The sequence below is a fragment of the Triticum aestivum genome, chromosome 5B (genome assembly GCF_018294505.1).
Source record: "Triticum aestivum cultivar Chinese Spring chromosome 5B, IWGSC CS RefSeq v2.1, whole genome shotgun sequence".
Taxonomy (NCBI): Eukaryota; Viridiplantae; Streptophyta; class Magnoliopsida; order Poales; family Poaceae; genus Triticum; species Triticum aestivum.
The window spans coordinates 380,653,680-380,797,858 of NC_057807.1; the positions used below are offsets into that span (position 1 = coordinate 380,653,680).

General features: G+C 45.6%; 1 protein-coding gene and 1 pseudogene across 1 annotated transcript; both read left to right on the plus strand.

Annotated features, from left to right (window-relative positions):
- Positions 1–11,164: 11,164 nt before the first annotated feature.
- On the plus strand, positions 11,165–52,795 carry LOC123114791 (elongation factor 1-alpha-like; annotated as a pseudogene).
- A 19,267-nt stretch (positions 52,796–72,062) lies between these two features.
- On the plus strand, positions 72,063–74,553 carry LOC123116173 (serine/threonine-protein kinase RIPK). The gene is made up of 4 exons (XM_044537173.1): positions 72,063–72,547; positions 72,638–72,773; positions 73,073–73,209; positions 73,700–74,553. The coding sequence occupies exons 1-4, from the start codon at positions 72,173–72,175 to the stop codon at positions 74,387–74,389; spliced, it is 1,338 nt and encodes a 445-aa protein (XP_044393108.1). The 5' UTR covers positions 72,063–72,172; the 3' UTR covers positions 74,390–74,553.
- The last annotated feature ends 69,626 nt before the right edge of the window (positions 74,554–144,179 follow it).

Here is a 144,179-nt window from a genome sequence, read left to right on the forward strand (position 1 = left end):
AAACACACACAAAATACGTAGATTTCAAATATGCTATCATCATTAAATCTAACTTGGTGCTAAATACATCCATTTGAGGGACAAGTTTGGGACAAGCTTTTTCGGACAGAGGGAGTATATGACAAAAATAATGCTCTTATGCACATGTTGTCATTAAATACTAAAATGTACTTTGCTATTTTCATTCTAATGCAATATTTTTTTGGGCATCACCGAGAAACAACAACAAATGGGTAAACATATACTGGCAACTAGGTAGATATTTGTGTTGTATAATGAATTCTAAACACCTTGAGTACACTTCAAAAATCATCACACCTTTATGTTTTTGCACAACACCACTTATCATGTTGCTTGTTGCGTGGCATCATGAATTTTTTTAAGGGGTTTGTTGATGTCGTTGTGTTTATGAGGCATGCATTTTTTTCTCCCGTTGCAACGCACGGGTATATTTGCTAGTAATAAAAAGAAGAGAAAGTTCTTTTTTAACAGATCCGGCTGGTGTAGCGCGGTGGGTGCTCAAGCAAAACTTTGTCTGCGAGATTAGGTTTCGAATCTGCCCCATTGCTCTTACTTTTTGCGGAATTAAAACACAGAGAAGAACCCCTAGATGGGCCGGCCCATCGTGGGAGCGCTGCAGGCGTCCGTTTGCAAAAACACTACTAACGGGCGCCTCCAGCGCCAAACAGGGTTTCCCGGGAGAGGGTGCGCGCTCCCGTGGGTGCCGGCGCGTACGGCCTTTTCCCCCTATTTTTTGTTGTTTGATTCTTTAAAAATAGTTTGGATTTGAAACAAAAATCCATTTTCATGAAATGTTAATGCATTTGAAATTCACCATTTTGAAGAATATTCTTCAATTCAAAAGATGTTCGTGAAGTTAAAAATTGTTCTCGAAATAAAATTGTTTTGAAATTCCCAAAATTGTTGTGAAGTTTAAAAAATGCTCGCAAATTCATAAATTTTTCACAATTTTAACTATATGAATTCAAACAAATGTCCGTTCAATTTAAGAAAAGTTCGCTTGCTTGGAAAATGCTCATGAAATTTTGAAAACATAGATTAAACTAACAGAAAAAGGCTCACAGGTTTCGTTTTTATATAAATTTGAAAAACATCTCTTTGAGTTTAAAAACATTCTTGAATTGCAATTTTTTTTGTGATTTTCTAAATATGTTTGCAAGGTTTGTTGGATGTTAAAGAAATAAAATGAAAAAATCTAACAAGAAAAATAAAAAGGAGAGGAAAATAAGAAATATGGCAAAATAATAATAAAAGAAAAGATAAAAACCAGAAGAAAAAAGAAAAAATGACGTGAAGAAAAAATAGAATAGGCCTGCCAATAGAGGGGATGGCGCGTACGAGGGTACGCCATAGGTCGCTAACGGACGCACGAAATAGGAAGCCTCGTCCTATCTACGCCTATCTTTTTTTTTTCGTACTAGGTAACTGCCCGTGCCTTGCAACGGGTGTGTACTTATTTTACAGGTTCAACATTAAATTAATCATGTCACGCATATAATTTTTGAATCCTCGTGTATAGCAACCAGAGATTGGCAACCTCCGTTTAACTTGAATTCAGACTTCATCTTCTTCCTCCGGTTATTTGGCGCACACGAGATCTACAGAACCAATTGTTATTCTTCGCATGTTACAATTTAGATTTCATAGCTACATGAAGATGCATCGCTACCGAGTAGGAAAGGCGCAGCTAAACCCCTCATGTTCTAACTATCACCGTTGACATATATGCTCTATACACGCCCCCCCTTCCAATCATCTCACCCACATGTCTCTTGACTCACGCATAACATGAACTAACTCACATCCCATGTGATATTGTCCCTTACTACATACAGACTTCAATGATCTCCCGCGACAGGATTTCCATCACCAACACTTTCTTCTTCTCATCCACGGATCGTGTAACAATAGAACTGTAAATTTAGCCAACTGTTCCATCAGCAAATTACAAGCCATTTTATCTAAATATTACTCCCTCCGTAAATTAATATAAGAGCGTTTAGATTACTGAAGATAAATACAAGTTAAGATGAATTATAGAAAACAAGGCAAGATACCTGTATAGAGTTAAACAAACCTTTATTTGTTAACTCAGAAACTAAAACTATACAACCTCACCTTTGAAAGCCTGCAAGCAAGCAAGAGATAGGAGTGAGCACGTACGGCATCCTGCAATCAAATGAGAGAGAAGTGGGGGAATTAGCATTGACGATCATTGTGGTCCCGTGCACAAGCCATCTCCAGGCCACCAACATCATCGTTCATTGGTCACCGCCGCCTTCTCCCCATACGTCGCTATCCCCCTTTTGTTATCGGGCCGTCGCCCTACTTGTCCTTGAGCCGATGCCACACGCAATCTCTCGTCGGTGGCCCCACACATCTACCACCCACCGCGCTGTGTTGAATTGCCACCGCGACGTGCCTGTACCCGTTGTCACTATTAAATTCAGGCTCCAGCCAACTCATTCAAAAGTCCGAACCGATGGAGAGAGGCGGATAATATATTTCAACACTCCCCCTCACGTCTAGACTTATTTAGTCCTTAGACGTGGGATCGATGTAGGCCGCATAATCTTTTTGTTTTAATACTGTGTTGGTATAGTCTTGAACTCAAGACCTCTTGGCTCTGATACCATATTAAATTCATGTTTCAGCTAACTCATCCAAAAGTCCGAACTGATGGAAAGAGGTGGGTAATATGTTTCAACAACCACAACACTATTTTCTTTTCTTTTGAAAGGCCCAGCAATGCTGGTGATTCATTGGTTAGCAGAAGAGAGCGACAAAGGTTTGATCAAGCGATCGGTGAGTGAGAGAGGGGTATGGTTTACAAGGATGCCTGACAGGGAGCAGAATCCCCCAAGCTAGTTCATTACAGGTGACCATGTTATTTCCCCAAAAGGGTGCTCAATGCATCTGGCTCTGGCGATGCGCCAAGTCGCTCAGGCAGGCTCCGATGATGTGGCTGGCACATAACAGCTTCCCATGGAATGTGCACGTATTTCTCTCGATCCATAATTGCCAGCAGATGAGTGCCACCATCGTCTTGATGCCTTTTCTGTTTGTTGGGGCCGTGGTAGAGACAATCATCTGAACCTTGCCCGTCATCATCCTCCCCTGCGTCCAGATGGCCGGTTGCAGTGACCCGCACCTGACCAGGCCGCCGTTGCGCTCCACATCTGGATCGCCGTCGGGCATTGATGCAGATCATAGAGAGGGCGAGAGAATGAGCGAACGGGAAGAGGGAGAAATGGGGCGCGAGATGAGATGAGGATTTCCTGAGAACTTGTCACCGATGCCCCATGTCTACGGCCGCTGCTACAGCAGCGAGAGATAGAGTAGCGAGAGATGGTTGTGATAGATCGAGCGGGGTACGATTTTGGGCATGATGGGATGGGGCGGCGAGGTAAGCAAATGGAATCGGCGGGGAGGATTTCCCACGAGGGATTTCAGGAAGAGGCGGCAACAATTAGGCGCAGATTTAGGAGATACAAGTGGGCGGAAAAATTTGGTGAACACAAAGGACGTCTAAGGGAATCAGATGAAGGGTCGACGTAAGAGGGAAGGCGGAACATTACTCGCTTTTTAGTTTTTTTAGACAATTTGTGAAGCTTTATTACGTCGTCACCAGTTGAACCGGGACGAATGAGAGGTTCCTGGGATGGCCTAACCACACACGGCGGCCCATCCCTAATTTCAAAGCATGCTTCGTTAAATTGTGAGCCTCCACATTGGAGCTCCTACTTTCATGAACAAAAAAGTAAGAATTAAAACTACTAGAGTAATCTATGATTTCATATACAATCGCACCATATTCTGCTCCGTTCTTCTGCTTGATACTATCAATAACCTCCTTGCAGTCGGAGGCCACATGGATATTCTGAAGTTGGAGATCTTCGGACAGAGCCAAAGCCTCCCTTACGGCCAGCGTTTTTTAGATTTTTTTTTGAGGGAACGGGAGAGCTTTATTGCATATTAATGTTTATAAGGATACAAAACAGGTCCGGAGGCTCTGTGAACCAGACATGTCTACCCCACGCAGGGAGGCTGCATATTTAGCTAGAGCGTGAGCGTCCCTATTTGACTCTCGTCGTTCGTGGTCGAAACTGACCATCTGAAAGCTATCTTTTCGCCTATCTACTTCTTTCAGGATAGCACCATAAGCTGTCATTCTGTTGCCTGAGTTAATGTTCTTGATGACACTTAAGCAGTCTGATATTATAAGCACTCTAGGAACCTGTAGGTCAGCAACCAAAGCCATAGCTTCACATATTGATTGTGCTTCGAGGGCTTCAGGATCAGTAATTCCAGCTTGCACCACAGCCGAAGCACCTTGAAAGATGCCTTAGTCGTTGCGGCATACAGCTGCTGCTGCTCCCACTTGCCGATCTTTAGATAATCCACCATCGGCATGTATCTTGGCTACGCCCGTAGCAGGAGGTGTCCAGCAAATTGAAGGAACAAGGATTCTTCCTCCGGCCTTTTTCAACTGACGATTCCTTATTCGTGCATCTACTACGTCAGCCATAAACCTTGTGACAAATGCATGCGTAGACAGTGGAGCTTGAAATTCCTCCTCATGGATCGCCCTTCTTCTTGCCCACCAAACTGCCCACATAATCACCAGCGTCCGTGCAAAAATTTCCGGCTCCAAATTTCTGCTCAGCTCAAAAAGCCATAGCTTAGCATCCGGTGTTTCGTCTATAACGATGGACGAGTACAACTCCTGATCAGAAATAGCCCAGACTGCTCGGGCCATATTATAGTCTAGGAGAGAATGCCTCCAAGTATCAATTGCCGCGCCGCAGAACACACAAGCCGCTGTAGTTGCCATATGGCGATGATGCCTTACCTCGCCTGTAGGTATAGACGAACGTGCAAGTCTCCAGGCAAACATCTTCAGTTTCGGTGGCAATAGGCCAATAGCACACCCCAGAGCCTCTTCCAACCTGCTTGCTCTTCTTCTCTATTAGAGGTTTGTGGCGCCTTATCTATCCATGCTTCACGCTTCCGCTTCTTTTCCATAATCATTCTATAAGCAGATCGGACTGAAAACTGTCCATGTTTCTCAAAGTGCCAAGCCCAGAAATCTGGCTGCTGCATATGGCTGATCGGAATGCATCGTATAGCTTCAACATCCATGGGAAGGAAGTTTGCACGTAATCTATCAAGGTCCCAGCTGCGAGTGGCCTCCACCATTAACTCCGACACAAACTCAGGTGGGTTTCTTGCTTGCATACACACAGGCTGCAGCAAATGATCACGTGGGATCCAGTTATCTTCCATAATCCGTGTGGACGTTCCGTCTCCAATGCGCTTTATAAGTCCCTGAATAAGGATATCTCTTCCATCACATATGCCTCGCCATACCTGTGAGGGTGATCCCCCTAGTTCAGCCGACAAGAATGAGCTTTGAGGAAAGTACTTTGCCTTCAGGATGCGGGCACTAAGCGAGTTAGGATTCTGGAGCACTCGCCACGCCTGCTTAGCAAGTAAACATAGGTTGAAGATCTCCATATCGCGGAATCCTAGGCCTCCCATGTATTTCGGCATTGACATTTCATCCCAGGAAACCCAAGCAGTTTTCCTTTCTCCCTTCTTGCTTCCCCACCAAAAATTTCTAATTAGCGAAGTAATATGTTGGCACAATCCTCTTGGGAGCCTGAAACATGACATCGAATATGTCGGTACTGATTGCGCAATGGTCTTAATCAGAATTTCTTTGCCTGCAGTAGCAAGGGTTTTCTCAATCCATCCCTGCACGCGCTTCCACACCCTATCTTTCAAATATCCAAAAACACCATTTTTCTGTCTCCCAACATCTGCGGGTAAACCCAAGTATTTCTCATTGAGAGATTCTTTCTCAACTTGGAGTATTTGCTTTATCACCAATCTCCTATCCTCTGGGCACCCTTTTTCAAAATAAATGGAGGACTTAGCCAAATTGACCCTTTGTCCCGATGCATCACAATATCTCCTTACCGAGTTCTGCACCCAATTTGCTCCATCTACCGTGGCCTTCATAAACAGGATACTATCGTCTGCAAAAAGAAGATGATTAACAAGAGGTGCATCCGGTGCCACTTTTATTCCGGCTGAAACTACTCCATCTCGTTTCAGCAAGCATGAGAGCCCCTCTGTAGCTAGTAAGAATAAGTATGGTGATATCGGATCTCCTTGCCTAATCCCCCGTGAGGGTTTAAATTCCTTTGATGCTCCTCCATTAAACAAGATAGAATAGGTTACAGATGTAACACCATTCATCACAAGCTGAACAAAGCGTGGGGCCAAACCAATTTTTCTCATGATGGCATCAAGATACCGCCACTCTACTCGATCATAGGCCTTCATCATATCTAGCTTCAGTGCACAATGGAAATTTAACTTGCTCCTTTTTGTTTTCATGAAATGAAGACATTCATAAGCACAGATAATGTTATCCGTGATAAGACGACCAGGAACAAATGCTGACTGTTCCTCGGAGACAATATCCGGCAAAATTTTCTTCAACCTGTTAGCTAGTACCTTGGACACAATTTTGTATATCACATTGCATAAGCTAATCGGTCGATATTGCGAGAGAGATGTTGGGTTTGATACCTTAGGGATAAGAACAATGAACGTCTTGTTGATCTCTATCGGATTATCATCTCCATTTAACATACGCAGCACTATCTTGGTCACTTCTGGACCACAAATAGGAGAGATTTTGCGTCAAACAAAGCAGCGACGCACAGGGAAGCCCTGACTGGGCCAGCCCATTGTCACGTTAGCATGCGGTACTATCTCTACGTGACTTTGTCACGTGTTCCGCAAGACGAGCTTCCGACTCACTGAATGCCTCGGAGTCGCGCGAGCGTATGGGCCGGCTCAGTGTGTAGGGCGCGAGTGCCCGGTCTTATTTCTATATTTTTAACGTTTTTTGTTTTTCGTTTTTTGATTTCTTATTTTTCATTTTCGTTAACCCATATTCTAAACATATTCAATTCAAAAATATACTTTACATAATGTTTTCAAAAAATGTTAGTCATGCATTTGAAGAATGTTAAGTGTGCATAGAAAACAAATGTTGACCATGTATTAAAAATGATATTTTAATCATGTATATAAAAATGTTAATCCAGCATTTGAAACAACAGTGAACAATTATTTCGAAAATGTAATCAGGCATCTAGAAAATGCTAAATCTGTATAGAACAAATGTTGACCATGTATTACAAAAAGATGAATATATTTATCATGTATATAAAAATGTTAATCAAGCATTTGAAAAAATATTGAACAAGTATTTAAAATTGTTAATGAAGCATTTGGAAAATGTTAAATGTGTACTGAAAAAGTGTTGATCATGTATTAAAAATGCTGAAAATTTTGGTCATTTATATAAAAATGTTAATCAAATATCTGAAAAATGTTGATCAAGTATTTTAAAAATTGTTAATCAAGCGTTTGAAAATGTTAAATGTGCATAGAAAAATCTTGACCATGTATTAACAAATTATGGGAAAAAATGATGATGTCCATTAAAATGTTACTCAAGTGTTTTTTAACAAAAATTGAAAAACTATTTCAAAAATATTAATCAAGTATTTGAAAAATGTTAAAGTGTATAGAAAAAAAAGATGATCATGTATTAAGAAAATGTGAAACTTGTATTTGAAAAATATTAATCAAGGGTTTGAAACCTATATTTTAAAAAAATTAGTCAAGCATTTTAAAGAATATTAAATGTGCATTATAAAAGTGTACTAGGTATACACTAAAAATGTGTATAGAAAAAAGTTGAACCCAAGAGAAATAGAAAACAAACTGATGAAAAACAAGAAAGAAACAAACGAAACCGAAATAAAAACATAGAGAAAAGAAAGACAATGAAAAACAAGTGAAAACCTGGAAAAAGAACTAAAGAAAATTGAGGAAAAATAAAGAAAAGAAACCAGTAGTGTCGTGGAATTGTCACGTCAGATGTCCTAGCAAAAAGGACTTAATCGTGGAGCCATCACAATTAGGAAGCTTGAAGGGGTTATTAGGACAAGAAACACGAGAGGTTTATACTAGTTCGGCCCCTTACGATGAAGGTAAGGCCTACGTCTAGTTGGGTTGGTATTGCTTGATGTTTCGATGACCAGGGAGCGAGATACGCTATGCCCGGTTCTCGATGAGTTGTTTCTCACCCTAAGCCTCCTGCGGGTCGTCCCCTTATATACACGGGTGGACGCCTTGCGGCCTACAGAGTCCCGGCCGGCTCATAAATAGTGTCCGGCTCGGTGACTAGTTAATTCTACCTTACATTACAAGTCATATCTTCATGACGGTTTACCACTATGGGCTTTAAGCCACCTGCGGTCCATAGACCCTTTATTGAACCGCCATCTTCATGTTTGGTCTTGGGCTTCTTTCTGATGAGTCTTCTTTGCGTAACCCGACCCCTCCTGGGAGGCTTACACAAATAGTTATATCCCCAATATTAGGCCCCAGATTAATTTGAACCGGTTCATGTCAATCTTAAAATACCTTAAGAAATAAGCCTTCGGTCTTCTGTCTGTGCAAAAGGGTTTAACCTGCCATGACATCATCTTCTGGATCCATGTTAACCCGCCGTGACGTCATCTCCAATTAAATCCTTATTTTATCCTGCTATATCTTCAACGGATCGTTGCCTTTACTGATTGTCCCGAAACCCGAGGTGTCGGGGTCGTTGGATAATAATATCCAATCTCCTCGTTTCTCGCACCGTCCCGGTCGACCCTTCCTTATAAATAGGCGCGACCTAGGTCTTCTTCATTTTATCCCTCAGTCGTTCATCTTCTTCCTCTCGCTGTCTCTCTGCCGCTCGAGCTCCGCCACCGCCGCTGTCACAGATCTCCTCGTCCTCGCCAACTCAGGCCGCTGCATCAACCTGATTTGACCAGAAAAGCGCGACGAATCTCCGCAGCAACTCCGCATCTGTAAGTTTCCTCCTTCTTGTTCCTCAGATCCGCATTAGGACCTTCGAGTTCCTCGGTGTTCTTCGTTGCTCGTCAGGAACCCCTCATAGATTTCATCACCACCGCCGTTTCTTGATCTTTAAGATGATATAAAAAGGCTACGGTAGCTATTTCGCACCCATTTCGAATGCAAGCAGACCCCTTTCCGTTGCACAGAGGCCTCGTTCAAGCCCTTGAGCCTCATCTGTGCCAGTCCTAGTTCTAGAAATTTTTCTTTTGAGAACACCTGTTTGATCCAAAATAATAGCCGCAATTTGTGAAACCTGTTTGTAAGACCCTTAAATAAAAAACTGCCTCTATCCTCGCGACTCAAGAAAATTTAACTGCCCTTGATACCTGTAGCGGCTTAAATATCATTGCATGGTTACCCATATATCATTAGGCCCCGTCTTAACCCGCTAATTTGAATAGACTTAAAAATATTTTCCTTCCGGGTTAAAATTGAACCGGAGCTTCATATTTTGTCACAGGCTTCTTCTTACGTCATGGCACCTAAGGCAACCAAGGCTCCTGTGACCTGTAATTGGGTCCCATCCACAGTCGTAAATTGTCTGAATTTGTGAAGTCTGGCCATCTGCCCAAGAAGGAGGTCATGTCTTATCGTGCCCTGACCCGTCCGAGGAGAAACCTCAACCCAAAGAAGGGGAGGTGATAGTTTTTACAGATCATATGAGCCGGGGATTTGCTCCTCCCGGTTCAAAATTCTTCAGGGAAGTATTGCATTTCTTTGACCTTAGGCCTCAAGACATCGGGCCCAATTCCGTGTCAAACATTTGCAACTTCCAAGTCTTCTGCGAGGTGTACCTGGGGGAAGAGCCCAATCTGCTTTTATTCAGAGAGCTATTCTACTTAAACCGGCAGAATGAACATGCCAACGGGCCCAGCCTAGAACTTGGTGGCATCTCGATTCAGCGGCGGCGAGACTGCCTTTTTCCTTATGTTGAACTGCCGAGTAATCCAAAAGATTGGAATCAGACATGGTTCTATTGCCAGGACACTTCTCCGGCTGGCGAGAACCCTCTGCCCGGCTTCCGCGCTTTGCGCCTTGAATCCAACCACCCACTGCCGGATAAACTTTCTGCTGTTGAACGTCTGCCACTCGCTCCCACCATTAGAAAAATCAAAGCTCTTTTGGGAAATGGCTTAGACAGCATAGACCTGGTTCGAGTCTGGGTCACTTGGCGAGTGCTTTCGTTAAGCCGCCGCCCCGACTTAATGTGCACTTACTCAGGCGAGAAGGATGACCCACTGCGTCATAGTCCCGACGACTTACCAGATGATGTGGTGGAGGCCACGATCCAAATGTTGTTGAAAGAGGGCACGGTGACTAGTAACACCTTTGGCTTACTTCCCTTCCGCAAGAAGAACCCGACTCCCGCAGTGAGTTATCAACCTCAATGAATACTCTTTAATATAATACACCTTGCTTTTATTCATAACCCCTTATCATTTTTCACAGGACGATGACAACTTCTGGAAGGTCAAGTATAACCATGAGGCGGCCAAACAAGCTAGGGCGGCAAAAAGAGCCGAAAGGAAGACCGCCAAGACTAGAACTTCGAAGAAGAGGAAGCCAAGCGCTTCAGATATGTTTAATCTTGATGACACTGATGATGATGAAGAAGAGGTAGCTTTTAACTCCCTTGACTCTTATGTCCTTATTTTATCGATATTCTACCCTTTCAGAAGGATACGGGGAACAGCCAAGCGGTTGACGAAGAGGTAACTATAATCTCCTCCGACTCAGAGCCTTTGCCCAAGCAAAAGATCCGAAGGGTGACCCGGAAAGTAAGATTTTCACGTCATCTAGCTTATCAAGATCCTCAATTTCTTTTGAAGCAACAGCAGTTTGAAAGCCGGAGGCAGACCCGAAACAGCAAGGATGTAGAGCTCTCCTCCGGCTTACCTGACGTAACCAGGAAGCGTCGGACTGAGGTTATCTCTGATTTACGTTTTGTTTTACCTTTGGCGGGTTTAATTCGCCAACCTCTCAATTCATCTGACTCCAATTATCAGGATACCTCTCCTTCCTCCAGCGAGTCTATGCAATCTAACATGCCGGCTTTCAAAACTGCCCCCGGGTAATGTAATTTTGTTTACTTTATGTTTTACCTTACCCGTGCCTTTGTACTCATCCTTCTGCCTTTGTCCACAACATGCAAGTGAAACCCAGCAAGAGGGTAAAAAGGAGTAAGCCGCCCCAAGATCCGGTCGTGACTGAATCGGAGCTTGGCACGGCTGCTCCTGATAGTTCTACCCATCAGCCGCCGTCTGAACCAGCCTATGACATTCCAGCACCAATCTCTGATCCACCCGCCGAAGACACTCTCAACAGCTCCGATAACCTGGAAGCTCCTAGCCCGGCCAAGACAATTGATCCGGAGGTTGAGATTCTGAAGACTCAGTTTATTGAACCAGGGCGGCCCACTGCCCTTGCCAAGTGCTCTGCTAAGGAGGAACCTCTGGAACACCGAAAGGCCAAGCTAGACGTTGCTGACTATACTCATTTAAGCATTGGAGATATAGTCTTTGGCTATCTTAATCAAGTACATAGCAGCCGTGACCTGGAAATTGACATGGTGAAGCAAATAGAGCAAAAATCTGAGGTATAACTTATGCCCCTTTTCTGAATCATACTTACTGTATCAGCCCCCAAGTCTAGTGCTTATGAATAAGTATGCTATAGACTTAGAAAACTGCTTAGCACTGCTTTGTCCGGTTTTAGAAAAAAGATATTTAACCCGGTTGTAACATGATACTTTGAACTTGCAATACACATTAGCCCCCAAGTGTCAAGCATCTTTGCTTGCAAAGTGCTTGAGACTTAATTTCCATGAGCCGACATTGTAAGTTAAAATTCTTGAGCATACATTAGCCCCCAAGTGTCAAGTATCTTTGCTTGCAAAGTGCTTGTGACTTAATGTTATCTTACCGTGATTCTGATTATAACCCGGTATTAATGCAGGCCACCATAAGTCAATTTGAATCGGAGACTGCTGATCTGAAGAAGCGCCTGGCAGCTCAAGAACTTGAAATTCAAAAGGTCAACTCCAAATTTGAATTCAGTGTCTCTGAACAAGAGAAGCTGAAGAAAATATTTGAGGTAGAGAAGAAAATCTGGGCTGATGAAAAGGCTTCACTGGTAACCCGGGCCGAGACGGCAAAGGCATTGCTTGCAGAAGCAACAGCGGAGCTATCCAGCTTAAAGCGCCAGATATCTCAAATGGTCTCAGCAATCTTTGGTAAGTTACTCATATAAACTTTAAACCTTGCAAACCTCCTTTCAATGATTACTTCAATTGTCAGCTCCGGCTCACCTTATGCTTAATAATGCAGGCCCTAGGAGTACAAACCTCAAGCAGAACATGTTGATCAAGCTGAAGGCGGTTTATACTCTTGTGGAGCAGCTCTACACCGGGTCACAACGTGCTCTGGCTGTTGTAGCTTTATCAGATGATGTTCCTTACCTCCTGCAAGACATGCTGAAACGGCTTGCTTCACTACCTCAATGGGTCCAAGATCTAAGGCGGGCGTCCGCAAGAGCCGGGGCCATAGCCGCGTTGAGCCGGGCGAAAGCATGGATTCCAGAGCTAGACCCGACCGACCTCGCTCTTGGATACCCGAGTCTGAAAGAAGATGGGACCGTATTTGATGAACATGACTTCACTGCTTGTGTCAAAGATATACACCCCGTGGCTACTCTTATCGGGAACGATACTGATCTTACCAAGTATCAGCCGGGCTATGACAACGAGAACCAGAGAATCCCAAGACCTCCCTATGATGAAGTCATCATGATCCCTCCAACTCTTAAGCATACCTTTGCCCCTGAAGTGGACCCAGCCGGTTTAATAGATGATGAAGCCGAGTTTGAAGCCTTGAGCGGCATTGACTGGGCCTCGTCAACTTTCCAGGACAAAGCAGCCGACGGAGAAGCGGAGAAGGATAACCCGGAGTCTTCAAGCCCACCAAAGGAGAGAACCGCCAGGCGTTTATGACTTTGCAAAACAATGCTTCATTATTCAGACTCGGGGAGTCTTGTAATAGGGTAGAAAAAACCTCTCAATTTTGTCATGCCTTTGCGCATGTTTATGGCGTTTAATACTTTCGTAAGCCGCCATCACTATACATTGCCAGCTTATGTTGATCTTTCATTTCCTTGATGTTACATTTGCTTGCCTTATCCTGCATATAAAACAAGCAAAATTCCCTTGGTGGTTTATCGCATCGGGGGTCACATAAGGTATTGATAACCCAGAGTGCAAACCAAAACATCATATAAAGGCCAGGTTATGATTATATTTGTTAAACATAATCATAATAGTATACCTGCGATCCTTTTGGTAACCTTGCCTGCTTATACGACCTACACCATTCGGGTAAATTCAACTCCTGAAAGTTGGGAATATAATGTTCACCAGGCACTTAACAACCTGGGGTGATCAATATTAAGCCGGAAGAGCCAAAAAAAACATCTCATAGTGCTTTCAAGAAGGTCTCAAGATAGTCAAATAACTATGCTTATAAAATATAATGAATAATAAATAAAGGCTTATGATTCGAATACGATCAGTAAACCGTTCCAAAGGGGTTAAGCTAAGATTCAGATACGATCATATAGCCCCCAGTGGCTTTGGCGATGCCGATGAAGTGGGTATCGACAACTATGTTCTCTTTGGTTCGAATACGACCTATGTTTGAACAGGAAGCCCCCAAGTGACCATAAGAGTTGTTTAATGACGCTGATTTGAATACGATCCACGTCAGACCCAAAGGGGTTAAGCTATGATTCAAATATGTTCAAGAAGCCCCCAAGTGGGTTTGGCAGTATGCCGATCAAGTGAGTATTGACAACTATGTTCTCTTTGGTTCGAATATGACCTATGTTTGAACAGGAAGCTGTCAGGCCCAATATGCGACCCTATCCAAAAGGAACTCGAAGGTCCCACCAAGGATAGACCCGCATATTGAAACGCTTTTGCAAGGTGGATATCATTACATCAACATTACATAATAGAAGGGGATACATACAAAAGGCATACAATGCCACACGAATACAACATCACAATACATCAGAGCATCATCCGACTACGGATGAAACACAAACAGAAACTCAAATGACATCCACCCTGCTAGCCCAGGCTGCCGACCTTGAACCTATCCCCTGATCGAAGAAGCAGAAGAAGAACTCCAAACAAGCAAACATCGCGCTCGCGTCAAGATCATCGCATAACCTGTACCTGCAACTGTTGTTGTAGTAATCTGTGAGCCACGAGGACTCAGCAATCCCATTACCATGGGTATCAAGACTAGCAAAGCTTAAAGGGAAAGGAAGGGGTAAAGTGGTGAGGCTGCAGCAGCGACTAAGCATATATGGTGACTAACATACGCAAATAAGAGCGAGAAGAGAACAAGCGGAACGGTCGTCAACTAGTAATGATCAAGAAGTGATCCTGAACTCCTACTTACGTCAAACATAACACAGAAACCGTGTTCACTTCCCGGACTCCGCCGAGAAGAGACCATCACGGCTACACACGCGGTTGATGCGTTTTAATTCGGATCTGGTGTCAAGTTATCTACAACCGGACATTAACAAATTCCATCTGCCTATAACCGCAGGCACGGCTTTCGAAAGATTATACCCTGCAGGGGTGTCCCAACTTAGCCCATGACAAGCTCTCGCGATCAACGAAGGAATAGACCTTCTCCCAGGAAGACCCGATCAGACTCGGAATCCCGGTTTACAAGACATTTCGACAATGGTAAAACAAGACCAGCAAAGCCGCCCGATGCGCCGACAAATCCCGATAGGAGCTGCACATATCTCGTTCTCAGGGCAACACCGGATGAGACATCCTACGAGTAAAACCAGCCCTCGAGTTGCCCCGAGGTGGCCCCGCAGTCTACTCGGTTCGGACCAACACTTAGACAAGCACTGGCCCGGGGGGGGGGCTAAAATAAAGATGACCCTTGGGTTGGCCGACCCAAGGGAAGGGTATAGGTGGTGGTGAGGCAAATGGTAAAACCAAGGTTGGGCCTTGCTGGAGGAGTTTTATTCAAAGCGAACTGTCAAGGGGGTCCCATAAATCACCCGACCGCGTAAGGAACGCAAAATCCGGGAACATAACACCGGTATGACGGAAACTAGGGCGGCAAGAGTGGAACAAAACACCAGGCAAAAGGCCGAGTCTTCCACCCTTTACCAAGTATATAGATGCATTAATAATATAAGAGATATTGTGATATCCCAACCAAAATCCTGTCCACCATGGAGAAATCTTCAACTTCACCTGCAACTAGCAAAGCTATAAGAGGGCTGAGCAAAGCGGTAACATAGCCAAACAATGGTTCGCATAGGAACGGTGTCAAAGGTTAGAGGTTCATGGCAATATGGGAGGCTCGATAAACAGGTAATAGGTAGCGCAGCAAAGCGATAGAACGAAGCAACTAGCATAGCAATGATAGTAGTGGGATCTAGGGTAGCGGTCATCTTGCCTGAAATCCCGCTAGGAAGAAGAACAAGTCCATGAAGAAGACGAACGGATGAAGCCAAACCAAGCGTAGACGAACGAATCCTCACGATCGCAACGAAACAGGAACTATCGAAAAGAAACACACAACATAGTAAACAAACCACACATGAACAAGGCATGATGCACAACAAGCATGATGCATGACAAAGCTACATGAAGCTACTCATGGCAAGAGATGATGCAAATAAGAGCAACACATCAAGGCAAGTTTAAATGAGGCCGGGAACAACATATAACAATTCCGGTAAGTCCTCATATGCATATTTCGAAATTGGTCCAGATCTGAATAAACCTTATGTTCAAGTTGTTAAACAGCAAGTTAAGATGCAACAAGATAATCTACACGAGATTCTAGTCAAGTTACATATAAAGTTCATTTAGTTCGGAGCTACGGTCTAGAAGATATGAGCAAAACAAGTTAAACATGGCATTGATGCAAAATGCATACAAACATCAAGCAAACACCTCAAAACAAGGATGCAACATGATAATATGAAACTAGATGCAATTCTAAGCAAGTTTCATATAGAGCACACTCAAAACGGAGCAACGGTTCAACACACGCACACAATACAAGTTATAAGGACAAGCTGTCCAAAACAGCAACTAGGCATATTGCAAGCACCAAAACAATATGCTACAGGACCTCAACATGAAAGGCATGGGCATGATGTACAGGTAAAGCATAAAAAAACATGAACACTGAGCTATATCCAGAAATCACTAGAACATGCTCAAACACACATGGTAAGATTGCAAGTTATGACAATTCCAGACTTTGCAGAAAATAACATCACGATGCAATGTTTAGAGCTATCAAACAACATGTTACAGGAACTTATCATGGCAAACAAAGGCATGGCATGATTCTACTAAATGCATAGATCAAAAGTCCCTTACTGACCATGAGCCAAAAAGGATCAGAAAATATGATGGCACCCACGTAAACATGACAAGTTATTATACAGATTCAAACATGGCAGGAACATAATTATGAAGGCACGTAGATGAGCTTGTATCACTCACCACAGAGCAAAGCATGGCATGGCAAGGCACCCAACAGTAAGAAGGCATGTTTGTGAAGCTAAGCATGGCAAGAGAAAGTTCATAGGGTGCATGGAACACTAGCAAAACACATGGAAACAACTGCACTTAATGTTAACAGGCTCACAACAACATTATGAAGCAACTTTAGAGCAAGATATGAACAAGCTACAGCAAGCTATAAATGCAACCAGGGGCATGGATGGATAGAGGATGACATGTAGATCAAAACATGTTTATAGAACATCTCCAGATTATGCATAGAATGATTAGTAGTAACATGTTTATATAGCATCACGAAATAACAGATTCAGCCTAGCAAAACAACAACATCATGTAACCTACTTAACAAGCTCGATTCACTCACCACAAATCATTTCATGACAATATAAGCATAGCATCATCAAGAAGACATGTTTGTGTAACAAACCAAGGCAAGAACAAGTCCATAGCATGCAAGGATCAACTACAACAAGCTTGACCAAATTGAATAACATGTAAACAATCTGCCAGGAAATATTTTGAAGCAAAAGTAGAGCACGAAAAAGGCATGCTAGACTACTCCATAATTGCAAAAAAGGGCTTGAATGGATAGACAATAACCATATGTTCAAAACATCCTAACTGAAGTATCTCAAAATATGCATGGATCTCTCTGTAGCATCATGTTTACATGGCATCAAAATAACAGCAGAACAGGAACTAAAATCAGCAATATCACGATGCCTAGTTTGCATGCTTCTGCTAGTCACCACATTGATCAAGAAAATACATGGTAAGCACCTCTGTAAAGACGACATGGCATAGATCAAAACACATGAAGACATCAACCTCATAGGATGCACATATCAATCATGGCAAAAATGACAAAAGAGCTCGTTCCGTTAACAGACAGCAGAAAACATCATGAAGCATTCTTACAATGATGATTCAGGCATCTAGATGACCTCAAATGAATATGATGCAATATAATGAAATGATGTACTCTTCGTGACGAACAATTTGGTATATTACACGCATGAAACGGAGCTACGCATGTAGAGATATAGCATGACAAACATGGCATGAAAATGTGAAAAATCTGGGACTTAGCAGTTTTTTACCACTTCGAGGGGAAAAGTCAACGCGGCGAGGTGGCGGCGGATCTCGCCGGAGACGAGCAGTGCGGCGGCCGGAGGAGCACCGGCGAGGGGCTCTGGCGACGGGGCGACGGGGAGGCGGCCGGAGGAGGCCGGATCCGGCGGCGGTGATGAGGAGACGGCGCGGGGCGCGGAGGAGGGCGCAGAGGCGGCGGCTATTTCGTCCGGTGGCGGCGGACATGTCCGACGAGCGCGGGGACGATTTTTTAGGGTTTCATCTGCGAATTTGGAAGGGGGAGGGCCTTTATATAGGTAGAGGGAGATAGGAGAGTCCAAATGAGGAGCGGTTTTCGACCACGCGATCGTGATCGAACGACCGAGAGCATGGAGGGGAGTTAGATGGGTTTTGGGCCACTTTGGATGGGTGTTGGGCTACAAAAAGAAAGGGGCTTTTACGGTTACCCGGTTAACCGTTGGAGTATCAAACGATCTCCAAATGGCACGAAACTTGACAGGAGGTCTACCGGTGGTATACCAAGGCCGCTTGGCAAGACTCGGTCTATTCCGAGAAAGTTTAATACCCACTCACAACAGGAAACGAAAAGGGGAACGCCGGAGGGAATAGGAGCACCGGATTGCGAAACGGACAACGGGGAAAATGCTCGGATGCATGAGACGAACACGTATGCAAAATGAAATGCACATGATGACATGAAGAAATGCAACACGCAAGCAAAAGACATGGCAACAACGGCGAATAACTGGCAGACACCTGGCGCATTGGATCCGGGGCGTTACAACACTCCTCCACTAACAAGAGATCTCGTCCCGAGATCTTAGGACCGAGACGGAAGGGAAAAAGGGATGAGGTGAAGCAAGAACTGAAGAGAAGAAGCAAAGAATCGAGATCACTCGAGAATAAGAGAGGAACGACGAGAATGACGAGAATCAAATGCTCAGTGAATCAGATAGACGATGAAACAACTCCGGTTAGAGCAAGATAAGAAACGAATAAGACTGAAAGAATTTAGGCAGCACTCCGGCTAAAAATGGAAGGATTAGAACATGAACTTCACAAGATGGAATGACACTTGACGAGAAGAACAAAACAATACCTCCGAAAGAATTGAAAGAATTGAATGAAAAGAACTTAGAAGGAAGGATTGAATGGAGTTGTTGAGAAAAATCAACAACGAAAAGAATATGCTTGTCGTGGACTTATGGATAGCATCTCAAAATTATGAGGTGATAACCGACCACAAACGGAAATGATTGGATAACTGAGAACAACGAAGAAATGCAAAACTCCATTTCAGAAGAAAATGAAGAATTAATTGCACTTTGAAAGGCAAGAAGGAAAGATACTTGAACTCCACCGACAAAATCTTGATGAACTCTTGAAGAAAAGATTAAATCATGAAGAACCACCATGAAGAACTCCGGTGACAAAAGATGAAGAGATAGAATTGAAGGATGAAAGAATAAGATGAGCCTTGCAATGATTTAGATGGATGTTCCGACGAAATGTCCTAGGAAATTGAACTCCGGAAAAGAAAAGATGGGAAACACTTGGAACTAGAATTTATTCCTCACGAACAAACTCCGAAGGAAGGGATTACTCACTTGGATGAAATAAGGATAAGATTTATTGTATGCTTCTCCTTCATCAAATTAAATTGATGACCAGCAATGGATTTGGCATACTACTTATTCTTCTTGAAAAGGATTTAGAAGTGATATATCACAAACTTTAGAAGGTCTTCATGAACCACCGGTAGGATTGGAAAGAACGAATGAATTAAAATGACAATCAAAGAAAAGAATCTTGGACAAACCACCGTAAGAATTCGAAAATGACTAATGAAACAGACTGAAACACTGAGAAGAATTAGAAGGAACAAATAAGCTAGAGGGGATTCAGATGCAAAAAGACAAAGAGAACATGAGCTGATTAAAGAACACTTGAACGAAGCACCGGGATAAATAGAGAACGATAACTGGAATGATGGCCTCCGGTAAAAGAATTGGGAAAACAACTTCTGACATACTCCGGATGGATAAGAAAAGGATATATGACAAATGGAATAATTCGAGAGGATAACATGAGGCTAGAACCGCGAAACTTCAATATGACGGGCAAGATTGAGAGGAAAACTCTTCTTCGGTCTTCAAATGACGACTAGAAACAGCACCAAAATTACTGAGATACTCCGGGAGAATGAAAAGCAGAGAGGTTGAGCCAACAATGAAATGATTTGAAATCGATCTTGGAAAAGGCATGTGACTGATGAAATCCATTCTTACGTCACAACTTTGAAAAGAATTGAGAATAACTCCGGGGAAATTAGAAGAGTCAGGTAAGATCCTGGGAAAAGACTGTTGGAAATATGCCCTAGAGGCAATAATAAAAGTATTATTATTATATTTCCTTGTTCATGATAATTGTCTTTTATTCATGCTATAACTGTATTATCCGGAAATCGTAATACACGTGTGAATACATAGACCACAATATGTCCCTAGTGAGCCTCTAGTTGACTAGCTCGTTGTGATCAACAGATAGTCATGGTTTCCTGGCTATGGACATTGGATGTCGTTGATAACGGGATCACATCATTAGGAGAATGATGTGATGGACAAGACCCAATCCTAAGACTAGCACAAAAGATCGTGTAGTTCATTTGCTAGAGCTTTGCCAATGTCAAGTATCTCTTCCTTCGACCATGAGAGCGTGTAACTCCTGGATACCGTAGGAGTGCTTTGGGTGTATCAAATGTCACAACGTAACTGAGTGACTATAAAGGTGCACTACAGGTATCTCCGAAAGTATCTATTGTTTTATGCGGATCGAGACTGGGATTTGTCACTCCGTGTAAACGGAGAGGTATCTCTGGGCCCACTCGGTAGGACATCATCATATGCGCAATGTGACCAAGGAGTTGATCACGGGATGATGTGTTACGGAATGAGTAAAGTGACTTGCCGGTAACGAGATTGAACAAGGTATTGGATACCGACGATCGAATCTCGGGCAAGTAACATACCGATAGACAAAGGGAATTGAATACGGGTTTGATTAAGTCCTTGACATCGTGGTTCATCCGATGAGATCATCGTGGAACATGTGGGAGCCATCATGGGTATCCAGATCCCGCTGTTGGTTATTGACCGGAGAACATCTCGGTCATGTCTACATGTCTCCCGAACCCGTAGGGTCTACACACTTAAGGTTCGATGACGCTAGGGTTATAAAGGAAGTTTGTATGTGGTTACCGAATGTTGTTCGGAGTCCCGGATGAGATCCCGGACGTCACGAGGAGTTTCGGAATGGTCCGGAGGTAAAGATTTATATATGGGAAGTCCTATTTTGGCCACCGGAAAATGTTCGGGATTTTTCGGTATTGTACCGGGAAGGTTCTAGAAGGTTCCGGAGTGGGGCCCACCTGCATGGGGGGACCCACATGGACGTGGGTAGTGGGGGCAAGGCCCCACACCCCTGGTCAAGGCGCACCAAGATCCCCCCTTAGAAGGAATAAGATCATATCCCGAAGGGATAAGATCAAGATCCCTAAAAAGGGGGGATAACAATCGGCGGGGAAGGAAATAATGAGATTTCTTTCCTCCCACCTTGGCCAACGCCCCAATGGACTTGGAGGGCAAGAAACCAGCCCCTCCACCCCTATATATAGTGGGGAGGCGCATGGGAGCTATACACGAAGTTCTGGCGCAGCCCTCCCCCTCTCCCAAGTACTCCTCTTCTCTCGTGGTGCTTGGCGAAGCCCTGCAGGATTGCCACGCTCCTCCACCACCACCACGTCGTTGTGCTGCTACTGGATGGAGTCTTCCTCAACCTCTCCCTCTCTCCTTGCTGGATCAAGGCGTGGGATACGTCACCGGGCTGTACGTGTGTTGAACGCGGAGGTGCCGTGCGTTCGGCACTTGATCATCGGTGATTTGAATCACGACGAGTACGACTTCATCAACCCCGTTCACTTGAACGCTTCCGCTTAGCGATCTACAAGGGTATGTAGATGCACTCTCTTTCTACTCGTTGCTGGTCTCTCCATAGATAGATCTTGGTGAGACGTAGGAAAATTTTGAATTTCTGCTACGTTCCCCAACAGTGGCATCATGAGCTAGGTCTATTGCGTAGATTCTTTGCACGAGTAGGACACAAAGTAGTTGTGGGCGTTGATGTTGTTCAATATGCTTACCGTTACTAGTCCAATCTTGTTTCGACGGTATTATGGGATGAAGCGGCCCGGACCGACCTTACACGTACTCTTACGTGAGACAGGTTCCACCGATTGACATGCACTTGGTGCATAAGGTGGCTAGCGGGTGCCAGTCTCTCCCACTTTAGTCGGAACGGATTCGATGAAAAGGGTCCTTATGAAGGGTAAATAGCAATTGGCATATCACGTTGTGGTCTTGCGTAGGTAAGAAACGTTCTTGCTAGAAACCCATAGCAGCCACGTAAAACATGCAACAACAATTAGAGGACGTCTAACTTGTTTTTGCAGGGTATGCTATGTGATGTGATATGGCCAAGAAGAATGTGATGAATGATATGTGATGTATGAGATTGATCATGTTCTTGTAATAGGATTCACGACTTGCATGTCGATGAGTATGACAACCGGCAGGAGCCATAGGAGTTGTCTCTATTTATTGTATGACCTGCGTGTCATTGAAGAACGCCATGTAAACTACTTTACTTTATTGCTAAACGCGTTAGTCATAGAAGTAGAAGTAGTCGTTGGCGTGACAACTTCATGAAGACACGATGATGGAGATCATGATGATGGAGATCATGGTGTCGTGCTGGTGACGATGATGATCATGGAGCCCCGAAGATGAAGATCAAAAGGAGCAAAATGATATTGGCCATATCATGTCACTATTTGATTGCATGTGATGTTTATCATGTTTATGCATCTTGTTTGCTTAGGACGACGGTAGTAAATAAGATGATCCCTTACAAAATTTCAAGAAGTGTTCTCCCCTAACTGTGCACCGTTGCTACAGTTCGTCGCTTCTAAGCACCACGTGATGATCGGGTGTGATGGATTCTTACGTTCACATACAACGGGTGTAAGACAGTTTTACACAGCGAAAACACTTAGGGTTAACTTGACGAGCCTAGCATGTGCAGACATGGCCTCGGAACACGGAGACCGAAAGGTCGAGCATGAGTCGTATGATAGATACGATCAACATGAAGATGTTCACCGATGATGACTAGTCCGTCTCACGTGATGATCGGACACGGCCTAGTTGACTCGGATCATGTGATCACTTAGATGACCAGAGGGATGTCTATCTAAGTGGGAGTTCATAAGATGAACTTAATTATCCTGAACATAGTCAAAAGACCTTTTGCAAATTATGTCGTAAGCTCGCGCTTTAGTTCCACTGTTTAGATATGTTCCTAGAGAAAATATAGTTGAAAGTTGATAGTAGCGATTATGCGATCAGTAGAAAGCTTATGTCCTTAATGCACCGCTCAGTGTGCTGAACCCCAACGTCGTTTGTCGATGTTGCGAACATCGGACATACACGTTTTGATAACTACGTGATAGTTCAATTAAATGGTTTAAGTAGAGGCACCAAAGACGTTTTCGAAATGTCGCGGAACATATGAGATGTTTCGAGGGCTGAAATTGGGATTTCAGGCTCGTGCCCACGTCAAGAGGTATAAGACCTCCGACGATTTTCTTAGCCTGCAAACTAAGGGAGAAAAGCTCAATCGTTGAGCTTGTGCTCAGATTGTCTGAGCACAACAATCACTTGAATCGAGTGGGAGTTGATCCTCCAGATGAGATAGTGATGTTTCCCCAAAGTCATTGCCACCAAGCTGCTAGAGCTTCGTGATGAACTATAACATATCAGGGATAGATATGATGATCCTTGAGGTATTCGCGATGTTTGACACCGCGAAAGTAGAAATCAAGAAGGAGCATCAATTGTTGATGGTTGGTGAAACCACTAGTTTCAAGAAGGGCAAGGGCAAGAAGGGATACTTCATGAAACGGCAAATCAACTGCTGCTCTAGTGAAGAAACCCAAGGTAAAACCCAAACCCGAGACTAAGTGCTTCTGTAATAAGGGGAACAACCACTAGAGCAGAATTACCCTAGATACTTGGTAGATAAGAAGGCTGGCAAGGTCGATAGAAGTATATTGGATATACATTGTGTTAATGTGTACTTTGCTAGTACTCCTAGTAGCACCAGGGTATTAGATACCGGTTCGGTTGCTAAGTGTTAGTAACTCGAAACAAAAGGCTACGGAATAAACGGAGACTAGCTAAAGGTGAGCTGACGATATGTGTTGGAAGTTTTTCCAAGCTTCATATGATCAAGCATCGCACGCTCCCTCTACCAAAGAGATTGGTGTTAAACCTAAATAATTGTTGTTTGGTGTTTGCGTTGAGCATAGACATGATTGGATTACGTCTATCGCAATACGGTTATTCATTTAAGGAGAATAATCGTTACTCTGTTTATTTGAATAATACCTTCAATGGTCTTACACCTAAAATGAATGGTTTATTAAATCTCGATCGTAGTGATACACATGTTCATGCCAAAAGATAGTAATGATAGAACCACCTACTTGTGGCACTGCCACGTAAGTCATATCGGTATAAAACGCATGAAGAAGCTCCATATTGATGGATCTTTGGGCTCACTCGTTTTTGAAAAGTTTGAGACATGCGAACCATGTCTATTGGTGTATATGCATGAAGAAACTCCATGCAAATGGACCGTTTTGACTCACTTGATTTTGAATCACTTGGGACATGCAAATCATACCACATGGGCAAGATGACTGAAAAGCCTCGTTTTCAGTAAGATGTAACAAGATAGCAACTTGTTGGAAGCAACACATTTTGATGCGTGCAGTCCAATGAGTGCTGAGGCATGCAGTGAATATCGTTATGTTCTTACTTCACAGATGATTCGAGTAGATGTTGAGAATATTTACTTGATGAAACACAAGTCTGAATTATTGAATGGTTCAAGTAATTTCAGAGTGAAGTAGAAGATTGTGACAAGAGGATAAAATGTCTATGATATGATCATAGAGATGAGTATCTGAGTTACGAGTTTTGGCACACAATTAAGACATTGTGGAAATTGTTTCACAATTAATACCGCCTGGAACACCATAGTGTGATGGTGTGTCCGAACATCATAGTTGCACCCTATTGGATATGATGCATACCATGATGTCTCTTATCGAACTGCCAGGATAGTTTATGGGTTAGGCATTAAAGACAACCACATTCACTTTAAATAGGGCACCACGTAATTCCGATGAGATGACACCGTATGAATTATGGTTTAGAGAAACCTAAGTTGTCATTTCTTAAAGGTTTGGGGCTGCGACGCTTATGTGAAAAAGTTTCAGGATTAAGCTCGAACCCAAAGCGGATAAAGTACATCTTCATAGGACACCCAAAACAGTTGGGTATACCTCCTAATTCAGATCCGAAGGCAATATGAATTGTTTCTAGAATTGGGTCCTTTCTCGAGGAAAGGTTTCTCTCGAAAGAATTGAGTGGGAGGATGGTGGAGACTTGATGAGGTTACTGAACCATCACTTCAACCAGTGTGTAGCAGGGCACAGGAAGTTGTTCCTGTGGCACCTACACCAATTGAAGTAGAAGCTTATGATAGTGATCATGAAACTTCAGATCAAGTCACTCCCAAACCTCGTAGGGTGACAAGGATACGTACTACTTCAGAGTGGTACAGTAATCCTGTCTTGGAAGTCATGTTGCTAGACAACAATGAACCTACGAGCTATGGAGAAGCGATGGTGGGCCTGGATTCCGATAAATGGCTCAAGGCCATAAAACCCGAGAGAGGATCCATGTATGAAAACAAAGTGTAGACTTTGGAAGAACTACTTGATGGTCATAAGGCTGTTAGGTACATATGGATTTTGAAAGGAAGACAGACAATGATGGTAAGTGTCACCATTGAGAAAGGTCGACTTGTCGTTGAGATGTTTTTCGACAAGTTCAAGGAGTTGACTACGATGAGACTTTCTCACTCGTAGCGATGCTAAGAGTATGTTGGAATTATATTAGCAATTACTGCATTATTTATGAAATCTTGCAGATAGGATGTCAAAACATTGTTTCCTCGACGATTCTTGAGGAAAGGTTGTATGTGATACAACCGGAAGGTTTTGTCTATCCTGAAATATGCTAATAAGTATGCAAAGCTCCAGCAATCCTTCTGAGGACTGGAGTGAGCATCTCGGAGTTGGAATGTATGCTTTGATGATGATCAAAGATTTAGGGTGTATACAAAGTTTATGAGAAACTTGTATTTCCAAAGAAGTGAGTGGGAGCACTATAGAATTTCTGATGAGTATATGTTGTTGACATATTAATGATCAGAAATGACGTAGAATTTCTGGAAAGCATATAGGGTTATTTGGAAAGTGTTTTCAATGGAAAACCTGGATTAAGCTACTTGAACATTGAGCATCAAGATCTATAAGGATAGATCAAAACGCTTAATGGTACTTTCAAATGAGCACATGCCTTGACGTGATCTTGAAGGTGTTCAAGATGGATCAGTCAAAAAAGGAGTTCTTGCCTGAGTTGTAAGGTACGAAGTTAAGGGCATCCATACCTGAGCCCTTGGCGCCTCCCTCCCTCCCGTGACACCTCCTCCTCTCCCGTAGGTGCTTGGCGAAGCCCTGCAGGATTGCCACGCTCCTCCATCACCACCACGCCGTTGTGCTGCTGCTGGATGGAGTCTTCCTCAACCTCTCCCTCTCTCCTTGCTGGATCAAGGCGTGGGAGACATCGTCGAGCTGTACGTGTGTTGAACGCGGAGGTGCCGTCCGTTCGGCACTAGGATCATCGGTGATCTGAATCACGACGAGTACGACTCCATCAACCCCGTTCACTTGAACGCTTCCGCTTAGCGATCTACAAGGGTATGTAGATGCACTCCCCTTTCTACTCGTTGCTGGTCTCTCCATAGATAGATCTTGGTGTTACGTAGGAAAATTTTGAATTTCTGCTACGTTCCCCAAAAGTGGCATCATGAGCTAGGTCTATTGCGTAGATTCTTTGCACGAGTAGAACACAAAGTAGTTGTGGGCGTTGATGTTGTTCAATATGCTTACCGTTACTAGTCCAATCTTGTTTCGACGGTATTGTGGGATGAAGCGGCCCGGACCGACCTTACACGTACTCTTACGTGAGACAGGTTCCACCGATTGACATGCACTTGGTGCATAAGGTGGCTAGCGGGTGCCAGTCTCTCCCACTTTAGTCGGAACGGATTCGATGAAAAGGGTCCTTATGAAGGGTAAATAGCAATTGGCATATCACGTTGTGGTCTTGCGTAGGTAAGAAACGTTCTTGCTAGAAACCCATAGCAGCCACGTAAAACATGCAACAACAATTAGAGGACGTCTAACTTGTTTTTGCAGGGTATGCTATGTGATGTGATATGGCCAAGAAGAATGTGATGAATGATATGTGATGTATGAGATTGATCGTGTTCTTGTAATAGGATTCACGACTTGCATGTCGATGAGTATGACAACCGGCAGGAGCCATAGGAGTTGTCTTTATTTATTGTATGACCTGCGTGTCATTGAAGAACGCCATGTAAACTACTTTACTTTATTGCTAAACGCGTTAGTCATAGAAGTAGAAGTAGTCGTTGGCGTGACAACTTCATGAAGACACGATGATGGAGATCATGATGATGGAGATCATGGTGTCGTGCCGGTGACGATGATGATCATGGAGCCCCGAAGATGAAGATCAAAAGGAGCAAAATGATATTGGCCATATCATGTCACTATTTGATTGCATGTGATGTTTATCATGTTTATGCATCTTGTTTGCTTAGGACGACGGTAGTAAATAAGATGATCCCTTACAAAATTTCAAGAAGTGTTCTCCCCTAACTGTGCACCGTTGCTACAGTTCCTAGAGAAAATATAGTTGAAAGTTGATAGTAGCGATTATGCGATCAGTAGAAAGCTTATGTCCTTAATGCACCGCTCAGTGTGCTGAACCCCAATGTCGTTTGTCGATGTTGCGAACATCGGACATACACGTTTTGATAACTACGTGATAGTTCAATTAAATGGTTTAAGTAGAGGCACCAAAGACGTTTTCGAAACGTCGCGGAACATATGAGATGTTTCGAGGGCTGAAATTGGGATTTCAGGCTCGTGCCCACGTCAAGAGGTATAAGACCTCCGACGATTTTCTTAGCCTGCAAACTAAGGGAGAAAAGCTCAATCGTTGAGCTTGTGCTCAGATTGTCTGAGCACAACAATCACTTGAATCGAGTGGGAGTTGATCCTCCAGATGAGATAGTGATGTTTCCCCAAAGTCATTGCCACCAAGCTGCTAGAGCTTCGTGATTAACTATAACATATCAGGGATAGATATGATGATCCTTGAAATATTCATGATGTTTGACACCGCGAAAGTAGAAATCAAGAAGGAGCATCAATTGTTGATGGTTGGTGAAACCACTAGTTTCAAGAAGGGCAAGGGAACAAAAGGATACTCCATGAAACGGCAATTCAGCTGCTGCTCTAGTGAAGAAACCCAAGGTTGAACCCAAACCCGAGACTAAGTGCTTCTGTAATAAGGGGAACAACCACTGGAGCAGCATTACCCTAGATACTTGGTAGATGAGAAGGCTGGCAAGGTCGATAGAAGTATATTGGATATACATTATGTTAATGTGTACTTTACTAGTACTCCTAGTAGCACCAGGGTATTGGATACCGGTTCGGTTGCTAAGTGTTAGTAACTCGAAATAAAAGCTACGGAATAAATGGAGACTAGCTAAAGGTGAGCTGACGATATATGTTGGAAGTGTTTCCAAGGTTGATATGATCAAGCATCGCACGCTCCCTCTACCACCGAGATTGGTGTTTGCGTTGAGCATAGACATGATTGGATTATGTCTATCGCAATACGGTTATTCATTTAAGGAGAATAATGGTTACTCTATTTTTGAATAATACCTTCAATGGTCTTGCACCTAAAGGAGTGGTTTATTGAATCTCGGTCGTAGTGATACACATTTTCATGCCAAAAGATATAAGATAGTAATGATAGTACCACTTACTTGTGGCACTGCCATGTAAGTCATAATGGTATAAAACGCATGAAGAAGCTCCATGTTGATGGATCTTTGGACTCACTCGTTTTTGAAAAGTTTGAGACATGCGAACCATGTCTATTGGTGTATATGCATGAAGAAACTCCATGCAAATGGATCGTTCGGACTCACTTGATTTTGAATCACTTGAGATATGCAAATCATACCACATGGGCAAGATGACTGAAAAGCCTCATTTTCAGTAAGATGGAACAAGACAGCAACTTGTTGGAAGTAACACATTTTGATGTGTGCAGTCGAATGAGTGCTGAGGCATGCAGTGAATATCATTATGTTCTTACTTCACAGATGATTCGATTAAATGTTGAGTATATTTACTTGATGAAACACAAGTCTGAATTATTGAATGGTTCAAGTAATTTCAGAGTGAAGTAGCAGATCATTGTGACAAGAGGATAAAATGTCTATGATATGATCATAGAGATGAATATCTGAGTTACGAGTTTTGGCACACAATTAAGACATTGTGGAAATTGTTTCGCAATTAATACCGCCTGGAACACCATAATGTGATGGTGTGTCCGAACATCATAGTTGCACCCTATTGGATATGGTGCGTACCATGATGTCTCTTATCGAATTACCACTATCGTTCATGGGTTAGGCATTAGAGACAACCACATTCACTTTAAATAGGGCACCACGTAATTCCGATGAGATGACACCGTATGAATTATGGTTTAGAGAAACCTAAGTTGTCGTTTCTTAAAAGTTTGGGGCTGCGACGCTTATATAAAAAAGTTTCAGGTTGATAAGCTTGAACCCAAAGCGGATAAAATGCATCTTCATAGGAAACCCAAAACAGTTGGGTATACCTCCTAATTCAGATCCGAAAGCAATATGGATTGTTTCTAGAATCGGGTCCTTTCTCGAGGAAAAGTTTCTCTCGAAAGAATTGAGTGGGAGGATGGTGGAGACTTGATGAGGTTATTGAACCGTCTCTTCAACTAGTGTGTGACAGGGCACAGGGAGTTATTCCTGTGGCACCTACACCAATTGAAGTGGAAGCTTATGATATTGATCATGAAACTTCGGATCAAGTCACTCCCAAACCTCGTAGGATGACAAGGATGCGTACTACTTCAGAGTGGTACGTAATCCTATCTTGAAGGTCATGTTGCTAGACAACAATGAACCTACGAGCTATGGAGAAGCGATGGTGGGCCCGGATTCCGATAAATGGCTTGAGGCCATAAAATCCGAGAGAGGATCCATGTATGAAAACAAAGTGTAGACTTTGGCAGAACGGCTCGATGGTCGTAAGGCTAATGAGTACAGATGGATTTCAAAAGGAAGACGGACAATGATGGTAAATGTCACCATTAAGAAAGCTCGACTTGTCGTTAAGATGTTTTCCGACAAGTTCAAGGAGTTGACTACGATGAGATTTTCTCACTCGTAGCGATGCTAAGAGTCTGTTGGAATTATATTAGCGATTACTGCATTATTTATGAAATCTTGCGGATAGGATGTCAAAACATTGTTTCCTCGACGATTTTAATGAGGAAAGGTTGTATGTGATACAACCGGAAGGTTTTGTCAATCCCGAAAGATGCTAATAAGTATGCAAAGCTCCAGCAATCCTTCTAAGGACTGGAGTGAGCATCTCGAAGTTGGAATGTATGCTTTGATGATGATAAAAAAAAATTGGGTTTGTACAAAGTTTATGAGAAACTTGTATTTCCAAAGAAGTGAGTGGGAGCACTATAGAATTTCTGATGAGTATATGTTGTTGACATATTGTTGATCAGAAATGACGTAGAATTTCTGCAAAGCATATAGGGTTATTTTGAAAGTGTTTTTCAATGGAAAGCCTGGATTAAGCTACTTGAACATTGAGCATCAAGATCTATAAGGATAGATCAAAATGCTTAATAATACTTTCAAATGAGCACATACCTTGACATGATCTTGAAGGTGTTCAAGATGGACCAGTCAAAGAAGGAGTTCTTGCCTGAGTTGTAAGGTACGAAGTTAAGACTTAAAGCTCGACCACGGCAGAATAGAGAGAAAGGACGAAGGTCGTCCCCTATGCTTAAGACGTAGGCTCTTCAGTATGCTATGCTGTGTACCGCACCTGAAGTGTGCCTTGCCATGAGTCAGTCAAGGGGTACAAGAGTGATCCAAGAATGGCTCACAGGACAGCGGTCAAAGTTATCCTTAGTAACTAGTGGACTAAGGAATTTTCTCGATTATGGAGGTGGTAAAAGAGTTCGTCGTAAAGGTTACGACGATGCAAGCTTGACACCTATCCGGATAGCTCTGAGTAGAGAGACCGGATACATATAATGGAGCAATAATTTAGAATAGCTCCAAGTAGAACAGTTGTTTGGAATAGCTCCAAATAGAGCGTGGTAGCTGCATCTAGGAGATGACATAGAGATTTGTAAAGCACACACGGATCTGAAAGGTTCAGACCCGTTGACTAAAACCTCTCTCACAAGCAACATGATCAAACATAAAACTCATTGAGTGTTAATCACATAGTGATGTGAACTAGACTACTGACTCTAGTAAACTCTTGGGTATTAGTCACATGGCGATGTGACCTGTGAGTGTTAATCACATGGCGATGTGAACTAGATTATTGACTCTAGTGCAAGTGGGAGACTGTTGGAAATATGCCCTAGAGGCAATAATAAAAGTATTATTATTATATTTCCTTGTTCATGATAATTGTCTTTTATTCATGCTATAACTGTATTATCCGGAAATCGTAATACACGTGTGAATACATAGACCACAATATGTCCCTAGTGAGCCTCTAGTTGACTAGCTCGTTGTGATCAACAGATAGTCATGGTTTCCTGGCTATGGACATTGGATGTCGTTGATAACGGGATCACATCATTAGGAGAATGATGTGATGGACAAGACCCAATCCTAAGACTAGCACAAAAGATCGTGTAGTTCATTTGCTAGAGCTTTGCCAATGTCAAGTATCTCTTCCTTCGACCATGAGAGCGTGTAACTCCTGGATACCGTAGGAGTGCTTTGGGTGTATCAAACGTCACAACGTAACTGGGTGACTATAAAGGTGCACTACAGGTATCTCCGAAAGTATCTATTGTTTTATGCGGATCGAGACTGGGATTTGTCACTCCGTGTAAACGGAGAGGTATCTCTGGGCCCACTCGGTAGGACATCATCATATGCGCAATGTGACCAAGGAGTTGATCACGGGATGATGTGTTACGGAACGAGTAAAGTGACTTGCCGGTAACGAGATTGAACAAGGTATTGGATACCGACGATCGAATCTCGGGCAAGTAACATACCGATAGACAAAGGGAATTGAATACGGGATTGATTAAGTCCTTGACATCGTGGTTCATCCGATGAGATCATCGTGGAACATGTGGGAGCCATCATGGGTATCCAGATCCCGCTGTTGGTTATTGACCGGAGAACGTCTCGGTCATGTCTACATGTCTCCCGAACCCGTAGGGTCTACACACTTAAGGTTCGATGACGCTAGGGTTATAAAGGAAGTTTGTATGTGGTTACCGAATGTTGTTCGGAGTCCCGGATGAGATCCCGGACGTCACGAGGAGTTCCGGAATGGTCCGGAGGTAAAGATTTATATATGGGAAGTCCTATTTTGGCCACCGGAAAATGTTCGGGATTTTTCGGTATTGTACCGGGAAGGTTCTAGAAGGTTCCGGAGTGGGGCCCACCTGCATGGGGGGACCCACATGGACGTGGGTAGTGGGGGCAAGGCCCCACACCCCTGGTCAAGGCGCACCAAGATCCCCCCTTAGAAGGAATAAGATCATATCCCGAAGGGATAAGATCAAGATCCCTAAAAAGGGGGGATAACAATCGGTGGGGAAGGAAATAATGAGATTTCTTTCCTCCCACCTTGGCCAACGCCCCAATGGACTTGGAGGGCAAGAAACCAGCCCCTCCACCCCTATATATAGTGGGGAGGCGCATGGGAGCTATACACGAAGTTCTGGCGCAGCCCTCCCCCTCTCCCAAGTACTCCTCCTCTCCCGTGGTGCTTGGCGAAGCCCTGCAGGATTGCCACGCTCCTCCACCACCACCACGCCGTTGTGCTGCTGCTGGATGGAGTCTTCCTCAACCTCTCCCTCTCTCCTTCCTGGATCAAGGCGTGGGATACGTCACCGGGCTGTACGTGTGTTGAACGCGGAGGTGCCGTGCGTTCGGCACTTGATCATCAGTGATTTGAATCACGACGAGTACGACTTCATCAACCCCGTTCACTTGAACGCTTCCGCTTAGCGATCTACAAGGGTATGTAGATGCACTCTCTTTCTACTCGTTGCTGGTCTCTCCATAGATAGATCTTGGTGAGACGTAGGAAAATTTTGAATTTCTGCTACGTTCCCCAACAAAGACCTGTGGGTTAGGGCCCACTGAAGAGAAAACACCGTTGGAAAGGATTGTTGAACAGATAGATGCGGCACCGGAACAATTGAAATATTTGAATGAGGTGACAACCTCGAATTAATTTGAACATAGACGAATCTCCTGAGATGTCTTGAGCACTCCAGAAGGATAAACTGGCGAGAGGCGCACGAGCAAGGAGAACACTTGATCCAAGGGAAAAGACTATGATCAACCCGAAAAACTTGAATTGAATCCACCGGAGAAGAGATGAAGAATGTCCATCGAGACGAGAATTCACCGGTTGAAATAATTGAGGGAAGACTGAAGAGACTCCACACGAATGGAATTTATTCTCGAAACTGACTCAGGCTCTGGGAAGAAGAGGGTGGGAGGGCAGGAAAACAAAGACAACTTGGAAGGGGAAATCGTTGAATATCTTGAAGAGAAAAAACACCGGTTGAAAGAAAGCAAAGGCTTCGCAGGAGTAGGATGGATACTCGATTATGGACTCCGGTTCCGAGAAGAAGAAGGGAGGGCGGGTGGGAAAAGAAAACAACTGAGGATTGAACTCAATGATGAAGAGGCTCGAGTCAACTTGACGAGAAATGCACCGGATGAGAAGATCTGAGAGCCAACGATCGGAAAACCAACTGCGTGAACCTAAAGAAAATTTTGAAGGGGAAGAGGAGTAATTCAAAACACCTACGTCAAGATTCCTGACCAGAGCGACGAAGAGGCTGAGGAGTAAAAAGAATTCCTACTCTCCGATATAACTAGACTCTGAAAACAGTTTTCTTCTAGACTCGACATCGTCCAAACTACACGATCAATCAAGGGGCTCCTAGGGTCGGTCGAGGCTCTGATACCAACTTGTCACACCCAATATGCGACCCTATCCAAAAGGAACTCGAAGGTCCCACCAAGGATAGACCCGCATATTGAAACGCTTTTGCAAGGTGGACATCATTACATCAACATTACATAATAGAAGGGGATACATACAAAAGGCATACAATGCCACACGAATACAACATCACAATACATCAGAGCATCATCCGACTACAGATGAAACACAAACAGAAACTCAAACGACATCCACCCTGCTAGCCCAGGCTGCCGACCTAGAACCTATCCCCTGATCGAAGAAGCAGAAGAAGAACTCCAAACAAGCAAACATCGCGCTCGCGTCAAGATCATCGCATAACCTGTACCTGCAACTGTTGTTGTAGTAATCTGTGAGCCACAAGGACTCAGCAATCCCATTACCATGGGTATCAAGACTAGCAAAGCTTAAAGGGAAAGGAAGGGGTAAAGTGGTGAGGCTGCAGCAGCGACTAAGCATATATGGTGGCTAACATACGCAAATAAGAGCGAGAAGAGAACAAGCGGAACGGTCGTCAACTAGTAATGATCAAGAAGTGATCCTGAACTCCTACTTATGTCAAACATAACACAGAAACCGTGTTCACTTCCCGGACTCCGCCGAGAAGAGACCATCACGGCTACACACGCGGTTGATGCGTTTTAATTTGGATCTGGTGTCAAGTTATCTACAACCGGACATTAACAAATTCCCATCTGCTTATAACCATAGGCACGACTTTCGAAAGATTATACCCTGCAAGGGTGTCCCAACTTAGCCCATGACAAGCTCTCGCGATCAACGAAGGAATAGACCTTCTCCCAGGAAGACCCGATCAGACTCGGAATCCCGGTTTACAAGACATTTCGATAATGGTAAAACAAGACCAGCAAAGCTGCCCGATGCGCCAACAAATCCCGATAGGAGCTGCACATATCTCGTTCTCAGGGCAACACCGGATGAGACATCCTACGAGTAAAACCAGCCCTCGAGTTGCCCCGAGGTGGCCCCGCAGTCTACTCGGTTCGGACCAACACTTAGACAAGCACTGGCCCGGGGGGGCTAAAATAAAGATGACCCTTGGGTTGGCCGACCCAAGGGAAGGGTATAGGTGGTGGTGAGGCAAATGGTAAAACCAAGGTTGGGCCTTGCTGGAGGAGTTTTATTCAAAGCGAACTGTCAAGGGGGTCCCATAAATCACCCGACCGTGTAAGGAACGCAAAATCCGGAAACATAACACCGGTATGACGGAAACTAGGGCGGCAAGAGTGGAACAAAACACCAGGCAAAAGGCCGAGTCTTCCACCCTTTACCAAGTATATAGATGCATTAATAATATAAGAGATATTGTGATATCCCAACCAAAATCCTGTCCACCATGGAGAAATCTTCAACTTCAGCTGCAACTAGCAAAGCTATAAGAGGGCTGAGCAAAGCGGTAACATAGCCAAACAATGGTTTGCATAGGAATAGTGTCAAAGGTTAGAGGTTCATGGCAATATGGGAGGCTCGATAAACAGGTAATAGGTAGCGCAGCAAAGCGATAGAACGAAGCAACTAGCATAGCAATGATAGTAGTGAGATCCAGGTTAGCGGTCATCTTTCCTGAAATCCCGCTAGGAAGAAGAACAAGTCCATGAAGAAGACGAATGGATGAAGCCGAACCAAGCGTAGACGAACGAATCCTCACGATCGCAACGAAACAGGAACTATCGAAAAGAAACACACAACATAGTAAACACACCACACATGAACAAGGCATGATGCACAACAAGAATGATGCGTGACAAAGCTACATGAAGCTACTCATGGCAAGAGATGATGCAAACAAGAGCAACACATCAAGGCAAGTTTAAATGAGGCCGGGAACAACATATAACAATTCCGGTAAGTCCTCATATGCATATTTTGAAATTGGTCCAGATCTGAATAAACCTTATGTTCAAGTTGTTAAACAGCAAGTTAAGATGCAACAAAATGATCTACACGAGATTCTAGTCAAGTTACATATAAAGTTCATTTAGTTCGGAGCTACGGTCTAGAAGATATGAGCAAAACAAGTTAAACATGGCATTGATGCAAAATGCATACAAACATCAAGCAAACACCTCAAAACAAGGATGCAACATGATAATACGAAAGTAGATGCAATTCTAAGCAAGTTTCATATAGAGCACACTCAAAACGGAGCAACGGTTCAACACACACACACACAATACAAGTTATAAGGACAAGCTGTCCAAAACAGGAACTAGGCATATTGCAAGCACCAAAACAACATGCTACAGGACCTCAATACGAAAACAAAAGGCATGGGCATGATGTACAGGTAAATCATAACAAAACATGAACACTGAGCTATCTCCCGAAATCATTAGAACATGCTCAAACACACATGGTAAGATTGCAAGTTATGACAATTCCAGACTTTGCAGAAAATAACATCACGATGCAATGTTTAGAGCTATCAAACAACATGTTACAGGAACTTATCATGGCAAACAAAGGCATGGCATGATTCTACTAAATGCATAGATCAGAAGTCCCTTACTGACCATGAGCCAAAAAGGATCAGAAAATATGATGGCACCCACGTAAACATGGCAAGTTATTATACAGATTCAAACATGGTAGGAACATAATTATGAAGGCATGTAGATGAGCTTGTACCACTCACCACAGAGCAAAGCATGGCATGACAAGGCACCCAACAGTAAGAAGGAATGTTTGTGAAGCTAAGCATGGAAAGAGAAAGTTCATAGGGTGCATGGAACACTAGCAAAACACATGGAAACAACTGCACTTAATGTTAACAGGCTCACAACAACATTATGAAGCAACTTTAGAGCAAGATATGAACAAGCTACAGCAAGCTATAAATGCAACCAGGGGCATGGATGGATAGAGGATTACATGTAGATCAAAACATGTTTATAGAACATCTCCATATTATGCATAGAATGATTAGTAGCAACATGTTTATATAGCATCACGAAATAACAGATTCAGCCTAGCAAAACAGCAACATCATGTACCCTACTTAACAAGCTCGATTCACTCACCACAAGTCATTGCATGACAAGATAAGCATAGCATCATCAAGAAGACATGTTTGTGTAACAAACCAAGGCAAGAACAAGTCCATAGCATGCAAGGATCAACTACAACAAGCTTGGCCAAATTGAATAACATGTAAACAATCTGCCAGGAAACGTTTTGAAGCAAAAGTAGAGCACGAAAAAGGCATGCTAGACTACTCCATAATTGCAACAAAGGGCATGAATGGATAGACAATAACCATATGTTCAAAACATCCTAACTGAAGTATCTCAAAATATGCATGGATCTCTCTGTAGCATCATGTTTACATGGCATCAAAATAACAGCAGAACAGGGACTAAAATCAGCAATATCACGATGCCTAGTTTGCATGCTTGTGCTAGTCACCATATTGATCAAAAAAATACATGGTACACACCTCTGTAAAGAAGATATGGCATAGATTAAAACACATGAAGACATCAACTTCATAGGATGCACACATCAATCATGGCAAAAATGACAAAAGAGCTCGTTTCGTTAACAGACAGCAGAAAACATCATGAAGCACTCTTACAATGATGATTCAGGCATCTAGATGACCTCAAATGAATATGATGCAATGGAATGAAATGATGTACTCTTCGAGACGAACAATTTGGTATATTACACGCACGAAACGGAGCTACAGATGTAAAGATATAGCATGACGAACATGGCATGAAAATGTGAAAAACCTGGGACTTTGCAGTTTTTACCACTTCGAGGGGAAAAGTCAACGCGGCGAGGTGGCGGCGGATCTCGCCGGAGACGAGCAGCGCGGCGGCCGGAGGAGCACCGGCGAGGGGCTCCGGCGACGGGGCGACGGGGAGGCGGCCGGAGGAGGCCGTATCCGGCGGCGGCGATGAGGAGACGGCGCGGGGCGCGGAGGAGGGCGCGGAGGCGGCGACTATTTCGTCCGGTGGCGGCGGACGTGTCCGGCGAGCGCGGGGACGATTTTTTAGGGTTTCATCTGCGAATTTGGAAGGGGAGGGCCTTTATATAGGTAGAGGGAGCTAGGAGAGTCCAAATGAGGAGCGGTTTTCGGCCACGCGATCGTGATCGAACGACCGAGAGCATGGAGGGGAGTTAGATGGGTTTTGGGCCACTTTGGAAGGGTGTTGGGCTGCAAAGAGAAAGGGGCTTTTACGGTTATCCGGTTAACCGTTGGAGTATCAAACGATCTCCAAATGGCACGAAACTTGACAGGCGGTCTACCGGTGGTATACCAAGGCCGCTTGACAAGACTCGGTCTATTCCGAGAAAGTTTAATACCCACTCACAACAGGAAACGAAAAGGGGAACGCCGGAGGGAATAGGAGCGCCGGATTGCGAAACGGACAACGGGGAAAATGCTCGGATGCATGAGACGAACACGTATGCAAAATGAAATGCACATGATGACATGAAGAAATGCAACACGCAAGTAAAAGACATGGCAACGACTGCGAATAACTGGCAGACACCTGGCGCATCGGATCCGGGGCGTTACAGAAGCCCCCAAGTGATCATGGCTAGATTCAGATATGATCATAAGACGGACCAAAGGGAAAGCCGGATTCAGATATGATCCGCTCCCTGTTGGTTGTTTCCACCATCTGATAAATAAGACATATAGACCTTTGAGGGTAAAAAAGGACAGAGGTCCTGCTTTATTGCTTTATATAATATATACATCATCAAAATATATACATCTTAAGAGTCAGTGGCTCAAGTATAGTAAGGCCGAAGATGGGCGATATTCAATGGCCGGCGGGTCTCCTCCCCCGACTTACGTGAGTCTTTGTGCTCTCGAACATCGATGAGGTAGTATGACCCGTTGTTCAGATTCTTGCTGACCACAAAGGGTCCTTCCCAAGGAGGGGATAGCTTGTGCACATCAGACTGATCCTGGATGAGCCGGAGCACTAAGTCGCCTTCGTGAAAGGTTCTGCTTCTAACCCGGAGGCTGTGATAGCGACGAAGGTATTGCTGGTAAATTGCCGAGCGGGCTATTGCCAAGTCTTGCTCCTCATCCAACAAGTCAAGTGCATCCTGACGAGCTTTTTTGTTGTCAGCCTCAACGTAAGCCGCCACGCGGGGTGAGTCGTGCCGGATGTCACTTGGCAAGACTGCTCTGCTCCATAGACCATGAAAAAAAGGTGTGTAACCCGTGGATCTGTTAGGCGTAGTGTGGATGCTCCATAGTACAGAGTGTAACTCCACCCAACAACCCAGTGTCCGCTGTAAGGGGACCAAGAGCCGTGGTTTAATACCCTTCAAGATCTCCTGATTAGCTCTTTCTACTTGACCATTGGATTGAGGATGAGCAACAGCCAAAACATCAAGCCGGATATGTTCTCGTTGACAGAACTCTTCCATGGCACCCTTGGAGAGATTAGTGCCATTATCAGTTATGATGCTGTGTGGAAAATCAAAACGAAAGATCACCGTTTTGATGAACTGAACCGTTGTGGCTGCATCACACTTACTGACCGGCTCTGCCTCAACCCACTTTGTAAACTTATCCACTGCCACCAGAAGGTGTGTCTTTTTATCCTTAGACCTCTTGAAAGGTCCAACCATGTCAAGCCCCCAGACTGCGAACGGCCAAGTAATTGGAATCATCCTCAACTCTTGAGCCGGCACATGAGCTCGTCGTGAGAATTGTTGACATCCGTCACATTTGCTGACTAGATCCTCTGCATCAGCATGAGCCGTCAGCCAATAGAAACCATGACAAAAAGCCTTGGCCACAAGAGATTTTGAGCCGGCATGATGACCACAATCTCCTTCATGGATCTCACGAAGTATATCTTGACCCTCCGCAGGCGACACACAACGTTGGAATGCCCTCGTGACACTGAGGTGATGTAACTCTCCATTAACAATCGTCATAGATTTGGACCGCCTGATGATTTGTCTCGCCAAGGTCTCATCCTCAGGCAACTCTCCCCGGGTCATATAGACCAAATATGGCAATGTCCAATCCGGGATGACATGAAGCACAACCACCAGCTGTGCCTCTAGGTCTGGCACTGCTAGTTCTTCTTCTGTAGGTACCTTGACAGAAGGATTATGCAAAACGTCAAGAAAGGTGTTAGGCGGCACCGGCTTACACTGAGATCCCAACCGGCTTAACGCATTAGCCGCCTCATTCTTTCTTCGATCGATGTGCTCTACTTGATAACCTCTGAAGTGCCCAGCCACAACATCTACTTCACAATGGTAAGCCGCCATAAGGGGATCCTTGGAGTCCCACTTGCCTGACACCTGTTGAGCCACGAGATCTGAGTCGCCCAAGCACCTTACCCGGCTCAAATTCATCTCTTTGGCCATCCGGAGACCATGGAGCAAGGCCTCGTACTCAGCTGCATTGTTAGTACAGGGAAACATAAGCTGGAGCACATAACAAAATTTGTCACCTAGAGGGGAAGTTAAAACAACTCCAGCCCCTGAGCCTTCTAACTGCCTGGACCCATCAAAGTGAATAGTCCAATATGTGTTATCTGGCTTCTCCTCGGGTGCCTGCAACTCCGTCCAATCATTGATAAAGTCCACCAAGGCTTGAGATTTAATAGCAGTATGTGGCATATACTTCAAACCATAGGGCCCAAGCTCAATAGCCCACTTGGCGATTCGTCCTGTGGCCTCCCTGTTCTGAATGATGTCTCCCAAAGGGGCGGAACTTACCACCTTTATAGGATGACTTTGGAAGTACTACTTCAGCTTACGATTTTCCATGAACACTCCGTAAACAAGTTTATGCCAATGTGGATATCTTTGTTTAGACTCAATGAGCACCTTGCTGATGTAGTAAACCGGCCGTTGAACCGGATGCTCCTTGCCTGCCTCCTTACGCTCCACCACGATGGCGACACTGACGGCTCGTGAGTTAGTAGCCACATATAACAACAATGGCTCTTTATCAATGGGAGCCGCAAGGACCGGTGGCTCAGACAACTGTCTCTTTAAATCTTCAAAGGTCGTATTAGCAGCATCACTCCAGACAAAGGTGTCTGTTTTCTTCATCATCTGATACATCGGTAGGGCCTTCTCACCTAACCGGCTTATGAACCGGCTTAAAGCAGCAACATGACCCGCCAGTCGCTGAACATCATTGATGCACGCCGGTTTAGCCAGAGAGGTAATTGCCTTGATCTTCTCCGGATTAGCTTCAATGCCTCTGTTGGAGACCAAGAAACCCAAGAGCTTGCCTGCAAGTACACCAAATACACACTTTTCCGGGTTAAGTATCATTTTATAAACCTTAAGATTATCAAAGGTCTCTTTCAGGTCAGATATCAAGGTTTCCTTCTCTCTGGACTTCACTACGATATCATCCACATAAGCATGAACATTGCGCCCAATTTGATCGTGGAGACAGTTCTGTGCACATCGCTGATAAGTCACCTGAGCACTCTTGAGCCCAAATGGCACAGATACATAACAGAAGGCTCCAAACGGAGTGATGAAAGTTGTCTTCTCCTGGTCCTTAACGGCCATTTTGATCTGATGATAACCAGAGTAAGCATCCAAAAAGCTCAAACGCTCACAACCCGCCGTAGCATCAATGATTTGATTAATACGGGGGAGAGCAAAGGGATCATCCGGACAAGCCTTATTTAAGTCCGTGTAATCCACACACATCCGCCAGGTGCCGTTCTTCTTGAGCACGAGCACCGGGTTAGCCAACCACTCCGGGTGAAAAACTTCAACAATAAACCCAGCCACTAAGAGCCGGGCGACTTCCTCTCCAATAGCCTTCCGCCTCTCTTCGTTGAATCGTCAAAGAAGCTGCCTGACCGGCTTATACTTCGGATCAATATTGAGGGTGTGCTCAGCAAGTTCTCTCGGTACACCTGGCATGTCAGAAGGTTTCCATGCAAAGATGTCCCGGTTCTCACGGATGAACTCGATGAGCGTGCTTTCCTATTTAGGATCCAAATTGGCACTGATACTGAACTGCTTAGATGAATCACCTGGATTGAAATCCACAAGCTTGGTTTCAGCAACCGACTTAAACTTCATCGCCGGGTCATGCTCGGTGGTTGGCTTCTTTAGAGAGGTCATATCTGCCGGGTCAACGTTGTTTTGATAAAACTTCAGTTCTCTGCTGCACAAACAGACTCAGCATAAGCCGCGTCACCCTCCTCACATTCCAGGGCAACCTTTCGACTTCCATGCACGGTGATGGTGCCCTTGTGTCCCGACATCTTAAGCTGTAGGTAAACATAGCACGACCGTGCCATGAACTTGGCATAAGCCGGCCGTCCAAACAGAGCATGATATGGACTCCTGATTTTGACCACCTAAAAGGTTAATTTCTCAGCTCTGGAATCATAATCATCTCCAAAAGCCACCTCCAGTTCAATCTTACCAACTAGGTAAGCCGACTTACCAGGGACCACTCCATGAAAAACAGTGTTGGACGTCTTCAAATTCTTATCAGTTAACCCCATGCGTCGAAAGGTCTCATCATAGAGGATATTGATGCTGCTACCCCCGTCCATGAGTACCTTAGTGAATTTATATCCACCAACCTGAGGCGCTACCACCAAGGCTAATTGACCCGGATTATCAACCCGGATGGGGTGATCTTCCCTGCTCCACACAATGGGCTGTTCTGACCACCTCAAATAACGGGGAACCGCCGACTCAATAGAATTTACAGGCCTCTTATGAACCTTCTGGTCACATTTGCACAAGCTAGTGGTAAACACGTGATACTGCCCACTATTCAGCTGCTTCGGATGGCTTTGATAACCCGACTGTTGTTGTTGTTGTTCCCCTTGACCAGATTGCTGCTGATTATAACCGCCCTGATGTCCCTGAAAGCCGGAGCTTGAACCGCCACCCGGGCCATGAAAAGCGCCAGCTCCTGAGCCTCCGCCCGACCCATGATTGTCATCAAACATGTTGGAATTCTTAAAAGCCTTCATGATCGCACAATCTTTCCATAAGTGGGTGGCGGGTCGTTCCCGGGTGCCGTGCCTCGGGCACGGCTCATTGAGTAGCTGCTCAAGAGATGGGCCTGACTCGCCAGATCGAGGGGGTGGTTTACCCTTACGTCTCTTATTGTTACCCTGTGCATTGGTGTTGGCTACAAACTCCGGGTTACCCTCGGCCTTACGCTTGTTGCCTCCTTGATTCATCGGGTTATGCTGTTGTCCCTTTCCTTTGCCGTTCTTCTTTCCCTCCCCGGTCTTTTCCTCATCAGACGTGGGATCCTTGGTACTATCAGAGTCGGCGTATTTGACTAAAGCTGCCATCAGCGTACCCATATCGTTGCAATCACGCTTGAGGTGCCCCAGTTTCTGTCTCGGTGGCTCAAAGCGGCAATTCTTCTCCAACATGAGGACTGTAGAGCCGGCATCCATCTTGTCAGACGAATGTATTATTGCCTTGACCTGGTGTACCCAATGGGTCGTGGATTCACCCTCCTCCTGCTTACAATTTGTCAAATCCACAATCGACATAGATTGCTTGCAAGTGTCTTTGAAGTTCTGGATGAAATGGGCCTTTAGCTCTGCCCACGAATTAATGGAATTGGGTGGCAAGCCCTTTAACCGGGACCGGGCCGTTCCATCTAACATCATGGTGAAGTATTTAGCCATTGCTGCGTCGCTGACCTCCAACAGCTCCATGGCCATCTCATAACTTTCGATCCACGCTCCGGGCTGTAAATCGGCCGTGTAATTCGGCACCTTTCGAGGTCCCTTGAAGTCCTTGGGTAGGCATACATTACGCAGAGCCGGCACCAAACAAGGAACACCACCGGTTCTAGTAGCCACTCCCGTCTCAATGGAAGTCATCGGATACTCTGGGAAGTCTTGATGAGCCGTCTGTTGAGCCGCTAGCTGAGCCGCCCGCTCGTTCTCCTGACGTACCCGATCTTGTACCGAGTAATAGCCACCGAGCTAGTTCCGGCGCTGGGCATTGCTTGACAAAACTTCTGACTCCATGTGCCTGTTGTAACTCGGACTCCAGTTTTGGCGAGGCGGTGCTAACCAAGGCGGAGGAGTCGAATGAATCCTGTCCCGGCTATAAGAATAAGTCTCTTGCTGAGCCAGGGCCGTTTGGACAAGTTCCCTGATCCTCCGGGTCTCCACCGCTGTCGCATCATCACCATCCACTGGGAGAGCCGCCAAACATGCCGACGCTGCGATTAAGTTCTCCATGGGGTTGGAAAAGTGACCCGGCGGTATCGGCACATAACGGGGTGGTGCCATGTTCCCATGAAGAGGTGCCGTCTCCCGGGGCTGAGCCGATCCTCCTATTCTGGCTGTCATAAACTGATTTGCATCTGGCGGGTTACTTGGGCCGGCTCCGGGTGTAGCAAAAAGAATCCGAGGGTCATAAGTCGGAGGCAAACGGGATTGAGTTTTCTGGTGCCTCCTTCTCATCACCTCATTAGATGCGTTCAGGTTCATCGTAAGCTGGAAAGCCTCTGACTGGAGCTGCTGCGCCCGTGCATCCAAAGCCGCCCGTTCCATGGCTAACCTGGTGTCCTCAGCTGCTAAGGCCTCCTTGGCCCGAGCTATTTCCTCACGCACCTGTGCCACCTCGGCGTCATGCTCATCTTTATTTGCAGGAATAACCGTGGCGGTTAACAGGGCCGTAAGTTTATCCATGAGATCTATCAGCACTTGAGCCGGCGGGCGCATAGGGCCTCCTGCCCCGATCGCTCCTATTCCGGACGTTATTGCAGCAGCGGCCGTAGAATTTTGGCCGGGTTGAGTCCCAGCCATGAAGACTCCTACCCAGTTTGGCGACTCATAGGGGTCCGGAATACTGGAGCCATCGGAACAGCCCCCGAGCATGCTATCTTGCACTTGATACAGCGAATCTGTTGAACCGGCGGACGAATCACCGTCGGAGAGGACGGCCGTCTCACCACCATCTTCAGATCCTTCAGAAAGTTCTTCTTTGTGGATGCAGCCCACAAAGACAAGCTTCATGCCGGGTTGGACTCGGGCGGGTCTCGCACGCTGAGCCGTCTCGACGAGGTCGGTGCAGTTGTCCGGCTCAGGGCCCGGCTCACCAATCCGGCCGATGAAGACGTGGATTTCGCCGAAGGGGACCCGGTACCCGTACTCAATTGAGCCGGCGTCGGGGCCCCAACCTTCGTCGTCGATGTAGATCTTGCCGCGACGACTCTTGGTCATCCGGCCCACTGTGTATCCCTTGAGCCCTTCGAAGTTGCCCTTCAAGAACTCAAATCCACCATGCGCTGGCCCCATGGTGGGCGCCAACTGTCGTGGAATTGTCACGTCAGATGTCCTAGCAAAAGGACTTAATCGTGGAGCCATCGCAACTAGGAAGATTGAAGGGGTTATTAGGACAAGAGACACGAGAGGTTTATACTAGTTCGACCCTTTACAATGAAGGTAAGGCCTACGTCTAGTTGGGTTGGTATTGCTTGATGTTTCGATGACCAGGGAGCGAGATACGCTATGCCTGGTTCTCGATGAGTTGTTTCTCACCCTAAGCCGCCTGCGGGTCGTCCCCTTATATACACGGGTGGACGCCCTGCGGCCTACAGAGTCCCGACCGGCTCATAAACAGTGTCCGGCTCGATGACTAGTTAATTCTACCTTACGTTACAAGTCATATCTTCATGACGGTTTACCACTATGGGCTTTAAGCCACCTGCGGACCCTTTATTGAACCGCCATCTTCATGCTTGGTCTTGGGCTTCTTTCTGATGAGTCTTCTTTGCGTAACCCGGCCCTCCTGGGGGGCTTACACAAATAGTTATATCCCCAACAAGTAGAAAACTGGTGAATTTTTAAAAAAAAGGAAAAACCAATGGAAAACCAGATCTTTTTCCTCTCAAGTAGGTCATGCCCGTGTTTTTTTGTTCAAACCGAGTGCCAACCCACTGGCAAGCAGCATCGAGAAATAAGGATGACAGTCATCCTCCCGGCTCCTCAGCCGTTTGGATCCTTGGCCGTCGGATCGGGTGGCTTGATGAGATCTGGGCCGTTGGATCTTCCTCAGAAATCACCTCATCCGTCGGATTAGATTGAAACACTATTGAAATGAATAGTATTAGAAATGGGATGCCACCGCGTGTAATTCCCAGAGCCCACCGAGGGCATTTTCGTCACTTCACACGGTTGAAAAAGTCCCCAATAGCGATCCGGGTGAGACCGTGGAGAGCAAGCATCGGGTCGTTCCCCTCCCCCTCCCGCCTGCTCTCCTTTATTTCCGTCCCCTCCCACGAAACCCCAGCCGCCGCGCCCTGCAGCCGCTTGACGCCATCGCGCCATCCTCCTCCTTCCAGCTCCTGGCCGGCGCCCAACCACCGCGCCCTCTCACTCCTCCTGCCGCCAACCTCTCCCTAGGCGGCGGCCAGATCTGCCACGGCCAGGGCAAACCACCGCGCCCTCTCCATCCTCCTGCTGCCGGCCTCTTCCTAGGCGGCGGCCTGTTTTGCCACGACCACGGCCACGGCAGGGGCTTTTGGTTCCGCGCCGCCGTCGAGCTGGACACGACCATCGACCTTGGACCACACCACCACAGCCATGGATGCACCATATCGAGGTCTCCTCCCCCGCCCCCCTATTCTTCTTCTTCTCCTTCTCTATCTCTCTCAATCCCTGACGTGTTTCGATTTAGTAGGCTTGGTTCCCTCCGTGATCATGATGCATGTAGAACAGCAGCTGCTGCTAGCCTTGTTTGTTGCCACCAACAATTATGCTTAGTGCCTCTCTGGTTTTGATTTTTCTTCTAACCTTTAAGTTATTTGCTAGGCATATCATCAAATCTAATTTACCTACAGTCAAGTGCACCCCATCAATCGAATCAATAGAAGAATATATGGTATTAGAATCCTTCAGTGATTTTTCGTGTTGTTTTGATAGCACTAGGCATCAGACTTATGGAGTAGGAGGGTCAACAGATAAGGTAGAGATGAACTCTTGGCTTGAAAATTGAAGGATTTTTATCCTATGAGCATTATGTGAAGGCACTTCATGTGTATTTGCACAAAACTCTGTTCTCCTAACAGAAACCTCTTCTTTTTCTGCATAAGAGGAGATGCTAGACCCCTTTGCACTGGTTAAGGATGAAGTGTCGGAAATCTCGAACAAACTATGTTTGACGGTGGTATCTGAGGTTCATGCTCTAAACTGCACCCCTATCCTGAATTACACCGTGCGCATTGTGTGCTTTGTGGCTTTGTTAACCTTGTATCTCCGACATGGATCATGACTGCAGGTACCTGAATTGACATCAACAGCTGGACACTTCTTCAGAGCTGGAGCTAAAGGGAAAAGAACATGCCCTACTGTAAGTCCATACTTCAGGGTGGTACTGAATATCCTGTTATTACATCAAGGCACGTGTTGTTGTTTGCTTAGACACATAAGCATATACATGATGTATGTACCTGTCCTTATCGCATCAGTGTAAGTTATTGATAATCGGCGTGCCAGGTTCTACTACTGATGGCCTCGGCTATAAGAACAGACACTCCTGAGTCCTGACTCGGTTGTTGTTTCAAGGAGCGAGCTTCGTGCAAGACAGATGCACATTGCTGAGATAACTGAAATAATTCATGTACACATCATAATTATTTCTATTTACTTGAGGTCTCTAATATAACAGGATTATTTATTTCACTGACTTGTTGATATTGCCCTTTGGAAGTTTGAGACCACCAAGTACTCCTGCACTGTCATTGATGCTCCTGGACACCGTGATTTCATCAAGAACATGATCACTGGGACCTCCTAGGCTGATTGCGCGGTGCTTATCATTGAATCCACCACTGGTGGTTTTGAGGCTGGTATCTCCAATGATGTCCAGACCCGTGAGCATGCTCTCCTTGCTTTCACTCTTGGCGTCAGGCAGATGATCTGTTGCTGCAACAAGGTAATATTTCAATGGTAGTTATTGTTGCTTGCTTGTTAATTGATCCATTTAAGTCAGTGTTGGTGTTTATACTTATTGAATGATGAGCTTCTGCTTGTAGATAGAGTTCTCTATTTTTTTTGCGAATAGAGTTCTCTAATTTGCACTACTGCCCAAACAAATTAAACTATGTTACTTGAAATATCTTGTTGCAAATATATTTGGTTCCTGCATTTATACTATTTGATTTTGAAATGACATATGGTGCTGCCAGTATCGCTTCTTACATTTTTTTAAATGTGGAGGTTAATGATGTTGTCTCCTTGATAGATCTGTCTATTGCTCTCTATAGTTGGCTTTGATCTGACCAATTTTCTCTGTATTTGTCTGAATTTGCATGCCTATACTCTGCTCTAAGTACTGCTGTTTGTTTAATATCCAATATGCAATTGTTTTGAATGGTTTGAGGAGCGTATGCTCTAATGAATATTGTGTTTGTTTGGTGCAGATAGATGCTACTACCCCAAAGTACTCCAGGGCTCGCTACTTTGAAATTGTCAATGAAGTTAGCTACTACTTGAAGAAGGTGGGTTACAATCCTAAGAGGTCCACCATGCTTGCTTGGTACAAGGGCCCTACACTTCTTGAGGCCATTGACCAGATCACTGAGCCCAAAAGGCCTTCCGACCTGCCTTCCCTTTCAGGATGTCTACAAGATTCACGGCATTGGAACCGTGCCAGTGGGGCATGTTGAGACTGGAGTCATCAAGCCTGGGATGGTCGTCACCTTTGGCCCTACTGGCTTGACCACCAAGGTGAAGCCTGTGGAGATGCACCACGAGTCGACGCCCGAGGATCTACCAGGCAAAAACGTTGGCTTCATCATGAAGAACGTGGTCGTGATGGAGCTCAGGCATGGGCACGTTGCCTCCAACTCCAAGGATGACCCCGCCAAGGAGGCTACCGGCTTCACCGCCCAGGTCATCGTCCTGAACCACCCTGGCCAGATTGCGAATGGCTACGTGAAAGAACATGTGGTGCCCCCATGTTTGGTTTTGGCAATTGATGACAATCTCTATGGACTAATGGTTGCCTTGAGTTATATTTGAAGGGTTTGTCCATAGGCTTTTCTTGGAGTCCATTTGTTGGTTTCAAGGAGAGTTTGTGATGACCTCGGTGCTATTAAGGAATTATCCAAAGATCGGTCATGTGAGTGTTGAGCTTACTGCAAGCATGTCTTGAAGAAGAAGATTGTGTGACCATTCATGTCTACCTTCAAGACATCATCCAAGTGAAGAGAGTTGGAAAGATTCAACACACAAAGCGCACAAGATGTACCGAGGGATCAAGTGATCCCATGGTAAGGTAAGCATTGTCCATTACGCTTTGTGTGCTAACCCATGGTCTTCGTGAGAGTTCTTTGTGGGGTTAGGTTGCGGTGTGCAAGTTCAAGTGATGCATCACGAAGAGATCAAGTGCTTGAAGCTTGCCGTCCATTGTGGTGACAATGGACTTGTGAAGATGAGCGAAAGAGTGGCTCACCCACAGTGGAGTATGGGGGAGCAATCAACTAGTCTTCATCGAGCCAACGCAATCAAGAAAGGTGGTCCATCTTGAGGAGGAGTAGATCGTCATCATCTAGCTCAAGTGGACTTTATGCAAGGCAGAGGTTTTCCCTTGATAGGCTTTCTATTTTACTGGTCTCATGGTGGTAGTTGGGAGACCAGGTTTTAGGATCGATTGCCGTACTATCAAGGGGGGCTCTCGATGATTTGCTTGATCGTATTGTTCGTAGAGAGATCAAACCATTGCATCCTTGCATCATCTTTATTGGTTCTTGTTTGGTCTTCTCCTTGTGAGATTTGGAGCTTTTGGTCATTTTCATGACAAGCTCGAGTTCATCGAAAACGGAGTTCACATGCATCTTCTATGATGTTTTCGATGTTGGAGGTTATGCCGGTTCTTCTCTGTTTGAGGTTTCTCTCCTCTCTTGTTAGGCATACCTCCCCTGTCTCTGTTTTGATGCTACTCGTTGTCTTGTATCCAACAAACTTGAGTTTGCTCAATTCGGAGCTCATTTGCAGAAGTTATGGCAGTTCTGGTTTTATTGTTTCCCTCTGTTGTCTTCTCTGCAAAATGAAGGACTCCTAGTGTTGCTGATCTGGGGCATGCGACAGTACTGCTCTCCGGAGTGGTAGTACCGCAGGCCCTTGCAGTAGTATCGCAGTCCCCTGCGGTAGTACTGCAGGTGCTCATGGTAGTACCGCTCTGTGGGAGCGGTAGTACCGTGGCCTCAGGCCAGACGCAGCTGCTCGAGCGGTTGTAGGGGCGGATGTAATTTTCTACATCCGCGCCCTACGCGGTAGTACCGCGCCGCAGGCGCGGTAGTACCGTGGGCTCTGGCCAGGCTTAGCAGCATGAGCGGAAGTAGGGGCGGATGTAATTTTTTTTACATCCGCGCCCTACGCGGTAGTACCGCTCTTCTGTGCGGTAGTACCGTGCCGGAGTTTTGCACAGGTCCTCCCTCAGTGGAAGTAGGTACGGAAGTAATTTTTTACTTCCGTGCTTTCTCTGCGCTTAGTGTTGCCTGCCTTACAGTAGTACCGTAGGGGCGCGCGGTAGTACCGCTCCGGCGGATCTACCGCTCGTTGCCCTGTGCAACAGGTCTTCATCTGGCCAGTACTGCACATGTGGTAGTACCGCAACCTGCAGCGGTAGTACCGCAGCCAGCCGCGGTAGTACCGCAGCTCCGTGCGGTACTACCGCGTCGTGCGGGCTGAGTGAGGGGATAACGGTTGGATTTCTCCCCACCTATAAAAGGGGGTCTTCTTCCCCATTGAGACTAATCCTTCGAGCTCATGTTCTTCCCCCATTGTTGACCTTCCCCGAGCTTGCTATCTCTCAATCCCTCCATGGATTCTTGCTAGTTTTGGGGGGAAAAGAGAGAGGAGATCTAGATCCATGTTTCCACCAATCACTTTCTCCTCTAAGTGAAGGGAACCCCTTGGATCTAGATCTCGGAGTTCTTTGTGTTCTTCTTTCGTTCTTCCTCTCATTTTCCTCCCTAGCATTAGTTGCTTTGGTGGGATTTGGGAGAGAAGGATTTGGGCACTCCGTGTGCCCTTGCCATTGCATTTGGTGCATCGGTTTGAGTTCTCCACGCGATACGTGGAAATTACAAGTTGAGAAGCTTATTACTCTTGGGTGCTTGGTGCCCTTGAGCTTGTTCCTCTTGGGTGCTTGGGCGCCCTAGACGGTTGGTGGTGTTCGGAGCTCAATCATTGTGGTGTAAAGCTTCGGGCAAGCGTCGGGGTCCCCAATTAGGTTGTGGAGATCGCCCTGAGCAATTTGACGGGTACCGGTGACCGCCCCCAAGGGTTTCCAAAGTGTACGGGTTCGGTGACCGCCCCCAAGGATTGCCATTTGTACGGGTTCGGTGACCGCCCTCAAGGGTCCCTTAGTGGAATCACGACATCTTGCATTGTGCGAGGGCGTGAGGAGATTACGGTGGCCCTAGTGGCTTCTTGGGGAGCATTGTGCCTCCACACCGCTCCAAATGGAGATTAGCATCCGCAAGGGTGTGAACTTTGGGATACATCATCGTCTCCGCGTGCCTTGGTTATCTCTTACCCGAGCCCTTTACTTATGCACTTTACTTTGTGATAGCCATATTGTTCTTTGTCATATATCTTCCTATCACATAGTTGCTTATCTTGCTTAGCATAAGTTGTTGGTGCACATAGGTGAGCCTAGTTGTTGTAGGTTTTGTGCTTGACAAATTAACCGTTAGGTTTATTCTGCATTTGTTCAAGCCTCTACCATAATTATTTTAAAACGCCTATTCACCCCCCCTCTAGGCGACATCCACGATCTTTCACTATGCCCCAGTGTTGGACTGCCACACGTCCCACTGCCTATACCTCAACTGCTTTTGGTAACTTACTGAAACTGAACAACTACTCTTATTTCCTTTTTACATACCAAATGTTTTGTTATGTTGAAGTCTTACATGTTGGGCCACGGCACTGGGACGGGCACCACACGCGCTCTTGGTCTATGTAGATATTGGTTAATTTTATGTATCTTTGTTAATGGATGGACCCCCCTTGCCTGTTCCGTTCACCAGCTGAATCCCTTGCTCCTGCTGCTAGCTCCCATCCTTATTCCATTGGTTGATTTTATGTATGATAGTGTTGATAAGACAGTAAGTTGTATGCAGATCTACAAAAGTATATAGTACTTTTGATTGTGGTGTAGGTAATATGGCCTTTTTAGTGCATATATCTAGCTCCAATTGGTTAATTTGTCAAGGCTGCTACACGTGATTTTATCTTACATTGGCATCACTTATCTTATGTTGAATAGTAACATACTGCATATAGAGCTTGCTGCTCCCCCCTCTACCCATATATTTATTGATCGACAAAGCTAATCCCTTTGTTTATCATCAAAGTTAGTGCGTTTGTTGAATTGAAAAGAAATAGCTCAAATGGCTACATGTGCATGCATTAAAGCTTTCAGGGCATTATTTTGCAGCAATGCATTTTATTGTATGTAGGATAGGCATCCTTTAACTAAATTCATCTTTGTTTGATGTAGTTCTTTGTGATTTGAAAGCAACCGACGACTCTATCAATCAGTGCACGGAGAAATCTATTTCTAAGTATCCTAAGGTGTCGGTTCACCCTTTTCTATCATCTAAGTAAATGTGAATGTTTGTTTACCTTTCAAGTCTTGATTCACGTTGTGGTTCATGGTCTTTATTTCAGGTGATAAGAATTGTGATTGACTCAGTAGGAGGAGCATGAGCGATGGTGGAAGCAGGACCATGCGGTCTTGGACCAGGTCGTGACACCAGATGTGGAAGATTAAGGCCTTTGACAGGTGCTCTCTCTCTCTCTCTCTCTCTCTCTCTCCACCACTGCTGGATCCAAGTCACTCGACAAATTGTCGATGTGTGGCACTTCCTTGGATTGTTTTATTTCGTTCATTGTGAGATTTTCGGTGCATGATTGATAGGAGCTCTAAGTAATGCATTAGCTCGGCCACTTTGATTGATTTAATGAACACGTGAATGATATATGTAGATGATGCAAACCTATCTGAGCTAAGGGCCTGTCAGACAAAGCTACTGACAACTTCCTCATGGGCAATGATTATTGAAAGCCATGCAAGTGATTAAAAGAAGTTATCCATTCTAACCAGCCAAATTGAAAGGATTATAATAAAGACACTAAACCCCAAGACTAAAAAACAATATAAATGCTTGCTCTGTGCCACAGGTGCTCTACGTTCTTCATGAGCCCATTAATAAATCCCATGTATATCGCCCCTTGACGGCTATGTTTCCAGGAAATGCAAATTGCGGCAAACGAGCACACTCCTCCAGAGAGACAAGGTATATTCTAAAATTTGTGTATGGATTTTGGGTGGTGATTACTCAAGAAGGATAACACATTTATTTGTTGTCTAAACAATTTGATAGCAAACACACTAGGAGGGAATTTGCATACACTGCACCTAAAGATTTATTTGGAAACTGTCATCATGCCCAGGCAGAAGAAAGGATACATCAGTCGACTAAATCATTTTGCAATATATCTATGTCCCACGTGTAGTAGCTATCACCAATTCTATTTCTGATCCACAACTTTCAAATCTATATAAGTAGGGGTCTGACCGAGTCAAAGATATTGGTACATCGAGTTGGCTATCTAAGTTACTATCTTATCTAAGATGTAATTGATGCTTTCTTTTGCCCAATAGTATATATTTCGATGGATTAACTTTTGTGTTAGTCATGTTTCAATGGATTAACTATTTGTGTTTGTCATGTAAAACTATGTGTCCTATGACATGTGACTTGCTATGCACCTGTAATGTCACTGCCACTGGCTGCTTTTGCTACTCTTTAACAATGAACTTTATGTCATGTTGCTCTTGAACAGGCTAAAATACTTATGTTTTATCATGGGCATGTAAATGAAATTATTGTATTACTAAACATGATAAGCTTGCCCCATATGCTTAGCCTGGATTACTACTGGCTTCGCATTATCTGCTTGACCAAAACTTGACCAAAACGTTGACACCGCCCCCCTCGCGCCAAGGCGCGATCCCGATCTAGTTGTCTACTATCCAGCAGACCCTGGGATCAATTCTCAGCGATCACACTTTTTCTTCTGTATTTCTCTTTTTCCGTATGAACTAATGGGCCGGCCTATGATTGTAGATTCTCAGCGAGAGATCCTTCCAACTCCAACTCCTTAATGCGAGATATAGCTCCCACGGTAGTGACTATATCGAGGTTTTGTTACCTGGTACTGTAGGACGGACGATTTGATGGCCCGGTTTACTCTAGCATGGGACACTCACTCGTTATTGTCACGTGGTTTTGCGACTTGGTATTGTAGCATGCTTTAATAGCCTCGTTTAGTTTACCGTAGGCAGATGACAGGTTATTGTAGCGCACATTTCAAAATATTTGTGAAATGTCTTTCCTAAAAAAAGATACCATTTTTGGAATACAAACAATCATTTAAGGCAAAAAGTTAACCTATTTTCACATAAAATGACCAAATTTTAAAATTGGGAACATTTTAAATGTTTTGAAAAGTTTTGAATTGCGAACAATTATTAAATTGCAAACATTTTTTGAATAACATGAACCGTTTTACTTTCGAAAAAATATGACAATATTACTTTCAGAAAAATATGAACAGTTATTGTAAACTTTCTGAAATTGTGATATTGTTTGAAAAATTGTGAGATTCCAAATGAAATTATAAATATATTGAACAATTTTTGAAATTTGTGATTTTCTAAAAGAAACTTTATACCTTTTTAATGTAAGAAAAAGTAAAAGAAGGTAAAAACGAACACAAAAAATAAAACCGGATGTAGGAACCTTCTAGAATGTTCCCAAAAAATAAAAGCCACGAACAAAACCTTCAAAAGATCCCCAAAACACATATCGCTTATCTGCTAAAATAGGTGGCCCATATCTGGTCGCTTGCTTCGTCCCTGTGCGATGGGTGGACTGTGTAACGCATATTGCTTGTGCCCTATTAGGACTACGTGACGCATATGCATATGCAAGATTATGTCATGAATAATAATAGTCATAAATATTAAAACTGCAATTTAATCACTGTTCAACTGTAATTCATTTGCTACACCACATTTATCTGCTTTGTTAGATGCCTCTAGTAAACCTATGGCCCTGGGGATCTATTGTTTTTTTACTGAAAACATCATAAATATATTTTACTTTGTTGTAATCCCTACATGGGCCTTCAAGGCCCATTAGCTCTCCACTACATTGATGTTTTCCATAGCCCATTGACTCCAAATAAATTCTAGGAGCCTCTGAATCAATATTAGAGCCATCTATTATTTATATTAAGTCCCTAGAAACAATTTCCACATATATACCATTTTGTTATATTAACTGGTATTCTCAGAAACACTTCCGTAACCCCGAAACGCTTCCGGTTCATGTCGAAACCATTTCTTTCATTCCCGAAACTATTTTGATAATATTTTCTCATATTTCTCACTTCAATAGAACTCAAAAGATTGTAATTTCCTTAAGCGTGTGACCTTGCAGGTTCGATGAAATATAGACATGAACAAAACTTCCTTTCGTTCAATGATCAACAACGGAACCGTGGACATCCATGTTGACCCCTATATCCACATGAATGATATATGAGTGAACCTTTGGTTATCATATGCTATCCCCTTTGCTACATGATATGTTATAAAATCTGAGGTGAGATATTTCGGTATCCCTTGAGTCATTCTCATGATCATTATACAAGTCTCCACGTTACTAGTTTTATTCTTCTTTCTTGTTGGCATGTCCCGCCTTCCCTGTGACCTAGTTACCTGTGTCTAGATAGACGATGATGGATGCCATCACACTGGGAGGGCCCTAAAAATATCTCTCCATCTCGAATGAGCAAATCCCACTCTTGAGCTACCGAGCCCCTTGTTATATTTTCTGATAAACCTGTAAGTTGTCGTTATGATCACCGTGTTACATATGATGCTAGAGCAACCCCAAAGTATATATCCAGACCACCCACGGAGAGGCTATGAGTGCGTGCTACCAGCGATGCTTGCGTAGTGATCGCTTGCGTGATAAATAGCAGAGAGCTCCTCTTAGGTGACTTCTGTGGTGGAAATCAAGCAATCACGCACCTCACCCAGCGCGCTGCAGCTAACTGGGCATGCCTAGTGCAGAAGCTTGCATTCACCATTTTGTTTTTGTTCCTATTGTTCCATTTTTTTCCTTTCTAACAAAATTCAAAGAATGTTTAAGAATTGAAAAAGGTTTTAATTTTTGAAAATTGTTTAAATAAACTCAAAAACAGTTCATGAATTAAAAACGTTTTCATGAATTCATATAATGTTCGCAAAATTCCATTTTTATTATTTTTCTCAAACATTTTTTCTTAATTTGGATTTTTTTGCAAATACAAAAAAGTATAAATGAAAGCAAAAAATATTTGTGAGTTTTTTTAAAAAGTTCATGAATTTGAGAAAAATGTTTGCGACTTCAAAAAAGTTCATGATCCCAATTTCAAAAAATCTTTGTGTTTTCAAATAAAAGTTTCTCAAATTAAAGAAAAACTGTCCATGAACTTGAAAAATGTACTTCGTTAAAAAAATGTTTGAGAATACAAAATATGATTGTAGTATTGAAAAAGTATTTATGAGTTCTAAAAAATGTTAACGAAATTTAAAAAATCATCATGAACTAAAACAATGTTCCCAACTTCAAAACACCGGGAATTAAAAAATGTTCATGATTCGAGAAATTGTTTGAAAATTTGAAAAAAGGTCATGAGATTAAAAATATATTCACGAATTCAAAGAATATTTGCCAAGTTGAAAAAGTGTTCGTGAATTCAAGAAAGTTTGTGAATTTAAGAAAATGTTACCGATGGGAATAATGTTCGATGAATCAAAAAACGTTCACAAATTCAAAAAAAATGCGAAATTGAAAAAATATTCATAATTTTGAAAAACAAAAAGGAAATGACAAAACTGGGAAAGAATACACAAAAGACAAGAAGATCGGTCTGGGAAGGTTTTAGAACCTTTCGAAACCCGGAAAGGGGGTCTTATGAGTTGGGACGGCCCAATCATAACTAGGCGTACTAATATGGGTATGCCTATCCATCGACCTATGTGCCAAATAGGATCTACCCCTAAAAAAAGTGACAAATAATAGGATCTATTATCAGAGGGTCTCTTTGATTCAAAGGATCTTCATAGGATTTTTGAAGGATTAGAATCCTTAGGAATTTTCCTATGTTGGTCGTTTGATTCGTAGGATTGAATGTTGTACTCCCTCCGTCCGAAAATACTTGTCATCAAAATAAAAAAAAGGACGTATCTAGAACTAAAATACGTCTAGATACATCTCCTTTTATTCATTTTGATGACAAATATTTCCGTACGGAGGTAGTAGGATTTTTTCCTAAGGATTTATTTGTACTATATTCCACAGGAATCCACTCCAACGTCTTGGAAGAAATTCTTTGATTTTTTCATGACATAATCAAACAAACTCAAATCCTATAGGGGTCCACACCATTTTAATCCTACGTTTTTCCTATTCTTGTGTTTTTGCAATCCTACGAATCAAAGAGATCCTCAGATAGGTCTCCTTGTCTCAATTTTTTTTTAAAAATATCGGAGAGGTCTCTTGCGGCTGGCTAGAAGTAGAAAAAGGGCAAAGGCCTCTGGCGTTTCTGTAGTTTGCCAAGCGGAGCGGCTTCATCAGTAGGGGCGAAAAAAACTAGTTAGAGTTTCTCCTCGAAAAGGAGAAGTGAAATGAGTTGGAGCTTTGAATTACCAACCATGTTCATCATTTCTGTTTCTGTTTCTCTTTTTTATATGTGCAGACTGTGGAGCGTTTCATCGTTCTCGCCTCACGCACGCAATGCCGCTTCAGGTTATGCCAAACCATTCCGTGCTACATATCCATGCTAGAGCGACGTCATTGTACTATCTTAATAAGTCATGTAGTCCGTCGCTGAATTTTCATTTTTCAAATTATCTCTCGGACTCTCGGCAACCATCACCCTCTGCTCCTCGTTAAGAAAGAGAAGGTAGCACCAGCATCTCTCACTGACCAGATGGATCAGGATCAACTGATCAATTTGGCCAAGCAATGGACTTAATCTGTTTTCTGACTTCCATATTTCACACGCCTAATTGGTATCTATCTCCTACCAGAAACCTATACTCCAGTCCAAAAATCTCCCAAACAGAACACGAACAAGCAACGACATGCAAGAATCAGCCCACCTTCAGAACACATGAACGCTCCTGTTTAACGTAGGACTATTGGTAGTACCGCAGGCTGAACTCACCATGCATGGTGATTAGGGCTGTCGTCGTTTCTTAATGCACTCAGACTACGCACGTAAATATCTCCGGGAGTCAGAACTAACCATCATGCAGTACGTATACGCTTGCATCACGAGCATGCGGCGAAGCTGATAAAGATTCAGAGACCATCTACATCTATCGCCGGCTGGTCTTCAGTCTTCGATCGAAGCGTAGACAAGCAAGCTCACCCCCGAAGATATTTTCCCGCTCGTCCTCCTACTCTGTACAGTACAGTACGAGCACAGAGATGTCTGTCTATCCGTCTGGTACGGGCGACTGGTCTGAAAAGAGGAGATGCAAGAGCACTGTAGTACGTACTGTACAGACGACGACCTGAGCTGAAAGCCTGAGCCAATGCAAAGCTAGTCAGCGGATCTGGTAGGAAATATCTATCCGCCGCAATGAACGAAGTCTGAATTAGCAGTTGGACACTGTGTATAAGATTGTTTGAAGAAACAGAGAATCGGAAGCCGGCCTAGTCCAGTTCAGAACAGGGGACGGCGGGCGGCAAGAATACTGTCCCTTCAGTTATCCATGTCTTTAGAAAATGGCCTTCTTCCTTTCGAAAAGAAAAGAATATGGCCTTCTTTTTTAGATTCCTTTAGAAAATACGACTAGTTAGTTTTGATATATAGATTGTAATGTGTCTGATTGATTCTACGGGCTTAATGTGTCATCGAGAAACTGTTTTTGTCAACTCCTCTCTCAGGGAAGGGAAAATGCTTTTAGTCAGCTTATCAGCGTACAATGATGCATACATGATACATGATGATGCATTCAGTTGCGGACAAAAAAAATACTACGTATATGGATTTGATTCTTTTTTCTAGGTTCGCTTGATTTGATTCAACTATATCTAACCGTCATATCTCTTGTTCATTTCAGCAGAATATAATGGTATTCCTTACTTTAAAAAAACTAGAATAATGGTATTCCATATACCAAAATGAAATGGGACTAAAGTCTAGATGCAACAGAGATATACTTTCTCCAAAGTCCAGGTCCAGGTGCAACGCACTGTTCCATCCACCTGGCTTAGCAGCAGCTGGATCACATGATTCACACAAAATCCGAAAGTTCTGGGTGCCGCACCTCGACGTCCCCGACGCCGACTCCCTCCTTCGTGTCCGACAAGGACGGGACACCACAAGAACACCGGATCATCAGCACGTACACCCTGCCGGAGGACGGCGGCGTCGCACGGCCGACGCGGAAAAAGTACGGGCCGAGGGACGAGGCCACCCAAAAAAGACGCCGGCTCAACGTGAGACACGTTCTTCGGACGCCAACAGGATACCCCGACCGACGCGTTCACGTCCACGCGCATGTCCGTCGGCCGCTCGCGGTGGTGGCGCGGCAGCTTTTCCCCCGGACCGCCGCAAAATTCCAGTCATCCGACACCCGGCGCGCTCGCCGGCCACGAAATCCGATAGGCCTTCGCCACGTCCGACTGGATTCCTGGGCCACCAACCACCGAGATGGATTCGATCGAGTTGACTTTGGGGTTGTCGCCGAGCCGGAACGCCGCGTGTCGCGCGCCGCCGTCGTGCGTGCGCTCGGTGGTTGCCTGCGCCCTGATGAGGCGCGTGAGAACGTGGCCGCCGGGCACCGCACGGCCGAAGGAACGTGGCCACATTATCTTCTCTTTTCCAAAGGGTCCACTGCCACGGCTCCGCATTATTTGGCGCTCTGATTAGATCCTGGATTGAAAGACGAGGACACGAGCGAGGCGACCTGTCCGGAGCGGTCGCGGTCACCACGTCCGGTAACCATCCGTTAACGAGTTCTTTGCTTGACCGGTGCGTCGCACTGTTGACGAAATGCGACGCGAGGACCGCCACGGCGCGACACCGAGCCGGCGAGTAGCAGCTTCTACCTTGGCCGCAAGCTGAAACCGGCAGGCCTTTCATCGCCGTCCGGACAAGACGACGAACCCATTGCCGTAACGCCACCACCAAAAGATGCGGGAGCACCGGTGCAGCAAACGGGATTCTCAGAAGGATCTAGAATTCACCCCTCGTGGAATCTCGTCCTCAAGTTACCGATAATCTTTACCTAGTTACGGTGCAGATGATCGAGCTTTGACTGCACACTGGAGCGTCTCTTTCGTTATCTGGGCCCTGTGGCCTTTGTTCGTTTTCCTGCCATTTTCTCGGAAGGAGCTTGTGAAATAAGCTGATTAATTAATAATTGCGCGGGCTAGAAGATCTAGCTGATGAACCCCCGCGGCAGGAAGAAGTTATTAGCACGTCAGATCAATCGAGTCATTTTTCTTAAGATAATGCTTTCGTCCCACGAGCAATGTACATTTGCAAACGTGTAACGCTGTGCCTAGGCGTAAGATGTATAGAAAAATGTCTCATTTTATTATTTTATTTCGTGGCACAACTGAATTCAACAGACAAAGACAGCTACTGCATTGCATAGACATTTCTTCACGTTTGCCAAGCTGGTAGGGCACCTCATGTTTGAAAAGGAATTATTTGCCATTAGAAAAAGGAATTATTTGTAGCAATGGACAGGATGTTCTCTAACATCCTTTGAGCTATAAAACTGAAACAAGATTTTGTACATGGTGGTTCAGATATGGCATGGGCCGGCAATCCGGCCGGTATGCAGCTGCATGCAATGTATTTGAGGAGCAAAATGAACATCAATTTTTAGTTTATTGGATAGGCAAGGAAGAATCCCAGAAGCAATCCAGATCAGGTCTGCAAGTTAATTAAACAACAAGATAGATAGATGAGAGTGAGTGGACTAGGATAAGGCAGCAAACTAGCTCCTACGGGACGATGTATACTCCCTAACACGAAACATGAGAACAAGATTTAAAAAAGTCTTCACCTGCATATTTTTTCATTAATAGTTGACCATGAGGCTTTGCAGCCCCTACAAGATAGGTTCAAATGTATCAAAATTCATGGAGTAAAAGAGATGAAAGAAAAACATGCACGCACAACGACGGGAGAAAACAAGGGGTCACTACGAGAACCCTCGAAGACAATTGATTGACGAGAAATCCCATCACGACCCAAGCACAACGACCATAAGGTAAAGCCAATAGGACAATGCGGTGGAAGAGACAACCCAATGGGAAGCACCGCCGGTGTAATCGACCGCATCAGAGAGACCACGCTACCCTGTGACACTACCTGCGTTGCAGGTGAGGTCGAAAGGTTACGCACAGCCGAGACGATGCTAGGATGCATGTCAGCATGTGCGCCACCGACAGAAGTCGAAGGGCATTGCAAGGCAGAGACACCATAGAGCACTCTCACATGGAGCACCCTGACCACACTTGGGAGTTGCCCCCGTCGTTGAAAGTCATTACAGCACCAAGGGCAAACCCAACCAGGCCCACCTGGGTCCGACGTACCCGAAGGGAGTGCTAGCCGAGAGCACAAACATAGTCCACCCACGTCAGACACGCCATAGAACTCAGTCATGGAACTGATACATGAGCCTAGCAACAGATGAGGATAGTGACGGAGCCAGGAGAGTTGAATAAGGGGGGCCAAGTGTAGTTTAGATTTGTCGAGGAGGGCCAGCCCATGAAATTACATCATTTTAGCAGGAATTAATCACCTTATGACATGCATATTAGCCAACATTCAATGATGTCGGGGGGAGGGGGGAAGGGCCCCTGCTGGCACCCTTGTCTCCGCCACAGGACGAGGAGCCACCACCACCACTGCCACGCTGACCCTACATCAGAGAGAAGACTTACCCCATGGCTTCCATCTGCAGAACCATGAAGCTCACCAACATAGACGGAACATAGTCCTGTGTCATTGATACCAAGACAACAATGACTCGATACCCAGCCACAAAGGTACTGCACACGGGGAGCAAGTCACCACCTTGGTAATCATCTACGAAGCCACGACACCAGCACTACTAGGGAAAAGCCTAGCAGCAGCGCGGGTTTTGAGCCTCTCAGTAGCGCGGGGACAGGCGCTACTAATAAGGCGCTACGACTAACGTATAGCAGTAGCGCATGTTGTCCCACGCTACTGCTATACATGAATAGTTGTAGCGCTGTTTAGAAAAGGGCGCTGCTGATATTATCTGCAGCGATGTTTACCGGGAAGCGCTACTGGTAATGCGGCGCTACTGCTAAAATTTTCCCCCTCGCTACTACTACTTTTATTAGTTTTTTCCTGCATATTTGTTTTTGTATTTGTTTTGTATTTGAATAGGCTTTATACAATAATCTTTAGCATATCATACACATACAAATATAATCATAGCATATACATACAATTAGTCTCATCAAATCATGTCATCATCATAATCATCATCCAACACAAAGTGGTCTCTCGTCATCATCTCGAAAATAGCGATACAAGTCCTCGATTACTTGCAAATACACCGTCATCCATCTAAACAATGGTATACGCGAGAAGAGCTATCACTTTGAGTACATGAGTTCGTATCCCTCTCTCACATTAGCGTGAACCTAAACTAACTACTCCCTGTCGCTCGGAATCCGGAAACCGGTAACACCTGGGCCTGACACTCCGGCCACTCGTCGTATATATACTCCTGGCGTAGCACTTCTTCACCATCGATGATCTATGCACCTGCATCGTCACATGAGTCGATGATATGCAACATATATAGTTGGGCAACAGAAAGAGACATACTTGACAAAAATAGAAACAACATATCATAAGCATAAATAACAAAGTTCATCATACCCAAAATGCCCTAACTAGAATGGTCTTCGCTGGTCGAGGAGGAGGACGGTTTAATTACATCACAAATAAAGTTTCACTACGCATAACTCAAAGTTTTGTCATACAGAAAGTATGGACTAAACAATCACATTGTCATATATCGACAATCACTCCAACATGCCGTGCCATCCATCGATGTCAGGGAGATAGTCCCCGAGCTTAGTGAAAGGCTTCATGTCGAGACGCTGAGAGGCTATCCATGTTCGGACGTCTTCCCGCGACATTTGTCCTTCTTCGTAGAACATCCCTGTTTTTTGGACGACCTCCTTCATGATGATTTGGGCAAGTTCGCGCTGGATGTGATAGAACTCAGCTCGAAGTCGATGATCCTCGATATCTCCTACGTTCTTTGCCCATTGCAGAATATGGGCATCGCCGAATCTAGGTGACATGCGAAGGTTCTGATGATCCCGTCTGTACTCCAGCATGTGGTGTAGGACATAGAATCCATCATTAAGAGAATTGTTCGGTTGCTGGATGCAGCAGAGTCGGTCTTATGGCCGAAGGCGACCCTGCCGCCCCTTCTCTTCTTGTCCCTGACCTCTCCACCCCTTGCTTGATAGTAAAACATAGCACTGTCGAGAACATCCATGATGTGGGTGTAATCCTTTTTGTGAATGTTCTTCGACGAGTCCAAGTAAAGAGCGTGGGAGAATTGGGGGTATAGGATGATGAGGACGGCGCGCCCGCCGCTGCACAAAATAAGTACACCTCAAATTACTTAGCCTCCACCATGTAAATGAATGATTGAAATCGAAGAAAGGATAGCAGCGCGGATGACTTACACGGGATGATAAGGCACGAGAATCGCCCCCTTGTCCTTATTGGCGAGCATGAAATTGACGATGTATTCCCTCGCGTATACACGATGCTCTGCGCAGACTCCCAAGAAGCCCTCGTGCATGTAGTACGGGTCAGCAACACAGATATGAGATATCTGGTCAACCCTGATGATGTAGTTCATGTGCAAGGCATAAAGGCGGACAAACGTAAAATCCAGCTTCTTCACGTGAAACGTGTCGAATATGTAATCGAATCGGAGGAAGAACTTATCCGCGGGGAAGCTGTCGACGTACGACATTTGCCGCGGAACGTTAACCACGTAGAGTAGGTATCCTGGATCTGTCGAGGCGATGAGGCCTTTCTCTACCCGCAGCACATCGTCATGAAGTCTCCTTAGATCGCCGAATCTGGCCTGTAGCGCTGTTGCAGGTAGGATTGGTTGACCGGGGATATGCCATTTATCCGCGTCGGGGATATCTATACGGTCCTGAAGCCGAGGCTGCTGAGGCGGCTGGATCATAGAATCAACTTTTTTGCCTTTCCTCGCTCTCTTCCTAGACTTCTTTACTACCGGAAGGTCGTCCATAATATGTTGAGACGACAATTCAGGCACCGACTCATGACGCTCAAACCCTGAGGAGGCGCCAGTATAGACATACTGTTCAGCGCCACCGTCGTCCTCATCCTCATCCATGGTGACGTCATCAGCAACTAATGGAGCCTCCTACTTACCCCGTCCGCTATCACTCAACCCGACACCCGACGCTAATTGGGTAGGTGGGGTGTTGATGTTCATACCTTGCTGAGGCTGCGTGCTCGTGGGTGTGCTCCCGACCATGTCCAGACGAAGCAGACTCTTTGGCCACAACAGGACCCACCCATTGCAACAATCACCAAGCCGCCACGGTGTCTCCTCGCCATCCACCAGTAGTATTGGAGGAGGCAAATTCTCGTGGCCCGGTTCGACACTGGCCACGGAAACCTTGAAGACGTTCGGGGGGATTGGCCGGCTGTGGAACAATGGTTCCTTCGGCTCCATTATTGTTGCCTTCCCCACGTCCACCTTCTGGTCGCCGATGGTGTACAATATGGTGCACGGGGTTTCGTCGGCCTGCAAAGAAAAGTCTGCGACGTGAGACATCCGATAGGCAACGAAAACGGGAGATTATACATTTATATTGAAGGGGGCCGGTGTGACAGATACCGTGAGGGCGTCGAGCTCAACCAAAGACGAAGCACCGTCGAGCACGTCCGATGCGGGAGCCGGTGCGGGAGCCGATGCGGAAGCAGGTGCGGGAGCCGGTGCGGGAGCAGGTGCTCCCAAGAAGTCAGCAAGGGGAAAGTCCTCTGCATTTTTTTCTGGATTTTGCCTTGTCCAAGTGAAAACGCCCGTCACCAAGGAAGTAGACAAATCTGCAACCACCTGTTTTGCGGCAGCTACCGCTGTTGCGACTGTCTGAGATGATTTCTTCTCAACCACAATCTCAACCTTCTTGTCGATGTTTTCTTCAGTTAACCTCCGTCTTTCCTTTCTCTCCTACGTGGTCTCATGGTAGTACTTCTTCCACGTGGCGCCGTCTCCGACACCGTGCACGCATCCATACGACGGTCGAGTATCCACCGGTTGTCGTTTCAATATGTTCAACACCCCATTGAATGGAGTGTCCCACTTGGGTCTCGCCAATGCCTCAGACAGTGAGTCGCTTTCGGCCACAATCCGGTGCTACTCTCTCTGCAAAAGGCACAAGGATCGTTTACAAATATGACTAACATGTGCAGTCAAATTGATTAGAAACTAAAATTACCAGCAGTCTCATGAACTCCGTAATGACCGGTGTTGTCTCGTAAACCTTTCTTCACTGGGTCCCAACGGCGCCGGGCCCTCAGGACGTCACGCTCTTGCAGGACGGTGAAATCCGCCAAGGGGTCTGGGATGCCCAGACTCGCGGCTTCCGCGTCCTCCTTGGCCCATTTGGACCTCTTTCCGCCATAACCACGACTTCCGAGGTGGTGGCTCCCGATGTTCCTCTCTTGAAGCCCCTTCATGTACTTAGACTTGTTTTTGGCAGCTTCGGCCTCGCAAGCCTCCTTGAATATTTGAAAATGGTCTTCCGTGATTGTCGGATTATCCTTTACAATCTTGGAGTAGGGTTCCTTCTTGTCGATGATCCTTGCTTTCACTCGAGTTTTCCAGGCGGCCAACGCGTCGCTAAACTTGGTCATGGCGTGTTTGTTTATCTTCTTCATTGCCGGGTCCTCGTCTGGATCTTCATAATCCTTTTCATTCCGGCCCGGGAACAAGAATATCTGGTGAAACTTCTTTAGGAGGGAGCTCCTCATATTTTCTGTCTTCTATAGTTTCTCATCGTTGATGGTGGCGGTTGTCCGTACGATGCAGCCTATTTGATTGCCGTAGCACGAGCGCGCTTCCTCGGGCGCCTTTGGCTCAAAAATGCCGTCGTCCACCTCCGTGACCACCAGCCTAGTAGTCCTGAGTTTGTTAGGAAGCCGTTGCCTCTTTGCTTTCGGTTCTACACCGGCTTCGCTCCCCGAGGCAGCACCGGTCTCAGTCTCAGCGCCGGTCCCGATGCCAGTCTGAGTCTCAGCGCCGGTCTCAGTTTCAGCACCGGTCTGCGTGTTGGTCTCAGTCCCCGACGCCACCGGTGGGCCCAGCAACAACATCGATTGATCGTCGGTAAGGCTAAAAAATTCGTCTGCCGCCCGGTAGACGTCGACGCAATCACCAGAACCATGTCCTTCATCGTTGCTAGCCATGTTTCCTATGATTAAATCTAGTCAATTAATTCTAGACCTAATAAAATGAATAATGACATAAAAAGGCCTATTGTTTTGCAGGAATGTTGACTCCTTCCTGGTGCGGCAATTCCCGGGCACTCGATATGTCCTAGTTTGTAGCACAAGTCATGTCGAAATTCACGGAAAATTCGGCATGGCCATTGCTAAAAAGTGGATAAATCGAGAATCTGAAATTTGCCGGAACAGAAATGAATCAACATTCCGGCAAAACATAGGCCACTCAGCATCATTCCCTGGAAACAACAAAGCCACTTGGGCACAATCGAACCACTTCAATGAAAAGATATAACATGACCACTTCAATGAAAAGATATAATCAACAATAAAAGTCTAGGAAGGGATCATCTTTAAAATAAAATTTGCCTAAATTCTTTTCCTTCAAAAATAGTGGTCTTTCAAAAATTAAAAACCTTTGCAAAATGACCTCACTAAACACTTCTCTGCCTAGGACAAAACCCAAATTATGTTGATCTAGCTATTCCTCTCTCTCACACAAACACACATTATTATCTCTAACCCTTCTCTGCCTAGGACAGAACCCAATTAAATTGCAAAGGAACTCCATTTCTCTAACCCTTCTGACCTAATGCTCTAAATAAAATTTTCCTCTAACCTAGGCAACATACTTAACCTAGCTTGTTAATCCAACGAACCTAATTAACCTACCTATTTAACCTAGTTAGTTAATCTAGTTTACTTAGATAATTAACCTAATCAAACTAGTTAACCTGACTAGTTCTCTGTCAAAGCCCTAACTAAATTTTTGCACTAACCTAGATAATTAACCTAATTAAACTAGTTAACCTAACTACTTCTCTGTCAGAGCCCTAACTAGTTAACCTAGATAATTAACCTAATTAAACTAGCTAACCTATGCATGAGAGAGAGATAGGAGGGGTGGGGGCTTACAAAGGATGTCTTCGGTGGTGGCGAGGGAGGCAGGGGCGTCTCCGGTGACGGTGAGGGAGGTAGTTGTGGCGAGGAAGGATCCGGTGGCGTCGACGGCGGCTCCGGTGGCGTTGATGAGGTCGCACGGCTCCGTGGCATCGGGGGCGGCTCCGGTGGCATCGACGACGCATGGCTCTGGTGGCGTCAACGTCGGCAAGAGACGGCGGAGAAGTGGGGCGACGGCGAATCGGGGAGACGACGGCGGGGTGGGTCGAGGGATTTGGGGGAGAAGTGGTGGCCGAGGGGAAACGGTTTTTTGGTTAAGTCAAACTTAGCGGTAGCGCGTTTGGTAAAATACGCTATAGCTAAGATAGCTATAGCGGTTTTTACAAAACGCGCTGCTGCTATAGCTATGTAATTTTCTTCCTTTTTTAATTTCCTTTTCTGTTTCTATAGCTGGGGTCTAGGACACGCACTGCAGCTACGTTAGCTATAGCGCCTCTTACAAACACACGCTACTGCTATGCCTTCCTCCGTTTTTCCGCTTTTTCATTTATTTTTCTTTACATTTTATTTTTCCTTTCTCCTTTTTCTATTTCTTTCATTTTCATTTACTTTTCTATTTGTTTTTCATCTTATTTTATTTCCATTAATAGTAGTGCTCTTCGTAGGAAACACGCTACTACTTATGCCATACCGGTAGCGCGCTTCTTCCAAGCCCGCTACTGCTATGCGTAGCCTATCATTCTACCAACGGGAATATTAGTAGTAGCGCTTTTGCCGCTACACGCGCTACTGCCAAGATTGTATCTGTAGTGCGGTTTTTTCTTAATCGTTACTGCTATCTAGCACTAGCGCCCTTTTTTGACCCGCGCTGTTGCTAAATTTCTGCGTATAAGATTTTCCCTAGTAGTGCAGCCAACCCTAGTGGCACCCCGCTACAGGCTGATGGCTGGCCAAAGATGCATGCGACACCTCGCTGCCTGATCTGGAATGACGGACGAGAGCACCAGCCAGAACCGCGCAAACATTTCAACAAATGGCCACAATCAAACAACCAGGAAGCCATGTGAGGGACCAAGCCGCCTCCCGCAATCAAGGCCATGCCGGTCCACGGAAATTACAAATGCCGACCGGCATGGCAAATGAACACATTAATCGGTCGGGGACGTAGATTAAAGTGTTTGTTTGCCAGTGGAATTACAAATTGTGAAATCCTCCTAGATTAGCCTAGACTCACCGAGAAAAATTGTATCCTGTGAATCAAATGTCATATCTTTCTCTATAGGAAATTGATACATGACATCTCACTTATGATTTTTCTATTCACATGATATACCTAGCCTATGAGCAAAGGTAAACCTAAATTATACTTTCTTTTCTACCAGGCTCACAATCGGTCAAGTTCCCTTTTCCTTTTTTGTTGAGTTACGCCTTTCCTCCTTTCCTTGTCCCTTTTCGTTCAGAGCAATGACCCACGAAAAGTTACGTAAGGATTTTACTTACACACTGATGTGGAGGTGTGGGATAGGAAATAGGGGGAGAAAGGGGCCGTAAACGAAAATACTATCATTGGAAACTATGTTTAAATAGGAATTCGACGATATAATTTTTGATGACATGCATTATTATTTTCTTAGTTAAATTTATGGTTAAAATTTGGCACAAAATATTAAGAGGACCAATAAACCAGAACGGTGGTGGCAGTTTATGTAAGGTTCTCGTAGGTGTAGTATTATTGTTTCATTAATTGCTCAACGAAAATATCGAATATAAAAGTTCACACAAACATAAAGCTAGAACTATGTCAAATAGTAAAAGGGAAAGGGGAGAAGTTTTTTTTTGGAAAAGGGGTATAACCCCGGCCTCTGCATCAGAAAGATGCATACGGCCACCTTTATTATAAAGCAAATAAGTTCAACAAAGGTCATGAAGTCTTAAACAAAACGAACCACAAAAAAGGCTCCTGAAGAGCGGAAACGAAAAGCCACAACCGGCAGGCAAAAGATAGATAGGAAAACTAATTGCCTATCCTTACATGACCGCCATCCAAACCGGTTGAATATAGCCCGAGCTACCATCTCCTATCGGGTAGATCCAGTAACCAAACGCTCTCTGACCTCCCTCTGAGTGAGTAGCGACCACATACGGATCAATGCAGTGGCTTGGAATATAACCTGCCAAAAATGAGTATTTGTTGTTCTGTTAAAAACCAAATCATTCCTGCAGTTCCAGACTACCCAAAGTAAAGCACATACTCCTACACGAATGTGTCTCGCTGTTTGGGAATCTATCCCGTCAAGCCAGATCCCAAATAACGTGTTTATAGTATTCGCAGGAGTAATATTAAACGCAATATGAACAGTCCGCCATAGAACCTTCGCCATCGGACAGTCAAGAAAGAGGTATTTGATGGTCTCATCCCGACCATAAAAACTACATCTCGTAGAACCAGTCCAGTTGCGCTTTGTCAAATTGTTCTTAGTTAAAATGACTTATTTGTGTACAAACCACATAAACACTTTAACTCTCAAAGGCACTTTGACATTCCAAACATGTTTCGAACTAGGAATAGAGCTAGAGTTGATGACATCCAAATACATAGATTTAACCGTGAACTCTCCATTCCTGGTTAGCTTCCAGCACAACATGTCCGGCTGTTGAGAAAGCTGCACATCCATCAGTCTTCTCACCAAATGGAGCCATGCTTCCCAACGGGCTCCGGCAAGTGTTCTCCTAAATTGGATATTTAGGGGAGTGGGCTGAAGCACGGTTGCAACGAAAGCATCTCTTCGTTGCACAATGCTATAAAGGGAGGGATATTGAAGTGCGAGGGGTGTTTCCCCTAGCCATGTATCCTCCCAGAATCTCATCGAAGTACCATTTCCGACTAGAAACTCTGTTCTGTTGAAAAGACCGATTTAACTCTCATCAGCCCTTTCCAAAAAGGTGAGTCTGTCGGCCTCACTGTCACCTGTGACAAAGTTTTCGAATGAAGATACTTATTACGCAAAATCTGCGCCAACGTGGCCTCCGACTCTACACATAGCTTATACAACCACTTGCTGAGAAGACATCTGTTTTTAACCTCAAGATTTTTGATACCTAGACCCCCTTGGTCTTTCGGTTGACAAATAATATCCCATTTAGTGAGTCTATACTTCCTTTTCAGGTCATCACTCTGCCAGAAAAAGTGGAATCGATAGAAATCCAGTCTTTTCCAAACTCCAACTGGTACCTCAAAAAACGACAAGAGAAACATAGGCATGCTCGTGAGTACCGAATTAATGAGAATTAGACGCCCCCCATACGACATCAGCTTGCCCTTCCAGCAACTCAGTTTATTTTCGAATAGATCCTCAATACATTTCCATTCTCTATTTGTTAGCTTACGATGGTGAATTGGTATACCCAAATACGTGAAAGGTAAAGCCCCAAGTTCACATCCGAACAATTGCGTGTACGCCTCATATTCCTCTTTGGCTCTTCCAAAGCAGAACAATTCGCTTTTGTGAAAGTTAATCTTAATCCGGTCAATTGTTCGAATAAGCATAACACCAACTTCATGTTTCTCGCTTTTGCCAAATCATGCTCTATGAAGATGACAATATCATCAGCGTATTATAGGATAGACACCCCTCCATCAACAAGATGAGGTACCAGGCTTCCTACTTGACCAGCGTCCTTTCCCCTACCTATTAGAATGATCAACATGTCGACTACAATGTTGAACAGAATAGGTGACATCGGATCTCCTTGTCTCACGCCTTTATGTGTCTGGAAATAGCGACCTATGTCGTCATTCACTTTGATTCAAACACTCCCTTTTTGCGTGAAAGATTCAACCTGGTGCCTCCAAGCCGGGTCGAAACCTTTCATGCGCAAGGCCTGTTGCAGAAATGACCATTTGACTTTATCGTACGCCTTTTTGAAATCCACTTTGAAAACAACCCCGTCTAGCTTTTTCGTATGGATTTCATGGAGCGTTTCATGAAGGACCACAATTTCTTGTAGGATGTTTCTGTTCGGCATGAAAGCAGTTTGGGTCGGCTGCACCACAGAGTGCGCAATCTATGTGAGAGCTAGCAATGTACTCCCTCCGTTCCTAAATATAAGTCTTTTTAGAGATTCCACTATAAACTACATATGGATGCATATCGACATACTTTAGAGTGTAGATTCACTCATTTTGCTCCAAATGTAGTTCATAGTGAAATCTCTAAAAAGACTTATATTTAGGAACTGAGGGAGTACTAGAGTGCTTCTCCTCTTCGGCTGTTGGCAGCAACCACATCAGACACCAGCCGTGGTTTGACAACAAGCCCATCAACCGTCTGGCAGCCAAGGTAGTTGGCGCCAGTATCATCCGCTGCAACACCACCCACACTTATATAAAGGCCCAGCCGCTCAAGCCTCTCCTCAAGTCTTTCTCCGCGAGCTCTCTTGCATCCGCACAACCCCGGAACATTTCTCGGTCTGTTGCTCGATCGGTTCCGGTTGTCTTCACCATTAGTACATCCACCTCGGAGCTCCACCTAGTTCTTGTTTCCTATGGCTGCGCAATCTTGGAACCCTTTCTCTTGCTGCGTCCGCGGGGCAGCCGCGGACGACGACGACTACGAGTCGCGGAGGGGGAATAAGGGCAGCCCGAGGTCACCGCTGAAGAACCTGAGCTCGTCGGGGACGCTGTCACCGGAGGAGCTGTCGCTGACGCTGTCCGGCTCGAACCTGCACGCCTTCACATACGCCGAGCTCCGAGCGGCGACGGCGAGCTTCTCGCGCGCCAACTACCTCGGCTGCGGCGGGTTCGGCCCGGTCTACAAGGGCGCCGTCGACGACAAGCTCCGCCCCGGGCTGGCCGCGCAGGCCGTCGCCGTCAAGTACCTCGACCTGGAGTGCGGCACGCAGGGACACCAAGAGTGGCTGGTGAGTGCGAAGCAGAGTCCCGATCGATGAAATGCTTGCGAGATTTATTCGGCTGCTAATTAACGACGATTATTTCGCATGTTGTTGCAGGCAGAGGTTTTCTTCCTTGGGCAACTGAGGCACAAGAACCTGGTGAAATTGATCGGCTACTGCTACGAGGACGAGCATCGAATGCTGGTCTACGAGTTCATGAACGCCGGGAGCTTGGAGAAGCACCTCTTCAAAAGTGAGTTCGTGAGACCAACAAGTCAAACAAATTTGTTAAATTAATTAGAAGTTTGCACGTACTACATGCGCGATGAGCTGTTCTTGTCCCCTGCCTCTGTTCTCTGTTTCCGTTTTGTTAAGTGAAGGGGACAGAAGAGCTGTTATGTGCCGTGCAAAGGAACACGTCAACTTCTTATTCTTAAATTGGATTACCATGGATAATGTATTATTGCTACAAACTTGTTGGTGCTTACAAGTTATACAACTCTTGGTAAATGTGGAGTACGTAGCTGACCAGAAACATCCTACCGTCTTCAGGTATCAATGGTTCTCTCCCATGGATGACAAGGATGAAGATCGCCGTCGGCGCGGCAAAGGGCCTCGCCTTCCTTCATGGTGCCGACCCGCCGGTGATCTACCGTGACTTCAAAGCCTCCAACGTCTTGCTCGACTCGGTAAGCCACCTGTAATCTTCAGGCTTTTTCAGTTCCAGCACTAAACTGAAATGTCACCATCATCTGGGAACAACACGTCGTAACCTCCCATGACTAGAATTATTACAGGGACCAACAAAAAGTTAAATCTTGGTTCCTTCAAATTCCAGGCTGCCACCAAACATTTTACTTTTATTTTCCAAATGTTTTTTGAGTCCTCATTTTGAAAGTTTCTAGTCATATAGCTGGCACAGACAACACCGACGTGAGTGGAACTCGGAAGGTTCTTGGATGCATTATAAACTTGAGAAATACAGTGTGCCCTACCCCCACATCACCACCTAATTAATTGAAACATAGCTACCTATCACTGTCGAGCTTACACAAATAGATACCCTGCAAAGTGTAGAGACATATAAACAGTAATATTCTTATTTCATCTTATCTTTCTATGATAATGTCAACTGCCATGCGATTTCACCTAACCAAATTTGAACTTCTGTTATTTCAGGACTACAACACTAAATTGTCAGACTTTGGGCTGGCCAAGGATGGGCCTCAAGGTGACGCAACACACGTGACAACACGTGTAATGGGGACACACGGGTATGCAGCACCCGAGTATATCATGACGGGACACTTAACCGCCAAAAGCGACGTCTACAGCTTCGGTGTTGTGCTCTTGGAGCTACTCTCAGGACGACAATCCGTGGACCGTGCACGACGACCAAGGGAACAAAACCTAGTGGACTGGGCTAGACCCTATCTCAAACGGTCGGACAAACTGCACCAGGTGATCGACTCAGCCCTCGAGTGTCAGTACTCGTGCAAGGGTGCTGAAGTGGCTGCGTTGGTGGCATACAAGTGTTTGAGCCAAAACCCCAAGTCCCGACCATCCATGCGTGAGGTCGTCAAGGCATTGGAGCCTGTACTCGACATGGATGACTTTTTTCCAGCGGGACCGTTCGTGCTCACCATCGTTGTTGAGGATGACAAGGTGATGGACATGAAGGTGGAGACTGAGGAGAAGCACCAAAGCCATCACCAGAACCATCAGGATAGGCACCGACATAAGTACCCCGAATCAGCGATCCACGGTGACATTGTGATCCATGGAGACAACAGACAGGTTGCCGGGTTCACCGGTGCATTGCGGCGACAACAGAGGACGTTGAGTTACCACCGGGAAAGAGGGGCTTAAAAGTTAGAAGTATGGTAGGGGAAGTGTGCATGATTGTAGATAGAAAGTATGTATAGGTACATACTATTGAGATGTGATACGTATCACATCGTTTGTTTAGAAATTATGGATGGCGTTTCTTTCTTCTCTTCAAAATAGTGGCAAACATACAAAAGTTTGGTTCAGATTTTGGCCAAGTTTGTTGTTCAAATATGTGTGCAGAACTGCAAATGAATGAGTCTACCTGATGCCACATGCTCATTACTTTCACTTTCAAATAGTTGGTCGAATATTGTAAACCGTTGGCAAGTGAATTGATAATCTGAGAGGAAATTGACACATACAAGCATATACTCCCTCTGTAAACTAATATAAGAGTGTTTAGATCACTAGTTTAGTAATCTAAAAACTCTTATATTAGTTTACAGAGGGAGTACTTATTTCTTAAAAATATTAGAGGCAAAATACTGCAAGGCCACAAGTTGAAATTGATGGCCTCAGTTAATGATGTCAAGCTGGATAGGGCATGTACACGTTGCATCCGTAGAACAGTAATGTGTTCTAGCCGACCTGTGCTTCTGCCCGGCAGCATCTTCGTGCCGTTTTTGCGCCTTTTTGGTTCTAATTTATGTTGTTTGGTCTTTTTTATAATATGAGACCTTTCTTATGAATTTTTATCGTTCGGATGTGTACTTTAATTGTTGCTTTATACATAAAATTGAAGTGAAAGCGTAATTCAAGACTATTATTTATTATCGTTTAGGCCTCGTTAAGAAAGAAAGAAAAACTACTACTAGTATATCTCTTACTAGCCAGATCGATCAGAATTAGCTGACCAATTTGGCCAAGCAATAGACTTAATCAGTTATTGACTTTCAAATTTCACTCGCCTAATTGGTTTCTGTCTCCTACAAGAAACCTATACTCCAGTCCAAAATTCTCCCAAACAAAACACGAATAGACAGCGGCTGGTAGAAACTAGAGTCATTTACATGTCAGAACGGATACTTGGGTACGTATGGTAGGCTAAACTCACACGGTAATCATGAGCACGTATATGCTTGCATCACGGGCATGCTGTGAATCGACGAGGATTCAGAGACCATCCTACATCGCTGGCTGGTCTTGGTGTCTTGGATCAAAACGTAGACAGCAAGCTCACCCTCCAAGATATTTTTCCCACTTGTTTTGCTGCTCTGTACTGCATGTCACATCATTCTTGCGAGTCGTAGAACGAGCGGAGAGATGTGTGTCTACTCGTACGGGCGACTGGTCTGAAAAGAAGAAATGCAGGAGCACTGTACAGACGATGACCTAAAAGCCTGAACCAATGCTAAATATCTCATCGATATTGTTGAAGGCAATACAACTCTTGATGTATTGATCGGATGCACGGTGCACGTATATATAAGTACAAGGACAGTCCTCGGCCTCATCTATACAAGGAAACTAAAGCCGGGGCCGGTAGGAGATTATCCTAACAGATACAATGCACATAATATGTTCAACACCCCCCGCAGTCAATACGTCACCAATGACGCATAGATTGGATCGGAACTCCTCAAATGTAGGCGTCGGTAACCCCTTGGTCATAACATCGGCAAACTGCTGAGCGGTGGGAACGTGAAGAACGCAGATGCGGCCGCCCAAGAGCCACCTGCTCTCGCACGAAGTGAATGTTGAGCTTAATATGCTTCGTGCGACGATGATGAACGGAGTTGGCGGAGAGGTAGACTGCAGAGACATTGTCACAGTAGACAATGGTGACCTTCAGGACGTCAAGGAGCAACTCCTGGAGAAGCTGCCGAAGCCACGAGCACTCGGCGACGGCATTGGCCACATCACGATACTCAGCCTCAGCACTAGAGCGGGATACCGTGGGTTGTCGTTTAGACGACCACGGTATAAGCGAGGGACCCAAGTAGATGTAGTAGCCGGAAGTGGAGCGACGGGTGTCCGAACAACCAGCCCAATCGGCGTCACTGTAGGCAACAAGGTCGGTCGAGGGCGAAGCCGTCAACGTAAGACCCAAAACCGTGGTGCCGCGGATGTACTGAAGAATCCGCTTCACCAGGTTCCAGTGAGTGTCGCGAGGAGCGTGCATGTGAAGACACACCTGCTAGACGGCGTACTGCAGGTCCAGCCGAGTGAGTGTCAAGTACTGAAGGGCGCCGACGATGGAGCGGTAGAACGCCGCATCCGGCGCGGGTGAGCCGCAAGCGCAGAGACCTTGGCCTTCGTGTCAATAGGCGTGGGGACGGGTTTGCAGTTAAGCATACTTGCCCGCTCAAGAAGGTCCTGCACATACTGCTGCTGGTGGAGAAAGAACCCGTCGGCGCGTCGTACCACCTCAATGCCGAGGAAGTAGTGCAACGGGCCGAGGTCCTTAATGGCGAACTCGGCGCAGAGGCGAGCAGTATGCTGACGAATGAGCAGGATGATGTCGTCGACGTAGAGGAGCAGGTAAGCGGTCGCCGGAGCCTGGTGGTAGACAAACAGCAAGGCGTCGGAGGGAGTAGCTCGGAACCCAAGCTGCTGCAGGAAGCCGACAATCCGCTGGTACCAGGCGCGAGGGGCCTGCTTCAACCCGTATAAGGAGCGGGAGAGCAAGCACACGTAGTCAAGACGAGCTGCGTCGACGAAGCCGGTAGGCTGCTAAATGAAGACCTGCTCCGAGAGATGGCCATGCAAGAACGCATTCGACACATCCACCTGACGTACCGGCCAGGCGTGAGAGACCGCGAGCTGAAGGACCACGGGAATCGTGCCCGGTTTGACAACTGGGACGAAGGTGTCGGTGAAGTCGACTCCAGCATGCTGCCGGAACCCATGTACAACCCACCGAGCCTTATAGCGCTCGAGAGACCCATAAGGACGAGTCTTATGGCGGAAAACCCACTTGCCAGTGATGACGTTGGAATGGGCGGGTCACGGGACAAGCTGCCATGTGCGGTTGCGCACGAGCGCGTTGAACTCCTCCTGCATCACAGCGAGCCAATGCGGATCGCGAAGCACGGCTTGAGCTGACGATGGGAGGGGTGATGGTGCGGATGTCGAGGCAGTAAGGAGATACTCGTCCGCGGAATAGCGCGTGCTGGGTCGGTGAATACCGGCGCGAGCACGAGTGACCATGCGGGTGTCCGAGGCGGCCGGCAGGGCCGGCGAGGCCGGTGATGAGGCCGATGATGGGGCCGGCGAGGCCGGTGAGGGGGGATCGACCGAGGGAGAAGTCGAGGAAGAGCCCGTCGAGATCACCGGTGAGGCCGTCGAGGAGCCAGGGTCAGGTGCAGGAGATGCGCTCGCTGACCCGGCTATGGACTCGACGGGAGTCGGGGGCGCCGTGGCCGTCGGCGAGGAGGCGGGAGAGCCTGGGGTGGCGGGTGACCGGGCCGGGTCCGACGCCACGGACCCGGACGGGGGCCCAGGCGCTGTGGGAGCGCCGAAACCAGGGGGAGGCCCACGCGCGGCAGGGGGCCTGAAGCCATGAGTGTGACACCCGGATAATTAAGCTACAGTAACCATCTACTAATGATGCCACGTCACCTCGATTATTGTTGCTAATCTCGCGTTAGTTCGAAACCGATTACAATTCAAAATTCAAAAACAAGCAAACAATAAACTTTTCCGAATTTAAAACTAAAGTGTTCAATAAATAGTAGATAAATCAGAGGCTATGATAAAATTGTAAACAACACTATTGAAATTTGATAAGTGACTTAAACAACCTCAAACAGTGGTTGAAAACAACATTTAATAACCTTTTTATTAATACAAAATAAATATGAAATGATATTTACCCCAAACTAGTTTTTGGTGGTAGGATATCTTGTGCTGTGATTTGTGGGCCAACTCTCATATTTTACAAAACTCATTGGTGCCCAAACAATTAGCCAAAACAGAAAGGAAAAAAACACAAACAGAAAACTAACAAAAAGGGAAAAGCCCCCCCCGGGCCAACTAGCCCACCTGGCCCATCCGGCCAGCCCACCTGGCCCATCCGGCCTCACCCCACTCCCCTTAACCCCCACTGTCCCGAAACCCTAGCGGTCCCTCCCCATTCCCCACTCCCTCGAACCCCATCTCTCCCCTCGATCCCCTCCACCTCGCGGCGCGCACACACACACACATCGCGCCAGGGAGAGGAGCTCCCTGCGCCCGATCCCCGTGCCCCGACCACCGTAGCCCGCCCCCGACGCGCCCCGGTCGCCCTGACGCCGTCGCCAACCACCACCACATCACCGGCGCCACACCGCCATCGCCCGACGCCGCCCGAAGCTACCTCGCCGTCGCCGGATCTCGCTTCCCCGACTCCTCCCCGAGCCATGCTGCCCTTGACCCTACGGATCCGCGGTGTGGCCCCCGGCCTCCTTTCCTCTCTGCTGCTCGCGTCGTCCTGCGGTTGTGCACGCCGCCCGGTGCTCGTGCTCGCGGTGAGCACGCGCGCACCCGCGCGCTAGCCTCGCCTGTGGTCCGCGCCATCGTCCGCCCCGGCGCGCTCCGCGCTAGGCTGCGCCGCGCCTCACGCCCGCGGCCACCTCCGGCGTTTCGGCGCCCGCCTTGCTCCTCCCTTTTGCCCCGCCGTGGCGTTGCCGCTGCCACGCCGGCGCCGCGCAGGCGTTTCCCCCCTCACCGTGGCCTCGACTGGCCGCGTCCAGTCTGGGCACCCGCACCCGCACGCCCCGGCGCCCGTTAACGCGCGCCCGCGTGCCCGTGCCCGTTAAGGCCCATAGGGCCTATGACAGTGGGGCCCCACCCCCAGAACGATTTAAAAAAAGAAGAGATAAAATTAATAATAATGAATATAAATTTAATTAATTAATTAACTAAATCAATTAACTTGATTAATCATGTTTAATTAATGTAATTAATTAACTAACCTAACTAATTTGTTAATTAAACTAATTAAGTTGGTTAATTAGTTAAGAGAGTATGACATGCAGGACCCACACATCAGTTTGACCAGTCAACGCCCTATTGACTGCTGACGTCATGCTGACGTCAGCATACACTATTCTGGATAATGTTAGCGATAGATAATTAAATAAATTGTAAAAATGATTAAATCTTTGATAATCAATATAAAATAAACCGTAGCTCGGATGGAAAAACTTTGTACATGAAAGTTGCTCAGGACTATGAGACGAATCCGGATACGCAACCCGTTCATCCGCCACGCGTCCCTAGCATAGTGAACCTGCAACATTTCACCTCCGGTTCATCTGTTCGAAAACGCGAAACACCGAGGATACTTTCCCCGATGTTTTCCCCTTTCGCCGGTATCACCTACTACCGCGTTAGGGCACACCTAGCACCGCATATTGCCGCGTCTTGCTTTGTGTTACATTTGATTGCTCTGTTATTTATTGTGTTCCCCCTTCGTTACTTCTTTTCGGTAGACTCTGAGACTGGTGCCGATGTCCGTTTGTTCGACTACACCGAAGATGACCCCTCTTTGCCAGAGCAACCAGGCAAGCCCCTCCCTTGATCACCAGATATCGCCTATTCTTCTCTATACTGCTTGCATTAGAGTAGTGTAGCATGTTACTGCTTTCCGTTATTCCTATCCTGATGTATAGCATGTCCTCGCTACATTTGTTGATACCTTACCTGCAATCCTAAATACTTAGTATAGGATGCTAGTTTATCATCATTGGCCCTACATTCTTGTCAGTCAGCCTTGCTATACTATCAGGCCGTGATCACTTGGGAGGTGATCACGGGTATATACTATACATACATACATGCTTTACAAATGGTGACTAAAGTCGGGTCAGCTCGTTGAGTACCTGCAGGTGATTCCGATGTGGGGGCTGGAAGGACAGGTGGCTCCATCCCGGTAGAGGTGGGCCTGGGTTCCCGACGGCCCCCGACTGTTACTTTGAGGCGGAGCGACAGGGCAGGTTGAGACCACCTAGGAGAGAGGTGGGCTTGGCCCTGTTCGGCGTTCGCGGATACTTAACACGCTTAACGAGATCTTGGTATTTGATCTGAGTCTGGTTACTGGCCTATACGCACTAACCAACTACGCGAGAACAGTTATGGGCATTCGACGTCGTGGTATCAGCCGAAGCCTTCGTGACGTCAGCAACTGAGCGGCGCGCGCCGGATTGGAACGTAAGCCTGCTCTTGTATTAAGGGGGCTAGTTCTGCTTCCGACCGTGTACACAACATGTAGGTGTGCTAAGGGCGATGGGCCCAGACCCCTGTGCGCTTAGGTTTAGACCGGCGTGCTGACCTCTCTGTTGTGCCTAGGTAGGGCTGCGACGTGTTGATCTTCCGAGGCCGGGCATGACCCAGGAAAGTGTGTCCGGCCAAATGGGATATAGCGTGTTGGGTTATGTGGTGCACCCCTGCAGGGAAGTTAATCTATTCGAATAGCCGTGATCTTCGGTAACAGGACGACTTGGAGTTGTACCTTGACCTTACGACAACTAGAACCGGATACTTAATAAAACACACCCAGACAAGTTCCACAGACAACCCGAGGATCGCTTTTCCACAGGGCGACGAGGGGAGGATCGCCGGGTAGGATTATGCTACATGATGCTACTTGGAGGATTTCAGTCTACTCTCTTCTACATGCTGCAAGATGGAGGCTGCCAGAAGCATAGTCTTCGACAGGATTAGCTATCCCCCTCTTATTCTAGCATTCTGCAGTTCAGTCCACCGATATTGCCTTTTTACACATATACCCATGCATATGTAGTGTAGCTCCTTGCTTGCGAGTACTTTGGATGAGTACTCACGGTTGCTTTTCTCCCCCCTTTCCCCCCTTTCCTTTCTTCCTGGTTGTCGCAACCAGATGCTGGAGTCCAGGAGCCAGACGCCATCGTTGACGATGACTCCTACTACGCTGGAGGTGCCTACTACTACGTGCAGCCCGCTGATGATGACCAGGAGTAGTTAGGAGGATCCCAGGCAGGAGGCCTGCGCCTCTTTCGATCTGTATCCCAGTTTGTGCTAGCCATCTTATGGCAACTTGTTTAACTTATGTCTGTACTCAGATATTGTTGCTTCCGCTGACTCGTCTATGATCGAGCACTTGTATTCGAGCCCTCGAGGCCCCTGGCTTGTATTATGATGCTTGTATGGCTTATTTTATTTTTAGAGTTGTGTTGTGATATCTTCCCGTGAGTCCTTGATCTTGATCGTACACGTTTGCATGTATGATTAGTGTATGATTGAATCGGGGGCGTCACAAGTTGGTATCAGAGCCGACTGCCTGTAGGAATCCCCCTTTCCACCTCCTTGGCCGAAGTCGAGTCTAGTCATTGCAAAACTTTTACTAACATGGCTGTGTGTCTTACGGGCCCACGTCGCCATTGGGTGGTATTAGGATCTTTTATTCCTCGACCTATACTCTGGGACTCTGAACTCTCTTCTATTTGGGTTAAAAAGAATTTACTAACTCTAACTCTAGGTTCTCGTAACTACTCCCTCCCGGAGAGCCCTTAGCACAAATGATCGCCTGCTGCACCGAAGGATTCTGAAGATACTCTCCAATGTTCACTCGAGACTTTGTGTCCGTTGCTTTTGCAATTCCCTACCACCGAAATATCCCTATGGATAAATACATACATCTGTCGTTCTTACTTTTGTTCCCAGTTGATCTTGTCATTAGAAGATACCCTGAAATTCTCTCTATTGATCCGAGAATACTTTGTGCCTACTGCCTTGCAGTTCCTTTCCACCTGAATACCCCTATGAATAATTTCTTGCCCTTATCGAGTATCCACTCATCCCTAGTTGTTCATGTGTTTCACAATGGTCTTTCAAATACTATTTGATCCTCCAAAATTCCTCAGTAGCTTATTGCTCTGCAATACTTGTCTGCTTGCATTATGGATGATTTTCATATGTCTGGCAATATTCGTTAGTATCCTTAGACACCGTCATTTTGATCCTATTGATTCAACATGAGTGAGAATGCACGCAATCATCAGTTGATCCTTTTAAATTATCTTTTTGGCTCAGACGTCATTTTGAACATGAGCTTATTCTCGATCAATCTATTTGCCGTCAATTGTACCCTTAGATCTATTGAACTTATCCACCCTTGATCAGAGCGTCTGCTTATGATCCTTCGATTTGGAAATCATAATTCCTTTGATATCTAAGCATCGAATCATCCAGATGTTCTATAATCTGATGCCCTTGCATCCTTTCTTCAACTGGTTGGGTGCCGATGCTCACACCAGCTCCGCTATGGACCGTCAGATCCTTTATTGGATTATTATTCGACAGTGTCCTCCTTATTCAATAACCTTGTGAGCCTTTCGTCGGATACATAATGCCTTTGGTAATTGTATCCTCCGCTTTCTAGACCATGCTCTACTTTAAAGCTTGTATTAATACTTCTAAAAGATTGTGGTTTATGTTCCTAAGGTACCCCGATGGGTTGAACCTATGCCTTCCTTAATATGTGTAAACTCGGAAGTTTTGACGAGTCATACTCATCTGGTATTTTACCAGGTAAAACTTTCAGCACTAATGCCTTTATCAAAGCGAGAAGTGAATGGAAGGTTATACATTGAAGAAGTCGGAGTCGACCTTGAACCTTGCGTTCATGCCCATGGACACGATGTATAACTCATCATGGAAGTTGCTCGTAAAAATAATTACCCCCTTATTATAAGTTCATCTTGTATCCGTCGTTCAATCATTTATGATCGTGGTTTCCGACCATGTTCTCCTTTAAATACCATTTCTCGTGAAATTTTAAGCACTTGTCTTCTGCAGAGTAATACCCCAGTCCAACCTCTACTTTGATTTATTGTCGAGTATTACCCCCCTGGTATCTCAAGATTATCACAGAACTACATAACTTCTTATGAGTTCTTCATCAAGTGCTACATTCTCATTGATTCCAAATTTTCACGGGCTCTGAGTTATTAAACACTCAAAGACACCGATAACTGACTCGAGTCCGCATCGCGATTAAGCAACTCTTGGTAACCTTCATTACTTACGAGTTTGAACTCAATCACGTCATTCCTAGCATGTTTGGCTATATCCTTGTCATGCCGATTTTAACTGTGCTACCTGGTCCTTATTCTCGGAGCACCACTTTCGACGATGAGCTAAGCTTGCGTCAATTTTCCTAGTCATATAATTTCACCTTGAACAGCAAGCTTGATTTCGAGTTTGTGTCGTACTCGTGGTTCCAATAACCTTTCGCTTCATCATTCCTGTGACTTGATGTCATCGCCGATTGATTACATCTTCATGAATTCTCTTGACAAATGTGTCATGATCATCATCAACATTTTGATGCTCTTCCAAGATATCTATTGAATTCTTCATGGGAAATACCATCCTTGCCCTCGATGAGTTGTGTTATCATCGGCCACTTTATTGCCTTCCCTCCAACACAAACTTGTTCGTGTTTTGTGTTATACCTTGAGTTCCTTGCTATCCAGCATTTATTCTTCTTTACCTTGGAGTGTTACCATCTTTTATGTCAAGAATGTCGTGAGGATTACTCCACCTCTTAAGAATTCTTGGTATAGTGATACTTCTCACCATCACCATTCTTTCTTGGTCCTCATGTTGATTCCAACCGGGGTACCAACAGGTGAGCGGTGTTGTTTGGATTTTGCACTTCTAGCAACCCTATTGCTTCGAAGTTAATGGTTGGTCGTTCATTCTTAGACTATTAATTATTGAATCACCATTCTGACATTGGTCATGCAACCCAACCTATATTTCGGGCGCACCTTTCAACCAATGTTTAATTGTGTATGTTTTCCTCGAGCTTACTTCCTTATATCATTTGATATGACAAATGTTATCTCCTTATCCACATAATTGTGGAGATCCATCTTTTGGATACGTTGAGGAATTATCGCTGAGTCCATCAGTCACCTCCTCATCCTCTTCTTGGTTTAATGATGAACTATTGTTTCAGGAACCCGCTCCCATAGTTCATTTCCCGAGAATCTTGCAATTGCATTTCGTCGATTTGTGTTGCACCTTTTCTTCTCGGACAACCTGAGTCTGAGGTATCATGACACCAATCGGATCTGAATCTTGGTCAGAGATGATGGTTGGAACATATTTCCAAGAGATATAACAATGGTCTTTATGTGACCCGGTAAGGTGATGTCGTGCTTAGCACACCTGGCCGGAGGACCTATTGTTATAGTTTCCTTTTTGGCAAGGTTAGTCATTCTTCCGTGAGGAAATTGTAAGACTTATTCTACAAGTTGTCCCTGATGGATCCTTTGTGTATCCAAAGTCTGACCTTTACCAATGACCATGTCAATGCTATCTCGAAGCATGTATGTGGTACTCCTATCATCAATAAGAACACTCGAAGCACAATGTTAAATTTTCTTAATCAAATTATCCAAACATCGTTGTATGGTAATGTCATGAAATTTCTCTTCCCTTTCCTAAAGCGTTTTCTACATTATATCCTGTCATGGATATCATGCCCTGCTTGTCCTTGGGGAGGATACCCCCCTGAAATATGTGTTTAAACGCATTTTCCTTTCCATTATTTTGTTTAACCTTTCTTGTAATCTACTTAACTGAGCAGTGATAATTCCCTGCTTAGGTAAGCACCTCGTTGTACCAATCTATCAATAAGACCCTGTTACTATTGTTGATGACATTCTGGTAGCCACCGATGGATGAGAACCTTTCCTATTGGTCCGCCTCATTTCAACGAGCAGGAAAATGGTTCTCTTCGTTCCCCGCCCTTGGTACCGATGTTGTTGCCGACATAACTGACAGGCTATCCTCTGACATGACTTGCTTACATTATTGTGCAAGATGTCATTGCCCTTCCTACTTTTAAACCACACAGTGGGCCCATAACCCACAGGTCCACTGGATCGAAACCTGACTCTTCTTTACAACCCGGATTCTAATGGATCCTTTGCACCTGCCTTCGTATGTGATTCATGAGCTAAATGCTATACCATCATCCATCCTGGAATCAAACACCATGTTATTCTCGTTGTTCAAACCCCCATTCCACCTTCTGCCTAGTCATCGAATGATTGCCTACCCGTTTAAAACTTTGGTACCATCGTCTATTGCACTCAACGAATTCACTGATATACAACTCACGGGGTACCTTGTGTATTTCCCATTGAGTTCACCGCCAGATGCCCAGCTTTGTGGAGATGCGTTCTTCCGGAGTTTTTCCCCTTGGTCGCGTTCGTAGGATGATGGAGATCCCGAAGAAAGGATGACGACTTGATCATGGTGACTTGAAGCAGAGAAATGAAGACATCAATGAAAGGGATCAACCTCTTCGAAAGGGCAGCCAAGACAGAGAAGACTCGTTAGGTTTTTCGCTACCAGCACCCTTCCCCCTTGCTCCCCTCCTAAATCTCGAGACGAGATTTCTTGTAGTGGAGGAGAATTGTGACGCCCGGATAATTAAGCTACAGTAACCATCTGCTAATGATGCCACGTCACCTCGATTATTGTTGTTAATCTCGCGTTAGTTCGAAACCAATTACAATTCAAAATTCAAAAACAAGCAAACAATAAAAGTTTCCGAATATTAAAACTAAAGTGTTCAATAAATAGTAGATAAATCAGAGGCTATGATAAAATTGTAAACAACACTATTGAAATTTGATAAGTGACTTAAACAACCTCACACAGTGGTTGAAAACATCATTTAATAACCTTTTTATTAATACAAAATAAATATGAAATGATATTTACCCCAAACTAGTTTTTGGTGGTAGGATATCTTGTGCTGTGATTTGTGGGCCAACTCTCATATTTTACAAAACTCATTGGTGCCCAAATAATTAGCCAAAACAGAAAGGAAAAAAAAACACAAACAGAAAACTAACAAAAAGGGAAAAGCCCCCCGGGCCAACCAGCCCACCTGGCTCATCCAGCCAGCCCACCTGGCCCATCAGGCCTCACCCCACTCCCCTTAACCCCCACTGTCCCGAAACCCTAGCGGTCCCTCCCCATTCCCCACTCCCTTGAACCCCATCTCTCCCCTTGATCCCCTCCACCTCGCGGCGCGCACACACACACACACATCGCGCCAGGGAGAGGAGCTCCTTGCGCCCGATCCCCGTGCCCCGACCACCGTAGCCCGCCGCCGACGCGCCCCGGTCGCCCTGACGCCATCGCCAACCACCACCACATCACCGGCGCCACACCGCCATCGCCCGACGCCGCCCAAAGCTACCTCGCCGTCGCCGAATCTCGCTTCCCCGACTCCTCCCCGAGCCATGCTGCCCCTGACCCTACGGATCCGCGGTGAGGCCCCCGGCCTCCTTTCCTCTCTGCCGCTCGCGCCGTCCTGCGGTCGTGCACGCGCCGCCCGGTGCTCGTGCTCGCGGTGAGCACGCGCGCACCCGCGCGCTAGCCTCGCCTGTGGTCCGCGCCGTCGTCTGCCCCGGCGCGCTCCCCGCTAGGCTGCGCCGCGCCTCACGCCCGCGACCACCTCCGGCGCTTTGGCGCCCGCCTTGCTCCTCCCTTTTGCCCCGCCGTGGCGTCGCCGCTGCCACGCCGGCGCCGCGTAGGTGTTTCCCCCTTATCGTGGCCTCGACTGGCCGAGTCCAGTCTGGGCACCCGCACCCGCACGCCCCGGCGCCCGTTAACGCACGCCCGCGTGCCCGTGCCCGTTAAGGCCCATAGGGCCTATGACAGTGGGCCCCCACCCCCAGAACGATTTAAAAAAAGAGATAAAATTAATAATAATGAATATAAATTTAATTAATTAATTAACTAAATTAATTAACTTGATTAATCATGTTTAATTAATGTAATTAATGAACTAACCTAACTAATTTGTTAATTAAACTAATTAAGTTGGTTAATTAGTTAAGAGAGTATGACATGCAGGACCCACACGTCAGTTTGACCAGTCAACGCCCTATTGACTGCTGACGTCATGCTGACGTCAACATACACTATTCTGGATAATGTTAGAGATAGATAATAAAATAAATTCTAAAAATGATCAAATCTTTGATAATTAATATAAAATAAACCGTAGCTCGGATGGAAAAACTTTGTACATGAAAGTTGCTCAGGACGATGAGATGAATCCGGATACGCAACCCATTCATCCGCCACACGTCCCTAGCATAGTGAACCTGCAACATTTAACCTACGGTTCATCTGTCCGAAAATGCGAAACACCGGGGATACTTTCCCCGATGTTTTCCCCTTTCGCCGGTATCACCTACTACCGCGTTAGCGCACACCTAGCACCGCATATTGCCGCGTCTTGCTTTGTGTTACATTTGATTGCTCTGTTATTTATTGTGTTCCCCCTTCGTTACTTCTTTCCGGTAGACTCTGAGACCGGTGCCGATGTCCGTTTGTTCGACTACACCAAAGATGACCCCTCCTTGCTAGAGCAACCAGGCAAGCCCCTCCCTTGATCACCAGATATCGCCTATTCTTCTCTATACTGCTTGCATTAGAGTAGTGTAGCATGTTACTGCTTTCCGTTATTCCTATCCTGATGCATAGCCTGTTCTTGCTACATTTGTTGATACCTTACCTGCAATCCTAAATACTTAGTATAGGATGCTAGTTTATCATCATTGGCCCTACATTCTTGTCAGTCAGCCTTGCTATACTATCGGGCCGTGATCACTTGGGAGGTGATCACGGGTATATACTATACATACATACATGCTTTACAGATGGTGACTAAAGTCGGGTCAGCTCGTTGAGTACCCGCAGGTGATTCCGATGTGGGGGCTGGAAGGACAGGTGGCTCCATCCCGGTAGAGGTGGGCCTGGGTTCCAGACGGCCCCCGACTCTTACTTTGAGGCGGAGCGACAGGGCAGGTTGAGACCGCCTAGGAGAGAGGTGGGCCTGGCCCTGTTCGGCCTTCGCGGATACTTAACACGCTTAACGAGATCTTGGTATTTGATCTGAGTCTGGCTACTGGCCTATACGCACTAACCAACTACGCGGGAACAGTTATGGGCACTCGATGTCATGGTATCAGCCGAACCCTTCGTGACGTCAGCAACTGAGCGGCATGCGCCGGATTGGAACGTAAGCCTGCTCTTGTATTAAGGGGGCTAGTTCTGCTTCCGGCCGCGTACGCAATGTGCAGGTGTGCTAAGGGCGATGGGCCCAGACCCCTGTGCGCTTAGGTTTAGACTGGCGTGCTGACCTCTCTGTTGTGCCTAGGTGGGGCTGCGACGTGTTGATCTTCCGAGGCCGGGCATGACCCAGGAAAGTGTGTCCGGCCAAATGGGATCGAGCGTGTTGGGTTATGTGGTGCACCCCTGCAGGGAAGTTAATCTATTCAAATAGCCGTGATCTTCGGTAACAGGACGACTTGGAGTTGTACCTTGACCTTATGACAACTAGAACCGGATACTTAATAAAACACACCCAGACAAGTTCCACAGACAACCCGGTGATCGCTTTTCCACAGGGCAACGAGGGGAGGATCGCCGGGTAGGATTATGCTACACGATGCTACCTGGAGGACTTCAGTCTACTCTCTTCTACATGCTGCAAGACGGAGGCTGCCGGAAGCATAGTCTTCAACAAGATTAGCTATCCCCCTCTTATTCTAGCATTCTGCAGTTCAGTCCACCGATATTGCCTTTTTACACATATACCCATGCATATGTAGTGTAGCTCCTTGCTTGCGAGTATTTTGGATGAGTACTCACGGTTGCTTTTCTCCCCCTTTTCCCCCCTTTTCTTTCTTCCTGGTTGTCGCAACCAGATGCTGGAGTCCAGGTGCCAGACGCCATCATCGACGATGACTCCTACTACGCTGGAGGTGCCTACTACTACGTGCAGCCCGCTGACGATGACCAGGAGTAGTTAGGAGGATCCCAGGCAGGAGGCCCGCGCCTCTTTCTATCTGTATCCCAGTTTGTGCTAGCCATCTTATGGCAACTTGTTTAACTTATGTCTGTACTTAGATATTGTTGCTTCTGCTGACTCGTCTATGATCGAGCACTTGTATTCGAGCCCTCGAGGCCCCTGGCTTGTATTATGATGCTTGTATGACTTATTTTATTTTTATAGTTGTGTTGTGATATCTTCCCGTGAGTCCCTGATCTTGATCATACACGTTTGCGTGTATGATTAGTGTACGATTGAATCGGGGGCGTCACAATGAGGGGGCCCGAGTGCAAGTGAGTGACCTCCTCGAGGGGCGCCGGGAGGCGTGGGTGACGATGGCGAGTCGATCGGCGGCGGTACCTGGTAAAAGGGAAAAGACCTCTCGTCAAAGTAAACGTGTCGTGAAGTGAAAACTCGGTGGGAAACCGGATCATAGCAACAATAGCCTTTGGTGTTTGGTGGGTATTCGAGAAAGATGCATGCCACGGAGCGAGGTGCAAGTTTATGAGGAGTAGTGGAGGCAATGCTGGGATAACAAAGACACCCAAAAACACGAAGGTCGTCATAGGAGGGAGGGCCACCGAAGAGGAGATGATGTGGTGCAAAGTTCCCACGAGCACGACTCGGACGAATGTTGATGAGGAGAGAGGCGGTGGAGAGGGTGTCCGGCCAAAACCAGGGCGGGACATTAGCGTGGAAGAGAAGAGTGCGCACACAATCATTTAGGGTGCGAAGGATCCATTCGGCGCGTCCATTTTGTTATGAGGTATACGGGCAAGTGAGACGAAGATGAAGGGGAACGTAGCAATAATTCAAAAAAATTCCTACGAACACTAAGATCAATCTAGGAGATTCTAGCAACAAGAGAGAGAGGGGATGAGCATCTTCATACCTTTGAAGATCTCTAAGTGGAAGCGTTGCTAGAACGTGGATGAGGGAGTCGTACTCGCGGCGATTCAAATCGGGGAAGATCCGATCTAACGCCGAATGGACGGCGCCTCCGCGTTCAACACACGTACAGCCTGGGGACGTCTCCTCCTTCTTGATCTAGCAAGGGGATAGGAGAAGTTGAGGGAGAGCTCCGGCAGCACGACGGCATGGTGGAGGAGCTTGCAGTTCTCTGGCAGGGCTTCGCCAAGCACTACTATGGAGGAGGAGGTGTTGGGGAGGGAGAGGGATGCGCCTGCAGGGAAAGGGTGCGGCAACCTGATACGTCCATTTTGCATCATGCTTTTATGTCAATATTTATTGCATTATGGGTTGTTATTACACATTATGTCTCAATACTTATGGCTATTCTCTCTTATTTTACAAGGTTTACCATGAAGAGGGGGAATGCCGGCAACTGGAATTCTGGCTGGAAAAGGAGCAAATATAGGAAACCTATTCTGCACAGCTCCAAAAATCCTAAAACTCCATGATAGTTATTTTTGGAATTAATAAGAATTATTGAGCGAAGAAAACACTAGAGGGGGCCCACACCCTGGCTAGGAGGGTGGGGGGCGCGCCCACCTCTACCTGGTGCGCCCCCTATCTCCTGGGCCCCCTGGTGGCCCTCCGGTGCCCATCTTCTGCTATATGAAGGCTTTTACCCTGGAAAAAAAATCATAAGCAAGCTTACGGGATGAAACTCCGCCGCCACGAGGCGGAACCTTGGCGGAACCAATCTAGGGCTCTGGCGGAGCTGTTCTGCCAGGGAAACTTCCCTCCGGGAGGGGGAAATCATCACCATCATCATCAGCAATGATCCTCTCATCGGGAGGGGGGCAATCTCCATCAACATCTTCACCAGCACCATCTCCTCTCAAAACGCTAGTTCATCTCTTGTATCCAATCTTGTATCAAAACCACAAATTGGTACCTGTGGGTTGCTAGTAGTGTTGATTACTCCTTGTAGTTGATGCTAATTGGTTTACTTGGTGGAAGATCATATGTTCAGATCCTTAATGCATATTAATACTCTTCAGATTATGAACATGAATATGCTTTGTGAGTAGTTACGTTTGTTCCTGAGGACATGGGTGAAGTCTTGCTATTAGTAGTCATGTCAATTTGGTGTTCGTTCGATATTTTGATGAGATGTATGTTGTCTCTCCTCTAGTGGTGTTATGTGAACGTCGACTACATGCCATTTCACCATTGTTTGGGCCTAGAGGAAGGCATTGGGAAGTAATAAGTAGATGATGGGTTGCTAGAGTGACAGAAGCTTAAACCCTAGTTTATGCGTTGCTTCGTAAGGGGCTGATTTGGATCCATATGTCTAATGTTGTGCTTAGGTTTACCTTAATACTTCTTTTGTAGTTGCGGGTGCTTGCAATAGGGGTTAATCATAAGTGGGATGCTTGTCCAAGTAAGGGCAGTACCCAAGCACCGGGCCACCCACATATCAAATTATCAAAGTACCAAACGCGAATCATATGAGCGTGATGAAAACTAGCTTGACGATAATTCCCATGTGTCCTCGGGAGCACTTTTCTCATTATAAGAAATTGTCCAGTCTTGTCCTTTGCTACAAAGAGGATTGGGCCACCTTGCTGCACTTTATTTACTTTCATTGCTTGTTACCCATTACAAATTATCTTATCACAAAACTATCTATTACCTACAATTTCAGTGTTTGCAGAGAATACCTTACTGACAACATCTTGTCATTTCCTTCCACTCCTCGTTGGGTTCGACACTCTTACTTATCGAAAGGACTACGATAGATCCCCTATACTTTTGGGTCATCAAGACTCTTTTCTGGCGCCGTTGCCGGGGAGTGAAGCGCCTTTGATGAGTGGAACTTGGTAAGGAAACATTTATATAGTGTGCTGAAATTTTCTGTCACTTGTTACTATGGAAACTAATCCTTTGAGGGGCTTGTTCGGGGTATCTTCGCCCTGACCAATAGAGCAAAGAGTTACTCCTCAACCTACTGAACCTACTGAAAATATTTACTTTGAGATTCCTTCGGTATGATAGAGAAACTGCTAGCTAATCCCTTTGCAGGAGATGGAACATTGCATCCGGATTTACACCTTATCTTTGTGGATGAAGTTTGTGGATTATTTAAGCTTGCAAGTATTCCCGATGATGTTGTCAAAAGGAAGTTCTTCCCTTTATCTTTGAAGGGAGATGAATTGACATGGTATAGGCTATGTGATGATACGGGATCTTGGAATTATAAACGATTGAAGTTGGAATTTCACCAGAAGTTCTATCCTATGCATCTTGTTCATCGTGATCGTAATTACATATATAATTTCTGGCCTCGCGAAGGAGAAAGCATCGCTCAAGCTTGGAGGAGGCTTAAGTCAATGTTATATTCATGCCCCAATCATGAGCTCTCAAGAGAAATGATTATTCAAAAATTTATGCTCGACTTTCTCTTAATGATCGCACCATGCTCGATACTTCCTGTGTTGGTTCTTATATGCTAAAGACTACTGAATTCAAGTGGGATTTATTGGAAAGAATTAAACGCAACTCTGAAGATTGGGGTTTCAATGATGGTAAGGAGTTAGGTATAACACCTAAGTTTGATTGTGTTAAATCGTTTATGGATACCGATGCTTTTCGTGGTTTTAGCGCTAAGTATGGAGTTGACTCTGAGATAGTAGCTGCTTTTTGCGAATCTTTTGCTACTCACGTTGATCTCCCTAAGGAGAAGTGGTTTAACTATAATCCTCCCGTTGAAGTAAAATTAGTTGCACCTATTACAGTTGAAGAAAAGACTGTCACTTATAATGATCCTATTGTTCCTACTACTTATGTTGAGAAACCTCCTTTTCCTGTTAGGATAAAGGATCATGCTAAAACTTCAACTGTTGTTCGTAAGAGTAATACTAGAACTTATACACCTCGTGAGAAAATCAAAGTTTAACCTAGTATTGCTATGGTTAAAGATCTCTTGGATGATAATTTAGATGGGCATGTTATTTATTTCTGTGGTGAAACTCCTAATATTGCTAGACCCGATACTAAGATACATAGACCTATTGTAGGCATGCTTGTTATTTCTGTTAAAATAGGAGATTATTGTTATCATGGCTTATGTGATATGGGTGCTAGTGCTAGTGCAATACCCTATGACTTATATAAAGAAATTATGCGTGATATTGCACCCGCTGAAATAGAAGATATTGATATTACTATTAAACTTGCCAATAGGGACACCATTAAGCCAGTTGGGATTGTTCGAGATGTTGAAGTCTTGTGTGGTAAGGTTAAATATCATGCTGATTTTCTTGTTCTTGGTTCCCCACAAGATGACGTTTGTCCCATTATATTTGGTAGACCCTTCTTGAATATTGTTAATGCTAGGATTGATTGTGAAAAGGATATTGTTACAATTGGCTTAGGAGATATGTCTCATGAATTTAATTTTCCTAAGTTTCGTAGACAACCCCGTGATAAAGAATCACCAAGTAAGGATGAGATTATTGGTCTTGCTTCTATTGCCGTGCCTCCTACTGGTCCGTTAGAACAATATTTGCTAGACCATGAAAATGATATGTTCATGAATGAAAGAAGGGAAATAGATGAAGTGTTCCTTCAACAGGGTCCTATACTGAAACACAACTTACCTGTTGAAATCCTAGGGGACCCCCCTCCACCCAAGGGTGATCCCGTGTTTGATCTCAAATCATTACCCGATAATCTTAAGTATGTTTATCTTGATGAAAAGAAAATATATCCTGTTATTATTAGTGCTAACCTTTCAGAGCAAGAAGAAGAAAGATTACTGAAAACTCTGAAGAAGCACCGTGCTGCTATTGGATATACTCTGGATGATCTTAAGGGCATTAGCCCCACTCTATGCCAACACAAAATTAAAGTGGAGAAAGATGCCAAACCAGTTAGAGATCCTCAACGACGGTTAAATCCTAAGATGAAAGAAGTGGTAAGAAAGGAGATACTAAAGCTCCTTGAGGCAGGTATAATTTATCTTATTGCTGATAGTGATTGAGTGAGTCATGTCCATTGTGTACCTAAGAAGGGAGGTATTACTGTCGTTCCTAATGATAAAGATGAATTGATCCCGCAAAGAATTATTATAGGTTATAGGATGGTAATTGATTTCCGTAAATTAAATAAATCTACTACAAAAGATCATTACCCTTTACCTTTTATTGATCAAATGCTAGAAAGACTATCCAAACACACACATTTTTGCTTTCTAGATGGTTATTCTGGTTTCTCTCAAATACCTATGTTAGCGGAGGATCAATCAAAAACTACTTTTACTTGCCCTTTTGGTACTTTTGCTTATAGACGTATGCCTTTTGGTTTATGTAATGCACCTGCCACCTTTCAAAGATGCATGATGGCTATATTCTCTGACTTTTGTGAAAAGATTTGTGAGGTATTCATGGATGATTTCTCTGTTCATGGATCCTCTTTTGATGATTGCTTGAGCAACCTTGATCGAGTTTTGCAGAGATGCGAAGACACTAGTCTCGTCTTGAATTCGGAAAAGTGCCACTTTATTGTTAATGAAGGCATTGTCTTGGGGCATAAGATTTCCGAGAGAGGTATTCAAGTTGATAAAGCGAAAGCTGATGCTATTGAAAAGATGCCATGTCCCAAGGACATAAAAGGTATAAGAAGTTTCCTTGGTCATGCGGTTTTTATAGGAGGTTCATTAAGGACTTTTCTAAAATCTCTAGGCCTCTGACTAATTTATTACAAAAAGATATTCCTTTTGTCTTTGATGATGATTGTGTAGAAGCATTTGAAATACTTAACAAAGCTTTGATCACTGCACCTATTGTTCAGCCACCTGATTGGAATTTACCTTTTGAAATTATGTGTGATGCTAGTGATTATGCTGTAGGTGTTGTTCTAGGGTAAAGAGTTGATAAGAAATTGAATGTGATCCAGTATGCTAGTAAAACTCTTGATACTTCCCAGAGAAATTATGATACTACTGAAAAAGAGTTCTTAGCAGCCGTATTTGCATGTGATAAGTTCAGACCTTATATTGTTGATTCCAAAGTTACTATTCACACTAATCATGCTGCTATTAAATATCTTATGGAAAAGAAAGATGATAAGCCTAGACTTATTAGATGGGTTCTCTTGCTCCAAGAATTTGATTTGCATATTATTGATAGAAAGGGACCTGAGAACCCCGTTGCAGACAACTTGTCTAGGTTAGAGAATGTTCTTGATGACCCACTACCTATTGATGATAGCTTTCCTAATGAATAATTAGCGGTCATTAATGCTTCTTGTACTTCTCCATTGTATGCTGATTATGCTAATTATATTGTTGCTAAATTTATACCACCTAGTTTCACATACCAACAAAAGAAAAAGTTCTTTTATGATTTAAGACATTACTTCTGGGATGACCCACACCTTTATAAAGAAGGAGTAGATGGTGTTATTAGATGTTGTGTACCTGAGAATGAATAGGAACAGATCCTACGCAAGTGTCACTCTGAATCATATGGAGGACACCACGCTGGAGATAGAACTGCACATAAGGTATTGCAATCTGGTTTTTATTGGCCTACTCTCTTCAAAGATGCTCGTAAGTTTGTCTTATCTTGTGATGTATGTCAAAGAATTGGTAATATTAGTAGACGTCAAGAAATTCCTATGAACTATTCTCTTGTTATTGAACCATTTGATGTTTGGGGCTTTGATTATATGGGACCTTTTCCTGCCTCTAATGGTTACACACATATTTTAGTTGTTGTTTATTATGTTACTAAGTGGGTAGAAGCTATTCCAACTAGTAGTGTTGATCATAACACTTCTATTAAAATGCTTAAAAAGTTATTTTTCCAAGGTTTGGAGTCCCTAGATATCTTATGACTGATGGTGGTTCACATTTTATTCATGGTGCTTTTCTTAAAATGCTTGCTAAGTACGATGTTAATCATAGAATTGCATCTCCTTATCACCCGCAGTCTAGTGGTCAAGTAGAGTTGAGCAATAGAGAGCTCAAATTAATTTTGCAAAATACTGTCAATAGATCTAGAAAGAATTGGTCCAAGAAACTTGATGATGCATTATGGGCCTATAGAACTGCATATAAAAATCCTATGGGTATGTCTCCGTATAAGATGGTTTATGGAAAAGCATGTCACTTACCTTTTGAACTTGAACATAAAGCATATTGGGCTATTAAAGAGCTCAACTATGAATTCAAACTTGCTGGAGAGAAGAGGTTATTTGATATTAGCTCACTTGATGAATGGAGAACCCAAGCCTATGAGAATGCCAAGCTGTTCAAAGAAAAAGTTAAACGATGGCATGACAAAAGAATACAAAAGCATGAGTTTAACGTAGGGGATTATGTGTTGCTATTTAACTCTCGTTTAAGATTTTTGCAGGAAAACTTCTCTCTAAATGGGAAGGTCCTTACGTTATCGAGGAGGTCTATCGTTCCGGTGCCATAAAAATCAACAACTTCGAAGGCACAAATCCAAGGGTGGTGAACAGTCAAAGAATCAAACATTATATCTCAGGTAATCCTATCAATGTTGAAACTAATATTATTGAGACCGTAACCCCGGAGGAATACATAAGGGACACTTTCCAGAACTTTTTAGACTCCGAAAAGGAATAGGTATGTGGTACGGTAAGTAAACCGACTCCAAAACAGTTCTAATGGCAATTTTTCTCCGTTTTGGAATCTTTAAGAACTTTGGAAAGCAAGAAGTAATTCGGGAAGGACACGAGGCCTCCACGAGGGTGGAGGACGCGCCCAACCTTCCTGGGCGCGCCCCCTATCTCGTGGCCACCTCGTGAGCCTCCCGGACTCCGTTTTCTTGCATGTTACATATTTTGGTCAGTAAAATTCATTATATAACCCCCCGAAGGTTTTGAGCACCGTATGACGCAATTATCTTCTGTTTTTGTTTCGAGCTGTTTCTGTCACAGATTTAGAGTAATATGTCGTCTCAGGATTCAGAGGGAGAAATCTATGTGGCTGATTTCCTTGCAGACCCTAAGGTCTACGGGGACTTGGAACATGGTGGCTGGACCACTGAGAAAGAGGAAAACTATGAGCCTAAGGGAAAGGAGGAGACGAGTTCAGACGAAGACGAAGCCCCATTACCCCAACCCGGGGACATGCATGTGGAGTTTAAAATGTCAAGCCTCCCTGATAGAGCGAAGAAGCCAAAGATCGAGTTTATCACTTTTCGTCTCTTACAGGAAAATAAATAGGAACTATGCAAAAGAATATTAAGTCTTGAGCAGGAGATCGATGACCTAAAGGAGCAAAATATTATCCTCAAGCGTAAATTGAGGAAGAAGCCTACATCATCAACAACAACACCTTCATCACCTCCGAGGACATAATCACATGGGTATGGGCACTCCCCTTGGCAACTGCCAAGCTTGGGAGAGGTGCCTCGGTATCGTATCACCATCACACTCCTATCTATACCGTTTTACTTAGTTTGATCCTTTTAGTAGTATCTTAATCTAGTAGATTGAAGTGTTGATATGAATTAGTTTTGAGTTTTGCCTTGTGATGTCTTTTTGTAATCGAGTCCGTGAGCTATCTATAATAAAGATTAGTGTTGAGTCAAGGGCTTTGCTATCTTGCTATGATCTTGAGAGAGTAGAAAGCATAAAAAGAATAAAAAAGTTCATATTGATCTTATGGATAGTAATGACTTCACACATAAAAGGTATGAGGCATAAAAGTTGTTGAGAGTTGACAAACATAGTTTTGGTCATCATTGCAATTAATAGGAAGTAATGAGGAAAGAGAGGTTTTCACATATAAATATACTATCTTGGACATCTTTTATGATTGTGAGCACTCATTAAGTATGACATGCTAAAAGAGTTGATGTTGGACAAGGAAGACAATGTAATGGTTTATGTTTTCTCACATCTCAGTTAAAGTATATTGTCATTGATCTTACCAACATGTTGAGCTTGCCTTTCCCCCTCATGCTAGCCAAAATTCCTTGCATCAAGTAGAGATACTACTTGTGCTTCCAAATATCCTTAAACCCAGTTTTTGCCATGAGAGTCCACCATACCTACCTATGGATTGAGTAAGATCCTTCAAGTAAGTTGTCATCGGTGCAAGCAATAAAAATTGCTCTCCAAATATGTGTGATCTATTACTGTGAAGAAAATAAGCTTTATACAATCTTGTTATGGAAGCAATAAAAGTGATGGACTACATAATAAAGGTACATATACAAGTTGCAATATAAAGTGACGTTCTTTTGAATTAAGATTTTGTGCATCCAACCCTAAAAGCACATGACAACCTCTGCTTCCCTCTGCGAAGGGCCTATCTTTTACTTTATGTTTTTACTTTATGTTTGAGTCAATGTGATCTTCACCTTTCCCTTTTTTCATTTTATCCTTTGGCAAGCTCCTCGTGTTTGAAAGATCTTGATATATATATATATATATCCATTTGGATGTAAGTTAGCATGAATTATTATTGTTTACATCACCCAAAGGTGAATACGTTGGGAGCTAACGCAATAAGCCCCTATCTTTCTTAGTGTCTGATTAAAACTCCATAACCACAAGTATTGCGTGAGTGTTAGCAATTGTACAAGACTATATGATTGTTGAGTATGTGGACTTGCTGAAAGGCTCTATTCTTGACTCTTTCTAATGTTATGATAAATTGCAATTGCTTCAATGATTGAGATTATAGTTTGTTAGTTCTCAATGAAGTTTTTGAACCATACTTGACATTGTGAATTGATTGTTACTTGAGCATAAGAAATCATATGACAAAATCTATATATGTTGCTGCTATAAGAATGATCATGATGCCCTCATGTCCGTATCTTATTTTTATCGACACCTCTATCTCTAAACATGTGGACATATTTTTCAATTTCGGCTTCTGCTTGAGGACAAGCGAGGTCTAAGCTTGGGGGAGTTGATACGTCCATTTTGCATCATGCTTTTATATCAATATTTATTGCATTATGGGCTGTTATTACACATTATATCTCAATACTTATGGCTATTCTCTCTTATTTTACAAGGTTTACCATGAAGAGGGGGAATGCCGGCAGCTGGAATTCTGGCTGGAAAAGGAGCAAATATTGGAAACCTATTCTGCACAACTCCAAAAATCCTGAAACTCCATGAAAGTTATTTTTGGAATTAATAAGAATTATTGAGCGAAGAAAACACCAGAGGGGGCCCACACCCTGGCCAGGAGGGTGGGGGGCGCGCCCACCCCTACTGGGTGTGCCCCCTGTCTCCTGGGCCCCCTGGTGGCCCTTCGGTGCCCATCTTCTACTATGTGAAGGCTTTTACCCTGGAAAAAATCATAAGCAAGCTTACGGGACGAAACTCCGCCACCACGAGGCAGAACCTTGGCGGAACCAATCTAGGGCTCCGGTGGAGCTGTTCTGCCGGGGAAACTTCCCTCCGGGAGGGGGAAATCATCACCATCATCATCACCAACGATCCTCTCATCGGGAGGGGGTCAATCTCCATCAACATTTTCACCAGCACCATCCCCTCTCAAAACCCTAGTTCATCTCTTGTATCCAATCTTGTATCAAAACCACAAATTGGTACCTGTGGGTTACTAGTAGTGTTGATTACTCCTTGTAGTTGATGCTAATTGGTTTACTTGGTGGAAGATCATATGTTCAGATCCTTAATGCATATTAATACTCCTCTGATTATGAACATGAATATGCTTTGTGAGTAGTTATGTTTGTTCCTGAGGACATGGGTGAAGTCTTGCTATTAGTAGTCATGTGAATTTGGTATTCGTTCGATATTTTGATGAGATGTATGTTGTCTCTCTTCTAGTGGTGTTATGTGAACGTCGACTACATGACACTTCACCATTATTTGGGCCTAGAGGAAGGAATTGGGAAGTAATAAGTAGATGATGGGTTGCTAGAGTGACAGAAGCTTAAACCCTAGTTTATGCGTTGCTTCGTAAGGGGCTGATTTGGATCCATATGTCTAATGCTGTGGTTAGGTTTACCTTAATACTTCTTTTGTAGTTGCAGATGCTTGCAATAGGGGTTAATCATAAGTCTGATGCTTGTCCAAGTAAGGGCAGTACCCAAGCACCGGTCCACCCACATATCAAATTATCAAAGTAACGAACGCGGATCATATGAGCCTGATGAAAACTAGCTTGACGATAATTCCCATGTGTCCTCGGAAGCGCTTTTCTCATTATAAGAAATTGTCCAGGCTTGTCCTTTGCTACAAAAAGGATTGGTCCACCTTGCTGCACTGTATTTACTTTCATTGCTTGTTACCCGTTATAAATTATCTTATCACAAAACTCTCTTACCTACAATTTCAGTGTTTGCAGAGAATACCTTACTGAAAACCGCTTGTCATTTCCTTCTGCTCCTTGTTGGGTTCGACACTCTTACTTATCGAAAGGACTACGATAGATCCCCTATACTTGTGGGTCATCACAGCCCTCCCACCTCCCCTCTATTTATAGGGGCAAGGGAGAGGGGGGCCGGGCCCCTCCAAATGGATCTAGGGGGCGGCGGCTAAGGGGGGGAGGCTTGCCCCCCAAGCTAAGGGGGGCGCCCTCGTTAGGGTTCCCCCCCCAACCCTAGGTGCATGGGCCCTAGGGGGGTGGCGCCCAGCCCACTTAGGGGCTGGTTCCCCTCCATATTCAGTCCATAGGGCCCTTCGGGGCAGGTGGACCCTCCCGGTGGACCGCCGGAACCCTTTCGGTGGTGTCGGTACAATAATGATATACCCCCGAACATTTCCGTCGACCGAATAAGGACTTCCCATATATAAATCTTTATCTTTGGACCATTCTGTAACACCTAGTGACGTCCGGGATCTCATCCGGGACTCCAAAAAACATTTGGTAACTGCATACTAATTCCCATAACAACTCTAGCGTCACAGAACCTTAAGTGTGTAGACCCTACGGGTTCGGGAATCACACAGACATGATCGATACATCTCTCCGGCCAATAACCAACAGCAGGATTTGGATACCCATGTTGGCTCCCACATGTTCCACGATGATCTCATCGGATGAACCACGATGTCGGGGATTCAAACAATCCCGTATACAATTCCCTTTGTCAATCGGTATGTTACTTGCAAGAGATTCGATCATCAGTATCCCAATACCTCGTTCAATCTCATTACCGCCAAGTCACTTTACTCATTCCGTAATGCATGATCTCGTGACTAACTGCTTAGTCACACTAAGGTCATTATGATGATGCATTACCGAGTGGGCCCAGAGATACCTCTCCGCCATACGGAGTGACAAATCCCAGTCTCGATTCACGCCAACCCAACAAACACTTTCGGAGATACCTGTAGTGTACCTTTATAGCCACCCAGTTATGTTGTGATGTTTGGTACACCCAAAGCATTCCTACGGTATCCGGAAGTTGCACAACCTCATGGTCTAAGTAAATGATACTTGACATTAAAAAAGCTTTTAGCAAACGAACTACACGATCTTGTGCTATGCTTAGGATTGGGTCTTGTCCATCACACCATTCTCCTAATGATGTGATCTCGTTATCAATGACATCCAATGTCCATGGTCAGGAAACCATGACCATCTATTGATCAACAAGCTAGTCAACTAGAGGCTCACAGGGACATGTTGTGATCTATGTATTCACACATGTATTACGGTTTTCGGTTAATACAATTATAGCATGAACAATAGAAAATTATCATGAGCAAGGAAATATAATAATAACCATTTTATTATTGCCTCTAGGGCATATTTCCAACATTAGAATCGTGCCGTGTGTGTCAGGAAGGGTGCGAACCCTGATGTTGTCGAACTCCTTCCCGTTGTCAGTCTGCAAGGCATGAATGGGACGCCCAAACTGCATAGCGACATAGGAGTAAAACGTAGTGAGAACAGAGAGTGCATCAAATTTTCTCCGCAACGGGAATGTCCACACATAGTGCAAAAAATCATCAAGTATTACAAGATAGTATAAAAACCCGTATTGCTTGCAACAGGAGATGTCCCTAAGTCACTATGAATCAAATCAAATGGATACGACGCCACCAGTGAGGACGCACTAAACGGAAGACGAACGTGCTTGCCGAGGTGACAAGCATGGCAAGTATGATCATCGGTTTTATTACACGTGAAAGAAAAAGTCCTAAGAATATGACGAAGGGTGGCCGGGTTTGGATGTCCCAGCCGAGCATGCCAAAGGTCCATCATAGCGGAGAGAGTGACCGGAGCTGATGTGGTGTTATCGGGCGAGTGCACCGGGTAGAGGCCATCCGGGCTGTCACATCGGTGGAGTACCATCCGGGTACGGGCATCCTTGACAGAAAAACCCACTTTGTCAAATTCAATAGTTAAAGGATTTTCACGTGTAAGAGAACGAACGGAAACAAGATTAGTGGCTAACTCAAGTGAAACTAAGACATTAGACATATGTATAGGCATGGAGTTAGACGGAAAAGAACCATGACCGACATGAGTAATGGGAAGGGATGAGCCGTCCCCAACAGTGATACGACATGCGGTAGAAACTAGATATGCGGAGTTGAGGTTACCAGGGTTGGAAGTCATGTGGGCGGTAGCCCCGGAGTCCATATACCAGTCACCGCCTCCGGTGTATGTGTTGGGGGTAGGAGCAGAGTGAAGCGCTGCGAGAAGGGACGGATCCCAGGGTGCCGGCAGAAGTGCAGCGGTCGAGGCAGGAGGTGTGGTGGGGTAGGCGAGCAGAGCCGGGGTGTAGCCGCCCGGGGCAGCGTACGCTGGTGCGGCGGCAGGGTAGCCGCCTGGAGCAGCGAGCGTCGCCTGATGGGCACCGGGGCGGGGGCCGAGGATCCCGGCCGGGACGGGGGCCCGCGGCACCGGCATGGTGTACGCGTGGACCACCTCCGTCCAAGGGTTGGTCGTGGCGACCCAGGGAGCCGAGGTAGCGCCTGCTGCTGCGGATGGCGAGCCCCCCCCCTCGCGCCATGCTGCTACTGCTGCTTCTTGCCGTGGCGCCCCCCGCGGTGACGGTCGGGGGCAGGGGGCGGCGGCTGGTGCACCGGCGGGGCCTGGAAGTAGGCCGCCGATGGCGGCGGAGGCCGCGGCGGCTGTGGAGCCGTGGGATGAGCGGCGCGGGAGGTGCCCGCGGCAAGCACCTGATGGGGAACGAAGTAATTTAAAAAAATTCCTACGCACATGCAAGATCATGGTGATGCATAGCAACGAGAGGGGAGAGTGTGTCCACGTACCCTCGTAGACCCAAAGCGGAAGCGTTAGCACAACGCGGTTGATGTAGTCGTACGTCTTCACGGCCCGACCGATCAAGCACCGAAAGCACGACACCTCCGAGTTCTTGCACACGTTCAGCTCGATGACGTCCCTTGGACTCTGATCCAGCCGAGTGTCGAGGGAGAGTTCTGTCAGCACGACGACATGGTGATGATGATGATGTTCTACCGATGCAGGGCTTCGCCTAAGCACCGCTACGATATTATCGAGGAGGACTATGGTGGAGGGGGGCACCGCACACGGCTAAGAGATCAATGATCAGTTGTTATATCTATGGGGTGCCCCCCTCCTCCATATATAAAGGGGGGAGGAGGAGAGGGCTGGCCAAGGGGAGAGGCGCGCCCAAGGGGGGGCAATCTACTCCAAGTAGGTTTGGCCCCCCTTTTCCTATTCCAAGTAGAAGGGGAAGGAGGAGGTGGAGAGAAGGAAGGAGAAGGGGGGGGGGGGCGCCCCCTTCCCTTTCCTAATTTGGATTGGGGAAAGGGGGGCCGCACACCACCTCCTGGCCTCCCTCTCTCCTTTCCACTAAGGCCCATAAGGCCCAATAGCTTCTCGGGGGGGGGGGGGGGGGGGGGAGGGGGGTCCGGTAACCCCCGGTACTCCGGTATATGCCCGAAACCTCCCGGAACCATTTCGGTGTCCAAACATAGTCGTCCAATATATCAATCTTCATGTCTCGACCATTTCAAGACTCCTCGTCATGTCCGTGATCACATCAGGGACTCCGAACAACCTTCGGTACATCAAAACACATAAACTCATAATATAACTGTCATCAAACTTTAAGCATGCGGACCCTACGGGTTCGAGAACTATGTAGACATGACCGAGACATATCTCCGGTCAATAACCAATAGTGGAACCTGGATGCTCAAATTGGCTCCTACATATTCTACGAAGATCTTTATCGGTCAAACCGCATAACAACATATGTTGTTCCCTTTGTCATCGGTATGTTACTTGCCCGAGATTCAATCATCGGTATCTCAATACCTAGTTCAATCTCGTTACCGGCAAGTCTCTTTACTCGTTACATAATACATCATCCCGTAACTAACTCATTAGCTACATTGCTTGCAAGGCTTATAGTGATGTGCATTACCAAGAGGGCCCAGAGATACCTCTCCGACAATCGGAGTGACAAATCCTAATCTCGAAATACGTCAACTCAACATGTACCTTTGGAGACACCTGTAGACCACCTTTCATAATCACCCAGTTATGTTGTGACCTTTGGTAGCACACAAAGTGTTCATCCGGTAAGCGGGAGTTACATAATCTCATAGTCATAGGAACATGTACAAGTCATGAAGAAAGCAATAGCAACATACTAAACGATCAAGTGCTAAGCTAACGGAACGGGTCAAGTCAATCACATCATTCTCCTAATGATGCGATCCCATTAATCAAATGACAACTCATGTCTATGGTTAGGAAACTTAATCATCTTTGATTCACGAGCTAGTCAAGTAGAGGCATACTAGTGACACTATGTTTGTCTATGTATTCACACATGTATTATGTTGTGCCGCCGCCGATTCAATCGTACACTAATCATACACGCAAATGTGTACGATCAAGATCAAGGACTCACGGGAAGATATCACAACACAACTCTAGACACAAATCAAATAATACAAGCTTTATATTACAAGCCAGGGGCCTCGAGGGATCGAATACAAGCTCGATACACAAGAGTCAGTGGAAGCAGCAATATCTGAGTACAGACATAAGTTAAACAAGGATGCCTTAAGAAGGCTAGCACAAAAGCAACACGATCGAAGAGGCAAGGCCTCCTGCCTGGGACCTCCTAACTACTCCTGGACGTCGGCGGTCTTCACGTAGCAGCATCCATCGCCGGTGGCATCTGGCTCCAGGGATCCACCATATGGTTGCATCAACCGGAAAGAAGAAAGAAGGGGGAAAATGGGTAGCAAAGCAACCGTGAGTACTCATCCAAAGTACTCGCAAGCATCAGATCTATACTAAGTATGCATTTCTATCAAATGGAAGGGTTGTATCTGTGGACTGAACTGCAGAATGCCAGAATAGAGGGGGAAAGCCTAGCCTATCAAAGACTAGCATCTTCACGCAGCTCCGAGCATCTTGCAGCATGTAGAAGAGTAAAGAATTGCAGTTTATATTTAACAAGCATGTTGTAACATTAATACCCAGAGATCTTTCCTCGACTCCCTGCGAGAAAGCAATCCCGGAGCCACATATCTCAAGTATCCATTTGTAGTTGTATAAGATCAGGATATAAGTCTGAACATCCGTTACCATGGACAAGGCTATTAATAGATAATCTTCCCTACAGGGGTGCACCACGTTTTCCAACACGCTCGATCACGTTGGCCGGACACACCTTTCTAGGGTCAATGCCCGGCCTCGAAAGATCAACACGTCGCAGCCCTACCTAGGCTCGGCAGAGAGGTCCCCGCCGGTCTACCTCCTAAGCACTCCGGGGTCTGGGCCCATCGCACGTTGCACTCCGGGTCGTTGCATACAGGGCGGGTCCAGGCTCCACCACTACAGGATGGTGTCGGTCCAGCCATGCCGCACTGCTGAACTGGACGTCTGACAAAGCTTCGGCTGATACCACAACGCCGAGGCCCATAACTATTCTGGCGTGGTGGTTGGTGCGTAAAGGCCAGAGGCCAACTCAGAACAAATACCCAAACTATAGTGTATTATTAGCTTGCGAAGACGAGCAAAGAATCACGATCGAAAGTGACCCCGTCGCCCCGTCTCGTGGACTTACGACAAGGGCCTAGAATGCCCGGCCGTGCCATGTAATTATCTTGCGGGTGCTCTCTGGGCCCGCCTGACTTTCACCGAAGTCTCAAGTAAAGTCAAGGTAACTGTGTGTCCAGACATTAAGGGGAAAACCCAAGGAATCACCCCCGGTGGATTCCACTCAATGTAATCATCAAGGTGAACGTAAGAGGGACCACCCTCGAGGTTCACACTTGAGGTGTTGAATGACAGATCCGTATCGAGAATGGTGAAAGAGGAAATCACCCTCGATGACCATGACCGAATAGCTATAGTACAGAATTATCATCAGGAGTGCGTTATGAGGGATCACCCTCGGCACTCGATAGTAGCTCTGCAGAGTCGAGCAACTAAAGGGGCGTGATGTGATGTGAGGTGTCGGGCTCTAGTCGTCGATCACATCGATCGAGGCATCAATGATGAAGCAGGGGCAACAAGGACAAGTGGGGGTCACTGATGGATCACTAGCCAACCTATACTAAGCAGTTTAGGATAAGCAGGTAGGTAACAATAAGCAGGTACAAAAGCAGGCGATGCATCAGAATAGGAGCAAACAATAACAGTAGCAAAATCTAATGCAAGCATGAGAGTATAGAATGGCCGATATCGGGATGATCAAAGGGGGGGGCTTGCCTGGTTGCTCAGACAAGAAGGAGGGTCATCATCGATGTAGTCGATCACAGGGGCATCAACAGTGGTCTCGAGGTCTACTGGAGAAGAAGAGAGGGAAGAAACAGTAAATACATGCAAACATAAGCATAATAAGACAACAAGCGGGATAGAGGTGTTCTAACACGGTGCTAGGCGATAGTGGCGAAGGGGGAAACATCCGGGAAAGTTTTCCCGGTTCCAGACGTCTATCAGACAGATGAACCGGAGGGGAAAGGTTGCATGTTTGCTATGCTAGGGACGTGTGACAGATGAACAGAGGGTGTATCCAGATTTGTCTCGTGGTTCTGAGCAACTTTCATGTAGAAAACATTTTCATCTGAGCTACGGTTTATTTTCTATTATTTTTCAAAGTTTTATTTATATATAGGAATTAATTTTAATCCGAAAACAAATGCAAACACAACACTGTGTACACATAAGTGTACACAGGTTGACATGTGGGTCCAGGAGGGGCTGAGTCAGCAACCCAGTCAGCAGTCAACAGTTGACTTTTGACTAGTCAAACGGACTGGTGGGGCCCGTGTGTAAGTGACACATACTTTAACAGGTTTTTTTATTAAAATAAGTTATTGCCTCAGATTAAGTTAGTGGCCTTGAGCCCATGGGCCAGTGAGCGATTAGGGAGTGGGTTAGTGTCAGGGAGGGGGGTTATCCTCACTAACCGAATAGGGGCCGACCCAGGCAGAGGCCGGTGGCTTCACCGGCTGGGCTCGCGCGGGCACAAGGCACCAGCAGCCACGGCGCGGCCGGCCAGAGTAGCGGCAATGCCGGCAGCCGGAGGGGGCGGCAACAGCCGGAGGCGTGGGTGGGCGTGGTGGCAGGCGGCGGCTAGAGCAGCACAACGATAGGGGGAGTGGCAACAGCCGCAACAGAGAGTAGGGGAGCAGCCGACGTGGCTCTGGTCAACCGCGGGGCACGCGCAGAGGTGTGAGCTCCCGTGGGGAGCAGCGGCGGGTGCAGTGCTGCGGGGCGCTGGCGTGTGCGAGGACAGGAGCGAACGAGGGCATGATGACACACAAGTGTAGGGGATCTATCGTAGTCCTTTTGATAAGTAAGAGTGTCGAACCCAACAAGGAGCAGAAGGAAATGATAAGCGGTTTTTAGTAAGGTTTTCTCTGCAAGCACTGAAATTGTAGGTAACAGATAGTTTTGTGATAAGATAAATTGTAACGAGTAACAAGCAATGAAAGTAAATAAAGTGCAGCAAGGTGGCCCAATCCTTTTTGTAGCAAAGGATAAGCCTGGACAATTTCTTATAATGAGAAAGGAGCTCCCGAGGACACATGGGAATTATCGTCAAGCTAGTTTTCATCACGCTCATATGATTCGTGTTCGGTACTTTGATAATTTGATATGTGGGTGGACCGGTGCTTGGGTACTGCCCTTACTTGGACAAGCGTCCCACTTATTAACGCCTATTGCAAGCATCCTCAACTACAAAAGAAGTATTAAGGTAAACCTAACAACAACATTAAACATATGGATCCGAATCAGCCCCTTACGGAGCAACACATAAACTAGGGTTTAAGCTTCTGTCACTCTAGCAACCCATCATCTACTTATTACTTCCCAATGCCTTCCTCTAGTCCCAAATAATGGTGAAGTGTCATGTAGTCAACGTTCACATAACACCACTAGAGGAGAGACAACATACATCTCATCAAAATATCGAACGAATACCAAATTGACATGACTACTAATAGCAAGACTTCACCCGTGTCCTCAGGAACAAACGTAACTACTCACAAAGCATATTCATGTTCATAATCAGAGGAGTAATAATATGCATTAAGGATCTAAACATATGATCTTCCACCAAGTAAACCAATTAGCATCAACTACAAGGAGTAATCAACACTACTAGTAACCCACATGTACCAATTTGTGGTTCGGATACAAGATTGGATACAAGAGATGAACTAGGGTTTTGAGAGGAGATGGTGCTGGTGAAGATGTTGATGGAGATTGACCCCCTCCCGATGAGAGGATCGTTGGCGATGGCGATGGTGATGATTTCCCCCTCTCGGAGGGAAGTGTCCCCGGCAGGACAGCTCTGCCGGAGCTCTAGATTGGTTCTGCCAAGGTTCCACCTTGTGGCGGCGCAGTTTCGTCCTGTAAGCTTGCCCATGATTTTTTCCTGGGTAAAATCCTTCATATAGTGGAAGATGGACACCGGAGGGCCAAAAGGGGGCCCAGGAGACACGGGGCGCGCCCAGTAGGGGTGGGCGCGCCCCCCACCCTCCTGTCCACGGTGTGGGCCCCCTGAGGTGTTTCTTCTGCTTAATAATTCTTATTAATTCCAAAAATAAGTCTCGTTGAGTTTCAGGACTTTTGGAGCAGTGCAAAATAGGTTTCCAATGTTTGCTCCTTTTCCAGCTAGAATTCCAGCTGCCGGCATTCCCCCTCTTCATGGTAAACCTTGTAAAATAAGGGAGAATAGCCATAAGTATTGAGATATAATGTGTAATAACAGCCCATAATGCAATAAATATTGATATAAAAGCATGATGCAAAATGGACGTACCAACTCCCCCAAACTTATACCTCGCTTGTCCTCAAGCGGAAGCCCAAATCGAAAAATATGTCCACATGTTTAGAGATAGAGGTGTCGATAAAAATAAAATATGGACATGAGGGCATCATGATCATTCTTATAACAACAACATATATAGATTTTATCATATGAATTCTTATGCTCAAGTAATGATCAATTCACAATGTCAAGCATGATTCATAAACTTCATTGGGAGCTAGCAAACTATAATCTCAGTCATTGAAGCAATTGCAATTTATCATAACATCAGAAAGAGTCAAGAATAGAGCTTTTCAGCAACTCCACATACTCAACTATCATGTAGTCTTCTACAATTTCTAACACTCACGCAATACTTGTGGTTATGGAGTTTCAGCCGGACACTGAGAAATATAGGGGCTTATTGTGTTGCCTCCCAACATATTCGCCTTTTGGTGATGTCAAAAATAATAGTCCATGCTAACTTACACCCAATTGGATATATATATCATGATCTTTCAAACATGAGGAGCTTGCCAAAGGATAAAATGAAAAAGGGAAAGGTGAAGATCACCTTGACTCAAGCATAAAGTAAAAACATAAAGTAAAAGATAGGCCCTTCATAGAGGGAAGCAGAGCTTGTCATGTGCGTTTAGGGTTGGATGGATGAAATCTTAATGCAAAACAACGTCACTTTATATTGCCACTTGTATGTGAACCTTTATTATGCAGGCTGTCGCTTTTATTGCTTCCACAACAAGATCGTATAAAGCTTATTTTCTGTGCACTAATAAGTCATACATATTTAGATAGCAATTTTTATTGCCTGCAACATGAAAACTTACTTGAAGGATCTTACTCAATCCATAGGTATGTATGGTGGACTCTCATGGCAAAACTGGGTTTAAGGATATTTGGAAGCACAAGTAGTATCTCTACTTGCTGCAAGGAATTTGGCTAGCATGAGGGGGAAAGGCAAACTCAACATGTTTGGAAGGTTAATGACAATATACTTTAACTGAGATGTGAGAAAACATAAACCATTACATTGTCTTCCTTGTCCAACATCAACTCTTTTAGCATGTCATAATTAATGAGTGCTCCCAATCATAAAAGATGTCCATGATAATATATTTGCATGTGGAAACTTCTCTTTCCTTATTACTTCCTATTAATTGCAACGATGTCCAAAACTACGTTTATCAACTCTCGACAACTTTTATGCCTCATACTTTCTATGTGTGAAGTCATTACTATCCATAAGATCAATATGAACTCTTTTATTCTTTCTACTTTCTCAAGATCATATCAACATAGCAAAGCCCTTGACTCAACAGTAATCTTTATTATAGATAGGTCACGGACTCGATTACATAATCAGATCACAAAGCAAAACTCAAAACTACTTGATATCAAAACTTCAATCTTCTAGATCAAGATACTACTAAAAGGATCAAACTAAATAAAACGGTAAAGATAGGAGTGTGATGGTGATACGATACCGGGGCACCTCCCCCAAGCTTGGCAGTTGCCAAGGGGAGTGCCCATACCCATGTGATTATGTCCTTGGAGATGGTGAAGTAGGAGTTGTTGATGATGTAGGCTTGTCATCCATCTTCCAAGGCATAGGCTCACCATCATAGAAGGATGATCGAGTCTCCGAGATCCTTAAATCTGCAGCCAAACTCATCCTCTTGAATCTATATTCAAACTCACAGTTCTGGTTTTGCAGGTCATAGATCTGGGCTTGGAGGTGCTCGATTTTCTCTTAAAGCTTGAAGATGGTTTCCCCAATGACTTTGGCATCTAGCTTGTGGTTGTTGGTGAACTCCGTGATCATCATATGGTTGGCGTTGAGTCCACTCTCCACCATCCCTTGGCACTTGAAAACTTGCTGCTCCACGGCTTCGAGCTTTGTCTCCACGCTTCCGGTACGCCTTGGTCCCTCCACATCGCGGATGTGCAGCACCCCCTCACGCATCTCAATGGTTTGAGGGTGTTGCAGCACCTCCGCGAGATAGGGGTTGATAACCCTCTCGAAAAACTTGTCCTTGGGAGCGCTTGGAGACACCATGATGCTCTAGATCTGTAACAGAAAACACCTCAAAACGACAACAGAGGATATTTGCGTGATACGGTGGTCAAAACCTTTGGGAGTTTATATAATGAATTTTTACCGACCAAAATACGTAACGTGCAAGAAAACAGAGTCCAGGAGGCACACGAGGTGGCCACGAGACAGGGGGGCGCGCCCAGTAAGGGTGGGCGCGCCCTCCACCCTCGTGGAGGCCTCGTGTCCTTCCCGTACTACTTATTTCTTCCTAAAATTCTTAAATATTCCAAAACCAATAAAAATTTCTATTAGAATTGTTTTGGAGTCAGTTTACTTACTGTACCACATAACTATTCCTTTTCGGAGTATGGAACGTTCTGGAAGGTGTTCCTTATGTATTCCTCCGGGGTTACGGTTTCAATAATATTAGTTTCAACATTGATAGGATTACCTGAGATATAATGTTTAATTCTTTGACCGTTCACCACCCTCGTACTTGTGCCTTTGAAGTTGTTGATTTTTATGGCACCAGAACGATAGACCTCCTCGTTAACGTAAGGACCTTCACATTTAGAGAGAAGTTTTCCTGCAAAAAATCTTAAACGAGAGTTGAATAATAACACATAATCACCTATGTTAAACTCACGCTTTTGTATTCTTTTGTCATGCCAACGTTTGACTTTTTCTTTGAATAGCTTGGCATTCTCATAGGCTTGGGTTCTCCATTCATCAAGTGAGCTAGCATCAAACAACCTCTTCTCACCGGCAAGTTCGAAGTCATAGTTGAGGTCTTTGATAGCCCAATATGCTTTATGTTCAAGTTCTAGAGGTAAATGACAAGTTTTTCCATAAACCATCTTATATGGAGACATGCCCATAGGATTTTTGTATGCAGTTCTATAGGCCCATAATGCATCATCAAGTTTTTTGGACCAATTCTTTCTAGATCTATTGACAGTCTTTTGCAAAATTAATTTGAGCTCTCTATTGCTCAACTCTACTTGACCACTAGACTACGCATGATAAGGAGATGCGATTCTATGATTAACATCATACTCAGCAAGCATCTTACGGAAAGCACCATGAATAAAATGTGAACCACCATCAGTCATAAGATATCTAGGGACTCCAAACCTCGGGAAAATAACTTCTTTAAGCATTTTAATAGAAGTGTTATGATCAGCACTACTAGTTGGAATAGCTTCTACCCACTTAGTAACGTAATCAACAACAACTAAAATATGTGTGTAACCATTAGAGGCGGGAAAAGGTCCCATATAATCAAAGCCCCAAACATCAAATGGTTCAATAACAAGAGAATAATTCATAGGCATTTCTTGACGTCCACTAATATTACCAATTCCTTGACATTCATCACAAGATAAGACAAACTTACGAGCATCTTTGAAGAGAGTAGGCCAATAAAAACCGGATTGCAATACCTTATGTGCAGTTCTATCTCCAGCGTGGTGTCCTCCATATGATTCAGAGTGACACTTGCGTAGGATCTGTTCCTGTTCATGCTCAGGTACACAACGTCTAGTAACACCATCGACTCCTTCTTTATAAAGGTGTGGGTCATCCCACAAGTAATGTCTTAAATCATAAAAGAACTTTTTCTTTTGCTGGTATGTGAAACTAGGTGGTATAAATTTAGCAACAATGTAATTAGCATAATCAGCATACCAACACTACAGGAATCTGGTACTTTGCCATCAGCCATGGCGGACGGCAAAGTCTAGGATGGCGGACGGCAAAGGCCTATGCCGTCCGCCGCGGACGGCAAACAGCGACGGCAAAGACAGGGTCGGCAAAGGCCTTCTTTGCCGTCTGTTTTTTGCAGCGGACGGCAAAGAGGCCTTTGCCGTCAGTGGCGGACGGCAAAGGGCATGACTCTTTACCATCTGCTGGCAGACGGCAAAGGGCACGACTCTTTGCCATCTGCTGGCAGATGGCAAAGGCTGCAGGCTCTTTGCCATCTGTTGGCAGATGGCAAAGAGACCAAATAGGCATTAATTCTGTTTCTTTTTATATCAATTCATTTTCACAGAAAATCAAACACAATCAAACATAGACTATATGTATGACCAATATAGCATATCCAACACATATTACCAATACTCATGAACACATATATATCCAACACATATCCATGAACACATATCCAACACATGTTACCAATATATAGTCATGAACACATATATATCCAACACATATCCATGAACACATATCCAACAAATATTACAAGGAATGATCTAAAACTAAATATCTATTTTCCTAAAAACTATCTTATTACTAAGATCTTCTCCGGATCTTCTTCTTTTCTTCCAACCTGCATAACAAAAACACTAAGAAAGAGATAATGGGTTAGGAGTAGAAATGTAGCATTTCACTTGGTGAAATGCAATGCTGTAGGAGCCAGTACTTGAGATCAAGATAATCTTAGTTAAGATCCTGATTTTCAAAGTGATCTTAATTAGAAAGCCAAATAGAGTAAACCAATACCAAAGAGCCAAAAAAGAGAACCAGCCAAGGACCCAATCAAGAAGACACCACAATTAGCAGTAAGTTAAATGCCAACACAAAGACCACTATCAGTACTAGCTCCAGGAATTAAGCCAACTAAAAACTAGTGATTAAAGCCAAAGATTAGACTTCATCACCACAATCAGTTTTGTCTAGTGACAATAGGTACATGTCACTGTGCAACGCCAAAAACAAAGCTCCAGGAGGAGATATACATCACAACCAGCCAACCAGACCAAGTCCCAACACATCCAACCACCAGCAGCTTAGAAGAGATAACTATTAAGGAGAGCTACAGAAGACCTCAAGGTATACTTGAGGGATTATGTGCTCAGACAGCTTGGAAGTGCCAGAGCTAGTTCATCACAGCATATGGATAGTCACATGTAAATAAAGCCTAAGAGAGGGGGGCTCAGACCAGCATCACTGCCCAAATCAGATGTAGTATCTGTCTTATCAGTAGAAAACTAGGAAAGTAACAGCCAAAACCAAGTATAGTATCTGTTCATAGGCTATTAGAAAGAGACAAATAGGAATAGCCAAACCAAGTGGTATCTGTTCATATTAGTATTAGAAGTAAAATAACTAAGAACAAGTGAGTATCCGTTCATGAGTAAAGTAACTGACCAAAGTAACAACTCCAGGATCAACTACACAGAACAGAGCAGTACATGAGTATATATACTTCACAAATACACATAGATGGTCACTGACCAAAACCCTGACACAGCAAGAATCCATCACAGAGAGCTCCAATACAAGTTGATGCTCATCTACAGCAGGTAACCACAGCTAATAGAGCCTCACATCCAACAAGATCAAGAGCTATGCATTAGAGAGATTACGAGGGGAGCAAGGAGAAGCTCACCAAAAGGAGTTGTAGCCGAAGCAGGCTGCAGCCACACCATCACTATGGTGTGACCAGCATCACAACCAACACCACCACAACAAGCCGGATCTTGCCAGAGAGCACCACAACAGCGGCGCCAGTGAGAGCACGGGCACGAAGGCGCCAACCAGGGGCACCGCAGCACGGAGGCGCCACCCGGGGGCACCACCGCGCCACGGCACATCCAGCACCGCCAGAGGATCCTCACGGCGACCGGACCTAAATGCGGTCCGTCCACTTTGTTGCACATGCCAAATCAGCGATGAATGAGATACTTTTCCTGCATAGCAAGCAAACACTCCATTCAATAGAAGAAAGGCCGGTTTTACAGAAGCAAAGATTAAAGGTAGAGTGTTCAGAAGCAATGAATGCTGGATTTGGCATAAGCAGGACCAAACCAAAACCATGGCAGAAACTAAATTGACAACACATGATGATGCCTCTGAAGTAGATAAGGACAACACAAGTTTTACCTATACACAACACAACGATCACTATACGAAATAGTAAGCATTTATAGTTTCCTTGTGTTTGATTGATTGACACTCATTATTAACAAGTCAAGTTAAATCCCTGCAGCATATGTAGTAAGGACCCTATCAAATCGAGCTAACCACGGTAGCCCTCAAGCAGAGTAAACCGATTTATGGCACAATTATAGAAGTGAACAACTGAGTCCTCCTCAACCATTATTGCATATGCAGCAAAAACAAGATTGATAATTTTTCTTGTTTGGTTTAGAACTTGAGTGGACGGGTGCAAGGCAGGAAAAGAAGAAATCCAAGAGGGGAGGAGAGGATAAGGGGCGGACCTGGATGGCGTTGGGGCAGTGGTGGAGCTGCATCCTCCACGGCGTCCTTCCCGTCCATGGCGTCCTTCCCGTCCATGGCCTCTCGACGTGATGGATCTATGAGGGAGAGGAGACGCGATGCGACGCGGTGAGAAAGAGAGGGATGGATGTGACGAGGAGGAGTGAAGAGACTCACCTGAGTCACCGGAGCAACACCGGAGCCACGCCAGCGATGTGGTGGCCGAAACCCTAGCCGCAGGGGAGGGTCACGCATGGTCGCTGGAGGACGCGTGAGTTAGATCTGGTCGGAGGGGATGGAGGAGCGGGGTGAGGGGGTCATGTGGGTGTGCTGGGCGGCGTCGAATCCCGTCGGAGCTCGCCGAAGTCGGCCGCCGTAGGTGCTCACGCGAGGGAGAGGGAGAGACGAGCGGGAGAGAGAGAGGAGAGAGAGAGAGAGGAGGCGGGGGCCGTGCGGAGAGAGGGGAGACAGAGATAGGAGGTGGGGGTCAACGATTGTCTTTGTACACGCAAAAAAAGAGATAGCCCCACCTCTTTGCCGTCCTCCAGCACATGGTAAAGATTCTTTGCCATCTGCTGGCAGACGACAAATAATTGGCTGATGGCAACTGGCATCTTTGCCGTCTGTCAGTTCTTTGCCGTCTGTTTTTTGCAAGCAGACGGCAAAGTGCCTCTTTGCCGTCCGCCAGCTGATGGCAAAGAACTGGTAGACGGAAAATAAGCTGATTCCAGTAGTGCAAGGAGCAGTACGAGAAGCATTAACGACCATTAGTTGTTCATCAGGAAAGCTATCATCAATAGGTAGTGGGTCATCAAGAACATTCTCTAACCTAGACAAGTTGTCTGCAATGGGGTTCTCAGCTCCCTTTCTATCAATAATATGCAAATCAAATTCTTGGAGCAAGAGAACCCATCTAATGAGTCTAGGCTTAGCATATTTCTTTTCCATAAGATATTTAATAGCAGCATGATCAGTGTGAATAGTAACTTTGGAATCAACAATATAAGGTCTAAACTTATCACATGCAAACACAACTGTTAAGAATTCTTTTTCAGTAGTAGCATAATTTCTCTTGGCAGTATCAAGAGTCTTACTAGCATACTAGATAGCATTCAATTTCTTATCAACTCTTTGCCCTAGAATCATAATCACTAGCATCACACATAATTTCAAAGGGTAAAGTCCAATCAGGTGGCTAAACAATAGGTGCAGTGATCAAAGCTTTCTTAAGTATTTCAAATACTTCTACACAATCATGATCAAAGACAAAAGGAATATCTTTTTCCAATAAATTAGTCAGAGGCCTAGAGATTTAAGAAAAGCCCTTAATGAACCTCCTATAAAAACCAGCATGACCAAGGAAACTTCTTATACCTTTTATGTCCTTGGGACATGGCATCTTTTCAATAGCATCAACTTTAGCTTTATCAACATCAATACCTCTCTTGGAGATTTTGTGCCCCAAGACAATGCCTTCATTAACCATAAAGTGGCACTTTTCCCAATTCAAGATGAGGCTAGTGTCTTCACATCTCTACAAAATTCGATCAAGGTTGCTCAAGCAATCATCAAAAGAGGATCCATAAACGGAGAAATCATCCATGAATACCTCACAAATCTATTCACAGAAGTCAGAGAATATAGCCATCATACATCTTTGAAAGGTAGCAGGTGCATTACATAAACCAAAAGGCATACGTCTATAAGCAAAAGTACCAAAAGGGCAAGTAAAAGTAGTTTTTGATTGATCCCCCGCTGTCACATGTTTTTGAGAGAAACCAGAATAACCATCTAGAAAGTAGAAATGTGTGTGTTTGGATAGTCTTTCTAGCATTTGATCAATAAAAGGTAAAGGGTAATGATCTTTCTTAGTAGCTTTATTTAATTTACGGAAATCAATTACCATCCTATAACCTGTAATAATTCTTTGCGGGTCAATTCATCTTTATCATTAGGAACGACAGTAATACCTCCGTTTTTCAGAACACAATGGACAGGGCTTAACCAATCACTATCAACAACGGGATAAATTATACCTGCCTCAAGGAGCTTTAGTATCTCCTTTCTTACCACTTCTTTCATCTTGGGATTCAGTCGTCTTTGAGGATCTCTAACTGGTTTGGCACCTTCCTCCAAATTAATTTTGTGTTAGCATAACGTGGGACTAATGCCCTTAAGATCATCCAGAGTATAGCTGATAGCAGCACGGTGCTTCTTCAGAGTTTTCAATAATCTTTCTTCTTCTTATTCTGAAAGGTTAGCACTAATAATAACAGGATATATTTTCTTTTCATCAAGATAAGCATACTTAAGATTACCAGGTAATGGTTTGAGTTCAAACACGGGACCACCCTTGGGTGGAGGGGGATCCCCTAGAATTTCAACGGGAAGGTTATGTTTCAGAATAGGTTCCTGTTTAAGGAACACTTCATCTATTTCCCTTCTTTCTTTCATAAACATATCATTTTCATGGTCTAGCAAATATTGTTCTAACGGATCAGTAGGAGGCACGACAATAGAAGCAAGACCAATAATCTCATCCTTACTAGGCAATTCTTTATCACGGGGTTGTCTACGGAATTTAGAAAAATTAAACTCATGTTTCATATCTCCCAAGCCAATTGTAACAACATCCTTTTCACAATCAATCTTAGCATTAACAGTGTTCAAGAAGGGTCTACCAAATATAATGGGACAAAAGTCATCTTGTGGGGAACCAAGAACAAGAAAGTCAGCAGGATATTTAACTTTCCCACACAAGACTTCAACATCTCTAGCAATCCCAAATGGTGTAATAGTATCTCTATTGGCAAGCTTAATAGTGACATCAGTATCTTCTAACTCAGCGGGTGCAATATCATGCATAATCTCATTGTATAAGGAAATAGGTATTGCACTAGCACTAGCACCCATATCGCATAAGCCATGATAAGAATGATCTCCTAGTTTAAGAGAAATAACAGGCATGCTTACAATAGGTCTATGTATCTTAGTATCGGGTCTAGCAATATTAGCAGTCTCACCACAAAAATAAATAACATGCCCATCTAAATCATCATCCAAGAGATCTTTAACCATAGCAATACTAGGTTCAACTTTGATTTGCTCAGGAGGTGTATAAGTCCTAGTATTACTCTTACGAACAACAGTTGAAGTTTTAGCATGATCCTTTATCCTAACAGGAAAATGAGGTTTCTCAACATAAGCAGTAGGAACAATAGGATCACTATAAGTGACAGTCTTTTCTTCAACTGTAATAGGTGCAACTACTTTTACTTCAATGGGAGGATTATATTTAAACCACTTCTCCTTAGGGAGATCAACGTGAGTAGCAAAAGATTCATAGAAAGAAGCTACTATCTCAGAGTGAAGTCCATATTTAGCGCTAAATCCACGAAAAGCATCGGTATCCATAAAAGATTCAACACAATCAAACTTAGGTGTCATACCTGACTCCTTACCATCGTCGGAACCCCAATCTTTAGAGTTGCGTTTGATTCTTTCCAATAAGTCCCATTTGAATTCAATAGTTTTCAGCATATAAGAACCAGCACTGGAAGTATCGAGCATGTTGCGATCATTGAGAGAAAGCCGAGCATAAATTTTTTGAATAATCATTTCTCTAGAGAGCTCATGATTGGGGCATGAATATAACATTGACTTAAGCCTCCCCCAATCTTGAGCGATGCTTGCTCCTTCGCGAGGCCAGAAATTATATATGTAATTACGATCACGATGAAAAAGATGCATAGGATAGTACTTCTGGTGAAATTCCAACTTCAATCGTTTATAATTCCAAGATCCTGTATCATCACATAGCCTATACCATGTCAATGCATCTCCCTTCAAAGATAAAGGGAAGCCCTTCCATTTGACAACATCACCGGGAATACCTGCAAGCTTAAATAATCCACAAACTTCATCCACAAAGATAAGGTGTAAATCGGGATGCAATGTTCCATCTCCTGCAAAGGGATTAGCTCGCAGTTTCTCTATCATACCCGAAGGAATCTCAAAGTAAATATTTTCAATAAGTTCAGTAGGTTGATGAGAAACTCTTTGTTCTTCTGGACGGAGTGAAGATACCCCGAACAAGCCCCTCAAAGGATTAGTTTCCATAGTGACAAGTAACAGAAAATTTCAGCACACTATATAAATGTTTCCTTACCAAGTTCCACTCACCAAAACGCTACACTCCCCGGCAACGGCGCCAGAAAAGAGTCTTGATGACCCACAAATGTAGGTATCTATCGTAGTCCTTTCGATAAGTAAGAGTGTTGAACCCAATGAGGAGCAGAAGGAAATGATAAGCGGTTTTCAGTACGGTTTTCTCTGCAAGCACTGAAATTGTAGGTAACAGATAGTTTTGTGATAAGATAAATTGTAATGAGTAGCAAGAAATGAAAGTAAATAAAGTGCAGCAAGGTGGCCCAATCCTTTTTGTAGCAAAGGATAAGCCTGGACAATTTCTTATAATGAGAAAGGAGCTCCCGAGGACACATGGGAATTATCGTCAAGCTAGTTTTCATCATGCTCATATGATTCACGTTTGGTACTTTGATAATTTGATATGTGGGTGGACCGGTGCTTGGGTACTGCCCTTACTTGGACAAGCATCCCACTTATGATTAACCCCTATTGCAAGCATCCGCAACTACAAAATAAGTATTAAGGTAAACCTAACCACAACATTAAACATATGGATCCAAATCAACCCCTTACGAAGCAACGCATAAACTAGGGTTTAAGCTTCTGTCACTCTAGCAACCCATCATCTACTTATTACTTCCCAATGCCTTCCTCTAGGCCCAAATAATGGTGAAGTGTCATGTAGTCGACGTTCACATAACACCACTAGAGGAAAGACAACATACATCATATCAAAATATCGAACGAATACCAAATTCACATGACTACTAATAGCAAGACTTCACCCATGTCCTCAGGAACAAACGTAACTACTCAGAAAGCATATTCATGTTCATAATCAGAGGAGTAATAATATGCATTAAGGATCTGAACATATGATCTTCCATCAAGTAAACCAATCAGCATGAACTACAAGGAGTAATCAACACTACTAGCAACCCACAGGTACCAATTTGTGGTTTGGATACAAGATTGGATACAAGAGATGAACTAGGGTTTTGAGAGGAGATGGTGCTTGTGAAGATGTTTATGGAGATTGACCCCCTCCTGATGTGAGGACCGTTGGTGATGACGATGGTGATGATTTCCCCCTCCCGGAAGGAAGTGTCCCCGGCAGGACAGCTCTGCCGGAGCTCTAGATTGGTTCCGCCAAGGTTCCGCCTCGTGGCGGCGGAGTTTCGTCCCGTAAGCTTGCCCGCGATTTTTTCCAGGGTAAAAGCCTTCATATAGCAGAAGATGGACACCGGAGGGCCACCAGGGGGCCCAGGAGACAGGGTGCATGCCCAGTAGGGGTGGGCGCGCCCCCACCCTCCTGGCCAGGGAGTGGCCCCCCTGAGGTGTTTCTTCCGCTTAATAATTTTTATTAATTCCAAAAATAAGTTTCGTGGAGTTTCAGGATTTTTGGAGCAGTGCAGAATAGGTTTCCAATGTTTGCTCCTTTTCCAGCCAGAATTCCAGCTGCCGGCATTCCCCCTCTTCATGGTAAACCTTATAAAATAAGGGAGAATAGCCATAAGTATTGAGATATAATGTGTAATAACAGCCCATAATGCAATAAATATTGAGTTAAAAGCATGATGCAAAATGGACGTATCAGGGCGCGGGCTGGGCGCGCAGGGGCTCGCGGCGAGCGCGACCAGAGGCGCGAAGGGGCGCGCGGAGCCAAGCTCCCTGTCATGGTGGCCTACGTGTGGGGCGGCCAAAGGACGACGAATTTGAGGGAAAAGAAAAGGGGAACGGGGAGAGGAGCTCACATCGAGCCTGTAGGTGAGGAAAGCGGACTCAGGGAGGCGCCGGTGAGGCCGAATCGAAGAAGGCGAGCGGCGGGGTGGAGGTTGAAGATGACCTCAATCCGGTCGATGTAGGGGCTCCCGGCTTGATCTGGTGGTTGTGGTCGAGGCAGTGGTCGACGGTGGAGCGAATGGACGCACACACTAGGCGTGGGGACGACGGTGGTCGTGAGCTTCATGGGGCACAACCATTGGCTTCTCGGGCGCCGTTAAACCGAAGGGGGCAAGGCGAGGAGGGCGAATGAGAGGGCTAGCTAGGGTTTGTTGACAGGGTCGAGGGCAACCTTATCCGCGCCGGGGAGCCACGAGATGGACGATGCGTGGCCATCCGCGGCCATGAATGGGGCGCATGCGTCCACGGTGCTCCTGGTGAGCAGTAGGAAGGAGGAGGTGGCGAGGTGGGCTGGGCTCCCACTGTTGAAGAGCCCAGTCCACCAATAGTTTAGGTCTTTTCTTATTTTTCTTTTATATGTATCTAAGTTAGCTACTGTTTCATATTAAAATGAGTGAAAAAAATGAATTTAGTCAAACTTGAAATTTGGCACACAACTCGAGAACAAGATTGTGGTGTTGCATAGAAGTTTTAGAGCCAACGGAATTGTCCAAAGCATTTTTAGAAATTGGATAGGTCAATTAATATGCTGCTGGGCCACTTTATCTTTTCCTAGGGATTTAAAGGGAGAGCCAAATTATGTTGGTTGCCACATGATAATTAACTAGTGAATATTTTCAACCCAACGAACATTTTTGTTTTGACATTTGAAAACTTTATTTGATTGGCTTTATTTTAAATTTGAAATTTGAACTAGGTGGAATCAAAGGGGGATTTAGCCAGAGTGAAAACAATGACATGGCACCATTAACATGGGATTATTGTAGCTTAATTATCCGGGCGTCACAATTCTCCTCCACCACAAGAAATCTCGTCCCAAGATTTAAGGGGTGGAGTAAGGGGGAAAGACTCGGAAAGGACGAAGCTCAACACAAGATAGGTACCTGGGGCTATCTCGACGAACGTGGCATAGAGGCATCTCTCGAGTTAAAATTCAAGAAAGTCATCGAGAGCAAGGTAAGAGGGTGCAATAAGAAGCTTCAAGAGGGTAGGCAAGCGTTCGTTGCCTGAAACAGAGGGTGAAAGGGGTTCAGAGCAATCGGAATAAGTATTGCGTCTGATACCAGAATAGATCACTAGGAAGGCCGCTCATAACTTACATACGAAGCCAAGCGCGAGGAACAACTTTGGAAAATAGGGATGTAAAGGAGAGTCAGGTTTCGATCCTGTGGAACTATGGGTTATCACTAAAAAAAAGACACATCCGTGACATTTTGGGCGGAACGATTTTTTTCCTGTCATACATATGACACTTCTATGATGATAATTGTGACAAAACCCGGTATCATCACACCCCTCCCGATCAACAGGACCCCCGTTTCGACCGTAGGAGGTCCGTTTCGTCCGTTTTGCGGTACGCCACACCCCTCCCGATCAACAGGACCCCCGTTTCGACTGTAAGAGGTCCATTTCCTCCGTTTTGCGGTACGCCACACCCCTCCCGATCAACAGGACCCCCGTTTCGACCGTAAGAGGTCCGTTTCCTCCGTTTTGCGATACGCCACACCTCTCCCAATCAACACGACCCCGTTCTGAACGTAGGAGGTCCGTTTCCTCCGTTCTGCGGTATGTCAGTCTTCGTTTCCATCGCCTGTTCCGTCCAAGCCCTCCCGATGAACACGACCACGGATTCCGTTCCGACCCAGCCGGTTGGCTCCCCATGAACATGACGACAACGCTGTTTCTCCGTTCCGACCCAGCCATGTACACGAGCCCTGGCCGTACGTATGCGCGAGTAGGCGTTTGAGACCCCGCCTGTATGTACACATACATGGCCGTATTTTCTTTCTTGAACCCTGGCCGTTGTACGTACGTGTACATGCTACGTGCGCGCCTCTACTATGACACGTGCGCGCCTTTACTACGACACGTACGCGCCTCTACATCCACAAGTATGTACTCGCGACCAGAATGACAAGGCTACGTACGCTTCGACCAGGTGGGTCCCGACTGTCAGGCACTTCCTTGCGTGCTAAGATGTAGCTGGTGGGTCCCAGCAGTCAGGGGGGCGAATCGTTTTTTTCGGACGCACTTCCTTGCGTGCGAAGATGTAGCTGGTGGGTCCCAGCAGTCAGGGGGAAACATTTTTTTTCACGAAATACGGTGGCCCGTCCGGTGGGTCCCTGCTGTCAGGTGGAGGAATAATTATTTTGCGCGTAATAAGGAGGCACTTCCTTGCTGCGACCGAGGACCCAGCTGTCAGCCTCTCCACGTACAGTCCACATCTGATGGAAGCCGTTCCTTGACCACGTTGACCACGCCGTGCCGAGAGCACCAGGGCGGTGGACGACGGCGAGGCCTAGGAAGGGGACGACGCGGAGCCGGGGAAGACGCGGCAGTGGATGCCCACGCGTAAAGGAGTACCAGGGTTCACTGGTTCGGCTGCGGTGTGAGGCTGCCGTCGCCACAGGGTCTGGGTAGCGGTGGGAATAGTAGGGGGCGGTGAGGCCTCCGCGGCAGCACAACCGACCACGGGAGGCAGGAGCATGCGGCACGACCGGTACTACTTTGGGCGGCTGGAGCAAGAAGACCAGAGGTTGAAGAAGCACTACGGTCGTTGGATGGACATCGTACTGTCACTAGAGCTAGAATCGTTCATATTGACTAAAGTTGACAAAGGCCCCCGTCCCATTCAACTTAGTAGGCCCACAAGTCAGCCTCCCACCATGGTGGGTCCCAGCTAATAGGGGGAATATTCATTTTTTTGTGCGTAATAAGGAGGCACTTTCGGTGGGTCTGAGCTGACAGCGGGGGAAACATTTTTTTTTTGCGAAATACGGTGGCCCATCCGGTGGGTCCCAGCAGTCAGTGGGAAATGTTTTTTTTGCGAAATAAGGTGGCCCGTCTTGTGGGTCCCTGGTGTCAGGTGGAGGAATAATTATTTTGCGCATAATAAGGAGGCACTTCCGTGGCCGCCTGGACCCAGCTGTCAGCCTCTCCACGTACAATACTCTTCTGATGGAAGTCGGTCGTTGACCACGTTGACCACGCCGTGCCGAGAGCACCAGGGCGGTGGACGATGGCGAGGCCTAGGAAGGGGACGACGCGGAGCCGGGGAAGACACAGAAGTGGAAGCCCGCGCAGAGAGGAGTACGAGGGTTCACTGGTTTGGCTGCAGTGTGAGGCTGCCGTCGCTGCAGGTCCTGGCCAGCGGTGGGAGTAGTACGGGGCGGTGAGGCCTCCGTGGCATCACAACCAGCCACGGGAGGCAGGAGCATCCGGCACGACCGACGCTGCTTTGGCTGGCTGGAGCAAGAAGACCAGAGGTTGAAGAAGCACTACGGCCGTTGGATGGACATTGTACGATCACTGCAGCTAGAATCGTTTATATTGACTAAGTTGACAAAGACCTTGGTACGCGTCAACTTAGTAGGCCCACAGCTGGATTTGGCAGAGAACATATAGCCCATTTGTGATTTGTAAGAATGTACAGCCCAATTTTTAATTCTAATGGAATTTACTATAGCCCATTTATAGTTTGTTAAAACTACAACCCAACTTCTAGCTAGGACAATGATTAATAATTTCAAACAACCGCTCAAAACAGAATTCAAAAAAGTTCCCACATTTTGATGGGATCCGAAATATTTTTATCCGAAATTTCTAGTCAGGTTAAATATAATTTCAAAATAAAGTTGTATTACGTTAAAATCCAACGAAATATTGTGCGCGCAACAAGTAATGAAATTAAAAATTTCAAATTCCAAAAATAATATATTTTTAAACAATTACGTGTTTGGTGCATAGTTACTGCCCAGTTATTATAATTACATCCCATTTATTATTTCTTAAAGTCCATTTTCTTGTTAAGCCTAATGCATACCTCCTAGGAAAGTTTGCAGCCCAGCGGGGCGGAGAATAACAAGTTGACCCGGATATTGTGTACAATTGTCGGCCCAGTTGCATTGTTGATGTTGAAAAAAAAGGCTTGTGTAGTACAGTACAACCTAACATGGTTACTCAGCCCACATTCAGCGACACCGGAAAGGCCCAAACAAGGCTTCTGTACAACTTTTTGAAGTCACTGAGCTCAATTAATAACTTCAGAAAAAAGTTAGATTACAGTGGAACCTAATTAAAAGTTGTCACGAGCAAATAAATAATTCAACGGGCCCCACTTGTGTGTGTGAGCGTGTGTGTGTGTGCATGTGTGTGTGTGTGTGTGAGAGAGAGAGAGACCCATCGGTCGATGCTCGTAAATACATCTTTCAGCCATATGCATTGCTGATGCTCAGTAAAAACTTATATAGTTGACACAATCATATAGAACATCATAGCACACTGAACTTGCATACAAAAATTTAACGCAGGCGGCACAATCAGGATGGAAGAAGTGGATCGCTACGGGAAGGGCTATGTTGAAACCAACAAAGTCCTACATAACGGTTCATCGTCTTTATCAATGACGGGGAAATATCTTGAATGTTGTGCAAAGAAAACAGACAAACAACACAATAAGTTCTGCTAGCACATTAAGTTGACGTACAACCCTTTCTAAAAAAAGTTCAGGTACAAAATTAGAACTGGTCACAATAAAATGTACTGGCAATCAGTGCTTCACACCCATAGGTCGGATTTAACTAGTATCTGACAAGATTCAGTTGTTACCTCAAATTAGAGCACATCCAGGCAGCCAGCACTGCCTCTTCTCCCAAAGAAGCAGTGGCCTCCGCCACGTGATGGAGTAGGCCCCGTGCCATCCATCGTTCCGAGCAACACAGGGAAAGTCTGACGTTGCCTCCTGTAATGGACGTCGTCGACGGACCCTGGCACCAGCGGCGGCGGCAGGACTTCGATTGATGGATTGACCACTTCTCCGACATGCACGTACACTCGATACAGGTACATCCCTAACGTGGTCCGCGGCGGCCTTGGTGGCGATGAATAGTACAACCCCGGTTCCTCCACCGTTATCTCAACACCAATCACCTTCGGTATGGTGGACGGCTTCTTCATCCATGCCATAACCGTTAGAGCCCAGCTGTTTGAACAAACATACTTACGAGCTCACCTCCAAGGTCGTTGATAAGCTCATTCATGGACTCGCTGTTCCAAGCACGTCGAGGCATGCCATGGAAGGTAAGCTTTGTTAAAAACTCAAGCTCAGAGGGCACCGAGCCCCATCCTGGGTGCCACCGATCAAAGCTCACCAGCGCGCCATCACAGAACAAACACCGGGAAGATTCGAACACATGACTGCAGTCGAAAGTTGTCCGGAACCTGACGAAGAAATCAGCCAGTGGCGGACAGACTTCGACGAGCAAGTCACTTATTTGGATGCTATGCGCAGTGCCAAGAGCTTTGACAAGGTCGTCCGACGAGACGGGAGGCCGGTCGCCGTTGATGGTTACCATCAGCACCTTGCCGGCAAACTGGTCGTCAAGCGCCGCCATGCCACTGTTGAGCGACATCACGCGGCGACCGAAGGCAGGACGGACCTCAGGATCTCCGGCTCGGAGATCCACATTGACCGGTGACATGATAGTGCGCTTGATTACAGGGAGTACAGGAGGGGGATTTGGGGGAACTGGAGTAGGAATCGAGATTCCAGAGGTGGGGGAGGGGCGGGAGACTGGGGATGAAAAGGTAGTATGAATTTCGAGCACACGCCAATATGCTCTCGGCGTGCAAGCGCACGAAAACACCGGTGGCGCCCACATTTCGGCCTAAGAGTCCTTATTCTTTCTTTTTTGGGGAGCCCAGCCTTTTTTCAGGATCTTTTGAGAGCCCGGCCTGAGAGTCATAATTGACCTGTTTGGCATTGCGTTACTACTCGGCCCATATTCAACGACACCTCACTGGCCCAAACAAGTGTACATCATTGAAAAGACACTAAGCTCAAATTATATAACTTGAAAAAAGGAGATATACTCTGAACACTTGAGAATGGTGATGCCCTCATTTATCCCACCAGTAGTTCGAGACAATAAACAGTTTGAAACAACGATATATACAACATTCAAACACTGACTAGTGACTACTACTGACATAAACAGCAAGACATGATAGTTCATAAGAAGTCTTGCTACACCACCAAAACGCACCCATCTGCAACGCTCAGACTCTCGTGATCCAGACGAGAATGACATAAACAGACTCTCGTGATCCAGACGAGAATGACATAAACAGAAGCAACTATTACATAGTAAGAGTGACATAGACGAGGATGACCAAATGACAAGGAATATGCATAACAAAAGAAAGAACTACCCATCCAGAACCAGCAGCAAAGACAACAAAGTCATTCGAAGAGATGATCCAACACCATCATAATTTGCAGCCCCGCTTCAATGACCAGTGATCCAGAGATACCATTACTCCACCCTTTCGATGCAACAACCCAATTACCTATCAACCTGAAGGCTTGAACCACATCACTGCCTGTCGTAATTGAGACATCCAAGGATCAAAGTTAATCCGGATGCCTTTGTCATTCTCACCTTCTTTTGGCTGCAGGCTGTATCGTTGACAATCAGGGGAGTTTGCTCCCGAACTCCTAGGGCTCACCGTGTAGACACAATTTTCCATAGCAAACAGAGCCTCTCTGCCATCAAGGTCCTTGCCAACGGTGATCTCCTGGTTAATAGGATAATTGAGTCCGAGAAACAGAGAGTGTGAACCAAGGCTGTTTACCCGCCTCCAACTAAAAAATCCTAAAGGCCCCAACAAGCTGGTATCTTTATCATAGACGTAACAGCCACTGTCCGGATACTCACGTATTACATGGTGCTTGTATACAGTGGGGTTTTTGCAATATAACTTTTCCGGCTCATGTGTTCGAATGATCATCAGTCTTTTGCCGTCGTCTGACAGAGCGAGGAACCAGTTGTGCTTCCCTGCTTTTGGCAAAGGTGGTGTGATTACAAAGGCCAGTAACTATAGGGACACTGCATCATATCAAAAAGTACATGCATTGTTAATGTAAGATCAACATTGTTCAGAGTATGAGTAGGATAATGCAAGAAACAACATTGATATGTCCCTGTTGGAACTGGGAGGAAAATACAGGGAAATGTATATTGGGTTCGAAAATATAGAAGTGCCATGCATGGTTATACTCATGTTCTCTCTCAATCGATTCTTCACGGGAAACTACCATGTCATGCATGTTATGTAATCATGTTCTGTCCTCACAAACAAACTCTTCAAGGTAACTAACATACCATGCATTGTTATATACTCGTGTTCTGTGGGCAAAAAATTTGTGAGGATATTATTCTAGCCATTGATTGCTGAAGGGCGAATATAGGTATGTACACATGGTAAGCATTGTAGGATTTCACTACTTCCAAATATAGAGTTCTCCATATGCACATTTACTTCCCTAATGTATGGTTAGATGAAACCAACAGTGTGGTGCATGTTTCTACATCATGAAAATGAGGAAACTAACATGGCCATTGATACACACTCATATTTAGTAGTAGTATATAGATTACTGTAAAATAAGGAGAATATCCATATATTGCTAACCATTTGATTATTCAGGGTACAAATTGGCTGTAATGACATGGTCACAATCGCATGAATTAACTCATTCCAAATATAGCTGATTTACGACGTCTCTAATACATTGTCATAGTTCTACTCAATTTCTGCTCAAATAGGGATATGCCAATCATCACAAAAAGTTCAAACAGTGTCATGGCATCATCATTAACATGAGATGGAAACAACTTACACGCGTCGTCCCAGCAATACGTGGTGCCATCTGCTTTGTCGATCGCGTAGATGATGCCATTGTGTTCAATAGCATCATAGAAGTGTGTATCAGCTTTGACGATGATCCACTGCGAGTTGGGTTCTCTCCAGCTAAAGAAGGCACCGGCGTAAAGATAGGCGAGTCCGCGGTCGAACAAGGCAATTAGCTTGAAGTCCGCGTAATTTGCATGTCATGTGGGCACTTGGCAGATTACAATCTTCTGCAAAATAACGTCCGTCCAACTGATGTGGTAATCTAGATGACTTGGACCGCGATGGTAATACTCTATATAATCCAACGGAGGAAGGATAATCTCATGGGAGGTTTGGAAGTTGACGAGCACCAACTTTTTACCGTATTCTCTGAAGGCAGCCATCCAATGGGAGTTCATGCCGACCCAGTACATACCTGCTAAGAAGTTTTAGGCGATGGTGATCGGATCGATGTCGAGGGAAATGATGTACGGCGACCCACTACATACCTGCAAAGAAGTTTCGGCTAATGGAGATCGGATTGAAGTCGAGGGGCATCATGTACGCCTCCGTATCAAGGTGAGCCAATCTCGCAAGACCAGATAGCAGCAAGTAGGGTGTCTTGAAAAGCTTAGGTCTCGCTTCGACGATGGCCGTGTGCATGTCCCTCGAGCATGCAGCCAGCCGCAGGGCGCTCAACATATCCATACACGAACAACAGAGGTCGAGGATGTCACTGGGGAGATTGCTCCAATCGCGGCTCATATGGATGCTGCACGGTTTGCATTCGGCCATGCTGGAGTTTGGAGGGTGGGGGTTTTGGGGGGCTTGATTTACGGGGGAGAAGGTCGTCGGTGCTGGAGCGGCTAGCGAGGGAATAGTGGTACTGGGGGAGGCGAGTGAGGCGATGGTGCATGGGGGCACAGTGAGTTGGAGACGGAGACGGAGAAGGAGATGGAGATGGAGTGGTGCTATGGGAGCGGAGAGGGAGACGAGGCGAGGCGCCAATGTGCTATACAGCGGCGGTGATAGACTGCACAGTGCAGAGGGTGAGGCTGACTTTGGTAACCCGAACATGCCGCCTGGACTAGTGTCAGGCGCAGGGTGTTGTCACTTCACTGTGAGGACCGTATGAATATATTTTGACCATCAAGTGTACCACAGTTGTACTACTACTAGTAGTAGGAACATGAGTACTCCAGTATTGTATAGCGGAAATAGGTCTCCCGTGCTAGCATGCCTGTTCACTTCATCGTTCAGGTATCATCCATATTGCGAGCAGAACCAAATTCTCGTGCATGCCCAATCAACACCCTGCCATGATGCATGCAGTGGTCATTCTGGTGCATCAAGGACGGCATGCAGATCGTTCCACACTTGAGAAGAGGAAAAATGGAAAGGTAGAACGCGGCAACAGAGGAAGAGAACGTTGGCTAACAAGGCTGGGAGGGGATCGAGTAGGAAGTTAATGCTCCATGCCTAAAGGTTTTGGGAAAACCGGATTTTCATAAGGTGACTTATACTCACCTAAACAGAGGGAGTATTCCTTAACCAGAGAATGTTGTGTCTCCCACTCAGGCGCTCAAAGAAAAGCTACGACACATTTTTTTATCTGTTTGCATAGGTCCCACCTATCAGGAAGGATGGGAACGTACACGAATAGGTACGACTCATCAGTCTACCCGCATAGCCTTTTCGTTTAGTCTACCTAGCCGTCTAATCAATTGCCTGCACGCCACTTCTCCCATTTACTTCTCCATCGGGAACCGATTCTCCACGGCTTCTTCACCTCCCCTTTGTCTTCATTTGCATCAAAACCCCACTGCATTCACATTGTTTTAACCTCTTTAAATAATCATCTACTACTTCAGTTAGACTAGCCATCTAATCCTAATTCTCCAAACCATAGCCCTCCGTTCTAGCGGTTCCAAATGGCGAAAGAGATCGAGATGCAGGTTTTTAGCGTCCAACATGTCCTCGTCGAAGGCTCGATGCGCATAGTTGCCACCATCACCGTTCAGCCAAGGGTTGTTCGGCAGTGGATCAACAATGTATCCAACTCCCTCGAAAAGGTAGAGACGAGGGTCATCGGTCTCGACGCAGAGTACACGGAGCGTGCCCCTAGGAAGATCCAGTGCGCCGCCGTCCTTCAGCTGTGCCTCGAAAATGATGTTTTGGTGTACCACATCATACACGTGCCCTCCATACCAGGTGAGCTTCACGATTTCTTGTCTCGGGAGGACGTATTCTTCTGTGGGGCAGCCATCGAAGGGGACAAACAGAAGCTGGAGCCGTACAACCTTGATTTGAAAAGCATCGCTGACCTACAAACCAGAATCAAAATTCCTGTAGAAGATTGTGATAAACATACACCATCCCTATTCGACGTAGCAAAATTTGTGCTCGGTACAAATCTTCAGAAGGGTGACGAGACGGTGGCATTAAGGTCGTCTGGATGGGAGAATTATCCCTTGACGCACGAGCGGATAAAATATGCTGCCCTCGATGCCCGTGTGAGTTTCGAGATAGTTGCAAGGTCCAAAGAGCTTGTTGCGAAGCCGTCTCCCATGGAGAATGAGAACAAGAAGAAGAAAAGAAGAAGAAGAAGAAGAAGAAGAAAAGGCTGCACCAGCAGGAGGGCATTATGGATGGATGAACTATTTCCTCTCTTGTAAAAAAATTATTCCCTCTTGGTGTATATTGATATAGATGGACTATTTCGATGGTGTGCATGTCTTTGGAACAGAGTAGTAGCGTGGGTCCGCTTGACTATAAGGAACTATTTATCAGCATATATAGCTTTCTCTGCTACTCCTTCTAGTGATCGGTATGCAGTGCATGTGTCCGTAGACATGACAACTTGTCCATGGAAGTTCAACTATGATGACCATCATGTTTCATCTCGCGATTCCCACGATGCCTCTCCAACCCACGGCACCACGCCCCCCGACGTGTGCCTCACCCCTCTCGCCGCACCGCCCCTCTGCGTTTGTGTGCATGACATGTGGGCCACCTAAAATGCAGGGAGCATCAAGTTTCTACCACAGCCACACGCGATTCCCATGACGCCGCTCGAAACCATGACACCACACGTCCCCCGACCTACGGCTCACCCCTCTTGGCCCCACTACCCCTCTGCCTTCGGGAGCATTACATGTGGACCAGTCACCTATCGGGTCCACATGTTATTGACTCAAAGGCGCCGAAGCTCAGTCTCGAGGGCCCTGAGAGGGAAATGTAACTCCTGCGCCAGACCTTGTGGTGCTCCCGCAGCACGAACTCGTGCCAAACTCGATATTTGTTTCTTTAATATACATGCACGCAACGATTTAATGGAGATTTAATGACATTGTAATCTCAACATGTCATGGGGAGCTCTAAATTTGAATTTGAAACTTATAAAACGAAAAGATTCAAAACAAATAAACTGGGACAGAGGGAGTATATCGTAGGATGTGTCCCATACAAAATAAGTCCCCTGGTTTGTCACCGTGAAGATGCGGTTAGAAAGGAGCACGGCGTCTTCCTACTCGTATGGCAACAAATCGGCCACAGATAGCATGGTCCGCCTTTGACCGCCATGTGCAAGGTTCGTGCTATCTTATTCAATCTCACCGTGGTTCCATCGTACCAATTCATGCGGTGGCCCATTGCATGGCTGATCCCAATGCTGGACAAAGGTTCTACGGGAACGGTGTCACCGTTGTAAATGTTGTGCAAATTGATGTTGGTACCTTCCCGTACATATGCAAGACAATATCCACTCGCATCGAGCCTAACCTGTGAAACAGTGGGCAGGGGGAGAATTTGGAAATGGACACGGAAGTAGACTTTAGAATGCATTTACTACGGGATCAAACTCATCTTACCTGCTCATCGGAGGAAATCCGAGTGCCCCTCAACGTCGGCATCTCAAGGGGCGTCAACTTGCAACTACGGTCATGCCGCGCTAGAGAGACCCCGAAGGAAACATCCTCGTGCGTTCCACGGAACATCAAGATGCATTTGTATGAGTAGTTTATCTTGTGAGAGAAAAGGATGAACGAGGGAAGGCCTCTAGAGATAGAGATGGACACTACTACTACCAATGTGCTGGCCTGTGCGTTGCAATGGATCCAAAGTAGTAGAATAATACTTGTTCACGTGCTTGATATATAAACACTCTAGTTCTGATATACATGTATCAGCAGCCATGACAGTTTGTCCATGGAAGTTGAACGACGGCGACCATCACGCCGGAGTACTTATGTACTCCCTCCGTCTGAAAATATTTGTCGAAGAAATGGATGTATTAGACGCAATTTAGTTTTAGATACACCCATTTTCATCCATTTCTCTGACAAGTATTTTCGGACGGAGGGAGTACTACAGGTAGTACCCGCCGATGTGGCCATCTACGCCTTGTAATGCCCCGACACCCAGCCGTGGCACCCTCGCCACGGCCACGCCACCATCGGCCGGTTCATCTTGAACGAGTGAGTCACGAACCACGCCACCACCATGAAAATGACATGTGGGCCAGCCGCATTTAAGGTCCGCATGTCATTGACTCATAGGTCGGGCACTAAGCCACTGAAGTTCGGTCCCGTGGGCCCCGAGAGGGAAATGTAACTCCTGCGGCAGGCCTTGTGGTGCTCCCGCAGTACGAGCTCGTGCCAAGACTGGAATTTGTTTCTTACTACTACCAACTAGTACTAGTAAGGTACACATGCATTGCACGCATGAGATTCTGGTGGTTTGTGCATTATGCTTCTACATGTGGAGTTTTCTGGATTCTAACATGTGGCAAAATCAGGTGGAATGTAAGGTTAGGCAAGTTTGATTAACTTAGGTGAGTGTTTGGTTCAAGCCACACCTTAGGCAAGCCACACTAAGGCCCCACATGACATACACACACAAAATGTGGCAAGATTCCCTTAGGCTTGCCAACTTGTGTCTCTCATTTTGAAGAATTAATAACTTTGCCTAAGCTTAGTTGTGGCAAAGTTAGTCATGAATTATAAGTTGAACCATGGAGTCTTCTAGATTATACATGTGGCAGAATCTGGTGGATGATATCCAACGGCCAGCAGTGCTCGGATTTGCCATCTTTGTACCGTCGGATTGGCTTCATCCAACGACCAACTTTCAAAGTTTTTCACACACTATATAGGGGTCATAGACATAGATGTGCCGGTCCGTTGCAATGTATCCAAAGTATATCTATTTAGTGGAGTGCACTCTAAACACATTATCTATTTATTTTTCTCTAACCTTTCGTAGCCATGCAACCAAGCCACATAAGCTTCATGGGTGCCCCCCACATCATATTATTCATACTACGTTGATTGAAAAAAAGATAAATCACCCAAAACAAGATCTTCCCGTTTTTTGTTCCTACGATGTTGTGCCGTGCACGTACCTACTAGTTGTATAGTGGTAGTACTACTAATATAGTTAGGAGTACAAACTTGGTACTAGTAGGAGTAGTACTAGTACATAATGCTCCTACTCTATCAACGAGCCCCATCTGACACCAAATTTCTTGACTTCCGTCTACAACTAGATCTTCCCCTCGTTTCTGTTTTCCAACCCGGTGCCGGGCGGGGTGTCGGTTTTCTCAACAACGGTCCCACATGAAAGTGAAAATGCTAGGCAACACGCCTTCCCTAAGTTATGTGTCATGCCGGACGGGTCGTGGAGTACTCCCGATTCCCGGGGGTGTGGGGTGCGACGCGAACACGGCAGGCCTTTTCCTTTTACTAGCAATGTGCCCGTTCATTGCGACGGATCCAAAGTAGTAGAATAGTAGTATTTGTTCACAAACTTGAAAGAAATCACTATTGTTTTGATATACTCCTAATATATTACTCCCTCCATACCTAAATATTTGTCTTTTTTGAGATTTCAAATGGACTATTGAGGGAGTCCTGGATAAGGGGGTATCCGGACAGCTGGACTATATTCATCGTCCGGACTATAGAAGCATCAAGATACAAGACTCAAGACTTCGGCTCATGTCCGGATGGGACTCTCCTTTGCGTGGAAGACAAGCTTGGCGATCCAGATATTATGTTTCCTTCCTTGTAACCGACTCCATGTAAACCCTAGCTCTCTGGTGTCTATATAAACCGGAGAGCATGGTCCTTAGAAGGCCGATCACAATTACAATCATACCATCATAGGCTAGCTCTTAGGGTTTAGCCTCTACGATCTCGTGGTAGATCAACTCTTGTACTACTCATATCTTCAGTATTAATCAAGCAGGAAGTAGGGTTTTACCTCCATCGAGAGGGCCCGAACCTGGGTAAACATTGTGTCCCTTGCTTCTTGTTACCATCAGCCTAAGACGCACAGATCGGGACCCCCTACCCAAGATCCGCCGGTTTTGACACCGACATTGGTGCTTTCATTGAGAGTTCCTCTGTGTCGCCGCTGCAAGGGCTCGATGGCTCGTCTCGTTGTCAAGGACGACATCACTTCTGGGGGAGCGCTGGCTGCAGGACAGACTCTCCGGCTTGGTGGCTTTGTTATGACCGCCCCATCGGCTATCGCACCGACAATGGCCTCTCGGGTCATCACTCATAACCTTCACATTGATTCGGAGCTTGCCAAACAGATGGATCTGATGGAGCTCTCCTCGCTTACCGAGATCTTGGATCGCATCGCCGCTTTGGGAGTCGCTACGGACTACGGCCAGGTTGGGCTTAAACCCGACCAGAGGGACATTAGATCCCCACCAGCCACCCAAGAGATAGCGTTAGTGGAAGAATCACACATGGGTTTCCCCTCAACTCTGAGGACGAATTATGCTCGGATCACTGGATTCAGTGAGCCGAACACCCACCCAAAGGAATACATGACCCAGGTCCCGGACTTAGAATTGGGCGCTGGGCCAAAGGGATTAGGCAATACTCCAGATCCCGAACTTTCAGGCTCGGCACTTCCCGTGCCCCCGGGCGTCAGATCGGATCAAAATCCGGATTCAGCCAACGATGCCCGCTCGGACTTAATCTGTCTCTCGCGTGTCCGGCAGGAGCCCCAGGAGACGGTACATCGTTACTGGGCCAGATTCCTCCTTGCTCTTAATAAGGTCAAGGACTGCCACAAGGAGGATGTAGTCTCTCTTTTCTGCTGAAACTGCACGAACAAAGGACTCCTTCATGCTATAAGTCGTCGTGACATAGTGCACTTTACAGACTTAGCAACCATAGTACAAAAGTACTGTGTGATGGCAAGTGCCTGGAAAACCCAAGCAGAATTCTGGGATAGTACGGCCCTCACCGGAACCTTTATCCGAACTAAACGGTCGAACTCTCGTAAGTCGACCAACTCAATTCCCAAGAAGCCAAAACCCGCCCCAGGGCGTGGAACCATATTGGAAGAATGGCTCAACGGGCCGTGTAAACTTCACAACACGCCGGATGCAACGCCAACCCATAGCCTTAGAGCATGTTGGATACTCCGGCAGGTAGCTAAGAGTGGCGAGGATTTCCTTGAGAGCCATGAAGCAGAACCACATCCCACCAAGGAACACAATACGGTGCTGACAGTCTTCGAGACCTTCGCCTCAAACAATAGGCGCAAGCGAGCGCATCGAAGCTCTGCTAAAATTTGCCATGTGGCAAAAGTAAATCCATGGAACGACACTGCTATAACCTTCAATGCCAGTGACGAACCCCAATTCCAGTCCATCCGGGCGCCGGCCGCTCTGGTCCTCAGCCCAATAGTGGATGGCTTTCGGCTCACTAAAGTACTCATGGACGGCGGAAGCGGATTAAACCTAATCTATGAAGAAACACTCAAGAAGATGGAGATTGACAAAAGCCGCATTGAACAAAGTGGCACGACCTTCAGGGGAATTATCCATAGTCGGGTGGCACGGTGTGCGGGAAAAATCACACTCGATGTGGTATTCGGTACCCCAGAGAATTACAGGTCCGAAGAAATCACCTTCCAAGTGGCTCCTTTCAACAGCGGATACCATGCCCTTCTAGGGCGGGACACGTTTGCGAGCTTTCAAGCCATACCCCATTATGGGTACATGAAGCTTAAAGTGCCCGGACCCAAGGGAATCATCACTCTAGCTAGTGATCCGGACGTCGCACTCCGTGCCGAAAACAAAACCACAGCGCTGGCCTTGGAAGCATTATCCGAAGCCCTAGCGACAGAAGAATTAAACACGCTACGCGCCACCGTGGATAGGGACGACGTGATACTCGACAAGCGACCCAAGTCCACCTCGTTCAAACCCTTAGATGAGATAGTCAAATTCCAAGTCCACCCAACGGACCCCATGAAGATAGCTTCCATCGGGACACAGTTGAACCCCGCTATGGACGCCGCACTGCGCGACTTCTTGCGTGAGAATTGGGATATCTTTGCCTGGCACCCATCGGACATGCCGGGCATCCATTGGCCGAACACAGCCTTAACATACTGAAGGGATACAAACCTGTTAAACAGACCCTAAGGCGATTTTCAGAGCCCAAACGGCAAGCCATGGGGGAGGAGCTAGCCAAGCTACTTGAGGCTGGATTCATCAGAGATATCAAACATCCGGATTGGCTGGCGAACCTGGTAATGGTACCAAAGAAGGACAAATCCTGGTGCCTGTGCGTCGACTTCAAAGACCTTAACAAGGCTTGCCCCAAGGATCCCTTTCCCCTCCCTCGCATCGATCATATCATCGATGCCACAGCTGGACAAGACTCGCTGTGTTTCCTCGACGCATACTCTGGATACCATCAAATAAAGATGGCAGAGTCCGACCAAGCTGCAACAGCTTTCATAACGCCATATGGCCCTTTCTGCTTCATCACTATGCCTTTCGGGCTTAAGAATGCCGGAGCAACCTATCAACGCATGATTCAAACATGCCTGGAAAAGCAAGTCGGCAAAACAGTAGAGGCATACGTGGACGACGTAGTCGTAAAAACAAGACATGTCGAAACCCTAATTGATGACTTGAGGCTTACGTTCGACAATTTACGAACATACGACATAAAGCTGAATCCGGAGAAATGCGTTTTCGGCGTCCCCTCTGGAAAACTGCTGGGCTTCATCGTTTCCAATAGATGAATTGAAGCTAATCCGGCAAAAATCCGAGCTTTGTCATAGTTGGATATACCAACAGACCTCAAACACATCCAGAAACTAGCTGGATGCGTGGCTGCTTTAAGCCGCTTTATCTCCAGATTAGGGGAAAAGGCATTGCCTCTTTATCGCCTCCTTCGGCGCACCGAACACTTCGTGTGGACGAATGCACCCGCGGCCGGACTAGATGAAATAAAGACCTTATTGGCCAGTAAGCCAGTCCTAACATCACCAACTATCGGCGAACCTATGCTGCTGTACATAGCTGCAACACATCAAGTTGTAAGCGCAGTACTCGTCGTCGAACGAGAGGTTGATGGATAGAAATTCCCGTTACAGAAGCCGGTTTATTACGTATCCACGGTCCTTACCCCATGCAAAGCCCGATACCCACACTATCAAAAAATAGCATACATGGTCTTCATGTCATCCCGGAAGCTACTACACTACTTTCAAGAGTGTTCGATTACAGTGGCCTCCGAAGTACCGCTAAATGACATAATAAATAACAGCGATGCCACGGGCCGGATCGCTAAATGGGCCATCGAGCTCCTTCCGTTTAACATAACATACAAGCCTCGGCGGGCTATCAAGTCGCACGTATCAGCTGACTTTGTCGCTGAATGGACGGAAGCCGAACTCCCCAAAGAGTACGGCGCGTACTCTAACTGGATCATGCACTTTGACGGCTCTAAAATGCTGGTCGCATTGGGAGCAGGCATCGTCCTGACCTCTCCCACCGGAGACACGGTCCAATACGTCCTCCAAATATTATACACAGACTCCAATAATGCAGCCGAATACGAGGCTCTGTTGCACGGTCTTCGGATGGCAGTCTCTATGGGCATTCAATGCCTAGAAGTGCGCGGAGACTCAAACCTCGCAATATCACAAATAAATGGAGAGTTCGATGCCAAGGATCCGAAAATGGCAGCCTATCGCAATGCCGTCCTTAAAATGTCAGCTCGGTTCGAGGGGCTCGAATTCCACCATGTGGCTCGAGAAAACAATCAAGCTGCAGACATCCTTGCCCTCATCGGTGCTAAACGCGACCCTGTCCCACCAAACATATTCCTGGAAAGACTGTTCAAGCCATCCGTGGTGTGGGAAGGGGAGTCCAGCAATACCAACACAGATCCGAATACATCCCCAGATTCCAAACTATCAGACATAGTCGGAGGTTCTACCACCGAAATAACATCGTCAGCCCTCGAAATAATGGTTGTCATCGTCCCGTGGACTGAGCCTTTCTTGGCTTACCTAAATAGGCAGGAGCTCCCTGAAGACCAAAACAAAGCACGCTGCATTGTCCGGCGTTCTAAAGCTTACAAAGTCCATGAAGGAGAGCTCTATAAGAAAAGTGCTACCGGAGTGCTCCAAAGGTGCATCTCCGAAGAGGAAGGGCGGCAGCTCTTGGCTGAGATCCATGCCAGACTGGGCGGGCACCATGCTGCGGCTCGAGCACTAGTCAGCAAGGCCTTCCGTACAGGTTTCTATTGGCCGACGGCCCGAGCAGACGCACATGACCTTGTCCAAAACTGCGTTGGTTGCCAGCTCTTCGCCAATCAGAGTCATATGCCCCCTACCGCTCTCCAAACAATCCCCATAACTTGGCCCTTCGCGGTCTGGGGGCTGGATATGGTCGGACCCCTTAAAGGGGGAAGCCATAATAAAAAATACTTATTGGTCATGGTTGACAAGTTCACCAAATGGATAGAAGCCAAACTAGTGAAAACGGCCTTATCCAAACCAGTCATAGACTTTATATCCGCGGTCGTACACCGATACGGTGTCCCCCAAAGCATCATCACCGATAACGGCTCAAATTTTACAGCCGATGAAGTGAAAGCTTGGTGCGGCAAAATAGGCATTAAGCTCGACTATGCTTCCGTCTACCACCCTCAAACAAATGGTCAGGTAGAAAGGGCAAATGGTCTCATCATGAGCGGCATCAAACATAGAATAGTGCGATCCTTGACAGAGTCGGATACTCATTGGGTCAAGGAGCTCGACTCCGTACTCTAGGAGCTGCGGACCATGCCGAATCACACCACCGGATACACACCATTTTTTATGGTGTACGGCGCGGAAGCAGTACTACCATGCGACATAATACATGATTCGCCACGCGTACATATGTACGAAGAGAAGGAAGCCGAGTTAGATCGGCAGGATAATTTGGATGCCCTGGAGGAGGAGCGTGATGTCGCTAAGGACCGTTCCGCATTCTATCAGCAACAGGCTCAACGATACCAAAGCAGAGAAGTGCGGGCCAAAACTTATAATATTGGCGAACTCGTTCTACGCTTACCAGAGAAGAAGGACAAGCTCAAACCCAAGTGGGAAGGCCCCTTCATCATTGACAAAGTTCTCACTAGAGGAGCGTACCGCTTACGTAATGCGTCCGATAATAGACTCGAGCCGAACCCATGGAACGCGGCTAGACTCCGAAGATTCTACGCCTATCGCCGAACTCAGTGTTCGTCTCCTTAACCCTCCTTTTTCAATTATGCTCCCCCTCCCTTTTTTCCTTTCTCGATCTCTTCTCTTTCACACACAGTATTTAATACAGTGCGGATTCCCGGATTATTCCAACCGCACTATGTGTGTAAACTTTACCTGGGGCTTCCTATACGGAAGCTTAATATAAATTACTCTAAGGGCTTTTTGCCCGTCACACATGCGTTTCTTTTTCCATGTGTGCCTTTTCTTCACCATTATATGCATCGATATGACTTAAGACGTGGTCAAGCTGGATTGCCTGGCTCCTGTGTTTATGCCCTACGTTCCTGTTAATTTGGCTAGGGCATAAGGGGAGCACCTCTGCGATTGTTACTGCCGGTTGAGCCGGATGTGTACCTCAGACTGGGTGAAGCCAAAAGCTAGTTTCCTTAAGAGAATATTCGGTCGGTGAACAAAAGATGTCTTTGTTTATTATAACATTAATCACCAGAAGTTTTGTATCCTGCGCTTCGGTTCGCAGTCCGGACATGTGCCTTGACACATGCTTACCCAGGGAAAGGAACCCTTAACGTAACTATTCTCCCTGGAAGATGTTTCTTGCTAACCATGCAATATAACATAACTAGTTGGGTACTTGTCTGTTCAAGCACTTATGACCCCTACGCCTGGACTCCACGCATACTCTGGTTTTATATAACCGAGCGGGTATTCGGACACACCCCGAACTTTAGGATCCGGGGGCTGAAGCGAAAAGGTCCGCCACGACAATTGATTTTAATCCGGCTAGGGGATACTTATGTCCATCGAATTACACAGTCATTTGGACTGATTATATTCATCCTCTATACCATCCAACAGGCTATCTAACTTACAATCCTGTTGAGAATACTTTGCGGCTAACGCCACCTGGTCATATACCAGACTCACGGGAATTTCTTGCCCATCTGGCCTGGCCGGTCCAACTTCGGCCATATGGTTCGGGTCCAGCTTGGTGTAGCGCGTCTTCACCATCAGCCATGCTTCTCCCGCACCTTGCCGGCAGGCGGATATCTTCCACAAACGGAAGCGCTGTCGTGCTCCCTGAACCATGTCCACAAGCCCCCCCATGCCCTTTGGCAGGGAGCTTGATGGCCACAAAGACCGCGCAATGCCCTACATCATCTGCCGAGCTCGCTCGTGCAGTTGTGAGAGGTCCTGTAGTAAATCACCTGCAGAAGCGGGCATCTCCTCCTCAGGGCAACCTGTCAGCATTCCTGCAAACATAACTATTTCAATATGCTTCCTCGCCGAACTATACTACAGTTCATTTAGGCACTTACGATAAATGTCGCGGCGAAGCCTTTTATTCTCCTTGACGGAGTCCACCAGCTGTGCGTGGACGTCTTTCAATTCCACGTCCAGCCGAACATTGACATCTTGGAGCATATTCTTATCATGCTTCACTTGCGTAAGAATGCGCTCACCAGCCTTTAGTTGCCTCTGGAGATGCGACTCGTCGTCTCCCTCGCCCTCCGGATTCACTCCGGGGTTGCCTACAGAACTTTCTGTTAAAACTGCCATACCAGCCAATTGCCAACTGGTGCATTTTCATATAATTACGATAAATGTTACCATATGAGGCCTTCTGGGATTCCTCTAGCTTGGCAACTGTGGCCCTTAGTTGGGTCTTGCACTCCTCTAGCTCCCGAGAAAATTGCTCATTCTTATCTACAAGAACCTTTGCATAACTTGATACTTAAAACTGTTGTTTCAACCGTTTCAAGTCTCAGGGGCTACTACTATACATACTTATCAAACTTCCTTACCCGTATATCTTTGGTATACTGCACTGTCGCCCGGGCGAGTCCGCTTTGAGCAGCTCGGATGTATGTGTCTCCCGAATTGAAGGCATTAAATGCCTCTTCGGAAAAGATGTTGTTGCGAAGCACGGTCCGTCAATGCCGATGATGCATGGCGCTCTCTACTTCCGAATTTGTGGCAGAGAGCATGTCTGCGTCCTCTATTGGAGGACTATGTGGCGTCGGCCCTACGTCCGGCTCCTCTCTTGAAATTGGTCCTGGAGCCCAACTGGTGGAGGTGTGGTTGGCAGGACCTCCGGATACAGTCCGGATACTCCTCTTCCTTCCAAGATATACAAAGGGCATCGTTATACTTCAAACGACAACAAGCTACATGACATGTTGTTTTCTTACCTCTGTAGAGGCATGTCGGTTCTAATCACCTTCCTATTGAGCCTACCCAATTCGGACGCCTGTGGCTGACGGGTCCCTAGGGGCTCGGCCCTGCACTCCGAACGTCGCTTCTGCAAAAGCACGGCATATCAGGGATAAGGTGTGACATCAGGAAAGAATCCTCTTCGGAGGATCGAGTTTTCGGCTTGGCTTACACGCGACGAAGGTAACAGTCCGGGATAATCAGCTGTGATAGCTACCGGGGCGCCGTCGCGGCTCGCCCGATAAAATATCCCGTCGACAAGCTCCACGGCCGCATCTGGGTCTTCTTCGAGTCCCAGATCCAGGGCCCTTTCGGGGTCCTCTGGCTGCGGAGAAGGGCTGGTGATTCCTTCCACGTCCCTCCTTAGTTCATGCTTGGAAATATTGACGCGGGTAACTTTAGCAAAGAACGCCACAATAAGTGAAGCGATAAAATAAATGACGACTTACCCAGTTTGGGGGATTGTACATGGAGAATCCGTCCGGTGGTTTGATATGGAGGAATTCTTCCTCTTCTCCTTTGTACAGGTCAGACAGTATCCTTGCCAGAGCGGTTGGGGAGTCCGGACCCTTACGGCCGCAACGAGTGGCAACATCTGTCCCGTTGTAGTGCCACATGGGATTGCTCCGATATTGAAGCGGTTGCACTCCCCGCATTATGCATATTGCCATCACCTCGACTGTCGTTAGTCCAGATTTGGCCAGTAACTTTATCCTGTTCATCAGGAAATGTACTTCCCTGGAATCCTCTTCTTGGGGGCCTCGGGGGTGCTAGCTTAGACGTGCCCTCAGCGGGGAGTTACTGAACTTAGGGAGTCCTGTCCGGACTGGATCCGGAAGGGGAGCATCGTCAATATAAAACCACTCTGAAGCCCAGTTATCTGGTGCCTTCTTGTGAGTACCATATAGGTATCCGGTCTCAGCGATACGCCATACTTCGGCCCCGCCCACTTGACATAGGGATTCTCCCAGGTTGCGGGGGACAAGGCAGAACAACTTCTTCCACAATCCGAAGTGAGCCTCGCAGCCTAGAAATAGCTCACAAAGGGCGACATACCCTGCTATATGTAGTATGGAGGCTGGG

Coding starts and splice junctions, on each gene's coding strand:
- LOC123116173 (XM_044537173.1), top strand. CDS start 72,173: ATGGCTGCGCAATCTTGGAACCCTTTCTCTTGCTGCGTCCGCGGGGCA. Junction 72,774..73,072: donor GGAGAAGCACCTCTTCAAAA/GTGAGTTCGTGA, acceptor TACCGTCTTCAG/GTATCAATGGTTCTCTCCCA. Junction 73,210..73,699: donor CCAACGTCTTGCTCGACTCG/GTAAGCCACCTG, acceptor CTGTTATTTCAG/GACTACAACACTAAATTGTC.